Genomic DNA, 124,014 nt, shown 5'->3' on the forward strand with positions numbered 1-124,014 from the left:
TCGGGTTCATCCGCCCTCAAATAGGATATGTTGGATTCATCCGCCCTCGAATAGGATATTTTGGGTTCATCCGCCCTCAAACAGGATATGTTGGGTTAATCCGCCCTCAAACAGGATATTTTGGGTTCATCCGCCCTCGAATAGGATATTTTGGGTTCGTCCGCCCTCGAATAGGCTAAAGTTCCCTCCTAGGTTCAGTTTTCACCCATAGGAGATGCATTTCCTCCTAAGTCTAGTTTTACCCATAGGAGATGCATTTCCTCCTAAGTTTAGTTTTCACCCGCGAGAGAGGCATTTCCTTCTAAGTTAGTATTGAAGTTGGGAGCCCGCCCATATAACAGAGGCATACATTTCTGTCCTTTCACTTTAAGTTCTAGGTCGCCCACCAGTATAATGCGGGAATACTTTTAAGTTCTAGGTCGCCCACCAGTATAATGCGGGAATACTTTTAAGTTCTAGGTCGCCCACCAGTATAATGCGGGAATACATTTCAGTTCTAGGTCGCCCACCAGTATAATGCAGGAATACATTTAAGTTCTAGGTCGCCCACCAGTATAATGCGGGAATACTTTTAAGTTCTAGGTCGCCCACCAGTAAAATGCGGGAATACATTTCAGTTCTAGGTCGCCCACCAGTATAATGCGGGAATACTTTTAAGTTCTAGGTCGTCCACCAGTAAAATGCGGGAATACATTTAAGTTCTAGGTCGCCCACCAGTATAATGCGGGAATACATTTTGTCTGTTCATTCCATATTCTAGGTCGCCCACAAGTATAAATGCAGGCATGTCATTACCAATAGGAGACGCACTTCCTCAGTTTAGTTTCACCATAGGAGACGCACTTCCTAAGTTTAATCTTACCAATAGGAGACCCGCCTGTAGAACGGAGTTTGTTGTAGGACAAAGAAAAATAGAAATCAGGCGTCCACCTGGAGAACAAGGACAAAGAAAAGAAGTAATCAGGCGTCCACCTGGAGAACAAGGACAAAGAAAAGAAGAAATCAGGCGTCCACCTGGAGAACAAGGACAAAAGAAAAATAGAAATCAGGCGTCCACCTGGAGAACAAGGACAAAGAAAAGAAGTAATCAGGCGTCCACCTGGAGAACAAGGACAAAGAAAAATAGAAATCAGGCGTCCACCTGGAGAATAAGGACAAAAGAAAAGAAGAAATCAGGCGTCCACCTGGAGAACAAGGACAAAGAAAAATAGAAATCAGGCGTCCACCGGGAGAATAAGGACAAAAGAAAAATAGAAATCAGGCGTCCACCTGGAGAACAAGGACAAAGAAAAGAAGTAATCAGGCGTCCACCTGGAGAACAAGGACAAAGAAAAATAGAAATCAGGCGTCCACCTGGAGAATAAGGACAAAAGAAAAGAAGAAATCAGGCGTCCACCTGGAGAACAAGGACAAAGAAAAATAGAAATCAGGCGTCCACCTGGAGAATAAGGACAAAAGAAAAATAGAAATCAGGCGTCCACCTGGAGAACAAGGACAAAGAAAAGAAGTAATCAGGCGTCCACCTGGAGAACAAGGACAAAGAAAAATAGAAATCAGGCGTCCACCTGGAGAATAAGGACAAAAGAAAAGAAGAAATCAGGCGTCCACCTGGAGAACAAGGACAAAGAAAAATAGAAAACAGGCGTCCACATGGAGAACAAGGATAAAAGAAATAGAAATCAGGCACCCACATGGAGAATAAGGGAATACAATTGAAGTATTGAAGTCAAAAGCCCGCTCATATGAGAAAGGAGCACACTTAGAATCAATAAAGCAGAGGAATACAACAGGAATCCCCAGCACGAAGCAATAAAAATCCACAGCATTCACAAAAGGCTGGTCAAAAAAGACAACAAGAAAACAAGAGGAGAAAAGAGGGGAAAAGAACCCAAGGTACGAAAGTGGAGAACATATGTGGTCCGCTCAAGAACTAGCACCTACAACTAGCAGTATCAAGGTTCAAATCTGAAGTCTGTATGAAGCACCATTCAAGACTCAAGACCAAGTTTCAGAAGACTTACAGATAGGAATCCCTGTAACTAGTAGCTGATAGGCTTAGTTAGTCTTTTTCAGTCTTCATTTTTTGTTGTAACGACAGGACCGCGGACCGGAACCTCAACGGAACGGCACCTCGATCGGCTCCTCGCCTCGGTACACTCTACCATCTCTCTAATTTCCGAACTATACGTGGCCTGATTCTTGTATAACCAAGGATATGTAGGCAGCTCAGATACCAGGGCTCGGTCACAATCCCTCCCTTTCCTTAAGTGTAGTCCGTCCAAGTAATGGTCGGGTCAAAAACACGTCTAGTCGTTCTTTGTCGGAAAACTCTTCGTGTTTCCAGTCAAAGAGGGGCAGCTGTAAGCACGTGATTTTTGACCCTCCCCGAGAATTTTCACATTTTTAGCGTGAATATGTGAAATTGGGTCTAGTATAGCTATTTTAACTATTTTTACTTTATTTCGTTGCAAAAAGAAAAAAATCACAAAAATATATATATAAATTTTAGTTTATGTATTTCTCATAAACTTGAAAAATACAAAAATTGTACTTTATTTTGGTACTTTATATAAATTCGAAAATTACAAAAAAATATAATTCTATTAATGTTTTGTAGTCGTTTTAATTTTGGAAAAATACAAAAAATATTACTTTATATTTTGTCTTTATTAAAAAACGAAAATTACAAAAAAATAGTTTTATTAATATTTTATAGTCATTTTAACTTTGAAAAATACAAAAAATATTACTTCATATTTTATCTTAATATTTAAAAAACGAAAATTACAAAAAATAGTTTTATTAATATTTTGTAGCTATTTTAAATCTTGAAAAATATTTAAAAAGATATAGTTTTGTTTAAATACTAGTCTTATTTTTGGTAGTTATTTTGCTTACATAGGACTAGTTAAGCAACGTGTTCCTATTTCTCGGGTCCGGGCAAAAGAATAATATTCGGGTTCAAACTACCCGGTTTTAGGCCTAATTTCGGACCTAGCCCATAATAAACCGAGTCCATGACACATGGGGAACCCCACCACGCGTGGGGGACATAAGTCTCGAACCCCACCACGCGTGGGGCTCATTTTTCTGGGCAAACCCATTACAAAACACGGACAAAACATTTTGAAGAGGGAGGATTTTGAAAAATTGAAAGAGGACACTGTGCGTCGTCTTCTTCCTCTCCTTGGCAAAACCAGAGAAAACCCTACCCAAACCCCACGTCCAAACACCATCCGCAACCACCACCACCCCCTCGTCGCAACTCCCTCATCTACCCCAAAACCACCATTAACACCCCAAAACCACCATCAACAACCCTACTATCACTCACCGGCGAACACCACCGGACAACCCCGACCGTAGCTGATTCACCATTTTCAGTCCAACGAGCAGCTGTTGCTGCGTGCCAAGCAGCTGTGGCTGCGTTTCCGAGCAGTTGTCGCTGCGCGTCTTAGCCTTCGTCGTTATGGTCTATCGTCCACTGCCCGTCGACCACAAGTAACGACCCAGTTCGTTCACCATCGTCGTCACTGCCCCCAACCTTATTGTCTCCACCAGATTCACCATCACCCCGTCGTCAACCACCCTATCCCCCAGCTCGCGGGCTTCAGCTCCACCAAGACAACCATGGCTGCTGCACCATCTTGCCCAAACGACCCACCATAGCTTCTCACTCGTGCCCAGCTGATCCAAACAGTCCGGCGACCATAACCCCAGGCCTCCTCCTCACCCCAGCCACGAACCAGCAGTAACGCCATATCAGGTGACTATCCCGTCGCCACTCGCATGCCCAGTTGTTGCGTTGTTAAGCCCAGCTGCTGCTGCGTTTCTTCTGCTTCACCAACAGAAGCATGGTAGCTTCCCCAACTCCCCGTCGTCAAACACCACCGGTCGACAACCAGTCCACCAAACCTCCGGCTCAACCCCACGTCAGTCATCACCCAAACAACCCACAGCCCGTCAAGGTCATCGAAAGAGAGAAGGTGAGTGTCGAGGTCATTGACAATCTTGGTTCGAGTCGTCAGTTCCGTTGAGGTCGTCGTTGTTCGTCGAGGTCCGTTACATTGAGGACAAAGTAAGGTCCGCTTCTAATCTTTCTCTTGACATCTTATTCTCCTGATGAATGGCAGTTGAATAAAGTTATTTTCTTATAAATGTTGTTACTGTATTCAAATGCTATATTACTTGTAGTTTGTTGTGATGGATGTTCAATACGGTTTAATTCTTAACTATTAGGATAGTCAAGTATTAAGAATTGTTGGTGCAGGCAAGAAAAATCACTCATATTATAGTTATATTTTTGGCAAATAATCTGTTTAAGGCATGCATTTTGAGTATGGAATGATGATTCGAATAAATTAATTTCCGTTTCTGTTTCGTTGTGATTTGTAAAGTAACTTGTTGGGAAGAATTTTTTTGAAAGATTTTTATTTACGATATGTCTTTTGGGTTTTAACAGTTAAGTCGTTCATTCCCTTTTGTAAAGATTTTCCATAACTCATGGCCCTTAATTAAATTTCAACTCTTTAGAAATCGAGGTGTGCTATTGGTTGGATTTTCCGTAGCCCTCGCAAAAAAAAAATAGAAAATGTAGCTGCCTTAGGTTTGCCTTTGTAAATAATAAATGAGACGAGCCTCGCCAAATAAAAATGCAAATTGCGGGGCCCTCAATAATTAGTCATAATAAATGCTTAGAATTCGGGATGAGCCGTTTAGTGAATTTCACTGCCTTCCCCAAAGATAATAACGCGTTAGCCTCTTTAGACGCGATTTAATTAAATTACTTTCTTAAACTCGGGTGCACATTTATGTGACCCAAATCCAAATCTCAACGGAATCGAAATATGTCTCTAGTCACGGGCATATTGATTGTGGCGTGGCCCGAGATGCATTTCCATGACGTTGTAAATTCCTTTTAATAATAGAATGAGATGAGCCTCGTCAAATAAGAAATACAAAGTTGCGGGGCCCTCCAAATGTATATATATTAAAACACTTAGAATTCGGGACAGGCCGTTTAGCGAATTTTACGGTCTTCCCCAAAATAACAATACGCTAGTCGCTTTAGGCGCGCCTTTAATAATTCAATTTCCTTAAACTCGGGTGCACATTGATGTGACCCAAATCCAAATCTCAACGGAGTCAAAGTGTGTCGACGACCACGGGTACATTGATTGTAACGTGGTTCGAGATACATTTTCACAGCGTTGCAATTCTTGACAAAAATAACAGTAAATGATAAAAGCGGTTAAAAGATAAAATTTGCACATAAGTTCACATTGTATTTAAAATCAGATAAATAAGCCAAATATAACAGTTGAGCGACCGTGCTAGAACCACGGAACTCGGGAATGCCTAACACCTTCTCCCGGGTTAACAGAATTCCTTATCCGGATTTCTGGTACGCAGACTGTAATATAGAGTCATTCTTTTCCTCGATTCGGGATTAAAATTGGTGACTTGGGACACCCTAAATCTCCCAAGTGGCGACTCTGAAATAAATAAACTAATCCCGTTTCGATTGTCCTTTAATTGGAAAAAACTCCCTTGCACCCCCTCGGGTGCGGAAAAAGGAGGTGTGACAAGGTGCACCGAACTCCAGTATATTATGTTGGACTGGTCTCTGTTGCAACAAAATAGTGGCTATTTTTCATTGATTTGGTAAACGCTGGCTATTTTTGAATAACCAGTCCGAAAACTGCTATACCGTGCTATTTAGTACAACTTATACACATACATTGCAAGTAAAAATTGCGTGGTGTAGCCACTTTTTAAAGTGGTATTTACTTTTTATCTAGCATTTTTAATGTTGAGCAAAATTAGCCACTGGTCTATTAAAATTAATATGAAAAGACAATATTACCCTTTCTTCTATCTTTTGACCCCGCATTGGCCCAGCACATCTTCTTTGCTTCAGTGTCAAAAGTCCTTGCTCTTTATTCCTTTTCTCCTCCTCGAGATCGACCAGATAAGCTCATCTCACTAGCCAACCTAGTTCCCTCTCTCTCTCTTTCTTTCTTGGAAATTAGGTGACAAACTATACAACTCAACATCGACCAAATGAGAGATACTGCACTCTTAAGAAATCTCAAGCTTTTCTATCTGGTTTGCTACTTGGTTTGTAGTTTATGCTTTCTTTGGTCTAGAACATACTCTAAAGTAGAGCCTTAATTAGTAGCAATTAAAAAAAGAAATAAGGTAAACAAGAGATCTTAATTAAGAACCAGAAGTTTCCTAAATTTCAAAATGAAAGTTAAGGACAATAGGTCCTGAACTTACAGTTACAAGTTCAAAAGATAAGGACAATAGGGCCTGAAGTCCTGAACTTAGACTAACAAACTCAAAAGTTAAGGACAATAGGTACTGAACACAGGCTAAAAAGCCCAAAAGTTAAGGACAATAGTTCCTGAACCTAGACTAACAAGCTTAAAAGTTAAGGACAATAGGTCCTGAACTTAGACTAACAAGCTCAAAAGTTAAGGACACTTGGTCCTGAACTTACAGTTACAAGTTCAAAAGTTAAGGACACTTGGTCTTGAACTTAGACTAACAAGCTCAAAAGTTAAGGACAATAGGTCCTGAACTTAGACTTACAAGTTCAAAAGTTAAGGACAAGTAGTCATTAACTTAGAGTTACAAGCACAGAAATTAAGGACAGGTGGTCATGAACTTCGAGTTTCAAGTTCAAAAGTTAAGGACATGTAGTTCTGAAGTCCTAAACTTAAAGTTGCAAGTTAAAAAGTTAAGGACATGCAGTATTGAACTTAGAGTTGCAAGTTCAAAAGTTAAGGATACTTGGTCCTGAACTTTATGAGGAGAAGGGTGTTTTCGTCCGGACAGGTAAAGTTTATTAAAGCAGTGGCTAAAGACTAAAATATTTTAAACAATGGCTTATAAGTAAATACATGTATTATTAGTGGTTAACCGTGCACTTCCCCCACATTGCAACTGAGTATTTCAGTTATAACTTTGTAAATATATAGCCCAAAAACAATAGGCCCAAATCCAAAAAACCCAGCATTTTTCATACAATCAGCATTTCTTGCTGTCAATGCTATTCAACATTCCTATTATTGAGGAGAGCTTATGTACTTATCTCCTACCAAAATCCGTATTTTACTATATGAACTTTATGAGATAATTAATAAAAATATATTTAAATATAAAAAGATAATGAAAGAAAAAAAACTGGTAGCATTTTTCCTTTGCTAGTGGCAGAGAATTTGTTGGGTTTCAATTAAATAATGACTAAACATCTAGTATATGAATATAAATATAGAAGAACTCGATTAAACAATTAGTAAAATATACATTCAAATATAAACAAACAAATAAAAATAAATTTGGCAGCTTTATTGCTTTGTCAGTGATAGAACATATCATAATTCCTTCTCATACACACATCATTTCTAGATATTACTTATTCATTTTTTTCTTCAATGGTACCATTAATAGAGTTTAAACCAAAACGGAAAATAACTTTATAAACAAGTAAAGGAGGTTGTCCAGCTTGAGAAAAGGTAAGAAAATACACAAAAATTTAATTTCGCCTTTGTACATTCTTATACACTTGTATATATAAAATTATACAAAATTATACACACTTATATATATTTATACAATATATAGACACTTGTATTTATAATGTTTAAATAATATATTTATGTTTTATAATTGTGTATAAACAACAATTACATACGTTTACAGAGAAAACACCTTTTAACCACTTTTACACTTCAATTTTAACGCTAAAATCATCAAAGAAGAAGAAGAAAGTTAGTAATCTACCAAATACATGTAAATAATGTATCAACTTGGTATAATACTGTGTAAGAGAACATATACTATTATACAACTTTATACATTGTTATACAAATGAATCCTATCAATGGATCTTCACGGGTTCTTCTTCTTCTTCTTCTTCTTTTTTAGCCTCTTCTGAAATTTGACTTAAATCTAGCTCAAATATGCTCCAAGTCACTTCAAATTTAAGTTTTGAAATCCTCTTGATATTTTCAATTGATTTGAACAATACCCAATGACATTTTCAAGTAAACCCAATAATACTCATTTTAAAATTAATCTCAAATCTTATCCCAATAATACTCATTTTAAAAGTAATCTCAAATCTTATATCAGATGTGGTTCAAACTTAAAGCTTCAGCCTTTACTGGAATTTTTTCTTTTAATTAATCAAGTTTTAGATTTGAAAACTTGAGCTCCAATAATGGATGCTTTATGATTATATACAGTAGAAGGAAGAGAATACTAAACCTAGTAGCAAGGATGAGGCAAATTCGTAACTGAACAACATCAAATCTTGTTCAAAGATCCAGCTTCGCACTTGGAGTTGAAGTGCACTTATATGATAAGGCAGAATACGCATAAAAGAGTTATATCAAGAAGGGATTTTTACCTTCCCATACTACATATAAAACTTTATTACCCTCCCCCCTCCCCTCAATCAATTTTAACTTAATTACATGTGCATATATAATTTACCAGTTATATACAATTAGTATTAGTGAGTATCCCTTTATATTAGGAATTCAATAGAGATTTATTATTTCTCATCTCTGCTCTCTCTCTCTCTCCATCTCTCTTTCTCTCTCCCCGTCTCTCTCTCTTTCTCTCTCCTCGTCTCCGTCTCTCTCTCTCCTTCTTTGTTCTTTTCTCAATTTTCTTTATTCGTTTTTTCTCTGCTTTTTTTCCTCTCTTTTTTAGCAATTTCCTTCATATTGTACAATTGGTGTTCGAATTAAAATTGTCAATCAATAAAATTTAAAGGTGTTTGATTCTCCACCATTGACAACCATTAAAAAGCTTTAAAGCTTTGAGAAAACTTGAGTTTTCAAAAGCTGTTGTTTGTTTGGTTTGGGTATTGTTGCAAATAATTGAAAATTCTTTGGAGTTTATATCTCAATTTTGAAGGTGTTTGGTAAATATTACACTTGATTTTGGCTGAGTTTCGGATTGAAACTCGAAGAAGAAGAACAAAAAGAAGAAGAAGAAGAAGAAGGAGGGGGAGGAGGAGGAGGAGGAGGAAGAAGAACACATGACATACATTATACTTACGAAATTGTATTAAAGTTGTATGTAAATTGTATTTAAGTTGTATTCTGTTGTAGTTATATATATTTTTATTTGAATGTTATATGAAAGTTGAAAAATAGTTGTATAATTTATGAATCGTTGTAATTTGTATTTAAGTTATAAATACTATATTTTTACATAAAGTTGTTGATATGTATCAAGATTATTTTAAGTTGTATGAGGTTGTAGTTGTATTTACTTGGGTAAGAATGATGTATGAAAGTGGTAGATAATTTATAAATAAATTGTATATTGTATAATTACATGTATATACTTTGTTTTTAGTAGTATTTGTTGTACATGTATCATAAAGACGCCTTGGCATTTGTTTTATAAGTGTTACAAAATAATTAATGAGACGTAAATAAATTACTTTCCATAAAGAGATGACTCAATTATAGGAGCTGATCCTTGGAATATTTGCCTTCATTTTGTTTGATTTAGTTTCTTTGATAGAGTCTAGCGTAAGTGTATAAATCTCTTGTATTCATGAATAGAAATACAACTAAGTTATTTTCTCTGATTACAATAAGCAAATGTACCATACAGTACTCAAAAGACTTCTAAGGATATGGTCCTTAACCTTTTTCTTTATCCTAGCATTTGAGTTATGTGTCGATTTTGTGTTATTTCTTAGTTTTAGCTTTTGCAAATTCTTTTCGGTACCCCCCCCCCCCCCAAAAAAAAATGTTTGGTCGATTGTTTCACACCTGAGATGGCCTAAATTTTCATGTGAACATGGTCTGAATCTGGGCAACTTCTTGGTTTTCTACTATGTTGAGGGTCAACACTTTCTTGTTCAAAAATTTAGAAATATGTGCATCACGTAGCTGGGAATATATTTTTTTTATTGGGTATTTAGATTAATTGTTGTTTAGATATCAGAATGTGGGGTTTGATTAGAGCAATTTGGTTGAATTTTGGTATGGAAATTAGTACCAAAGTTACAACATCACTGGTTGGCTAGAGGATAGGAAATAGGAGAAAAAGAAAAAAATACGTGTAACTGGATCCCTCTCAAGTTAAGGCATTGATAATTGACTGTATATAAATTATAAGAAAAACTTATTTAGCGCGGATAATATATAAAACTTGAACAATTTTGGTAAATAAGTTTCAAATATTGTATAGGAAGGAAAAAAATCTCTATCAAGAAGCTTAGGTGGGCTATGGATTGTGGAGGAACTGAGTCTTTAATATTGGGCTAAATGACGAAAAGATTCTTTGAGGTCATGTACAACCTTACACAAAAAAGGTAAGAGCTTCAAACCTGAGTCATTTCCGGTTAAACTGTTGGGCAAGTGACAAAGAATGTAATTCTTCCTTATATTCATTAATACTAGATCAAACTATTACATTGTTGCGAGTTTAGCGAAGCATAACGGTTCCAAGTTGGGCCAAACAATTACAAGCCGAAATTTTTCTAAGCTCCAATCTTATGGGGGCATTTGCATCTATACCTGTTTTTTGGGTCACGTTTTAACTTGTACCCGCTTTGCAAAAAAAATTGCAAACGTACCTATTTTTTCGCGTAACTTCAGCATACGGGGTTGAAGTAGCAAAAACAATTACGCAAAACTTCAGCATTCTAGTAGACGGGACTGAAGTAGCAAGTGTGCTGAACCAAGTGTGCCGAAGTTTTTATTTATAATTGTTGAACTTAAGCATAGTAACTGAAGTTTTGTTCTTTATTTGCTGAAGTTTTTTTTTTGTAACTGGCGAACTTCAGAGCTGAAATTTTTGTTTTGTAACTGTCGAACTTTAGCTCTAGAGATAAAGTTTTTGTTTGTAATTGGTAAACTTCGGCCTTTAAATAAAAACAAACAGAGAAAGAGTTAGATTTTTAAAATGTAAAGCAATATCACTTCCACAACAATAAGAATATTTTTTTTTTAAAAAAAAACTCGGATGTTGCAAGACGTAATATGTAAAGATTCAGTATCTCAAAACAAAGAAACAGTCAGCTATCACAGCAGATAATATTAATAGAAAATAAGCATAAGATCATAGCGGACTTAAAAGGTATCTCCACTTAGAAATGAGGTGGTTAAGCTGATGCAGATCTAAATAGTATCTATAAATAAAGGTCGTGGTGTAATGGAAATGTAAATGCCTAAGAGTAGGCATTTGCATGAACCTTACTTCTGGAAAAAGAAAAGATAAAACTTTGAGCAGGAGAAGGAGGAGGAGAAAGGGGGATAAAATTATTTAAAAAGTGGGTACAAGTTAAAAAAAAAATAAAAATGAGTATAAATTAAGTGGGGGCGACCAAATAGGGCGCCCCGTGCAATTTTTACATTCGTATGTGATTCTTTTTTTGTTTCTCATATTCAATAATCGCATTAAAACAGATCACATTAGAGTCACGATTGCTCGGTTTGAGAAAACTACCCTCGTCCGAAATGGCTATTTTATATATTGACGGTCTATTTTGTATATTTGTTGTACAGTGACAGTCTATTTTGTATATTTGTTGTACAATGATAGTCTATTTTGTATAGTGATAGTATATTTTGTATATTCTTTTGTATAATGATAGTCTATTTAGTATATATTTTCTATGATGACCGTCTATTTTGTATATTAATTGTATAGTGACAGTCTATTTAGTATATTTTTGTATAATGACAGTCTATTTTATATATTTTGTGTAGTGACAGTCTATTTTATATATATTTTGTATAGTGATAGTATATTTTGTATAGTTTTTGTATAGTGACAGTCTATTTAGTATATATTTTGTATAGTGACAGTCGATTGTATATAAATTATATAGTGACAGTCTATTTTTGTATAATTTTTATTTTAATACTACTAATTCACTACTAAACCAAGCTTAAATAGTGACGGTCTATTTAGTATATTTTTTGTATAATAACAGTCTATTTTTGTATATATTCACTATACAAATTTTTGTTTCAATACTACTAAGAACCAAATTTTTTGGTTTTAATGCTACTAATTCACTTGGTTTATTTCAAAAAGACTGAATTTTTATAGGCTAAAGAGAAAATTAAATGTGCAAGATTCATCAATTTATACACAAATAAAACCACAATTTCCAGAGCAAGAACACTTGAAATGTCCAAGATTTTAACAACCCAGCCCGCTAGTGGTATTGTCCGCTTCGGGCGTAGGCCTTTACGGGTTAAAAATACGTCACTAGAGGTGTAAGGCTTGTTAACTTATATACCCAGCATCCCTCTTGTGTTTTGTCGATGTGGGACTCCGTCTAAAATCTGGGGTGTTACATACACCCCTTCTTATGGACTCAGCTTCTTCGCTGAGGTTGCCCCACTACATGGGCTTCGCCCAGACTCAGCACTGAGGTTTGCCCCGCCTAACCGGGATTTGCCTAAACTCAGTTGAACTCTAACCCACAATCGGCAAGGCTGACACAAGAGTGGCTCTGATACCATCTTTAATAGCCCAGTCCCCTAGTGATATTGTCCTTTTTGGGCCTAGGCCTTCCCGGGTTTAAAACGCGTCATTAGGGTCTAAGGCTTGTTAACTTATATACCCAGCATTCCTCTTGTGTTTTGCCGATGTGGGACTCTGTCTAAAGTCGGGGGTGTTACAAAGATGTGATTCACCAACCACAAAATTATGTTATTACAACAATTATAATCTTTCACAGCCACTTCACTTTTGTAAAAGTTGTCGTAGGTATTGGACCAAAGGTGGTACTCTTAGGAATATTTCAGTTGGTGGTGGTTCTCGTAATAACACAACTTCATCTAATAAGAAAATTTCCTCCTCAACGACGTTGTCTTCAGTTTCATCTTCAAAACCTGATCAGATAACAAATCCAAAACCAGAGCCATTTGGTATACCTGCAATTCCAGCTTTTGATCAGAACTGTTGTAGAGCGATTGGTATGACTAATGGGCAATTTAGTTCGCTGTTGGAGTCAAGCGGACCACAATTGACAACGACTTCTTCGACTAAGGAAAATGCGTATGATCTCTGAGGAAGAAGGAAGTTAGGGTTTTAAGTGGCATTGGTCTTGAGCTAGCCTTTTAATTAGTTTTGGGCTGTTAATTGTATGATTTATTTTGTGACTAGCTATTGTCATTAGTTTTTCCCAGATGGCTACAAATGAAATTTGCTCGTTCGCCTTCGAGCCACGTAAGGCCCATTAAATCACAAGATTCTTTTGGAAAATTATAACTTTTAGCCCGCGCCAAAAACTATTTATATTTGTTAGCCGAAAAAATGTATAAAATTTATATAATTTTTGTATATATCATACAGAATATGTATATATAAAATTTTTTTATATTTTTTTGGCTATTATTTTTACAGCGGCTATAAAGTATAATTTTCCATTCTTTTTTTTTTTGTTCTTTCATTTTTACAAGACCTCTGAAAATGCTATGGGAGAAGAAAGGTAAAACCACAAATAATTTGTTAGCTAATAGGAGTAGTATTTAAATTAACAGAATAATTGTCAAAGTTTAAATTGTTATAAGATGAAATAATACAAATATCTACCATACAATAAATTAAAATTTGAAGAATTATATCTTCCAATACAAAAGAAGAATATTATACTCTTTTTGGGCGTAATGTAACAATTTTAGTACTAAAGTAACACTCAAAAGGAAGATCTATACAGTATATGCTTAAGCACCATTTGTTTTTTTTTCATTTAATTTAATTTATCCTATTAAATTCCTACTTCTTAGATGAGGGAATAGCAGGCAGGACCCCGTCAACATGCCTGCCTGTCATGAGGCATTCTTGGTATTTCATAATTTTTCTGATTTAGTACTGTTGTACATTATTGCGTTGTATATGTACATTCCCTTGCTTGGACAGAAAAAACCAGATAAACATGGGCTGGAGAGATAAAGTGAAGTACATCTTCTCTTAAACGTGGGCCCCGGAACATCCATTTGGTCACATGTAATAGCTCTCAAGACACTACAACACTGGCCCCCATTTGAATTCTCTATTTTACACACAACTTATTGTCCTCTTGATACATATAACTAGGAAGAGTTAGTTTAATCGTAAAAATACAAAACTAGAATCGGGACCAGAAAATAGTAAGGCTTAAATAAGCAAAAACTTAATCAACTAACTTCACATAGAAAATGTAAAAATTGTTCTATTTGATGTTAGAGTAAATCTGTCGACTCCAGTAATCGAAAGATTTTAAGGAAAATTAGAGAAACTACAAAGTAACATATAAATTAGATCCCCCCCCCCCTAATATCTCCTCTTTTAACGTTTAGAATTTAGGGTTAATTGAAATTTAAGATAATCAAAACTTTAAAAAAGAAGGGTAAAACAAAAGGATCTTTTTAGAAATTATATTTAAGGGTAAAACAAAAGTCTCTTTTTAGAAATTATATTTATTCTCTAATACCTCATTTTGTTTAAAGGTCTATGATATAGTTAATTGAGATTTAGGAGGATCAAAACTTTAAACAGAAAAAAAAAGGTTATTTGTAGAAAATGTCATCCTTCTGTAATATCTGAATTTGCTTGAAATTTAGTCTGAAAAATCAATGACGGAGCATATAATTCAAAGAAGAATCCATCTTCAATGAGAAAAAATTATCATGCATAGTGGCATTTATTTTGCTCTAACTGTGATAATCATTTTTGTTCAATTTGAACTGTGATATTTTAACGATTGTAATCTAAGAGAATAGTTTTAAAGAGATGATCACTTTATATACAAATATAACAGTGTAGGATTGCGTATAGGTATTCGTAACACGCAGCGGAAGACAATAACAATCCTAGGCAGATCTTTTCGTGTTTAAAAGTTTATTTACATGTCAATAGATCGGATCTAAGACGTACCTGGTGAAGAAAGTCTCGTTTCAAATTCTTCGATAGTGCGAAGACTCTATGCGTATTCACACCGAGACTGATCCTTGCTATCAACTCTTTGATCAACGAAACCCGCGAACAAATTGAACGAAAAACTTGTGCTGAAATTTTTCTCAAAAATCTCAACTCAAATTAGAAGAACAAGAAACACTTTTCTTGTAATTGTATTTTCTCTCTTGGCTTTGTATTGTACTCTCACTTTCACAAAGTGTTTTTCTTCTCAAGAATTAAAATTATGCGGCAGTTTTTCTTCATCACCCTTTATATAGGGTCACCTACAAACCCTTTTTTCCTATTTGGTTGAGGTAATGATTTACTTAGGGTAAAAATTTATTCCAAAAATAAATTTTCTATAAAAATTCGAATCCCATTCTCAAAGGGATTGAAGTGCCGAACGCTACTTAGTCCAATTGGACTTTCACGTCTTTACAATTCCAATTCCAAATTGGAGAATAAATTAATATTATATATAACCTTTATATAAATCAATAATAACTTATATTATATATATTACATATATATTTCATATATATTTCAACTAAGATAAATAATTTAATTTTTCTATTCCAAATAGAAAACTTCAATTTGTTCACAATATTAATTATATTCTCTGTGCTAGCAAAGAATATAATAATATTTTATTTGGAATAATAATTTAATATATTTGACTAATTAAATTCTTTAATTTAATTATCAAATAATAAAATAATTAATCCTTTAACAAAGATCAGAACACTCGTTAGTGTGCGACCCCATAGGTTCAATACTAAGCCGGTAGTAAATTGATCACATCAATATACTAATCAAGGGTGGCGTCTAGCAACACTCCTTAACGACCGGATAGAATGAAGTATACAATTTACTCTCAAGAACCAGTAGAAGAATAATGTAGTAATTCCTTCTGTCCTTATAGCTTGGATCACCCTATGATATGGTTCAACTGTCAAATCCTAATAGGCAACCAACTATATGTTCATGTCAAACATAATCGACCATTGAGTGACCTAAGAAACTCTTTTCTTCTTTCATTCAATTGCCCTGACCAAGGTCTTAATTTGGACGTTTATAATTCATGACAACATGGAGCTTAAACTCATTACCAAGAGTTGACAAATTCCATCTTGATCAATCACTAATTCTACAAACATTTAATCATACCCAATATCCTTTCAACTATCGCCCTAGGGCCATATGTGTCTGGTATCAAAGCACAATAAATAACTTGTTAATTACTATGACGATCTCAGGTCAAAGAAAACTTTTACATCACATTCTTCAAGAGAATATCCTATTGACAGTTTATGGTAATTCTAACCATTAGGAATTATCCAATGAGTCGGTTCAATGATCATATCTCTATATGCATCATCTATCTATGTAATTTAGTTAATGAGATCAACTAATCTTTATCCCATAAAGACGATCACATAAATATTGATCTAACCGGATTACTAATGTCCAAATTAATAATCCTACGATCAAGAACAAATTTAGATTAAATTGTAAGAGACTTTGCTCTCATTATCATGATCTCTATCACGATGATAAATCTCAAAATTTAATCAAGGACCTTATCAAATTAATCAAACAATTAATAATAACTATGATAAAAGAATGCCATATATTTTTATATCGAATAACGTTCACAAAAATATGTTCAAATCATCAAATATGAGATTGGATCTAGGGCATATCTAGTATATCCCTAACAAACAGCTCAAAAATTAAACAATTTTCAAATCAACCGTGTATGCAAATATATTCCAAATATTTTCAAAAAGTTTTTGGTAATGACAAATAGAAAGGTGTATAGCATGTTAATTTTGCTTACCATGACTTATGAAGAGATTTAAACATTAAGGTTCTTGATTTTAATTTGTTAATCCTGTTTCCATTGTTAGGTAGTTTGGAATCTTTTAAATCGTCTTTGGTTGAACATCTGGATGCATATATATAGGTATAAAGGAAAAATATACTTTGCAAATAGTAATCTAATGTAAATATATTTCCAGAAATATGAAGAAAAGTGGTAACAAAGGCCAATTGATGATACTGAATTTCTCTACCAATAAAAATATTACTTTTCCAACCGATTCTTTGAAGATCAACATAAAGTTTATACTTTAAAAATTAACTTCCAACAAGTAGTCACAAAAGTAAAAGATAACTAAAAGATTTTGATGATCAAACGTTTGAAAAGAAGAATTCTCAACCAATTTATAAAGAACGCAAAATAAAGTGGTAAATAAAGGGGACAATTTCATAATAATTCTTGGGTTGTAGCACACAATCTATTTTTTTTTTGAATTGTCATATTTTGTGAAATAATATATAAAAACTGATGTTTGATATATTATTAAAACTTATATTGTCAGAACATATAAGTTGTCTTTTAAAATTTATTTCTCAGATAATATTTGGGATAAAAAAATAAAAATAAAAATTGGAAAAATTACACTACACAACAAATATATATACGCTGTATTTATTATTTGTAGCTATACTTTCAGCAAATTTATCATCCATAGCTATATTTGAAATTTGTAATAAATCCATGAAATAAATGATTAATTGTTTTGAACTGAAATAAGAGAGCAATAGGATCTCATAGCTTAGTTGGTTGGAGCACCGTTTAGTAATCGGATGTCACACCTCCTTTTTAACTACACCCACAAGGGCATAAGAGAGTTTTTCCAATTAAAGGACAATCGAAAACAGGATTTATTATTAAAGATTTAGAGTCGCCACTTGGAAGATTTTATGGTGTCCCAAGTCACCGGTTGAATCCCGAATCGAGAAAAAGATTGACTCTGTATTACAGTCCGCGAATCAGAAATTTGAGTAAGGAATTCTGTTAACCCGGGAGAAGGTGTTAGGCATTCCCGAGTTCCGTGGTTCTAGCACGGTCGCTCAGCTGTTATATTTGGCTTAAATTATCTGATTTTAACAATTATGAACCTATGTGCAAATTTTAACCTTAACCGCTTTTATTCATTTATAAAGAAAACTGCAATGTCATAAAAACAAGTCTTGAACCACGTCACATAAATGCACTCGTGGTTTTTGGACATACTTTAACGTCGTTGGGATTTGGATTTGGGTCACATAAATGCGCACCCGAGTTTAGGGAGGTAATGTTATTAAAATACGCGCCTAAAGAGACTAACGCGTTATTATTTTGGGGAAGGCCGTGAAATTCACTAAACGGCCTGTCCTGAAATCTAAGTATTTTAATATATACAATTATCGAGGGCCCTACAATTTATGTGTTTTGTTTAGCGAGGCTCATCCCGTTTTATTATTTTAAAGTTCAAGCCTAGAGCAATCTATAGTTTTCTACTTTATTTGTCTCTAAAATAAAAGAAAGGCCCTAATTAATTTGTTATTGGACTGATGCAAACTGAGTAATATTTTTGCACCAACATCCGACCATTGGGCTCCAATGTGAGCCCAACAGAGGCAATTTAAAACCAGATATACACCATAAAATCGGCCAAAACAGACCTTGGCCCAGGCCTAAATGAGAAAGGGGCCAAAACTGGCCTGGGCCGTGCATCAATTATCCTGAGGCCCAAACGTTTAGGGACTAGCCTGTTAAGCCATGTCTTTTACACTAAATGGAATTTCAATTTAATTAAGAACACAAATCTGATGAATCTACTACTAAAATTAACTAGCCAGTAAAATAAATTCAATGCAACATTAAACATGAGTTGGAAAGCAACTGATTTCAGATTTCATGACCCACGTAAACTGCCTATGATCACAATTTCAAACATGGTGCATACTAGTTCAAATTTCAAATTCCCTACTATGACTCATTTTTATTAAAATGCTGACTCATGAACTTTGATTAAACACTAACGTGACCACATATGAGAATTGAAACTCGAGAATTAAGGATGCTGGACGAAAATGGATTGCCTAAATTAACCTTACGAATTACATATCTCATATCTACTTTTAACTTTTTGATTTCGATCCCACACACAACCACTCAAACTCAGAATTATAGATTAACTCATATCATCACTACTAAATATAAAGCTCCCATGATCATAAGAAGTATCACACTACTTTAACAGTCTACAGCCTAATTAATCACAGCTTGAAAATACCATTTATACAGATCTAGGAAAACCGGAAATTAACTAAACTAATAGAAACTATTCTGTTGGTCCAGCATGAAATTATTACAACGAATACTCAACTAAACTCATATGCATTTCTAAATATCTAACACACACTTAACTGTTCAAATGCACAAACTTATAATTAACAGTCCATCAGTATAGTTATTACAGTATAATGAAAGCAGTAAATCAACAATAGGCCTCCACTTCAACAATAATAGGCCTCCACTTCATTCATTTTCAACTGGATATTTACATACATCGAGTTTCAGGACATGTACCTGGTGTCACACCTCCTTTTTCCGTTGTACCCCCGCTAAGGGACGCAAAGGGAGTTTTTCCAATTAAAGGACAATCGAAACGGGATTTAATTTGAAGGTTCAGAGTCGCCACTTTGGAGATTTGTGGTGTCCCAAGTCACCGGTTGAATCCCGAATCGATGAAAAGAATGACTCTGTTTAATAGTCTGCGCACCAGAAATCCGAATAAGGAATTCTGTTAACCCGGGAGAAGGTGTTAGGCATTCCCGAGTTCCGTGGTTCTAGCACGGTCGCTCAACTGTCATATTCGGCTTATTAATCTGACTTTTAATACATTTTAAACTTATTGCGTATTTTTAACTTTTATCACCCACTTTAACTTGATTATTTGTAATTATAGAATTGTCTTGAAACGAATTACGCGTACGTATATTCGTTTTATTTTTACTTTTTTTTTATGTAAGGAATCATGCCACGCGTACGTGTACATAATAATATTTTTATTATAAAAATGAATTTGGCCGAAGTTGTGCGTGCTTAAAACAAACTACGAACATTTGTCATTTTTTGTATGATTAAATGGTAGGTGGCATGCCTCGGACTATATGGGCTAAATTAATTTAACAACCTCCGAAAACCCATTTTTATTGAGAAGATTTGCCCGAAGTTGCGCGAACGTATACTCTGAATTGTCTTTAGAATTGTAATCATGTCACACGAACGTATCCACAACCATGACAGTATATTAAACGTGCCTAAAGCAACTAACACATTATTAACTTTGCGAGGGCCCTGAAAATTAGCTAAATGGCACGCTTCAAATTTTAAGTATTTTTGAAAGAAATAATTATATGAGGGCCACGCATTTGTCATTTTTATTTGGCGCGGCGCATCACGATTATAAAAGAGTTAGTATTAATTATCTGAGTGCCATAGATTATTCAACAAAATGGCAAATCTTAATTTCTAAAGAGTTAAAACTAATTAAATGGGGGGCCATGAGTTTTGGGATATTATTCAACATGACACACCTCGAGTTGTTTTACTCAACCAAAACGAACTAAGGATGTGTATGAGTGACTATTTGTGCTAAATGGGAAAAATATGCTAGCTTTATGACTTAATTGCCTTACCAATGCCTATATGAAATGGCTCGAACCAATAGATCATATTTGTTTTAATCTCAATCCAATTTTGTATCTTCCTAAGATTAACAAATATCCTAACCAAAGTAAACGCTAACCAAGCAGCCTATCGATTAGTAAAGCAAAGGGAATTCAATTTAACGAAATTCACATTTTTTCAAACAGCTTATTTTCCAACTAAAGATAGATGCTACATGATATTGTAGCAAAATTATGAATATTAGCACATGATTAAATAAATACAGAGGAGGCAAATTGTATTTATTCAATTCTTACGTACCAAGAGAACAATCCAAATCCGTCGATTATTGCTGGCTTAAAATGATTACTAGTTTATCTCTAAAACCCTTAAAAGAGAATAGCCATCAAAATAACTTAAACATACATATATCAACCAAATTTCGAAATTACGACAAACCCATTGCAGTAGAACCGGAGGATCGTAATTCAACATACTTCAGATTTCCATTCAAACTTAAAAGCCAAACGAATCAAACCTAATAATGGCTTGATTATGAAAGAAGGATTATACTCCAATTTCAATGATTAACAAAAGGGAATGGAATTTAGCAATTTCAATTTCGCAACAACGCAACTAATCACGCTACTCCTACGCAGAAACTACCATATCTAGTGATATTTGATCATTCAATATCTAATTGAGCAAATGACTACCCAAAATTATATACAGAACTCCATTACTGACCTAACTAAGCAAACATGGTGTCCTAACTTTTTAAACAGATTTTAACATTATGACAATGTCCATTCACACGATGCTGGTTTTAGATTATAGAATATTCGACCAAAATCAAATCCCATATCTATTTGAAACCAAACTCAGCCTCTAGAAGCATTATCACTGACCAACATTCAAACGCAAACTGTTCAAACTAAAACTTGAAATAAAGACAGAATTAAACTCTTCTAATGAGATTAAATGGCCAACATGCTTCAGATTCCCATATCACAGAAGGTTTTACAGTGGGTGGAATAAAAATGTACCTGGAAATAAAAGAAGGAAGCAGAAAAATGAGGTATCAGCAGTAACCAACAGCAGCAGTAGCATTCAAAAGTTACAACAACAGTGCAGCAAAAAATAACCAGCAGTTTTATACTTCTCCAAGTATATAGCAGAAGTAAAAGGAAGAAAATTCTAGATATTTCAGATCATAAACCAGGCAATGAAAACAGTAGTTATTTTTCAATTTCTCAGCTTTTCTCTTTTAATATTCAGTCCTCTCCTCTCTCTCTCAAAATCCATCTTTTACTCTCTTAATATTCAGAAAATTCTCTCCTAATATTCAGAAAACCCTCCTTTTACTTGTGTTCAGCCCCCTCTCATTTATAGCCAAACTTGAAGCATTTAAATTCAATCCCACCATCTTCTACCCATCCCCTTTTGAATCTCACTACTTAATGTTTTGTCCTCCACTATATTAAACAAATATATTAGTTCTCACTAACACATATCTTTTCCTTATTTAATTCCCTTATTGCCCCACTACCGCATGTTTTGTCCCCCACTATATTAAAAAATGTATTAATTCCCACCATTATGTCTTGTCCCCCACTACGTATTATTTTATGTATTATTTTAATAATTTAGCGCTTAGTGGACAGAACACTCAAATTAATCAATTGCTAAAACTTAAAATCCCGAAAATGCCCCTAAAACTACTGAAATTACCATTCTACCCCATCAGCTATATCCAATCCTCCTAAATCAATTAACCAAACTATAGCAGCTATAACCAATTCCTAATCAAATTTCATCAACAAATTTAAGCTAGAAACTCAGATTATGTCAAATATCATCAAAACAAATACTAAGGATTCAGGGAACCAAACCATATGATGAACAATAAAGAAACAACTGAAATCATTTTGACTGAACAACATTTTTTAACAACAAACATACTTTCAGATTCAATAACATTAACAAATTGAACATAACAAACAAGTAGATTCAAATCACTAAACTCAAAAATCAATTGAACTTCAAATTAAATCTAACAACATTACAACCAACACACTTCTATATTAAACTAAACAAGAACAAATGAATAAAAACAAACTGAAGAAATAATCAAGAAATGATAAACAACGAACAAGAAAAGAATCAAACATATACTGATTTCAAATCCGAGAATATCAAACAAAATACGGACAGAAATGAAACTTAAACCAACTAACCGGAAATGAACAACGACGAACTCAAACGGAAACAAATCTGCCCGGAAACTTTGAAAAAAAAAATAACTCGAATCTGCCCAGGAATTTTTGTATGTTTTCCGGTTGATTTCAGGCGATGATGTTGGACGACGAAGACGAAGAAGGAGCAGCAGCGTTTGGTGTTATGGTTGTTTGGACATGGGCTGTGTGTGTGTGTGTGTGTGTTGAAGTGAAGCAACAGCAGTGGCTGCTGGACATGGAGCTGATGGTGGTCGTTCATGGTTGAGCTGGGGACGAAGAAGAAGAAGGAGCAGCAGCCATGGGGAGTTGGTCGTCGATGGCTGTTCGTGGTTGGTCGACGAGGTTGCTACTAGTTTGGGGTGATGGAGGCGACAGACTGTTTGGTTGCTTGGTGGAGCAGCTGATCGTGAGGAGGAGGCTGTGTGTGTGTGTGTTGAGCAGCAGCAGCCATGGCGGGCTGTTTCAGGTGGAACGAGGAAGAAGATGACCGGAGCTGCGGCGTCAATGGCGACGTGAAGGGGTGCATGGACAGTGGTGAACGGAGGGGGGGCTGTGGGGTTTTGTGGGGGGTGAACGGAGAAGATGAAGAGAGGGGGAGGGGGTTCATGGGTTCGGCGGCTAGGAGAAAGAGAAGGGGGCTTTAGGGTTTTTTGAGTAACAAATGAAACAAAAATGAGAGAAAGAGTGAGGGGGGGGTCGTGTGGTCAGATAGGGGGGCGGTTGGGCTTGGGTCAAGGGGTTTTGGGTTGGGTAGAGGTGTTTTCGGCCTAGGTTTAAAATTGAAGAAGAGGCCCAATTCCGATTTTCTTTATTTCCATTGCTTTTTTTTCTTCTTTTATTTTTTCTTAAACTAAAACTAAATTCTAAAAATCCTAAATTATCCTATAGAACTAAATTAATTTATAAAAGTGCAAATTAACTCTCAATAACAATTAACACATAATTAAATAGCAATTACGATAAAATCACACAATTTAGACATTAAATGCTAAAAATGCAACGTGCATTATTTTTATGATTTTTTGTTCTTGTAAGAACAAACTTAATTGCTCCTAATTGTAGAATTAAATTCTAAATGCAAATGCGACATATTTTTGTATTTTTTATTAATTTAACAAATAAACATGCATGGACAAATACAAATAATTTATCAAAAATGTCACGAAAATTCTCAAAATTGCACACAAAGGAAAATTATTTTATTTTTGAATTTTTTTTGGGAGTATTTCTCACATAGGGCAAAAATCGCGTGCTTACAGCTGCCCCTCTTTGTCCGAAAACATGAAGAGTTTTCGTGCAAAGATAAAGTGAGCGATTTTTGCCCATCCGAGTACTCCGTGTGAAGCATTTTTTGAAAAAGATTTAACCGAACATTTGCTTCAAAAGTTTCCTACATATACCTGGCTAAAAGGGAATCAGGTTAATGTAGTTCGAGAAGTTTTGGTAGCTGGGCCTACCATGGGACTGCAATGTTACTGCTGTTGCATGTTGTTATTACTGCTTTCCGACCTCCTTATTACACCATGCTGAAAGAAAACAAGAAAGCTAGACTAAACTATAGTCTATGAATTACAAAATCTTATCTAGATCTTCAGTCGTGCTCTTGTGTCTCTTGTTGCTTTGATGTCTCGGTGACTCCTCGGGTATTTCTTTACTTCTGATTTGTCTTGTATTCTCCCTTGACTGTCGATCTCGAACTGCTTATTTCCTTCTCGGGAACTTCGCATTATTTTTCCATCGAGTCTTGGACTTCCTTCCTCTGCTGGGGATTCTTGTTGTTTCCTGCTGGGGATTTCGGTTGTATTCCTCTGCTTTACTGACTTGAAATGTATTCCTCTGTTATATGGGCGGGCTTCCAACTTCAAAACTTGAAATGTAAAGACTGAAATGTATTCCTCTGTTATATGGGCGGGCTCCCAACTTCCGGACTTGAAATTTAAAGAGTGAAATGTATTCCTCTATTATATGGGCAGGCTCCTAACTTCCGGACATGAAATTTAAAGACTGAAATGTATTCCTCTGTTATATGGGCGGGCTCCCAACTTCAACCAACAACTTTGAAAATAAATCGCCATTCCGTTCTTCAGGGGGGCGAGATTTCAACAACTTTCTTAAATTTTAACACCTCATTCTCCAGGCGGGCTCCTGACTGCTGATACTTCGACTATTCTTCCTTGTTCTCCAGGTGGACGCCTGATTGCTGATACTTCGACTATTCTTCCTTGTTCTCCAGGTGGACGCCTGATTACTGATACTTCAACTATTCTTCCTTGTTCTCCAGGTGGACGCCTGATTGCTGATACTTCAACTGTTGTTCCTTGTTCTCCAGGTGGACGCCTGATTGATGATACTTCAACTGTTGTTCCTTATTTTCCAGGTGGACGCCTGATTTCAACAAAATAGACAAAAGCAAAGAAAAATCTCTGCCCCAGTTTGGTAGTTGGGGACAGCTGTGATTGCAAAACTAAATCATATTACCAAATATTATTAAAATTTGAAAGTTATGTCCCATTATCCAGGAGGTCCTGACAACTCTTAACTAAACGACAATTTTAAATCTAAGCTATATCTTTTAAAGGCATGATTTCTACTAAATCTTGTTATCTAAACCAATTTTAAACTATGTCCCATTATCCATGAGGGTCCTGATAACTTTTACGCGAACTTTGACGCCAACTTACATTCCCTTTGGTGCACATTTGTCCTACATTTATTGCTTATGAATGTTTTAAGGTTTAACATAGGTCCCATTTTCCAGGAGGGTCCTGATGTTTCTAATTGAGTCTTATCTTTTAAAAAGAATAAAAAAAAATTCAAACCAATTTATATTTTCACGAAGTAGAGCTTATGCCAGATCTTGTATTCATTAATGTTTTGAATTAAAGCTAAGTCCCATTTTCCAGGAGGGTCCTGATAACTTATACGATCAAACCTGCATGGTGCTTGCTTTCCTCACAGGATGCTTCCTAAAACAAATGCAGTCTTTGCCCTTGTTTTCAAATCAAAGAAAATCTTGTCAGTTTAAAACGTGGTAGTTAGTTGTGGCATTCTTGCTGGGGAGGGTTTTCTCTTTGCCCTGCTTTGCTTCATCAGACTGCCTTGAACCGGTCGAAAGGATTGTTTTGACCTCATGATTGATCCTTAACTGTAGGATCCCCAACTGTTGTTTTCACTTCTGACCCTTCTATTCGTAACCATACATCTCTCATCTCACCGATTTAACTTTTGCTTATACCCTATGTCTCATTTTCATCATATTACCTCCAGCATATCCTAGCCGCATTTTGCTTTGTGCAATTTTGAATCTTGATAGTATACCTTGACATTCCTTCTTATTTGTTGGAATAAGGCTAACCTCAGAAGAGCTTTAGGGGAGTAAAAATTAATAGCAATGAAATGCGATGATTTTGAGAATTAGGAATAAAGAATAAAATCCAAATTTGGATGACTGTTGGAGATAGGAAAAAGGAACTTATCTGAGCGGAGTCACTGGCACCAATGATCATGGTATGCATTTTGGAGTGATCAGCCCAGTCTATTTAACCAATCTCCTTTCCAATTGTTTTACTTTGTTCTCCAAGATTCCCACAACCAAATTTACTCTCTGCCAATTTATGGACCTTGTTCGATTTGCAGTGCCCTTACGGGTTTTCACCGACAAACCTCTCTCATTTATTTTCTCAGCTTTCGTCGTCTCATGGTGCCCATGAGGGTTTTCACCAATAAGACTCTATCATTTCTTGATTTTTCTTGCTTAAACCGGAGTGTTGCCCCTGATATGAATTCTCTTTACATTTCTTGATTTGGCATCTCTCGAAGAGATCGGAAGGTCTTTCTTTGGACCGTAATGTGGGTTTTTGGATGGGTTAGAAAGAAAAGGTATCACAGACTCAAAACAATTTGTCATGGGTTTAAAATTACAACTTTTGGAATCATATTTCTTATTACAAGTACAACTTCTGCCCCAGTTTCTTGCTTGAGGATCTTTTGATATTTTATTTTACTATGACCGAGCCGTGAGGCTGCCTACGTATCCTTAACAGGAATCAGGTCAAACGTAGTTCACGCCTGAATTTCCTTGTTGTTATACTTTTTTCTTTTTTTTTTCTTTTCTCTTTTTCTTTCTTTTCCTTTTCTTTTTGTTATTGATTCCAAAAGAGGGGTATGAAAGAAACAAATGTGGCTCAAAAGGGGGAACAAAGGGTACAGTGTTTAGATAGCAGAATAAATTGCCTTCGTCATTTCAATCTTCGAAATAATGCCAAATACAAACAATCAATAATTATACCAAGAAAATCATGCATAATATCTCTTTACTGCATCAGAATTGATAGCCATGTCTATGCATTTTCCTTCAATATCTGTTAAACATAAAGCACCATTGGACAATACTCTGGTCACAATGAACGGCCCTTGCTAATTCGGGGAGAACTTGCCTTTTGCTTCAACCTGATGTGGAAGAATACATTTCAGCACCTGCTGACCCACTTCAAACTTTCGGGGACACACCTTTTTGTTGTAAGCTCTTGCTATTCTTCTTTGATATAACTGGCCATGACATACTGCTGCTAATCGTTTTTCATCAATCAAGTTTAACTGCTCCAAAGGGGGTTTTGACCCACTCATCATCATCAATTTTAGCCTTAGCGACAATCCGAAGGGAAGAGATTTCAACTTCTGTAGGTATTACCGCTTCAGTGACATATACCAACAAATAAGGAGTTGCACCTACCGAAGTGTGAACAGTAGTGCGATATCCCAACAACACAAATGGTAATTTTTCGTGCCATTGTCTTGAACTTTCTACCATTTTTCGAAGTATCTTCTTTATGTTTTTGTTGGCTGCCTCGACTGCTCCATTCGCCTTGGGCCGATATGGGGTAGAATTGCGATGTGTAATCTTAAACTGTTGACATACCTCTTCCATTAAGTTACTATTAAGATTAGCACCGTTATCTGTGATGATCACCTTTGGGATTCCGAATCGACAGATGATATTTGAGTGAACAAAATCGACCACTGCTTTCTTGGTCACCGATTTGAATGTTTTGGCCTCAACCCACTTGGTGAAATAATCAATGGCAACTAGAATGAACCTGTGCTCGTTGGATGCTGCTGGCTCAATTGGTCCAATGACATCCATGCCCCAAGCGACGAAGGGCCATGGTGCCAATATTGTGTGCAATTCCAATAGTGGAGAATGAATCAAATCTCCGTGTATCTGGCACTGATGACATTTGCGCACAAAATTGATACAATCTCGCTCCATGGTAAGCCAATAATAGCCTGCTTGGAGAATTTTCTTTGCCAACACATATTCGTTCATATGTGGTCCGCAGACTCCTGAATGTACTTCGTACATGACAACCGTAACTTGTCTAGCATCTATGCATCTTAATAATCCAAGGTCTGGTGTTCTCTTATACAAAACTCCTCCACTTAAGAAGAATCTATTTGCCAACCGTCTAATGGTTCTCTTTTGATCCCCTGTGGCTTGTACTGGATATATCCCCATTCGGATGTATTCCTTAATGTCATGGAACCATGGTTCACCATCAAGTTCTTCTTCAATCATGTTGCAGTAAGCGTGCTGATCTCGGACTTGAATATATAGTAGATCCACATAAGCTTTGCCCGGATGGTGCAACATTGATGCCAGGGTAGCCAATGCATCGACGACCTCATTATGGACCCTTGGAATATGCATGAACTCCACTGATCGAAACCGTTGACAAAGATCATGTAAACATTGTTGGTACGGTATGAGCTTCAAGTCTCGCGTTTCCCATTCTCCTTGAATTTGATGTACCAGAAGATCCGAGTCTCCCAAGACCAAGATTTCCTGGATATCCATGTTTGCAGCTAGCCTTAGACCCAAAATACAAGCTTCATACTCAGTCATATTGTTGGTGCAATAAAACCGAAGCTGAGCCATAACAGGATAGTGATGCCCGGTTTCAGAAATAATCACAGCTCCTATCCCGACTCCTTTCATGTTGGCAGCCCCATCAAAGAAAAGTTTCCAGCCTGGTTTTTCAATTTGCTCCAGTTCACTGATATGCATCACTTCTTCATCGGGAAAATAAGTTCTCAATGGCTCGTAATCTTCGTCGATCGGGTTTTCGGCTAAATGATCGGCCAATGCTTGGGCTTTCATCGCAGTCCGAGTCACATAGATGATGTCAAATTCTGTGAGCGATATCTTCCACTTTTCAAGTCTCCCTGTCGGCATAGGCTTTTGAAAAATATACTTCAACGGATCCAAACGCGAAATGAGGTAAGTAGTGTAGGATGACAAATAATGTTTCAATTTCTGAGCTACCCAAGTTAGGGCGCAACATGTCCTTTCCAGATGAGTGTACTTAACCTCATAAGCTGTAAACTTCTTGCTAAGAAAATAGATGGCCTGTTCCTTTCTGCCGGTGATGTCATGTTGCCCCAGTACACAACCAAATGAATTTTCCAAGACTGTCAAGTAAAGAATCAAAGGTCTTCCTGGTTCTGGCGGAACCAGCACGGGTGGGTATGACAAGTATCATTTTATCTTATCAAACGCTTTTTGACACTCATCAGTCCACTTGACCGCAGCATCCTTCTTCAGCAATTTGAAAATATGCTCACAAGTTGTCGTGAGCTGAGCAATAAACCTGCTGATGTAGTTCAACCTCCCTAACAGACTCATTACTTCAGTCTTATTCCTCGGAGGTGGCAATTATTGGATGGCTTTGATCTTTGATGGGTCCAACTCGATGCCTCACCGGCTGACTATGAATCCCAACAACTTTCCATATGGAACATCAAATACGCACTTGGCAGGGTTAAGCTTGAGGTTGTACCTGCGAAGTCTCAGGAAGAATTTCCTCAAATCCCCAACGTGGTCGGCCTGATGCTTTGATTTTATGATCAGATCATTCACGTATACCTCAATCTCCCTATGTATCATATCATGAAACACCGTAGTCATTGCTCTCATGTAAGTTGCCCTGGCGTTCTTCAAACCAAATGGCATTACCCGGTAGCAATAAGTTCCCCATGGTGTGATGAATGCCGTCTTTTTTGCATCTTCTTCATCCATTAGAATCTGATGATACCCGGCATAGCAATCTATAAAAGATCCTATCTCATGATTGGCACAATTATCGAACGAAATATGGATATTGAGTAATGGGAAGTTATCCTTCGGACTTGCTTTGTTGAGATTGCGGTAATCAACGCATACTCTGATCTTGCCGTCTTTCTTTGGCACAGGAACGACATTAGCCAACCAAACAGGATATCGAGTGACCCGAATGACCTTTGCATCCAACTGTTTGGTGATTTCTTCTTTAATTTTCACACTCATATCAGTTTTGAACTTCCTCAACTTTTTCTTGACGGGAGGAACCATTGGATTAGTGGGCAATTTGTGAACCACTAAATCAGTGCTCAAGCCCGGCATGTCGTTATATGACCATGAAAAAAAATATTTTTGAATTCGATGAGTGCTTTGATCAACTCTTCACGGATCTTTGGCTCGAGGTGGACACTTATTTTAGTCTCTTGGATATTATCTGTGTCTCCTAAATTGATGGCTTCTGTATCATTCAGGTTGGGTTTGGGTTTTTCTTCAAAGTGAATTAACTCCTTACTAATCTCTTCGAATGCCTCATCCTCATCGTATTCTGATTCGTAATCACAATCTACTTTTTGAACTATTATTTCAAAATTAGATTGATTTTTAAGACTGGGCTGAGGATTCCTTATGCATGTCATATCACTAGAGCCAACGTAAAAAGAGCTGTATAGAAAAGAAAAGAAAAACAAAAGAAAAACTATCAGGAATAATAAAGAAAGGAAAACTGCATTTCATTGAATGATGAAAGATAACAAGGTTTGCACACTTCAAACAAACTGAAAGATAAAAATCTGGATTACAACCCTGGAATAACCCAAACAAACTGAAGGAAAATCAAAATAAACTACCAAGACTCCTTTCGAATGGGGAGAGGAGCGGCTTTCCAATTATTAAGCTTTGTTTCTGGACCAACGAATTGAATTTCTGCGTTGCTAGGACCTTCACCATTTACCACCATGTTCACACCGTCAAACAACTTTTCAAAATTTTTAATTAACTCCTTGTCAGGATAAATCATAGAATTAGGAATTGTTGTTACTGGGCGACTTCTGGTACCAGACTTGAAAAAAGATTTGGAAAGACATGGGACTGGCTTTGGAAGGACCCATGCCTTCTGTTTTAGCTTTCTGGCCTTTCTTATGTCTGCGGCAGTGGGTCTGAATCCCAAACCAAATGTTCCCAAGTTTTCGGGAAGAGATGCTGGTTGTATGATGCCTTGCAAAGATGAGCCCAAACCTTTACCGAGTACAAAACCATTCTTCAACATCTCATAGGCTACCATGACGGATGCGGGGATTTGGAATGTATTTCCCCTCCGGAACTTTCTCTACCAACATCGTGTCAGAAACCTGGTAGACCCACGGTCCCTGGTCATTTTTCACTTCAATGACCGGTGCAATGGCATTGTTGTGCACACATAAGCTGTCTTTCCCATGCACAACTATTTCTTGTCTGTCCCATTCAAATTTGACTACCTGGTGTAGTGTTGATGGGACTGCTTTAGAAGCGTGGATCCACGGTCGACCCAACAGTAAATTATAGGAAACAGCTATATCCAACACCTGAAACTCCATTGTGAACTCAACTGGCCCTATCGTCAGCTCCAGCACTATGTCCCCAACTGAATCTCTACCTCCGCCGTCAAATCCCCGCACGCAAATATTGTTCTTATGGATCCTCTCCTCTTCTATTTTCAACTTGCTTAGAGTGGAGAGAGGACAGATGTTTGCGCTTGACCCGTTGTCAACCAATATTCGGGTCACCACAGAGTTTTCACATTTTATTGTGAGATAAAGAGCTCTGTTGTGCTCAGTACCTTCTATAGGCAATTCATCATCAGAAAAGGTGACTCTGTTTGCCTCAAAGATTTTGTTATCTATTTTTTCCAAGTGATTCACGGAGATCTTATCGGGAACATGTGCCTCATTCAAGGTCTTCATTAAAGCTTGATGGTGCTCGTCTGAATGGATCAGTAATGACAATAGTGAAATTTGAGCGGGCGTCTTTCTTAGTTGTTCCACGATAGAATAGTCATGCAGCTTCATCTTTCTCAAGAACTCTTCTGATTCTTCTTCAGTTACGGCTTTCTTCATTGGTGTTGGATTATTTTTAGCTATTCTTAACTCCTCGGGAGTAAAACACCTTCCCGAGCGAGTCAAATTCTGTACTTCACAGATTTCTTCCTTGACTTCCTTTCCTTTGTACATCACCGTTACCTGTTCGTAATTCCATGGAATAGACTTGCTGTTGATTACTGGTAATTGGGTTACTGGCTTGATAATAACCCGATCTGTGCATGCTCCTTCCACGATAATGATGGGTTTGCTGGCCAGTCCTGGTACAATCACCTTTACCCTTTCCTATTTCGTTGCAACTTTGCTCAAAGATCCCTTCTCAACTGCCACAGATGGCTCAACACTCTTTTTGCTCTGCTTGAGCACCAGCTTCTCCTCTGCTAATTGTTCATCTGTCTTGGCTTCACTAGACCGAATCATCATGATAGTTTGTGATGGCTTCTTGGGTTCCCCCTCTGCATGCATTATTTCGATCATATTACCTCCTGATGGGCTGGCATCGGATTCCTGTTGATATTGGGTGCTTCGGGAGCCTAAACTTCAATTCTATTGGTATCAATTAGCTCATGTATCGCATTTTTTAAGTGCCAGCACTTTTCTGTATCATGACCCGGGGTACCAGAACAATACTCACAACTAACAGTATAGTCAAGATTCTTTGGAGGAGGATTTGGCAGTTTGGTTTGTATCGGCCTTAGAATATCTAGCTATTTTAGCCTATGGAACAGACTAGTGTAGGATTCTCCCAACGGAGTAAAGGTTTTCTTTTTCTGCAACCTTTCACCCTTGCGTGCTTGACTAGGCCTGAAACTTGGTCCGGGAGTGTTTTGGTAGGTTCGTGGATATGGATAAGTATTTGGTAGGACAGGAGCACGCCATTGAGCGTGGGTGGTTGGTTGTATGCTTGTGCATTGTGGACGAAAAAATGAGGTTCTGATGGGGGATAGTAGTGTTGGGGTGAATTGTGGTGATAAGTTTGTTGGTGGGGTCGAGGTTGATTGTAGTAGTGAGGTGAACCTCTGGATCCGGACCAAGTTCCTGAATCAACCATTGTCGCTTCCTCCCTTTTCTTCTTCCCAATCCCTCATATGTCACCTTGAATAGCCTGAGTAGTTGCTTTGATAGCCGAATAGCTCGTGATTTTATTCGATTTGAGGCCTTTTTCTACTATTCCCCCCATCTTTACTACTTCGTTGAATGACTTTCCCACAGCTGAGACCAAATGGCCATAGTAGGTAGGTTCCAAAGCCTGTAGGAAGTAATCTACCATCTCACTTTCCTTCATTGGGGTATCCACCCTTGCTGCTTGTTCCTTCCACCGGAACCATATTCTCTAAAGCTTTCACTGTACTTTTTCTCAAATTTAGTCAAGGATAGTCGATCTGGAATGATCTCAAGATTGTATTGGAAGTGACAAGCAAATGCTTGCGCTAGATCATCTCATGTGTACCATCTCCCATGGTCCTGGCGGGTATACCATTCCAATGTTGATCCGCTCAAACTCTGACTGAAGTAAGCCATTAATAATTCGTCTTTTCCACCAGCTCCCCTCATTTTGCTCCAAAAACCCCTCAAGTGGGCTACTGGATCACCGTGCCCGTTGTATAGATCGAACTTGGGCATCTTGAAACCGGCCGGTAATTGCACATTTGGGAACAGACATAGGTCCTTGTAGGCCACACTGACTTGCCCTCCTAACCCCCGCATATTTCGAAAAGATTGTTCTAAGCTTTTAACTTTCCTGAACATCTCCTCATGTTCGGTATTTTTGACTGGCTTATCAGTTTCTACTGGGAGGTCAAAGCGAGGAGTACATGAATGGGTTTCTGAAGCTTTGAAAGTGGGCTCTGAGGGGTAGTATTGGTTTTCCTGGGCCTGGAATATAGGCTCGCTAGGAGATTTGTGGAGTGTAGCTGGGGGAGGTGCTACGAATACAGGAGTTACTGGTGGAGGAGGGTATGGAATTGGTTTAGGGGGTGGAGATTGTGGTGTATGAGAAGTGGTGCCTCGGTAGTGTTGGTAAATGGGAAAACTCGGGGATAGATCGGTGGCAGGATGATCCTGAGTTTGAGCCGGTGGTGGGGTGGAAGCAGGGTTAGCCGGGTAAGCTGGGGGTGATTGTCCTTTAGACCAAGTCTAATACATCTCGACCATCTATTGCTTAAGTTTAAGCATCTCCTCTTTCATTTTACTGACGTCCAGCTCCTCTACTTCAACACTTGTGTCGACATCCGGGATAGACATGATTTCTGGTATTGGTCCTTTTGATCTGGTCTGGTAATGATAATGTGCCAGTATACTCTAGATAAACTAACTGCTTGAATTCTGGAAATAAACAAACTTGTTAGTTTTTAGAGTTTAACACATATACAATTACACGTTGGGATGCAATGTACCTAGGCAATTAACCATTTTCTATCATGTATTCGCTCGGTTGCTTGTGTCATCCCAGCTTTTCCTGATCTTTCCTTTTATTGTCACTCACGCCTATCTTTATTTCTCTCCCCTTTTTCATTTTATTCTTTTCTTTTGGTTGTGGTCGAATCTTATAGAGATTGCCTACGTATCATGTCCCCGCATGAATCAGACCGTACGTAGTTCTGGCGAAAACAATTATTAATACTCTTATTTATTTTTTTAACACACGAAACAGTACAAAGACAGAAATGACATTACATTTGGACAACACTTTAAGAAAATGGTTTAAAAGACTTGACACAGACTCAAACTAAAACATGACTATTATATAAAAAGTTCCAACAACTATGACTACGCTCCACTCCACAATCTTTTGCTTTCAATCATTGGAACATCTGCTCACGGTGGGGCTTGACCCGGTTGACCTCCTAGTGTACGGTACATTCTTTCTAACTCCATTGCAAGATGACGGGCAAAAGTAGGTGCATGCTCTAGAAACCTTTCATAATCCATCCCTTGGCAGTTTACATAACTTTGAGAGGTGTAAACAGCCAAATCATGGATTTGTGCTCTGAAATCTTGGAGATTTTGGTCTTGGTTTTGCAATCGTTGTTGGCGAGTGGTGGCTATATCTCTTATGCGATCTTCGCGATCTAAAGCTGACTCCAATTGAGCTCGAAGTCTGGCTTGATCGAGTCTTGCCTGTGCTCTTTCCCTATCAATATTTGTGTGCTGATGTTCTCTATTATACCTTCTCATTTCTTACAACTGTTCATGGAGTTGAGTTTCTAAATGTATCCAATGGTCCTTCTCTCTCTTGAATTGAGCAATGTTTTCTTCGGATCTTATTACTTGGCGTTCCTTATTAGATTTGGCCTCCTCATTTAACTGTATGATTTTTTCCTTAGCTTTGTCTAACGCCTTTTCAGTCTTTGCCAAAATGGAATCATAATCTTGCATTTTTTCCATCAGATTGGCAATGATTTTCTGATCTTTCCAACTTCTCACTGGCATTTTAGAGGCTTTCTTCATCTGTTGAAACTAAGCGCGGAGAGTTTTATTCTCGCTAATCAGACTCTTCTTTTCACCTTCTGCTTCTTGTGCTTGTAAGTCTTTCTCCAAATTGAGGTTCTTCAGACTTTCTTCTAAGGCATGAATAGTTACTTTGTACCCCTTTTCATTTTCAGCCCAAGCCAACCGTTCTTGGATTTTATCATCAAAGGTTTGAACATGCGGTCTTTTTATGGGCCTTCTAAGATCAGGTTCTGGTGCATCATCCACGCGGGATCTTTTCTCAAACCACCTAGCATATCCTAGATTTATCTCGCCTTTCGCAGGATCTGGAACTTGAGTATCATCTTTCAAGTATCGACAACCATTCCAAATCTGCTGGATTAAAGCCTCAGGGAGAGTGGCTTCGGGGTGTAGCTCGATCACTTGCACACTCAAATCTTCATCATCAGGCACCACTTGGTATCTCCCTAGCTGTCTTAGAACTCTCTGTGGCGCATACGGCTGGACGTTTCTTAAACCCAACAGCAGCAAATAACTTTTCAAGGTTGACATGTGTATCACCTCTCTTACCGGGAGCCATCCCAAGGTCCGCTCAATTTGACTTGCCATTAAAGATCTTAAATGGGATATCCAGGCTTCCACCCCTTCTGGAGATTTATAATCTTTTATTCTTTCTTCATAACTCTCGATGAAATTGTCCTTGCTTGGACCATACTGCATGAACTTGGGGTGATGTCGGAGATGTTCAGTCAACCACATTTGCAACAAAATATTGCACCCTTCGAAGAATTTTGCTCCGGATTTACATAAAGTCAACGCCCGATAAATGTCTGAGAGAATGATCGGGGCAAGGGTGTGACGTTCCTTGGTAGTGAGGACTTGTACGACTCTGGCTATGCAAATATCAACTGTCCGCTCTTTGTTTGGGAAGACCATGATTCCCAGAAAAGCCACCATGAAAGCGAAGAGACGGTGAACCTTCCAGGTGTCCTTGTTTTGTTTGTTAGTAAGGCCCTTTTCATGAATTTCAAATCCATCCGGCTTTCCGAACCTTGAATATAGGAAGCTGAAAGAACTACACCCTATGACAACGTTGTTTTTTCTTATTTGATTACTGATGTTCAGAAGACCAAAGAATCGATGTACTGAGGGAGCCTTTGGGAATATAAGATTCTGGTTTCTCAAATCTCCGTCAAAACCGGAATATCCAGCTATTTCTTCTAATGTGGGAGTAAGCTCGAAATCAGAGAAGCGAAAGACATTGTGAACAGGGTCCCAAAAAGTCACTAGTGCCGTAATCAAATCATCGCGTGGTTTAACTTTTATAATATCTGTGAGAGCTCCCAAATACTTAATGACCCATTTCTGACCATCTCCTCCTAATTCATACCACCACATCTGAAGCCGAAAGAGAAACTCTTCTACATCTGTGAACTGTGGGTTTTGGATGGTGCTCATTTTGGATCTACAAGTGATTTTAAAAAAACAAAAATCAAGACTTATTTTGAAAACAAGAATTCATAAAAAAACACTTCGATGAAGAAGATTTTAAAAAAAAATCTTTTTTTATTATTAATTTTTTTTTAAAAAAGCGATTGTTCTTGCAAAAACAGTCTTCCGGTGCCCTTTTGGGGACATTCGGCATTTTTTTTAAAAAAAATAGTTGGGCCCGATGTGGGTTGCCTACGTATCTCACATCCGGCGAGAATCAAACTTACGTAGTTCGTAATAATAAAACCATTTTTTTAAAAACACGACATTTCCTTTCCTTTTCAGAATTTCAAACTATTTTGGATTTTTTTTTGAAAAAAGCCAATTTTCTTTCTCGGTTCTCACATTGATTTTCTAACTTTTCCTATAAGCTGGTCAACATGCAAATCCGAAACAAATGAATGTACAAATAGCAAGTAAGATGCATCAAGATGGTCTTTTCATTTCGGGTGCACCTGTCCTAGACAGACCCAACCCCTGTGTTGAGTCTCCAAAGTCAAATGCACATGATGCAAACAAACGTTCCTACTAGGGATACAACATGAAGCTGAGTTATTCTAAGTGAAAAACCTGGGGTATACTGTTCTAGACCTGGCTTACCCAAGCGGACAGCTTGAGCCAAAGTGGGGGCAACGTACCGGGAGCACGAAAGTCTACCCGACCTAGTTACTTGTCCCAACTTCGTTCTATTTGGTATGACTTCTAACATAAAGGTGGGCCACGTGCACGTGTGCACCATAAATTCAGAAGACTCAGAAAGAAGAAGGGTTTCGTAGCAGTTTTATATATACAATTCAGATAATATCAAAGCGGTAAAAAGCAACATTTAGCACATTAAGCATAAACATGTAAAAATCAGATAATAAATAAAGCCAACTATAACAGTTATTCTAAGCTCGAATTCTTGAACCCTGAACCAGAGATTCTGGGTTCGGTGTCCCCAGCAGAGTCGCCAGAGCTGTCACACCTCCTTTTTCCGCTGCACCCCCGCTAAGGGACGTAAAAGGAGTTTTTCCAATTAAAGGACAATCGAAACGGGATTTTATTTGAAGGTTCAGAGTAGCCACTTGGGAGATTTGTGGTGTCCCAAGTCACCGGTTGAATCCCGAATCGAGGAAAAGAATGACTCTGTTTAACAGTCTACGTACCAGAAATCCGAATAAGGAATTCTGTTAACCCGGGAGAAGGTGTTTGGCATTCTCGAGTTCCGTGGTTCTAGCACGGTCACTCAACTGTCATATTCGGCTTATTAATCTGACTTTTAATACATTTTAAACTTATTGCGTATTTTTAACTTTTATCACCCACTTTAACTTGATTATTTGTAATTATAGAATTGTCTTGAAACGAATTACGCGTACGTATATTCGTTTTATTTTTACTTTTTTTATGTAAGGAATCATGTCACGCGTACGTGTACATAATAATATTTTTATTATAAAAATGAATTTGGCCGAAGTTGTGCGTGCTTAAAACAAACTACGAACATTTGTCATTTTTGTATGATTAAATGGTAGGTGGCGTGCCTCGGACTATATGGGCTAAATTAATTTAACAACCTCCGAAAACCCATTTTTATTGAGAAGATTTGCCCGAAGTTGCGCGAACGCATACTCCGAATTGTCTTTAGAATTGTAATCATGTCACGCGAACGTGTCCACAACCATGACATTATATTAAACGTGCCTAAAGCAACTAACGCATTATTAACTTTGCGAGGGCCCTAAAAATTAGCTAAATGGCACGCTTCAAATTTTAAGTATTTTTGAAAGAAATAATTATATGAGGGTCACGCATTTGCCATTTTTATTTGGCGCGGCGCATCACGATTATAAAAGAGTTAGTATTAATTATCTGAGGGCCATAGATTATTCAACAAAATGGCGAATCTCAATTTCTAAAGAGTTAAAACTAATTAAATGGGGGGCCATGAGTTTTGGGATATTATTCAACATGACACACCTCGAGTTGTTTTACTCAACCAAAACGAACTAAGGATGTTCATGAGTGACTATTTTTGCTAAATGGGAATAATATGCTAGCTTTATGACTTGATTGCCTTACCAATGCCTATACGAAATGGCTCGAACCAATAGATCATATTTGTTTTAATCTCAATCCAATTTTGTATCATCCTAAGATTAACAAATGACCTAACCAAAGTAAACGCTAACCAAGGAGCCTATCGATTAGTAAAGCAAAGGGAATTCAATTTAACGAAATTCACATTTTTTTCAAACAGCTTATTTTCCAACTAAAGATAGACGCTACATGATATTGTAGCAAAATTATGAATATTAGCACATGATTAAATAAATACAGAGGAGGCAAATTGTATTTATTCAATTCTTACGTACCAAGAGAACAATCCAAATCTGTCGATTATTGCTGGCTTAAAATGATTACTAGTTTATATCTAAAACCCTTAAAAGAGAATAGCCATCAAAATAACTTAAACAAACATATATCAACCAAATTTTGAAATTACGACAAACCCATTGCAGTAGAACTGGAGGATCGTAATTCAACATACTTCAAATTTCCATTCAAACTTAAAAGCTAAACGAATCAAACCTAATAATGGTTTGATTATGAAAGCACGATTATACTCCAATTTCAATGATTAACAAAAGGGAATGGAATTTAGCAATTTCAATTTCGCAACAACGCAACTAATCACGCTGCTCCTACGCAGAAACTACCATATCTAGTGATATTTGATCATTCAATATCTAATTGAGCAAATGACTACCCAAAATTATATACAGAACTCCATTACTGACCTAACTAAGCAAACATGTTGTCCTGACTTTTTAAACAGATTTTAACATTATGACCATGTCCATTCACACGATGCTGGTTTTAGATTACAGAATATTCGACCAAAATCGAATCCCATATCTATTTTAAACCAAACTCAGCCTCTAGAAGCATTACCACTAACCAACATTAAAATGCAAACTGTTCAAACTAAAACTTGAAATAAAGACAGAATTAAACTCTTTTAATGAGATTAAATGGCCAACATGCTTCAGATTCCCATATCACAGAAGGTTTTACAGTGGGTGGAATAAAAATGTACCTGGAAATAAAAGAAGGAAGCAGAAAAATGAGGTATCAGCAGTAACCAACAGCAGCAGTAGCATTCAGAAATTACAACAGCAGTGCAGCAAAAAATAACCATCAGTTTTATACTTCTCCAAGTATATAGCAGAAGTAAAAGGAAGAAAATTCTAGATATTTCAGATCCTAAACCAGGCAATGAAAACAGTAGTTATTTTTCAATTTCTCAGCTTTTCTCTTTTAATTTTCAGTCCTCTCCTCTCTCTCTCAAAATCCGTCTTTTAATCTCTTAATATTCAGAAAATTCTCTCCTAATATTCAGAAAACCCTCCTTTTACTTGTGTTCAGCCCCCTCTCATTTGTAGACAAACTTGAAGCATTTAAATTCAATCCCACCATTTTCTACCCATCCCCTTTTGAATCCCACTACTTAATGTTTTGTCCTCCACTATATTAAACAAATATATTAGTTCCCACTAACATATATCTTTTCCTTATTTAATTCTCTTATTGCCCCACTACCGCATGCTTTGTCCCCCACTATATTAAACAATGTATTAATTCCCCACCATTATGTCTTGTCTCCCACTACGTATTATTTTATGTATTATTTTAATAATTTAGCGCTTAGTGGACAGAACACTCAAATTAATCAATTGCTAAAACTTAAAATCCCGAAAATGCCCCTGAAACTACTGAAATTACCATTTTACCCCATCAGCTATATCCAATCCTCCTAAATCAATTAACCAAACTATAGCAGCTATAACCAATTCCTAATCAAATTTCATCAACAAATTTAAGCTAGAAACTCAGATTATGTCAAATATCATTAAAACAAATACTAAGGATTCAGGGAACCAAACCATATGATGAACAATAAAGAAACAACTGAAATCATTTTGACTGAACAACATTTTTTAACAACAAACATACTTTCAGATTCAATAACATTAACAAATTGAACATAACAAACAAGTAGATTCAAATCACTAAACTCAAAAATCAATTGAACTTCAAATTAAATCTAACAACATTACAACCAACACACTTCTATATTAAACTAAACAAGAACAAATGAATAAAAACAAACTGAAGAAATAATCAAGAAATGATAAACAACGAACAAGAAAAGAATCAATCATATACTGATTTCAAATCCGAGAATATCAAACAAAATACGGACAGAAATGAAATTTAAACCAACTAACCGGAAATGAACAACGACGAACTCGAACGGAAACAAATCTGCCCGGAAACTTTGAAACCAAAATAACTCGAATCTGCCCGGGAATTTTTTGTATGTTTTCCGGTTGATTTCAGGCGATGAAGTTGGACGACGAAGACGAAGAAGGAGCAGCAGCGTTTGGTGTTATGATTGTTTGGACGTGAGGCTGTGTGTGTGTGTGTGTTGAGGTGAAGCAGCAGCAGTGGCTGCTGGACATGGAGCTAATGGTGGTCGTTCATGGTTGAGCTGGGGACGAAGAAGAAGAAAGAGCAGCAGCCATGGGGAGTTGGTCGTCGATGGCTGTTCGTGGTTGGTCGACGAGGTTGCTACTGGTTTGGGGCGATGGAGGCGATGGACTGTTTGGTTGCTTGGTGGAGCAGCTGGTCGTGAGGAGGAGGCTGTGTGTGTGTGTTGAGCAGCAGCAGCCATGGCGGGCTGTTTCAGGTGGAACGAGGAAGAAGATGACCGGAGTTGCTGCGTCAATGGCGACGTGATGGGGTGCATGGATAGTGGTGAACGGAGGGGGGGCTGTGGGGATTCGTGGGGGGTGAACGAAGAAGATGAAGAGAGAGGGAGAGGGTGCATGGGTCCGGCGGCTAGGAGAAAGAGAAGGGGTCTTTAGGGTTTTTTGAGTAACAAATGAAACAAAAATGAGAGAAAGAGTGAGGGGGGTCGTGTGGTCAAATGGGGGGGCGGTTAGGCTTGGGTCAAGGGGTTTTGGGTTGGGTAGAGGTGTTTTGGGCCTAGGTTTAAAATTGAAGAAGAGGCCAAGTTCCGATTTTCTTTATTTCCATTGCTTTTTTTCTTCTTTTATTTTTTCTTAAACTAAAACTAAATTCTAAAAATCCTAAATTATCCTATAGAACTAAATTAATTTATAAAAGTACAAATTAACTCTCAATAATAATTAATACACAATTAAATAGCAATTACGATAAAATCATACAATTTGGACATTAAATGCTAAAAATGCAACGTACATTATTTTTATGATTTTTTGTTCTTGTAAGAACAAAATTAATTGCTCCTAATTGTAGAATTAAATTCTGAATGCAAATACGACATATTTTTGTATTTTTTATTAATTTAATAAATAAACATGCATGGACAAATACAAATAATTTATCAAAAATGCCACGAAAATTCTCAAAATTGCACACAAAGGAAAATTATTTTATTTTGAATTTTTTTTGGGAATATTTCTCACATAGGGCAAAAATCACGTGCTTACACCTGGTATGTAGAACAGAAAAATGGGGTAAGCAATCAGCAACAACAAACATCAAAATACAGCAACAAAAAGCCCAACACAGTAGCTTCAACACCTCAATCCAGAAATCCCAGCAATACGGAAAAAACCAGTAAAAATGGAGAAGAAAAATAGTCCGAAAATCTCTCTTTGTTTTCTCTTTCTAGATTTGAACTCTCTCTCGTGTTCTTCCTCTGTCAATATTTCAGAAAATTTGGTTCTATCTTTTTTACTCTCTCCAAAATGAATTCTGCACCTGTATATCCAGCGTATCCAGAGTGTATATCGGGTGTATACCACTCTCTCCGCCCTCTCTTTTGTTCTTCTCCTCTCTTCTTTTTTTTTCCTCCTATTTATAGCAAAATTTTCGAGATTTTTCAGATTTTTAAAAAAAATATTTTATTATTTTTTAATTAAAAGAAATCCCACTTACAAATTGCTTTTATTTTTTTATAAAAAGAAATCTCACCTTTGTTTACTTTTATTTTCTTAAATTCCAACTTTAATTACTTTTATCTTATTTAAAATTTCACTTTTTTACTTTTTAAAAGAGAATTCCACTTTATTTAACTTTTCTTAAAAAACAATCCACTTTCTTTTGCTTTTCTTTTAAAAATGCTACTTTCTTTTACTTTAAATTTTTTTAATTTTCAGATACCTTTATATTTATTTTTTAATTCCACAAAACTTTACTTTTATTTTTTTAATTTTCTACTTTCTTTTACTTTTTAAAAGAGAATTCCACCTACTTTTACTTTTATTTTTTTTATTCAATACTTCCCTTTTTCTTATTTTTTAAATCACTCCCGACAATTAAAAAAATTAAAAAAAAATCGTATTTTTTTATTTTAAAAATAAAAATAAAATAATATTAATAGTAATAATTCACCTTTTAAATTTTGTATTTTTACCCTATAATAAAAAGTGTAACAAAGCTAAAAATTGTAGGTTAAAACCCCTAAAATATTTACATAGAAGAAGTGATAAAAAAATTAAATATTATCAAAAATTAGGTGCTCACAGCGGAGGTCTTGAGTTTGGACTCTCAACAAGAGCATTTAATTTTTGGTTTTTTGGCTTGGTTTGTATCCGTTATGCAACCATAATGCTTTATGAAAATTTCTCTTCTTTATTCCAGTTATTACGGGGTTGCACCAAGGGTCTGCGCTCAGCCCATTCCTATTTGCCCTGGTGATGGATGCACTGACTCATCATATTCAAGGGGAGGTGCCATGGTGCATGCTATTTGCTGATGACATTATTCTAATTGACGAGACACGAGGCGGCGTCAACGAGAGGCTAGAGATTTGGAGACATGCTCTTGAGTCTAAAGGTTTCAAGTTGAGCAGGACGAAGACGGAATACCTCGAGTGCAAATTTGGAGTTGAGCCGACGGAAGCGGGAGTTGAAGTGAGGCTTGACTCTCAAGTCATTCCCAAGAGGGGTAGTTTCAAGTACCTTGGATCGGTTATTCAGGGGATCGGGGAGATTGACGAGGATGTCACACACCGTATAGGGGTGGGGTGGATGAAGTGGAGGTTAGCGTCGGGAGTCTTGTGTGACAAGAAAGTGCCACCGTTACTAAAAGGTAAGTTTTATAGAGCAGTGGTTAGGCCTGCAATGTTATATGGAACTGAATGTTGGCCGGTAAAGAACTCACACATCCAGAAGATGAAAGTAGCAGAGATGAGGATGTTGAGGTGGATGTGCGGGCATACAAGGATGGATAAGATTAGGAATGAAGATATTCGAGAGAAGGTGGGCGTGGCCCCCATGGAGGACAAGATGCGGGAAGTAAGACTCAGATGGTTTGGGCACATTCAGAGGAGGAGCACTGATGCACCGGTGAGGAGGTGTGAGCGACTGGCTGTAGTGGGCACGCGGAGAGGTAGAGGGAGACCTAAGAAGTATTGGGGAGAGGTGATCAGACAGGACATGGCGCGACTTAGGATTACTGAGAACATGGCCCTTGACAAGGAATTATGGAGGTCGAGCATTAAGGTTGTAGGTTAGGGGAAAGTTGTGAATATTTCTACAGCACAATAGAGTAAGACTAGATAGTTAGGAGTTAGACTAAGAATGTCATTGGTCGTCTATTGATGCAGGGCTTTACCTGCTAGTTTTACTATACCAGCCATCTATTTCGTATTTTATATTTTGTATTTCATATCTCTTATATTGCTGTTATTTTATTATGTATTTTTATGGTACTAATATATCGGCTCCTATTACCTTTTTGAGCTGAGGGTCTCCTGGAAACAGTCTCTCTACCTTCGGGGTAGAGGTAAGGTCTGCGTACATATTACCCTCCCTAGACCCCACTTGTGGGATTATACTGGGTCGTTGTTGTTGTTGTTGTTGTTGTTGTTGTTGTTGTTGTTGTATACTATATTGTTTAGCGGTGTTATTGGGCCCGTGCACTGCACGGGCTGTCTATACTAGTAATCTTTATAAGACTAAATTTATATATTATATTATGTAATATATTTTATGAATTGAATAGTCTTTGTAGCTCGTGAAAAATGTTTATCAATTTGTATCATTTTATGTTGCACTATTTTTTTCTTAATTTGTTAAAAAAAATATAAATTTTATATTTAAAAATAAGTCAATTTTAAAAATTATATTTATACTTAATAATGTAATTATATATCCACAAAAATTATATTACATTTCAAATCAAAAGTTCCGACATCTTTTTGGGCTTTTAACATATTTTGCTGGTCGACCTTTATATTTACGGTCGTTGTCCAAATATATAAAAAATATATATTATATTAGAAAATTATATATTTTTAACTATTATTTTGAGCACAACTATCATAAAAATCTCAATTCTTTTTTTTTTTCCCTTAAACACTATAGATAGTCAAACATGTGCAATTTAAACGGCGGAGTGAGCTTGACGGGAAGGACCTGGACCAAACCCAAGTTCCTATTACTGGGCTCTATGAGACACAAACCAAATTAAACCCAAATACGAATTACTTGTAAAAATAGCACGGTATAGCCAGTTTTCGGACTGGTCATTCATGTTTATCAAGTTAATGAAAAATAACCACTATTTCGCTGTAACAGAGACCAGTCCAGCATAATATAATGAAGTTCGGTGCACCTGTGTATGAACTCCAGCATAATATGCTGGATGTCGATATATTTTGCTTGCTACAGTATAATAGCTCCACTATATTATAGTGGAGTAATAGTTCAAGTATAATAGCTCCAGTATAATAGTTCAAGCACCATTTCTAAATCTTAAGTAGCTAAAAATAGCACCGTATAGCCAGTTCTAAATAGCACCGTATAGCACTGTATTTCGAACAACCAGTTCTAAATCTGTCTAATTTTGAATTTCTCCCTAGATTGTAATAATGTGGTTGATTCTATAATTTTCTTGCAGAACCTCACTTTTCACATTGCATAGGTCAGTGTCTTCCTGTACTTCCAAATCTTAAGTATATTGATATTCTGCTCCAAATATCTTGTGGGGTTTTCCCTTTTTGCTTCATTCAATTTTCTGGGTATAATTCAGTCTCGTTTCTGCTTTATGTATGTAGTTGTACTGTTAAAGCTTGTAGTTTTTATTAGGGTATTGGATCCAAGGAGCTTCGCAAACGTTTTTTTGTGCAGCTTTGGGTGGATGACATTTTTTTTTTTTTGAATTGAATTTCCTAGTTGCAATTCTTTGATTGCAAAAAAAATGCAAATTTGATGGCTGTTGAGGTTTCTGCTACATATTTGAACTCTGAATTGGACGTGTCTGTGAATTATGATTAGTTGAAAATATTCTTCTTTTTGTGAGTTCTTTTATTATATTGTTATTGGATCAGATACCACCTTCCCTTATGAGTAGTGAAGTATAAAGAAATTTAGTTGATTGACAGAAAGCATGGGTTAAAAAAATAAAGATGCAGAGTGAAACAGGGCGAAAAGAAGTAGCTTGTAACTAGTTGAAATGCAGAGGGAAAGTTCCACCTTTGTGGTATTTGTCGTTATGTCCATCTGCAAGGCTGAGTCATCTGTATTAAAAGCTAAAAACCGCAGTTAATTTCAGTACTTCTGTTGGGAGCTCAGAAGATAAGTGAATGATTGATTAAATTCTACCAATTTGCGAATGATGATACTTCTTATTTGGACATTTGGTTTTCTTTGTGTATTTTGGTTTATGTGATGCTTTAGTGCTATATTAGAATCATTGTTCCTTGTGATTTTTACAAGTTAGTATATGTTTTTATTTGCTTCCCATGTTATAATAGCTTTAAATGGTGATGGTTAATTTGTTTTCAAGAAGTAAGAATCAAATTTTCTGAAAATCTGAATGACTAACCACAAGATTTAACTAAGTATTATAGTAAAGTTTTCTTGTTTTCTAGTTTTGTGCTTTTGATCAACTGTGCACTTGACAGTTTGCTTCTAGCATAAAACCTCAAGAACTCATTGTTCTTTTGGTCTTGTAGCATTTAATGGCATATCTAGCCAGTGCTGTTAAAATCGATCAGTTCATCTTCTAAAGAGGGTCCAAAGCAAGTGGTTTTCCTTCGAACAAAGATGCCCAAAGTGATCCATTGATCATAACGTGGTAGATTGTTTGAATTTCAACTTTGAGAAGTTGGATTAATATCTTGTAAGTTGGTCGATAAAATTAGTTATTTTAATTACAATTTGATTGTTGTTACAGTATTAAATTCATGTATGTTTGGTTATTTTTATGTTAAGTGACTTGTGCGCTTCATTTCTCACTTTTCGCTTCAAGCCCCATGGATGATATTGCATTTTTGCAATTTTTGCTTTTAAAGACTTTCTAGCAACTCCCTCACTAGACTGGGTTGCAATTGTGACTGGTCCATTTCGGAAAAGGACAACTACAAGAATATTGTGCGTGATAACCAACTAAAAAGCAAAGTTAAACTGTCCATGCTTTGATAATACTACCTGAGATATACTAGGAATACCTCATTAGATTACAACATGATAAGATTTTATGTGACTCAGTTGATAAGTATTGTAAGATATATGATAAGACCAGTTCTGGTAGAGTTTGGTAGCATGAGAAACAATCAGCAACTTCGTGGTATCTACATTAGTGCCATAAAAAACTTTATCTTTTTTGCTGTTGTGATAAGTTACCAAAAGCAATTTGAATTTTGTTATTTGCTTATATCTTCTTTGACAAGTCTATCCGTGACTGATGCGTGAATGATAGTTATTGATGAAAATAACAGTAGCCCTGAATCCTTGGTACTCAATATATATAGGCAATCGTCTTAAAATCTAAATTCACCATTTTCTAGGAACTTAGGGAAGGATCCACAAGGTGGATATAATTTCACAGCTGCAGGAGCAAGTAAATACCATTGCAGCTCTTGCTTTCAATACCTTTGGTACCCTTCAGAGGGATGCCCCTCCTGTTCGTCTGTCACCTAATTATCCGGAACCGCCTCCTGCTAATCCTACAGAGGATGCAGCAAATGTTGCAGAACAACCAAAGCAAATGAGTGCTGCTTTTGTTAAGGCTGCCAAGCAGGTAAACCTCCCTACCTTCACATTTTCTTTCTATAACACCCTCGTTTGGTCATAGATCAAGTTGATCAACTAAGATGAGCAAGCCACATTATATGGATCATTTGCATGTACTTTGAAAATATCCAGGATTCCTAGAATATTGATTTTTTTTTTCTGGTCAAATAATGTCTTTTCGTCTTCCTTTTACTAGTCTATTTATATTTTAATACATCAAATCTTTATATTTATCTTATTTGTGGACCTTTATGCATTGTCATGGGGATATTTATGTTTCATGGCTCATCCTATCTAAGTTTAAGTCTTTGTTTGTTGAGTCTTGAGACCAGTGTGGTTGAGTTCAAAGACCTAAGTATGTTGTCCTTTATTTTAACAATACATATACTAATGTAATTAACATCACAAACTACTCAAACTAAAACCCGACTTATTCACATAATGGTGGCAAATTCCAACTACTAGTTGAAACAGAATCTCATAACTCTTGGGACTTTAACTTGAGAACTTGCTCTCAGCCTCAGGAGTTAAACAATAACATCTAGGCTAAGTCTCATATGGTAATCCATGGTTCTTCAAAACCCGAAAATTTATTCTAGCTTGTGGCCCTTTAGCTATCTTTAGTGAAATACATGGACACACTTGTCATTATTTCTAAGGTGTTCAAGTTCACAGTTATATTTCCCTTGTTTTCATCTTGTCCTCGCAATCAGAGGTTGTCTGATCTAGCATCCCACCAAACTTAAGATGCACAAATGACATTGCATACGACCTATTGCAGTGTGCTCCTAAAGTGTTGCTTTGCTACAATGTTGTCGTATTCTTGAAAACATTTTTCTTCTGTTCTTTTACTGGACAGTTTGATGCATTGGTTGCTGCTCTTCCTTTATCAGATGGGGGTGAAGAAGCCCAATTGAAAAGAATTGCAGAACTCCAGGTATAAGCTTCTCTGTAGATAATTTTTTGACATATGATATTTGAGCAAGATGATGCTCCGTCTTCCTCTCATTACAATGCCATATTCTTACTGAGAAACAGAAGCTCTATATAGTTAATTAAAAAGGATAAATGAATATTAATCTGTGATTGCGTTTTTGGGCTAGGTAATTTTGTCTGCATTTTACCCAGTAACTCTTACTCTCTGTATGTTATGTAGGCTGAGAGCGATGTAGTTGGCCAAGAACTTCAAAAGCAACTGGAAGCTGCAGGTAAGGATTTATTCCTACTGTATCTGACATAATTTTGGTTTTGGGATAGGCATTTTTACACAATACATGGCTATGCACATACTGCAGAATTTGTGGTCGAGGAAAGTTAGCATTTATGTATTTGTTTTCCTAAGTTGTTCTAGTTAGGCTAAGGTCCAAACGTCTATGTACCTTTCAATCTTTTTATTATTTTTTGGCTAAGGTCCAAACTCAGTTTGATTTTGTTGACTTAGAAAAGGAGCTAAAGCAGGTTCAGGAGTTGTTTAATCAAGCAACGGATAACTGCCTGAACCTTAAGAAGCCAGAATGAATTAAGCTACTAGTACATATTTCATTTTCGATGGAACTAATCAGACAGTATTTGCTTAAGGAGGCCCTCTTCCTGGAATATGCCTTGGAGGAACAACAAATCGCCTGCGCCAGGCTTCTTATGGGTGCATTTACTAACTGGTCATATATAAACTGGCTGTGTTCTGGCATTACCATTTGAAGTTCTTGGCCGCTGCAGAAAAGAATTCAGCATTCCATGTGTACCTGCTGCAAATCTTTGTTTATTCGTAATGGAAAGGCTAGGAATGATGTGTTTTAAAAGCAAATTCAGCCTTCATTTGTCTCCTCACATGCATTTCCTATTCCTTCTATCTAACCATAACACTGGCGTCTTCTACGAGACAAGCACGATTTGGAAAGTTGGTTAATATGGTTCTCTGCTCCAATAGTTTTATGTAGTCAATAGAATTGCAATTACTGGATGTGTATTTTCTTAAACATATAAGCCAAAACAAGGGAAGGAGTACAAATAGAACCCATTTTCCCAAACGACTTCATCGTTCTACTGTTTTGATTTGTTTACATATTTTGTAGAGGTTATCTAAATACACTCTACTAATACGTTGCCTGGATACTTCCAACTGTAAAATGCCATCGTCCTCGGATATTGCCAAATCGAGTGACCAAGCAATAGCTCATAGCTCAGCTTGCTCGTTTATTATAACTAGTCTTAGAGTACGCGCTTTGCGTGTGTACCCTATCTCAATGAGTAAAAACTTATTTAAAATTTATCTTTGAATTATCAAATAAAAGTATAAGTTCCTGAAAATGATGAATGGTGATTGTGTATAATTAACTCTATAATGAAACAATTGTCCAACATAAATACTTAATTATCAGTCAATAATTCAGCTTAAAAATTATTTCAATGACTGAAATTGGAATTCTGTATTGGGTTTTGCAGTATCAGCATTCAAGTGATATGAGTAATTCAATAGTATTAGCTAATGCCAAATTTTAAATATTTAACTGTAGTTATTATTCTTATTCAATACGATTTTTTTTTTCAAATAATAAAAAATCAATTAGGTAAAAAAGTCATCCATGAATGACATGTTCCCAGAAAGAAAAAACAAATAAAAGTACTTTGTATATCTCAATCATTATATACAATAAATAAATTCTAAATCAAATGCAAAGCCATAATTGTAGTCAAGAAACCTACTTATATTCATCTAAATTTAATGTTAAAAATGTTAAGATATCTCATAAATTATCTTTTTGGAATAACTGATAATTGTTTCATATAAATCTGAACGTACAAAGTTTATAAAAAGACTTTAACACCTATGTTATTATTCAAAACCTCATACTTCCTCTTTCTTTGATCTTTTTCATTATTCCCTTTATTTATTTTGTTTATCATTTATATATAGTTAAATGCAAGATTTTGATAAGGTAAAATTTTAATAATTTTAAAGTTCTAAATATAAGGACTTTCAATATAGTTCAAATAAAAAAAGATTTAATATGTAAAATTTAGTTGATTTTAATTAAAAGAATAATTAAATTACTATTTTTCTAAGTGCAAACTATATTTTTAAAAGGTAAAAAGGCTAAGAACATTTCGCTATGAGACTTTGTGCTTTTAATATAGTATACATTATTTGATAATAACTATTTAAAAATAATATTCAAAGTTGTATTTGTATTTTAAATTAAAAATTAACAGACAATTATATGCTCCTAAAAATGATAAATACTAATCATAGATAGGGATTTGTACCTATTTTAAAAGATACAAAGAGGATCAACTAACTGGCAAAAGACGTCTTCTTTTATTTTTCTCGCAAAGAAAATTCAAATTGTTCAATTTCTTTTATCAATAGAAAATAATATATTCAACAGATTAGAAAAGAAGAAATCACTATGTCTTCATCTTGGAGAAATCTTTCTTTTCTCTGCCCAATTATATATTAATGTATTTATTTGGATGCATCCAAATGTTGTCCTTTTACGGAGTAAGAATCAATAATTAAAATTGAATTACTTGCAGTTGACGGATTCTGAATGGACTATGTTAATCATATCATAGAAGGAGTAAAAATATGAAATTTATATTAAAATCAGAATTACAATTTATTCTTTCAACCAAATCTCATGAATATAGTTTTAAGTTTTGTTATGTCTGTATAATCAGTTCTCATTTAAATTTGGATTAAAAGTAAGTATTATTTAATTAAAATAATATTTTAATTTTTATATTATTTAAAAAAATTATGAAAAATAATTTACAAAAAAAAAGCTTTACATGTTTGTTTTCTAAATATATTTTGTATGAACTTTTTATTTTAATTTATTGATATGTATTAGTATGTCTGACCAATTTCCGGTTAGGGAATGCAAATGATCCGAATAACCTGTATAAAATTTGTAAAAATGTTAGTTTAAACTAATAATCATACATGAGATATTGTAATAAAAAAAATCATAACTGACACCCTTTTAATTTTCAATTGTCTATCAAAAATTCACTTTATTAATTTGCTTATACTTTATTTAAACATAAAAAATATTTCTAACGTTACCTGCACATCATTAGTATATGTTTTTTGTAATATAAAATTATAATATAAATATAATACATCAAATAAATTAATATGGTCGTAGTCACCAAAAGTACATTATAATTCTATATTTTTAAGAAGTGGCATAGAAGATAAAAGAACTATATTGAAAACGGGAACAAATAAATAACTGAAAAAAGTAATTTCTTTCTCCTACCAGAAAAAGAAAGAAGACGAGCATTCATAGATTGTGATTTAAAGTTTACAAATATGACGTCTTCATGTTCATGCTATATAATTTTTGAAAGATCATGCATGACTCAAATTTAATGATATAACTAACTATGATTATTTATGGCAAAAAAATAACATAATATGCATATATCTTGTATTTAAATAGCTATATGGCAGAAATCTTTTCATGCTAAAATATAGGGGGGGGGGGGGAGGTGAGGACTCCTAAGGAATGCGTAAATAGGTTAAACTATGAGGAAAAAAGGGACTTCAAAACCTAAAAATGATGGAAAGAAATCCTAAATATTAGGGAATATTGATTATCTATTCCTAAATATAGGAAAAATAATTCAATTTTTATTCTCAAATATTAGGAAATATTAAATGATTATTTCGTCTAATGTGAAATCAAATTTCAAAGGGTAAAAAAAACGAACGACATTTTGCTAAGGGCCTTCGTGCTTTTAATATAACAAGTAACTTGAGTTGGCATAGCAATATGTATTATTAATTATAACGAAAAATAATACTAATATCTAAGTAATAAGACTTAGATCGAATGTCTAACCGATTTTCTGTGATGCATTGCAATCGTTCAATAACCTATATTAAAATTATAAGTTACGTGACATTTGAAATTAGCCAAGTCCAAAATATGAAACAAAACATTATATAATAAAAATTTCTCGATGCAACACTAAAGATAATTACTTGATGTAACACTAAAAACTGGTGCATGCAAACGTGCTTGCAAAATATGAAGTAGCAAAAGATATTGATATTAGTAAAAGAAACAAAACCTGAGATCGTGATGTTGGAATAGGGCGAAGTTTGACGATTAAATTGTGACATTGTAGCTTCTTTTATAGAAGTATTATGGTACACAATTTGATACATGAAATGAATTATTTAAAGTAAATTTGTGTGTAGGTCAAAAAGACAAGAAAAAGTTATCAAATAATAAAAACTTCTGGAATTTTAACCAAGTCCAAACTTTCCTTGTGTAACCAACGTGAAGAAAGTTTTACCAAATATTAAGGCACATTTAATACTCCAACTTTCCTTGTGTACCAAAGTCCCAACTTTTACCAAGTCCCAAATGTAAAGGGAATCTAATTAAGTCCCAAATCCGAACTTTTTTTGTGTAACACTCGTGAAGAAAACTTTTACCAAATTATTTAGGCAAACATAATAACTCATTTAATACTCCAAAGAGTAAAAGGAATCTAACGAATTTAATGAGATAGTGTCATTCAATGAGAGTGAAAATTAGGAATTTTTTTTATTAAGTTTCCTTGTGTAAGAAACGTGAAGAAAATGTAACCAAATAATCAAGGCAAAGTTTAATAGCAAATAATTCAAGATTATTTACCAAAAAATCTTACAATACTTAAATTACTATATTGTTTAATGGGAACTTTATGTTTTAAAGGGTAAAAAAGACGAATGACATTTCACTAAAGGCCTTCATAATATAGATTACTGCAGCTTGGAGGCTTTCACAAATATTTTATAATTGGTTCAGACGTAGAGGTGAGTCGGAGTGAGACAAGAAAGTAACAGTCATACTCAATGTTCAGAGCAGCGAGATAAGTATCTAGAAGTTACTTTTGTTAGGATCGCATGAGGCTTCCATATGATGGAAACTAACCAGATCAGGTGGCAATTGGCACCAATCTAAAGTTTTTACACACAAGATATCTCTGCCATGGAGAGTAGCATAGCATCAGGGAATCCAAAAGACGACAGAAAACTTCAAGTCAGTTAGGATCTTAAAACGATGCCTAGTGAGCTTCTCATCTGAATACAACGGAGAACGAATCGCCCAAATGGATTATTATGCATGCAATTATCAAAGAAACCATTAACCACCGTCTGCCAAAATGAAGTTTCAATCATTGTCAGAATAGCAAACAAGCACATGTATAAAGACATGCCCTCTACCTCTCCAAGGTCTTCAAGTATATGTAGATCTCATATCTAAGAAACAAAAGTGCGATATGAAACATAAAAAAACAAAGAGCAGGCAATAAACTAAAAAAAGTAGTGACATATATTGTATCCCCAAGAACTAGCCTACAAAAGTTTCCAAGACCCATAGATAGTGAAATATACTACATCTGGATTTCAACTGAGAATCCCCTGCGCTCCCCTTTTAACGCTAGTAAGTAGTCATGCAATGAAGCACTCAGCAATTCATTCGACCAGCAGATCACTGCAAAAACAAAGTGAAATGAGTATCGAATACATCATCATTTTCCATGAGTTGCTGTTATAGTTTAAATTTCAACTTTTTGTTCCCCAGTTAAACCAGAAACGAAATCGTGGAGAAAAGATAAGCAGCAGTCAACAGCTAAAAGATATTAATAACCTAAAAGAATGTTGCATCCATTTAATTCAAAAAAGGAGATGGGTTATTAATTTTAGTTATAAATAAGCTCAACGGGTTGATCAAACCTGAGGCTGCTGCAACATTTGCTGCTGTTGTTGAGGTTGTGTGTAATTCCCATATCCTGCATAGCCCGCCGCATAATATAGATTTGGATCTTGAGTAGGTGGAGCATAACCATACGCCTCATATCCAGGTGTACACCCATAATAACCGCCATATTGGTTTGGATCAACCTGAGGCTGCACAAACCAGAAACACATAGTTCATTGGTACCAACTGAGAAGTGCCAAAACCAGAAATTAGAATATTGGCATTACTAAATAACCTGCTGCTTGTTTGCAGGACTACGACCCCAGGAAAGACGGATGCTTTGTCCACCAAGCTGAGTTCCATTTAGTGACCGTAGAGCTTCCTCAGCACAACTTCTGCAATAACAATGATGGCTCATGTGTTAAGCCTCCAAGCATTGAGATTGATCATCTTCAGAAGGCATATTACTGTACCTGTCAGCAAACTGAACAAAGCCACACCGCTTGCCTACCGGTATTTTTACATGAAGCAACTGTCCATAATGTCCAAAAATCTGCCTCAGATGCTCATCTGTTACATTGGTATCCACGTTCCCAACAAAAATCTGCAACCAAATTCATTTGGATATGAGTACAAGCTAACTGAATGTCAAATTCTGCCAGAAAGAAATGTACTGACAGTGGTATTAGAAGGGTCATCCTCATTTTGAGTTCCAGGTGAACTTTGATATGAAGCTGCAAAAAAATGAGGCAAAGGTGAGGGGAGAGGGAGGAAAATTTTATGCTTCATGAGTAAGATGGAATACAAAAGAACAAGTATGTACCATAAACCATCACAAGAAGGTAAAGGTCAGCCAGGGGACAACCACCATCAGTAATACAAATCATTTTGTACAACTTTCTTGATAACAGAACACTATTACATATGATTCAAGAGATAAAACACACTGTGATTTCACAATTATATAGATCATGCATCAGTCGGATGATTGCATAGCCCCAAAAGAGAAAGAAGGATAATTGTTAACTCCTACAGGTCCCAAAAGAAACAGAATATGCATCCGAACACAAACTGACAGGCATTTGGCTAAACCGTTAAAGGTCACGAGGCATGTCTAAAAGTTTAGAGAGGCAATCAAGCATTTGAAAAATGGAAACATATCTGAACTGTTGGATCACCAAACATGAGGTTACTTTGCATACACAACGGATATGTCCGATGTGCTTGTGGGAGTATGGAAGCAGGAAGAGATTTATGTTTCAAATTTGTCAGGGATAGCCACAGTTAGGCGAAGGGACAAAATGAAGACCAATATATGAGTAAACAAGTAGAAAAAATATTCTCAAGATGTATATTCACCACTAGGTGTCCTGCAGTTTCTGAATAATTTCCCGACTTTCCCAGCCTAAATGGCATTAACTCATTACATCCTATCTCATGCATTAAGATAATTATAATGCTTTACCATGTGACTGTTAAATAAGAGGTGATAAAAGGCAGAAAAGGGGTTAGTAGTTTCCATGACCAAACCACCTTTGTAGTAGGCACCAAGAGGAACCAAAGTGTTGCAAAATTGGACTCAAAACACCAAAATAGGTGAAAAAAAGACTTGAGAACATTTTTATATATAGCGTATGAAATTCACGCGCTATACCTTAACGGCAAGTTTCTATGTTAAGGTATAGCGCATGTAATTCATGCTCTATGACTTAGTTTGAAAAGGTGGTCAAAGACTTAGAATAGCACATCAAATACATGCACTATACCTGAATGTGAAAAGACAATAAGGTATAGCGCATGTAATTCATGCCCTATACCATTTACGTAAATCAGCCCTCTGCTTCCCCAACAAAACTTCCCAAAACGCCCCTCCCCACCCCAATTTTTAAAAGAGAAAAATTTCATTGGAGCCCACACCTTCCCCGAAATCTTGTCCCGTTCACATTTTATTGATCTAACACCCGATCTAAGGCTGCCTCGTCGAGTGGAACTCGCTTATAGCCCGATTCGGTTGTCAAAGAGTCATTTTTACTCCATTCAAAAAAATTCAAGAATAGGTATTTCTAAAGACTTTTTTAGTGTGTGCGTGTGTGTGTGTGTGTGTATATATATATATATATGAGCAATTAGTTGTTAGTATTGTATATTGTATTGTATGATTTTGTGCTTGTTTTGTGAATTTTTTATCCGAATTAGTTTAATGTTTAGTAAATTTGTATGAAAATTGTTTATTATACCTCTGTTATATACTTGTTGAATAATTTGTGTTACATGTTGACTATTTTTATAATTGTACAACAATAATATATGACTTTTAGTGTTATTTAGTGTCCTTTAGTGTAGTAGAACTGTAAATAAATTTCAATTTATGTTATTTATTTAGGGTAATAAGCGAGTTCCACTCCACAAGGCAGCCTTGGATCTGGTGTTAGAACGATAAAATATGAACGAGACAAAATTACGAGGAAGGTGTGGGCTCCAATGAAATTCCCCTTTTAAAGGGGGGGGGGGGGGAGTTCTGTCGGGGAAGAAGACTGGTTTAATTAAATGGGTATAGCTCATGAATTACATGTGTTATACCTAACTGTCTTTTCACATTCAGGTATAGCGCATGTATTGATGCGCTATACTAAGTCTTTGACCGCCTTTTCAAACTAAGGCATAGCGCATGAATTACATGCGTTATACCTTAACGGAGAAACTTGTCATTAAGGTATAGCGCATGAAATCCGTACGCTATATATAAAAATGCTCTCAAGTCTTTTTTCACCTATTTTGGTGTTTTGAGTCCAATTTTGCAACACTTTGGTTCCGTATTCGGGGTGGAGGGGGAGGGGGGCTCCAAGCAATCTCTATCCTATACTCATTTTTAGTAAAATCAAAACCAATTAAATTTAGAATCTAAAGCACTATTCAAGTGCAATATTCTGAAATCCAATCATAAGACAATTCACGTCAGTCAAGAGATCATAGCGAAAGAATCCCTAAAACCAACGTCATTATCATCTTATTTAAACTCTCCATGAGATAAATATTCAGAATATTAGTGGCGAAATTTTATCAAAATAAACCTTCAAAAAGAGAAATACTACCCAAGTAACTGTACATAGAGCTGTCAGCTAAAAATAACTATAACCCCTCTGTCCCATTCATGTGAAGAGGCTCGGAATATACAGAGTCAAAGGACCTAGTTTTAGCATGAATTTGGGCATCGATTCTTTAAGTTTTTGAAATAAAATTTACAGATTCTTGAGCGATACAAAATTATTACAAGCCACAATGGTTGATAATTCAAGATAATTTAAATAATAAAAAATCGTAGTCAAAGAAAAAAGGGTTTGACTCCTTCAACTAGTAATAGTGTCACATAAAGAAAGCATGAGTACCAGATCCTGTACCAAACAGAAACATATGATGGCAGCATAAGATTGTAATGGTGGCAGGAAAGTTCTCGCCCCTGTAAAGGGGATTTACTGAACAAGTTCATGAGATAAATGAAGCAGACTTAAGAGATGAATCCAGGGCTAGGAACTAAATCAATGAATGAAACTACCAAAAAGCGTAAAGGAATAATGAAGATTAAGTTCAACTTCAGGCAGGCTAACAAGATATTGAAGTTAATAAAATGGTGGAAATGTAAAGATAAAGTGAAATGGCTGAAAAGTAAAGGCTGAAAAGTAAAGATAGCAAAATGGCTGAAAAGTAAAGAAAAATAATCTGACGGAAGGAGTGCGGAGTAATGGAAAAGTTGCAAAATAAAAATAAGAAGTTACGAGGATCCGACATAACGATATTTAACGACATTTAAATGAACTGACTTACGCCAAACCACGTTCTAAATGGTATTCATTTCAGCTGAAACAAGCATCCAGGCCCTTAAATCATAGAGCCTCCCATTCATCCTGCTTGGAGACAAGCGGAGTTTTATGAGATTTAATATTTCAAGGGGAAGTTTTAAACAACTGGAACGAAATGATGTGGATAGCTGGGTACTCATCAAGAATTCAAGAGCATAATCGGAATGAAAGGAAACGTAATGACACCCATATGGCCGAGCAAAACAAAAATAGACATCAGCTCCGCCCAAAATAAAGCAACAGCATCCTCGAACTATCAAAACTTGACCATTGAAGGACTTTATGGCAACTAAACAAAAAACAAAAGATCCAAAATCTACAAGCCAAGTGAAGCAAGCAATCAAGCTGCAAGCTGGATACATTTCGCTTAACTGCTGTAAAAGATTACCACATAAAGCAGTACAAGTACCAACTGGGTTGAGACATACCTTGACTCTGACCACCCATACCCTTCTTGTTAGCTGCAGGACCAATCCGCATGGGCCTGGTCGAGCAAAACTGTCCATTCATCTCTGTCATAGCACGTAACTGCTCACTTTCATCCCCAAATTTAACAAAACCATAACCTTTGGTGCGCCCTGTGGCCCTATCTGTTACAACCTTAGCACCCCTCACCGAAGGATAGTTAACCCTAAATGTCTCCTGGAGCATGTAATCAGTGACATCAGCTGCCAAGTCACCAACAAATATTGTATATTCAGGAGCATTATCGGAACGTCTTTCACCGGAGCCAAGAGATGCCCAGTTAAGTCTAAAATTTTGCTCAATATTAGGCATCAAGGTCCCATTATATGCTAGCAGATTCCTCTCTGCGGCAGCATGACTATTAAACTCAATAAAGCCATAACCCTCTGACTGTCCAGTTTGCTTGTTACGGATAACTTTAGCATTGACCACCTACGCAAGAGACAAGCAGTTAATATTCTCTAAAAAAAACCTAAAAAGTGAACGGGAAAGAAGACTGTTAATAGTAACACTACTGCTCATACAGTATAAGAGGCAAGAAAAAAATAAATAGAGAGGGGGAAAGAGCGCATGTGTTTATTTTGTCTACTCACACAAGCATGCATCTAAATTCAACCATCACACAATCGGTAAGCATAAACAAATTGCACATGGATTTACTTTTTTGATAAGGTTGTTTATGGAATGCACATAGATTTACTTTTTCTGGTAAGGTTGTGTATGGATTGCACATGGATTTACTTTTATGATAAGGTTATTTATGGATTATTAGGCCCCTTCTTGCAATATGCCAGATGTAGTGAAAACGCATTCAGCTTAATCCTTTCCAGTGTCAATACCCATAGTCAAAAGAGGCCCATAGTCAAAAGAGGCAGGTATCAGCAGGTATAGCCACCAATTATAAGGTTAAAAATTACTATCCAATTTTTTACCCCTGTAACACATCAAAGGAATCTCAACTGAAGAACAACTTAATTAGAAGATAAAAAGCAACCATTAGACAGCAGCTGATAGTTCCAAAAGATAATCCCAAGCCACCTCGACAAACTAATTAAAACTTAGCTATCATTTATTTAAAAAGATAACTCTAACAACCCTGTCAAAGAGTCAATACTGGCCCTTTTCCCACTTTGCTCCTTTTGTAATTTGAATCCCAGCCTCTTGGCTGAAGGTGGAAAGTACTTTTCCGCTAGGCTTACCTTACTTGTCTAGATATGGTTAACCTTAACACCTTCCATTGACAACAAAATTAAACAAGTTACAGAATACAAATAACAGCATAGTCGCATACCCTTTACCAACAAGCTAGTACAAGATCAGGACTACAAACTACAGCAGACTCACATACCTTTTACCAACATTCTAATACAAATTACTGAAGACAACAACAGAATATTCACGAACTTTTAGCAACAAGGTGATACAATTTACTGAATACACACTATAGCATATTCACATACTTTTACCAACAAGCAAATTCAATTTACTTGCACAAACATGCCCTTTTATAAGGCATATTCTCACGCCTTTTACCAACAACATAACACAAGTTACTACGTAGAACCAACAGAATATTCACACACTGCATACCAACAATGTAACACAAGTTTAAATACAAAAAACAGCAAATTCACATACCTTTTAACAACAAACTAATAGAAGTCACTGCATATAAACTACAGTGCACTCGCATACCTTCTACCAACAACTAGTAAAAGACGGCCCATGCTAAGCATGGGCCCAAGATATTTCATATGCGAGAATTTCTTTATAATCATCTTTTTTGTTTTGTTTGTCTTTGCGGTAAATAGTTAATTTATTCAGAGATCATTATTGTCATTTAATTTGTTGCTCGTGAGATATACCCCTTATGGAAATTCGTTAGAACTTGCTCCCCCCCCCCCCCCCGCTTTCTTCTCCTTCTTATTTGTGATTGATTTGAATTGGTTTGGTTAAAATTGAAAAAATAACATTATTGAGTTTTGTTGGATTGATTGTTGAAGAGCAAAGAGATTTTATTAAGTCTATTGGTGTAAGAATATTAGATACAAAATTTAAAGTTATTTGAACCTATTCTGAAGAAATAATTTCTTCGTGAAGTTTCTTAAAAACTCTTGATGATGTGTCAGAATATATGAACTATTTACTTTGAAGCTACGATACATTTTATATGGAACTCCTAATGATGCGCAAGGACTTATAGGTTATAGCAATTCCATCCATTAGAAATTTAGTAATTCGTGTTTGAGTTGTGGCAAGGTAAGTCTTCTTGCGATCATCTAGGAATTGAACTTCATTTTTCGATGCGAAAGTTATTTTTAAATAGCCTAATTAGGCGGATCAAAGCTTAAATAGTGACAAAAAAAACCTATATATGTAAATCTTCCAAAAAATATTATCGCCAAGTTCATAGTTAATACATCGCTATTTGATAAATATTGAAGAATTTACTTTTTAAAGTTTTTTTGTGCCGATAGACCAAATGCAAAAGTATTACTAACAAAGAGGCTTATTTTGTCTTATAAAAAGTTTATACTGACAAAGAATAAATGGCCATCATGACACTAAAGTAATTGCCTCATTGGACAATATTAGAATAAATAAAACTATTATAATTATGCTAATTCATGTGTACTGAAAAACTGAAAAATTTGTCCGTTAATATAAAATAACTATTAGTGCATTATGAATTTGTTCTTATATCAAACTTCAAAATCTTCAAAATAGGATTTACATAAAAGATTTTTTAAGCTTTTCGAATTCTTTTACATTTATCTCTTTAGCCAAAAATTATTCGTTGTATTGGGCGTCCATATATTGAAAATTTAAGAGTTTAAATTTTATGTATTGACAATGTAATAAAATATATATACAATCAAATAGCTTAAAGGGAAGTTACATATAACTCTATTTTTAATAAATAATACTTCAGACAAACAGTTATAAGATTAAAATATACTCATGATGTAAACAATTTTTATACTATCATTGCATGTAATTTAAATCGAAAAGCCAAAAATTTAAAATATGATTTGAGATTTAGAAATCAACGTGCAAGGCTCATGCATTAAAATACAAGACTTCCAATTTAGTTTTGCATTTTACATTATATGAATTTAAGTGTTATTTGTCATCATATCCCTTTACAATTTTAAATTTAAGAAAATAATTTTTAAAATCTTTTATGTGTATAAGACATATTTATTATGTGTAAAAATAAATCTCCAATATATAAAAAAAAAAGAGGTAGGGACATAAAACTAAAAATAAGTTTGTAAATAGCGAAAAAATTCAACTGACCCTGAATTTAATAAGGACCCATGAATATCAGTGTTGAAGTTGACCTTTGAGTAATTTTCCTTCGTATTCCTTTATTTTTATTTTATTTTCTTTATGGTTTTCATTTCCTTTGCTCTATATCATATAATGACTTTTAATAAGCTAGATAAAGGTAGTTAGACAGGAGAAGTCTATGGCCTTAAACTAATTTTGTTATTGAGAAGATCGTGTGGAATTTTATTAGAAAGATAAGACCGAGTGCTACTATTCAAATGTCTGTGAAATTTCAGATGGGTCCCACCACGATAATGACCATTTCAAAACTGATGCAAAGCAATTTACCAAAGAGGGCTTAAAGTACAAAGGATTTACGGAAAACTAAGAAACAAAGATGAGTAATAAGGAGATAAAGTAAGGGCAAAACAAATCTTTGTAAAAGTTAAATTTTACAAAGTAGGCGGAACCTGGCATTTTCATCCATTACAGTCTGCGCTAGGATATACACCTCCAACGCGAGAAGGACAAATGATTAAAGCAGGACTACAAGCTAATGACTAAATTAACCTCGTGATGGCCAGGCAGACATGTTGACCATGACCTACCTGGTTATTCCTATTTATAGTATAGGAATAGATGTAAGAGGAGTTACTGAATACGAATTACAGCTTATTCACATACCTTTCACCAACAATCTAACCCAAAAGTCACTGATTACAAACTATAGCATAGTAACATAACTTTTCCCAACAGAATTACTAAATACAAACACCATCATCAACAACAACAACATATCAGTAAAATCCCACTAGTGGGGTCTGGAAAGGGTACGATATTTCCGGGAGACACTCGGCTCACCGGAAGAGATAATAATTTCAGAAAAGAAACAAAAGAAAAGATCTATAACAACAAAAGAAGCAGGAGAAGTAATAATAATATCTTAAAATACACCAAATAAGTGAAAGGGAGTGCAATAATACAATCACATGCGCAACAACAAAATAGTGTGAACACAACATACACCGTTATGTTGGGAAATACAAACACCATCATATTCACATTTCACAAATAAACATTCAGTAAATATTCATATCTGAATGTAGCAAACACTTGAAAATCTCTCGGAAGATAACAAAGATCAAATCTTCCACATAAAGCCTCTTAAATTTAAAGCAAAAACGAGAAATTCCATGAAACAACAATTACTATGAATCCAAAATTCAGCAAAAATCTATATCACAGCGTACGGTAAAACAATAAAAAGGAGAAAAATTCGATTGTTGGTATACGAGGCATACCTCCCCAGTTTGTGCGAAGCAGTTGAGGAGGTACTGTTCGTCCATCCAAAACTGAAGATCTCCGATCCAAAGGCTTCGGATCTCATCAGCAGTAGTCGGCTGAACAGAACCGGAGGCGTTATACTGAGGCTGTTGTTGTTGAGGTTGAGGAACTCCGCCCTGCTGCGGCGGTTGCTGGTAATAATATCCAGATTGCTGCTGAGGCGTCGGAACCTGATACTGCAGCGGCTGCTGAGTCATCCACTGCTGTGTCTGCTGCTGGTACTGTTGTGGTGGTGGAACCATGGAATTTGCTGGTTGCATCGTGGTGAAGATGGGGGGCGGATTAAGAGAGGCAGGGGTCGGGGGAGATTCGGCAGAACCCTAGAAGGATGTATGGATGTGGAGAGACGAAAAAGTAATGTAACGGAGGGGACGCAATGGGTGCACGCGTGACTTTTGTTATTGCGAGATATTTTCTTGCCTTTCTTTTTTTTGGGGGGTTAAACTATCAAATTTTTATTTAACCAAGTTTAATATTTGCATCCGTTAGCTCATAAAAAACTAATCAAAAAACAACCAGAATTGACCAAAAAATATTTAATGCTACTAAGGCCTCATTTGTTTGCACTTAATGAAGGTCTGAATCTTAATCATTCAAATGTCAGACATTTAGTGTGTTTGTTTTTAAAGTTTGAATCTTAATTATTCAGATCTTAATTATTAAATGTATTTATTTTTTCTACTTCACAACCACTTAATGGGTCTGAATAGATCTGTATGATTAAGATCTATAACAAAAACTTAATTTCATTAAGATGTTATCACATATTCATTATTAACTGTCACCACCAATATCAACTACCGCCATGCCACCACCACCACTTCAACTACCACCACGTCACCATCATACTCAATCATAGCCATTACCATTATCGACCATCACCACCCAACATCCCCACCACTCCGATCACCATATATCATTGTCACCCACAATCAACACTTATCCACCTCAACTAACACAGCTAACCACCACATCACCCTCAACAACCACAGCCGTCAATGTCCATTATTATAACCTACCGCCACCCACCAACCACCTTTCTCTGTCACAACTACTACCACCACCCGACATTATTAACTATCACCACCCACCACCATTATCCTCAATCATAATCGCCACCACTACCAGTCACTACTAGCTACTAGCATGAACCACCATCATCAACTAAAACTACCACCAACCACCGTCTCTAGTCGGTATTCACCTGTTAGCCCCTATCATATTTTAAAAAACTATATAGTTTATTGATAGAATATTAGATTAGCTAGTATTTTATTTGAATTTTATGTTTATTAATTTTCAAATAAAGATAAATTTTATACATTCAGATATTAAGAATCAAACAATCTTAATTATTTCTATTCAGATCTTAATACACATCTTAATATATTCAGATATGTATTCAGATTCAGATGTCTTTATCTTAATACACATCTTGATATTCAGATGTGCATTCAGATTCAGATGTCTTAATCTTTAAAAAAACAAATGAGACCTAAGAGTACCAAGCTCCTGATGTCAAGTAATGGGGTTTTTTAATGCCTTTGTCTTATGCTTCTTATGTTTTGATTATCTAACAAACTTGTTGTGAAAAACCAGATAGAGAACCTGGCCCACATGGTATACATTTCAACTGACCTGGTTCAAGTCTAAAAATCAGCAAATAAATAAACGACCACAGGGAGGAACACAATAGGGACCTAGTGACCTGGTCCCTTAGGGTTCTCCGACACAAGTACAAGTCAGTGACTGTCCGCAATCATTATAAAGAGGAACACAACAGGGACCTGGTCCCTTAGGGCTCTTTGATAGAAGCACATGTCAATTGTACAGTTGGAACGTAGCAGCAGAAAGTGACCATCTCGCAACTATTATAGAAGAGGAACACAATTAGGATCTGGTCCGATAGTGTTCTCTAACAGAAGTACAAGTCGACTATCCAGCTAGAACACAACTACACAAAAGTGGTTGTGCAAACAGTACAGTAGTCACTTCTCATTAGGAAGAAGCGTGTATCAAGAATTGACACCACTATCCATTGTAATGTCTTTTGTGATATAACAACCTAGTGCAAGGCACAATATTTTTGTGCATTCAGTGATATTCTCTCAAGCATAACAGTGTTTATCCGGTATTGAAGTCACTGGTGTGTCAAGAACAAGAAAACAACTCCACTAAGGATCAGTTTCTTAATGAGTCCATGTTCATCCGTAGTTGAGTTGTAATCATGTTATTTGTTCTTTATTGTATTTCCTAGTTTGCTTTCTTGGAAGCTTTGTCTTAGGAACAAACCAAAAATCCGTAAACTTCAGAGTTTATGTTGTGACTAGGAATAGTCATAAGTCTAAAGCCTTTGTAACTAGGAGAGTTATAAAGTGGCTTGTGGTGGGTGCATCACAAGTTGAAGTCTTTGTAATAGGGTTATTGCAAAGTGGCTTGTAATAGGGAGATTGCAAGTTAGTGAAGTTAAAGCCTACAAGAGTAGGTCGTGGTTTTTTGATCCCCTTGTGTGGGATTTTTCCACGTAAAAATCCCTTGTCTTCTTTACTTTTAGTCTCTATAGCATTCTCAGCATCATCTCACATAGGACCAGGTACTCCATAATTTGGTGGACATATATAAACTAACAATTGGTATCATAGCAGGTTCTTTCTAAAGGTTAGCACTTAGAAAGGATCTCAATAGCTGCTCCACCCAACTTTGAGGAAGGACAATCAACCTACAAACCTCCCAGATTCAATGGTCAGTACTATAGCTGGTAGAAGACTCGCATGCATGATTTTATGATGGCAGAAGACTCAGAATTGTGGGATATCATTTGTGACGGTCCCTATGTCCCCATGAAGAAGCTTGAAGAAACAGGACCAATGGTGCCGAAAGGTAGAAAAGAGTACAACGACATTGACAGAAAAGTTGTAGAAAAGAACTATCGTGCCAAGAAAATCTTGATGTGTGGCATAGGACCTGGTGAGTACAACAGAGTCTCAGCTTGTGACAATGCCAAAGAAATACGGGAAGCGTTGCAAACAGCACACGAAGGAACATGAGCTCATCACGGGATATGAGCTCTTTAGGATGAAGGATGATGAGTCTATACAAGATATGCACACAAGATTCACCTTCACCAGAAATGAGCTTCATTCACTTGGATATGTCATTCCCAGAAACAAGCTTGTAAGGAAAATCCTCAGTGTTCTACCTGGTTCTTGGGAAAGTAAGGTAAATGTCATCACTGAAGTTAAAAATCTACAAACTCTGACCATGGATGAGTTTATTGGTAATCTGAAGACATACGAGATGAAAATAAAGAAAGACAGTGAAAGAAGAGAGCCTAAGAATGAAAGAACCTGGTACTCAAAACTGAAAGCAGTGACTCAAGTGATGAAGATAATGACATGGCCTATTTTACTAAGAGATTTCAAAAGATGGTTCGAAGAAATGGCGGTATACCAAAGTGGGGCAGTTCAAGTAAAGCAAGGAATAATGATCTCTGTCATAGATGTGGAAAGTCGGGGCATTTCATCAAAGACTGTCCACTTGCAAAACAGGAGCAATACAAGTAAAATCCTAACAAAGCAGCAAAGATGAACCTGGTTCCAGATAAACGATTCAATCGAAAAAGTGTTGTTGACAATATTGTTAAGCAGGCTCTTGCTACTTGGGGAGACTCATCTAGTGAATCCGAAAGGGAACCAGATGCAGAAAATAGTTCCATGATGGCAGTGGAAACTGAAGCAACGAAGTATGATTCAATGTTCGCGCTGATGGCTCAGTCTGATGATGATGAAGAAGATGAAGACGATGAAGGAGTAGTGAGAGGAAGCGGGCTGCGATGGATTATGGATGTTTAAAGCATGTGACTGAAAACATCATGAATTTCCTCTCACTGAAAGCCCTGCTTGAAGGGAATGTATCCTTAAAAAGGAAGTAGAGGGTACATTCTCAGTTAATGTAAAGTTGGAAAGGCTCCTTGGTGTGAACGTGTACTATGTGAATGGCCTAAAAGTACAACTACCAATCTGATAACTGGCCAAGTGATCTTAGTAGACAAAGGAAACGAGAACATCCACTCTATTAACTATGAATCTCCATAAGTCGGTGGTATGAGATGGGTGAAGTCGGAATCTTGGCATGAAAGATTGGTGTATGCAAGCTTCTCACCTCCGAATAAAGTAACCCAAAAGGACCTGGTGCGTGATTTGCCAAACTCAAGAGTCACTCTGACACGGTTCACAAAACAAAGGAAGATACTCTCGAGGTGTTAATGGTTCTTGTCAAGAAGATTCAAGTGAAAGCAAAAAGGAGGGGGAGCCACGAACAATTTCTCTACACCAAGGACTCCACAACAAGATGGTATTGCTAAAAGAAAGAACAGAACTGGAAGATGCGACATGGACAATGCTCATCGACTATGGAATTGTCAAGAAATTTTGGGCAAAAGCAGTAAATATTGCTTTCTACTTGGTGAACAGGTGTCTGGTCAGGTCCCTCATGAATCAAAGAAAATACCTTCTTGACTACGGGAAGGACCAGCCGCATGCTTTCGACAACGGGAAGGACTAGTTTGGGAAGTTCAATGCAAAAGGCAAATTAAGAAATCTTTCTGGGATACTCTCCACAAAGCAAAGGCCACAAAGTCTACAACAAAGGCACACAAAGTAAAAGGAAGTGCTCATGGGGTATTCAACAAGACATCTTCCTCTAACCAAGGAAGAAACAATGATGATCAATATGATAATTCAACTCTGGTCCCTGGGAAATATCTGAGGCTTCAAATAAGGAGGCTGACATAATGAGTAAGATGAAGGAGACAAGTGAAAGACAGTGTAACATCATCTTCCACCTCTCACAAAGAACCTAGTACTTCACTTACTACCACTGAAGCTGAAGAAAGAGTGAAAATGCGACTCATGGCACTCCATAAGCAACAAAACAAGAGTGTAGGGAAATCAAAATTAACCTCCCAACTTCCCCTACCAATCAAACCTCAGTCCCAAATTGAAAACACAAAGGCTCCCATCTATGTGACATTTCAATCACTCTCGTGTATTCTATAGTTAGATAAGAATTTAAAAAAAAAATCCCTTCTGAATCCCCACTCCAGAATGGAATCCAAAGTCAAGTCCTTAGGAATCTTACTTGAAGGTTGCCCAAAGAAGTTTGAGATACATTAAGGGAACTCATGACATGGTCCTGTATTACCCCTCAGGTGATAGTTTTTAATCCTGTTGGGTATGATGATGTTAACTGTGTAGGTTGTCTTATGAAAAGGAAGAGCACTTCTGGAATGATTCACTTGCCATGTTCATGCCTCATCCCTTGGGAGACAAGGAAATAAAACTCAATGGCCACGTCAACAACTGAAGAAGAATATGTAGCGGGAGCATCCTGCTGTACTCAAACCCTATAAATTGAGCAGCAACTGGAAGACCATGGGGTATCTTCGAAACTGATGGTATGTCTTCTCCAAGCAGTCCAATACAAGAGGACCAAACTCATTGAGGGGTGACATTATCTTTTGAGTGTCAATATGGATAAAGGGTTGATCTGTAGGAAGTCTTGCAGAACAGGAGACCAAATTCCAGATATCTTCCTCAAAGCCTTGAGTAGAGAATATTCAAGAACATACAAGGTGAAGATGGTATCATGAGAGTCTAATGAAGAACCTGATTCTTTATCAGTTGGCTATGCAAGACACCGTCAGGTAAAGTTAGCTAAAGTATTTTCTGACCAAGCCTAACCCACATCAATACCGTTGCAGGTAAACACGCATGCCGATCATAGAAGCTAAAGGTACAGTATGAACTGCGAGAGAGGAGCTGCTAAAAACCTTTTTCAAAAAAATAATTGGTCTAGCATCAGGTTCTTGTACCCCAGGTTAGTAGTAATGTGCGTATTCTGCATGCCTTCTCAAAATAAAATAAAAAAACACAAAATTAACTCAACTGCCACATCATCCGATTTTCAAAGTCTGCATCTCCTGTATTGTCTTTCAAATCCCTTCACCCTCTCTGCATGGTAACGCTTTCCCACAAACCTACAACTATTTTCAAAACAATTCAGAACCTGTTTCTCTCTCTCCTCTCATCATTAGCCCTTCTTCCAATAAAACATTCTTTTTCTCTCATAGCAAGCCATGAACCTTTATCTCTTTTGTGTACCTGTAATCCTTTCTTCATCTCTCGCTCTCACTTTACTTGTCTTCTAAGTACTTCTATAATGGCAAATGAACAATCTCTTCCTTCTCCCACCAATAACACCACTCCCACGTCCTTATCATCCTTGAAATCATCCCCAGAGCTTCACTATTTCACTTATTTTACTACTTTATCCACTCCTACCACCTCTCCCTTTCCTATAGTTTTCCCTTTTCTGATAAACCATGTCCTCTCTCATTTTGAAAACCCTACATGTAGCCATTCCGTTAATCCCATCAACGTACACTTAGGAGGTTTTACCTCTCAAGTGTCAGAAGTTCCTGACCCATACCTGAACTCCTCTATTCTGGACTTAGTGACTCTCTCAGAGTCACCAGAAAAGGAAGAAACATATAGCATCATGGCTATCGTTGCTGAGAGTATGATAAGTGAAGGAGCATATCTTTCATCATGGTATCAAGGGGAAGAAACTTCATGCCTAGGAGATGTAAGAACCACAGTACTCCTTGAGTCTTTGGCTCATGAGACGTTCTCAGAAAAAACTTCTAAAGAACCTAATTCTCTTCCATGCAAACCCACTCCTACACCTCCTAAATAGTCTAAGCTCATAGAATCCTCCTCCAAGTCACCCACTATCAGGTCACAGCAGCAAGAGCGTTTTGAGTCCATACTGCAGAAAAGTAAGAGGAGTGTCAAGAAAAGGAAAAAGAGGATAATGAATCAAAGAGAATTTGTCACTAACAAGAGTGTTCCAATAGGTGGGATTGACAAAAATGTTCCAAGGAAACCTGGTTCCCTGGTACAACAATCTTTGAAAGCTCGAAAGTTTGTAGATAAAGCTTTTGATGAAACTATTGAGCAACAAAAAGGGTCATCCGTGAAGGGAAGCAGCAAGTCTAAAAAGAGTCAAACTGAGCAAGCTATGTCTGAAGATGATATTGTGGGGATAGTAAGCTGAAAAGGAAAATCTGTTGAAGGGCCTAGCAAATGGAAACGGGAAATGTTACAGCACGTGGTGCACTGAGGATCACGCCCTGTGATATTGTTCTCTGGCAGCAGAGATTAAGAACTCAGAAAATCTTGAGGGGTCGTACATTTGATCCAGCAATTTCGGAGATGGCTGGTATGAGACAAATTCTGGAGATTGTGGAATTTCAATAATGGGAACACCTGTTTGAAGGGAGCATGCCTCTGGTGTATGAAGATGCGATACAAACCTTTTACGCATCGCTCTTCTCTGTTGAGGGGAATCATATTTGTGCGCTAGTAAATGGAGTAGACATTGTACTTTACACCTCAACATTGGGAAAGGTTCTCAGAATTCCATGTGAAGGGATGTTCTCAGTCAAGGGTGTCTGTGGTGTAAACTTCAGGAGAGCCATCATGAAGGAACAAGCAATTCAGTAAGGGGAACAGGTGCATAAGAAGGTTTTGCTTCCTGAGAATCAACTTCTCTTTGAATTGGTCAATAAGGTGATCTTACCTCGTTCTGAGAGACGATCTATTGCTACAAAATCGGATATGGTCTTAATAGAAGCACTTTATGGGTTTGTCCCAATCAATCTGCCATCAATTATGATAGATCATATGCAAAAAGTGGCAAACTTTAAAGGTGGTATCATAGGCTACCATATGGCTTTCTCCTCACTCAGGTGTTCAGATTCTACAAAGTCCCCTTGGGGAATCCCAGAGTAGGCACACGTAAGCAAACTTTCTCTAAGACCGCTTTAGAAGAATGTGAGTGTATAGAAAGAGTTGGTAGAAGCATATCGGCTATTTCTCATCTTATCAACGCTCAAAATATAGCTTTTGAAGAGAACAGAAGGTTGAGGGCTCGAAATGCCATACTGGAGGCTCAGCTTAGTCAAGCAGTTAAAAGACCTGATTCTGTTAATGAAGAAGTTGCACGACTGACAAAGGAAAATGATAGACTTTGGCACAATTACTTGAAGAACAACTTTCTGCAAATGCTCGACTGGACATGGTTCTCAAAACCATTGATGTCTCTTCTTCCAAGCCTCCTTCTTCTAGTGTTCCTTAGGATCCTCTTAGTGACCAGCTATTTTTGCTCTAATCTTCTCTGGCTTCTGTTTTATTTTTGTTTGTTTTTGTTTTTGTGATGGCATGCTGGAATTCACTATTACTGCTCCTGTCTTGCTCAGTCCATTGTAAATATTAATAAAGCAGCCCCCCTTTTGCCTGTCCAATATTGTGTTCCTCTGGCTTCTCTTTTCTCTCATGTTTTGTTCACATATGTGGCATGAGCTAGCTGCGTTAGACTTCTTTATGCTAAATACTTGCTTGTGCTCTTTTTAATGATACCAAAAAGGAAGAATATAAGACTTTAGGGGGAATTTTGGGGAACTTTTTGTGGTTTTTGGAGAGCTCTGAGATTAAGGGGGAATTAACTGTGGAGAGCTTTGATATTAAGGGGATTTTTTTTTTAAAAAAAAGGGAGGGGAGATATGAGATTAAGGGGGAACCTTGTATAGTTTCTGGAATCGTATCTGGTTACTTCTGCTCTAAGCAAATACTATCCATGCCTAAGTTTATCATCATCAAAAATGGGGATTTTGATAGGGTTTTCAATGCCTTTGCCTTTATGCTTCTTATGTTTTGATTATTTAACAAACTTGTTGTGAAGAACTAGATAGAGAACCTGGCCCACATGGTATACATTTCAACTGGCCTGGTTCAAGTTTGAAAATCAGCAAATAAATGAACGATCATAGGGAGGAACACAACAGGGACTTAGTGACCTGGTCCCTCAGGGTTCTCCAACACAAGTACAAGTCAGTGACTATCCACAATCATTATAAAGAGGAACATAATAGGGACCTGGTCCCTTAGGTCTCTCTAACAGAAGTACAGGTCAACTGTACAGCTGGAACGTAGCAGCAGAAAGTGACCATCTCGCAACTATTACAAAAGAGGAACACAATTAGGATCTGGTCCGGTAGTGTTCTCTGACAGAAGTACAAGTCAACTATCTAGCTGGAACGCAACTGCATAGAAGTGGTTGTGCAGACAGTACAACAGTCACTTCTCATTGGGAAGAAGCGTGTATCAAGAATTGACACCACTATCTATTGTGATGTCTTTTGTGATATCAACCTGGTACAAAACACAACATCTTTGTGCATTCAGTGATATTCTCTCAAGCATAACAGTGTAGCTAGGGTAACTATTTATCCTTTCTAACTCCTTTTGCCATTTAGCTTATGCCTACCCTTGAATGTGTAGATCCAGTACAATTTCTTTGATTCTCTTGTTGCATGTTGTCTCTTTTCCTTTTCCTTAAAATATTCTGTTGTTTCTTTCGCCCCATACAACTTCTTATTTGATATTTTTCTCCTATCAACTACAACAATGTAGCCTATAATATTCTGGAGTAATCACATTCAAACATCAGGTGCTCCCTTGTCTCCTCAATGTTCTTTCCACACAGTACATATTCTTTTGATACTGATATTCCCCATTTCTGTAATCGCTCAACTGTGGCTAATCTTCTATGTAATGCCAACCAAAGAATGAAATGATGTTTAGGCAATGCATTAGATGCTATGGTTAATCTTTTCTAGGGACTCTTCTGATATTGAGGTCTTGCTGCAATGTAGAATTTCTTAATACTAAATCTTCCATGCTTGCAGTAGCTATTCAAATCATCAATGTAACTCTTTTAACTGAACTAGTCCCTAGCATCAAATATCTTCTTGACAAGCCAACAAGTTTGCTTAAGAATACTGATATTCTTAACACTTCTATCTTTTATATAGAAGTTATGGATCCATTGGATCCATAAAGTATCTTTCTTTGTAGTTATAGCCCACAACAACTTGTAGAGGGCAGCCTTGTTCCAGTAGTAGATATCCAAAACATTGAGCCAACCTTCTGACATTGGCATACAGATGGCTTCCCAAGCTATCAAGGCCCTCCTAGATGGTCCATTACTTCCAGTCCATAGAAAAGTTCTACATGCTGTGACTATTAAGTTGATGATCTTCTTAGGCAATATGAACACTTGTGCCCAGTATGTTTGTATTTCAAAGACCACACTTTTGAGTAGCTAAAGTCTCCCACTATATAATAGGAATTTAGCTGTCCAACAGTTGATTCTTGCAGTGATATTCTCAATTAGTGGCATCCATTGTTGTATAGACAATTTTTTGGAAGACAATGGCACTCCTAGATACTTGAATGAAAGTTGTCATAGAATGAATTACATTTATTCTAGAATCAGTTCTTTGAATTCCCATAGGAACCGCAACAATATATAGTGCACTCTTCTCCATGTTAGCCTTGAGACCTGACACCTCAGAGAAGTGAGTGAATCTATCCAGTAATATTTCTTGCCTTTCTTGAACTTCGGTTTTACTAAGACGAGGAGAATATTTAAATATATATACCACATTATAACCTCTCTAAATTAATATTGTCGGATCATAAAATATTATTAATTTTATAAAAATATTATTTAATCGATAAATTAATACTATTTATTAATTTAAAGAGTATTTTCGAGATTCGATGAAGATTAGTTTTAATTACATCAAAATTATTGTATCTGACTAATTTAAATATTATATTTATTGAATTAATATAAAAAATAAATTCATTATATATAAAATACAATGTATGATTCATTGTAATGGTTATTGTTTATTTATTATAATTAATAAATCAAAGTAATATTTATTGTTTTTTAATCAAATATTATTTATTGTATTTTTACTAAAAACATTCAATAGCAACATAGAAAATTTCTTCAAACCGTACCCAACAATGGCTTCTCATATAAAAGGTGTCATAATATCAATAATGACAGATCGAATACGTAAAGCATTATATAAGTACAAAAAAGATCATTTCACATGTACTCGAAAAGAATTGCAGTTGTGGCTTGATGAAAATTTTCATTTAAAAGTTAGTCAAGGTACAATATCAAACACACTCAAACGATCACCTGAGTATCTTTCGGCTAACTTAGAAAAAGGAAGGGATATCAAGCGGCACAAGCCAACAAAATTTCCAAGCATGGAGAAGGTTATTTATGAGTACATTCTCCAATACCAAGACCATGTGAATATAACCGAAGAGTTAATTTTGAGAAGGCGAGAGATATAATGAAACTTTTATATCCTAAAAAAGATTTTGAGCACAACTTTTCTCAATGCTGGCTTGAGAAATTCAAGCTAAGACACAATATCAAGTCATTTTGTCGTTTCAGAGAAAGTGGCTCGATTGACATACAAGACATGGAGACGAAATTGGAGTCCGTAAGGAAAAAAATAGACCATTTCCCTATAAAAGATTTTTTAACATGGTTGAAATTGATTTGTTTTACAAGTTACAAGCTGGTTATTTTCTTGCTATGGAATAACTTGAAGGAAGAAAGCGGGACAAAAAAAGGCTCACGGTTGTTATTTGTTGCAATGATGATGGATCTGAAAAAATTCTTTTATGGATTATTGGATAATATGCAAAACCATGTTGCTTCAAGAAGGTCAACATGAACGGCTTGAATTGTCACTATCATGCAAATAAAAGATCATGGATGACAAGTGTGTTTTTTGATAAATTTATTCGTTGTTTTGACCATAAAATGCATGGTAGATTAATTTTGCTTGTGGTAGATAATTTTCGAGTACACCCAAAAAATATTAAAGGACTACAAAATATTAAATTGCTTTTCTTGCCACCCAACATGACATAAAAAATTTAACCTTGTGATGCTGGGATAATAAGAGCTCTCAAGATGCATTATCGATGTAGATTTTACCGTAAGATATTAGACGGCTATGAGCTGGGACAGACTGATCCACGAAAAATTAATGTTTTGGATGCTATCAATCTTGCAATCGCGATTTGGATGACAAATGTTCAGCAAGAGATAATTGCAAATTGTATTTTGCACTATTCGTTCGGGGTGAAGCCTCGAGGAATTTAAATGAATCCACTTGTGAAAAAGATATTCATGAACATGAGGTCATGGTTAATGATCTCGGTTACCGCAATAAAATAGATGTCATTAACCTGCTGAATTACCCAGGTGAAAATGATATATGTTGAGAGATCTAGAGCTTAGAAGAAATTGTGGATACCTTCGGAGAAAACAATGTTGATGATGAAGTTGAAGATTATACAATACCTTTGGAACCAGTTACGCGTGAGGAACACTTATCACGTCTAAAACTCTTGATAATTTTTTGGTGCAGTTCGAGAAGACAACACCAGAACTTTTGAATGCAATAAGAAAAGTTAGAGATGAGCTTCAACTAGATTTAAATTTTAAGAAAAAAACAAAAAAAAAAAAAACTAGAATCATATTCATTATCTAATATTTATAATTTTATGGGACTATATATTTATATAGGAGTCTTCCGAAAATATATTATCTTATTATCTTATCGAAATCGGTGATTTTTTCCACTAGCCGGAGTCGGAATCGAAAAAAATTTATTATTTTAAAGAGTTTATTAATTTATCTAGTATTAGTTTAGAGACGTTCTGCTATATGTAGTAGTATTTTTTTCGCTTAGTTATCGTACATTTTGCTTTATATACATTTTACTTTATAGTCATTGTGATCTAACTAAACACGTTTAACTAATAGTTTACTAAAATTTGAGTGTTTTTTGGTCAATTTAGATAATTTACTCACATTTTTATTTTGTAAGGAATATGTCAATCATTTACTGTTCCTCAATAATATCAGTTTCAATCATAGCATTTTTTTTAAATATTCAACATCAGATAGTTACGTATTAAATATTAAGAGACAAAATCTCAGAATATTCTAGCGTCTCTTTAAAACATATCATATAAAATATTGAATTTTTTATTTCGTCTCTTCTCTTTGTGAGAAAATACCAATTGAAGTGTCAAAAATTAGATTGTCATAAATATTTCATATATTATATTATACACAATAATAAGAAACTAAATATTTCATACATTGTATTATACACAATAATAAAAACTTACTTGAATACAAAAAGAGTTGGAGGAGTTCTAGTTATTACAACATCTATATTTCTTCAAGATTCAAGAATTATATAAACGCAAGCACATCTCTTAATCTAGAAGTGCAACATGAATTATTGCTGAAATAAATATAATTTGTAACTTAATATTACTATTAAACTGTTTGGATAATACTAGGACTAATACTCTATTAATAATTGTGAATTATACGCACAGATAAATATGGAGATACAATTAAACAATGGTGTCTGGAATACTGTGTTTTCCAAGAGGTTGTGAGTTCGAGTCTCTCCAAGAGCAAGGTGGGAAGTTCTTGGAGGGAAGGATGCCGGGGTCTATTTGGAAACAGCCTCTCTACCCCAGGGTAGGGGTAAGGTCTGCGTACACACTACCCTCCCCAGACCCCACTAAGTGGGATTACACTGGGTTGTTGTTGTTGTTGTTGTTGTTGTTGTTGTTGTTGTTGTTGTTGTTGTTGTCTGGAATACTGTGTTTTCAAGTTAGCTAATTTTACATTCTTCATAAAAGATACTAACAATAAAATTGCTTTATATGTCCTTTTTTTCTTTTCTTTTAAGTATCCAGGAAGGTCCATTACGAGGAATAAGGTGCTAGTTGGTGGACTTTAAGCCATTGAGCTTTAAAATAGAAGAAGTGTGAATTGGAAATGGAGGAAAATAAAATAGAGGGAAAATGAAAATTTGAAGAAGTGAACTTTTGTCTTGCACTTTGTCCCTCATGGGTGAGGGACAATCACATTTGTGTGCTTATATATAGATTCACTTCTTAAAGCCCTTAAAAGGAGTTGAAGAGAATGAACCCTCGCGCCGTCGTCGTCGTCGCTCGCTCGGCTCGTCTTCGTCTTCGTCTTCGGCTTCGGATCGATCGATAAGATTATTTTTGGACAAAATTTATTTAATTATTTAATAATTAATTAAATTCCAAATCACTGTTGAAAGTTCAGAGGGCCTCGCTGGTCGCGGTTCTGCCGCGACCGCGGTAGAATCGCGGCAGTCAGATTCAGAGAGGCTCTCTGGCAGCGGTTCGGCCGCGATCGCGGTAGAACCGCGGCAGGCCGCGTATTTTCTGAAAAGGCACATTTCCAGACACCTCTTCTTATATTTGCATATAAATTTTGAGGCAAGGCTGCATCTTCAAGATATGAAAAACACTCTAGAACTTCTTTCTTTCTGAATATATTGCATCCTAATTCGCAGTCTCTCTCTCAAATTCGTAAGTGTGATTTTGCTCCGTTCTTTGAGTTCGTTGGTATCCTGCAGTTTGTATTGCCACTGTTGCAGGAAGGTTTATTCCGTTTTATCCTGGGAAAATTTAATCCATTACCTTGGCAACGTGTGAGGGGGTTAAAATTCCTTAAGGACGCACAAGAAAATTGTGGACTCGGAATATTTCTGATTCTTTACTATTTTATACATTTCTTTATTCTTCTAACAGTTTTCTGATTTTTGTTTTAACACAGTAACGCTCACAAACTTAAGGAATTTTATTACTAACGTTTCTGTGTTGATTATTAAACTGTTTTCTTTATACTTTGTTGGAGACTAAAGCCTTGTTGCTTTCTACTCCTATAATTATTTCTGTCCGGTTTAAAGTACATAAAAACTTTGCCGGAATAATAAACGTACGGGTTTGAAGTATATAAAAACTTTACCATTGTTACGTGTTGTATGGTTGGTTTGGTATTCAGTTTGAAGATATCAAAAACTTCACTGATTAACAAGTTTTGTATTGTTTTCAACTTTACACAAATATGACGAATGAAAACCAAACTAATGGAAGTGTTGCGGGAACAGTTGCTACTGTTACAAGCCGTTCTACTCCTGCTCATGCTATGGCACCGGCAGAAAAACCCGAAAAGTTTTCCGGTATTGACTTCAAATGTTGGCAAATGAAGATGCTCTTCTATCTTACTACATTGAGTTTGCAACGTTTCATCAAGGAGGATCCTCCGGTCATGGCTGAAAATACTCCGGATGATGAACGACTTGTTGTAACTGAAGCATGGAAACATTCTGATTTCTTGTGCAAAAACTACATATTGAGTTGTTTGGAAGATGGCTTGTACAATGTCTATAGTGTCATGGAAACTTTATGGAATGCACTTGAGAAGAAGTACAAGACTGAGGATGCCGGACTTAAGAAGTTCGTGGCTGCAAGGTTTTTGGATTTCAAGATGATTGACACTAGGTCCGTCATAACTCAAGTCCAAGAATTACAAGTCATTGTGCATGACCTCCTTGCCGAAGGTATGACCTGAATCAATAATATTATTAATAAGATTTATCTTATTATTAATTATGAATTTGTTATTGAAGGTATGGTCATAAATGAGGCCTTTCAAGTCGCTGCTTTCATTGAAAAGTTACCTTCGTTGTGGAAGGATTTTAAGAACTATCTTAAACACAAGCGGAAGGAGATGACACTAGAAGACTTGATTGTTCGTTTGAGGATAGAAGAAGACAACAAAAATGTTGAAAAGAAGTCACGTGGAAACTCGACAATGATGGGGGCGAACGTTGTTGAGGAGGCGCCACAAAATAAGAAGAGGAAGAAGGCTTCCGGACCAAAGAATTACCCAAGCAAGAAAAAGTTCAAGGGTAATTGCCACAACTGTGGAAGATCTGGGCATAAGGCCGTGGATTGTCGTGCGCCCAAGAATGATAAGAAGAAAAAGAATCAAGCTAACATGGTTGAAGATGAAATGGAGGACTTATGTGCCATGTTGTCTGAATGCAATTTGGTAGGAAATCCAAAAGAATGGTGGATAGATTCTGGAGCCACCCGCCATGTTTGTGCTAACAAGGAGTTATTTTCTTCTTATGCCCCCGCAGGACCCAATGAGACAATCTTCATGGGAAATTCATCTACGGCCAAAATTGAAGGAGTTGGCAAGATTGTGTTGAAGATGACGTCGGGAAAAATAGTGACTCTAAATCAAGTCCTCCATGTTCCAGACATTCGCAAGAATTTTGTGTCTACCTCACTTCTTGTCAAGAATGGATTCAAATGTATTTTTGTTTCTAATAGTGTTGTACTTAGTAAGAACGATGTATATGTAGGAAAAGGTTACCTAAATGAGGGCCTTTTTAAGCTAAATGTAATAGCAGTTCCTATCAATAAAGTGAATGTTTCTTCTTACTTACTTGAGTCAAACACTTTATGGCATTCGCGTTTAGGTCACGTAAACTTCAAAACATTGCGGAAGATGATAAATCTAGAAGTATTGCCAAAATTTGATTGCATTAATTCCAAATGTCAAATATGTGTGGAATCAAAGTATGCTAAGCATCCTTATAAGTCCGTTGAAAGGAATTCAAGTCCTTTAGACTTAATTCACACAGATATTTGCGACATGAAGTCAACACCATCTCGCGGTGGGAAAAAGTATTTTATTACTTTTATTGACGATAGCACGAGATACTGCTATGTTTATTTACTTAATAGTAAAGATGAGGCAATTGATGCTTTCAAGCAATACAAGAGTGAAGTTGAAACGCAACTAAACAAAAAGATTAAAATGATAAGAAGTGATAGGGGTGGCGAATATGAATCTCCTTTTGAAGAAATTTGTTTGGAAAATGGCATTATTCACCAAACAATTGCCCCCTACTCTCCACAATCTAATGGAATTGCGGAGAGGAAGAATCGAACATTGAAGGAGATGATGAATGCATTGCTAATAAGTTCTGGCTTACCACCGAACTTGTGGGGGGAAGCTATACTTACAGCTAACCGGATAATCAATCGTGTACCTCATAGTAAAACACAGTCCATTCCTTATGAAAAGTGGAAAGGAAGGAAGCCTAGCTTGAAATACTTCAAAGTGTGGGGGTGTTTAGCTAAGGTACAAGTTCCTAAACCTAAAAGGGTTAAGATAGGTCCAAAAACGGTTGATTGTGTGTTTATTGGATATGTAACCAATAGCAAGGCATATCGTTTTCTGGTTCATAAATCAGAAAATCCTGAGATTCACATTAATACGATAATAGAATCAGATAATGTTGAATTCTTTGAAACTATTTATCCGTATAAAAAGGAAAGTGAAGTGACCTGCCAAAAGTCAAAACGACCTCGGGAGGAAATAACAGATGGTATGCCTAATGAAGAAAATCCAAGAAGAAGTAAACGTCAAAGGATATCTACTTCATTCGGTCCAGATTTTCTGACTTTTCTGTTAGAAAATGAGCCTCGTACCTTCAAGGAAGCAATGTCTTCCTCAGAAGCACAATATTGGAAAGAAGCTGTCAATAGTGAAATAGAATCCATATTGAGCAACCATACCTGGGAATTGGTTGATCTTCCTCCAGGTAACAAAACGTTGGGTTCTAAATGGATTTTCAAGAAGAAAATGAAGGATGATGGTACTATTGACAAATACAAGGCAAGACTTGTTGTCAAAAGATTTAGACAACGAGAAGGTCTTGACTATTTTGACACATACTCGCCGGTAACAAGAATTACATCCATTCGGATGCTAATAGCATTAGTCGTCTTGTATGGTCTTCAAATCCATCAAATGGATGTAAAAATAGCATTCTTAAATGGTGATCTTGAGGAAGAAATTTACATGAATCAACCTGAAGGGTTTGTGGTTCCGGAAAAAGAAAAAAAGGTGTGTGGACTTGTCAAGTCCCTTTATGGACTAAAACAAGCACCCAAGCAATGTCATGCGAAATTTGACCAAACAATGTTGTCAAATGGTTTTAAGATTAATGAATGTGATAAATGTGTTTACATTAAGAACGTTCCAAATCATATAGTCATTGTTTGCTTATATGTTGATGATATGCTAATAATGAGCAAAGACATTGCCGACATTCAAGCTACTAAGCGTATGCTTGCTAGTAAGTTTGATATGAAAGACTTAGGAGTTGCCGATGTAATTCTAGGAATTAAAATCCAGAGGACTCCTCAAGGTCTAGCTTTGTCTCAATCACATTACGTGAAAATGGTACTTGAAAAATTCAAACACTTGGAATTTAGAAGTGCAAGGACTCCAATTGACTTAAACCATCATCTTATGAAGAATAAAGGCGAAAGTACGTCTCAATTGGAGTATGCTCGTGTGTTGGGAAGTCTAATGTACATCATGAACTGTACACGACCCGATATAGCTTGTGCAATAAGTAAACTTAGTCGATTCACAAGTAATCCCAACAAGCATCACTGGGTGGCTATGAAACGAGTTTTGGGATATTTAGAGTATACCCAAGACTACGCTTTGCACTACAATAAATATCCTGCGGTTATTGAAGTATATAGTGATGCTAATTGGATAACCAGCTCATCAGAAACAAAGTCCACAAGTGGATATGTGTTTACTGTTGGTAGAGGAGCAGTATCTTGGAAGTCTTCCAAACAGACATGTATCGCTCGCTCTACAATGGAATCAGAGTTTATAGCATTGGATAAAGCCGGTGAAGAAGCTGAATGGCTTCGGAATTTTTTAGAAGACATTCCGTTCTGGCCAAAACCTTTGGCTCCTATTTGCATACATTGCGATAGTGAGGCTGCAATAGGACGGGCAGGGAGCGTTATGTATAACGGAAAGTCTCGTCATATACGACGAAGACATAATACCGTTAGACAACTACTTTCTAGTGAAATTATCACTATTGATTATGTAAGATCAAGGATAATGTTGCGGATCCACTTACAAAAGGCTTAACTAGAGAGGGAGTTGAGAAATCATCTAAGGGAATGGGACTATGGCCGAGGACAAGTCAGCATGGCGGTAACTCTACCTAGAATTTTGGTTGTTCCGACATCTAGGTTCAAGGAGCTCAAACAAAGTTATGATTGACCGGTACAACATTGTCAAAATAAAAAACTTTGGTCCATTCTCGTGATGAAGACAATGTTCAGTAACAAGGATAGAACTTTACACGTTCTTTAATGATTACCTAATTTTGATGAGGTATTTATCAAATAGTGTCAATCTAAAGGATTACACGTTTAGGAATCACCTATGTAAGTGTGAAGTGGAAGCCGCTTCAATGAGAATTTTGTAAGCCAATTCTCTACGCACTTATGAAACCAGGCGGTGTTCATGGCTAAAACGAACACAACAATGAGAACCAAAAGACGGTTAAGGGTTGGTTGTGTGACATATGGCTGTCTAGGTATACACTAAAGTTCGACGGTTCAAAGATATCAAATCTACCGATTGACCGAGTATATCCGACATATGTTCACTACGGAAAGTTCAAAGGGAAACCTACTTATCCAGATGCAATTAATCCTTACTTGCAAAATCACATAGCTTTCATCTATGATCTTTCTTGATACAGCCATTCCCATTCATGTGGGGGATTGTTGGACTTTAAGCCATTGGGCTTTAAAGTAGAAGAAGTGTGAATTGGAAATGGAGGGAAAATGAAAATTTGAAGAAGTGAACTTTTGTCTTGCACTTTGTCCCTCATTGGTGAGGGACAATCACATTTGTGTGCTTATATATAGATTCACTTCTTAAAGCTCTTAAAAGGAGTTGAAGAGAAAGAACCCTCGCGCCGTCGTCGTCGCTCGCTCGGCTCGGCTTCGGCTTCGGCTTCGGCTTCGGCTTCGGCTTCGGCTTCGGATTCGGATTTGTCAAATGATCGATAAGATTATTTTTGGAAAAAATTTATTTAATTATTTAATAATTAATTAAATGTCAAATCACTGCTGAAAGTTCAGAGGGCCTCACTGGCCGCGGTTCTGTCGCGATCGCGGTAGAACCGCGGCATGCCGCGTATTTTCTGAAAAGACACCTTTCCAGACACCTCTTTTGATATTTGCCTATTAATTCTGAGGCAAGGCTGCATCTTCAAGATACGAAAAACACTCTAGAACTTCTTTCTTTCTGTATATACTGCATCCTAATTCGCAGTCTCTCTCTCTCAAATTCGTAAGTGTGATTTTGCTCCGTTCTTTGAGTTTGTTGGTATCCTGCAGTTTGTATTGCCACTGTTGCAGGAAGGTTTATTCCGTTTTATCTTGGGAGGATTTAATCCATTACCTTGGCAACGTGTGAGGGGGTTAAAATTCCTTAAGGACGCACAAGAAAATTGTGGACTCGGAATATTTCTGATTCTTTACTATTTTATACATTTCTTTATTCTTCTAACAGTTTTCTGATTTTTGTTTTAATACAGTAACACTCACACTCGTATGAATTGTTAATATATTAGATCAATCGGAATTTGGAAAATTTGGGTAGTGTTTCTAGAGGAAAGTTCTAGAGAACAACAGAGAAGAGAAAATGTTCTGAGATGATTGAACCGACCAACCCTTACACTTTGAGCCTCATTCACTTATATACAAAACATGTAACCAGTCTTTACAGTGAGTTAAAGAAGAAAAATTTGGCTAAACTAAGAAATAGGCTAATTATTACAAATGTCAACTAATGCAAAAAATAAATACTATGGGCCACTCATGTTTTATATTTTGGGCCTGAGGCAAAATATTCAGATAGCCCAACACCCCTCCCCCCCTCACTCAAGTTGGAGGGGGACAACACCTTCAACTTAGACAGCAAAGAATGGTAAAGAACGCAAGTCAGAGGCTTAGTAAAGATGTTCGTAAGCTGCGTAGAGGTAGAGACATGGAACAACTAAATCAAACCTTCAGCAAGTTTCTTCCAGATGAAATGCTAGTCCACCTCAATGTGTTTGGTACGCTCGTGGAACACATGACTCTTAGCAATGTATATGGCTACTTAATTATCACAGAAAACTGAAATAGGTTATGAAGCAGGAACAAAAATATCAACCAACAGCCTGGATAACTAGGCTAGTTCAGCTACAAGTTTGCTAAGAGCTTGGTACTCAGCTTCAGTGGAGGAAAGTGAAACAACAGGCTTTTTCTTTGAATTCTAGCCCACCAAACTATCACCCAAGAATATACAAAAACCCGTAACTAATTTTCTAGTGTCGGGGCAGACTGCCCAATCACTATCAGAGTAAGTTGTGAGAGCACAATCAGGTAGGGCTGGGCATAATTTGGTAAATACTAAATTACCATACCGAAATCAAAAATTTTGGTTTTTGGTATACTGTATTTTGGTATTTGGTATGGTATTTGATTTAAGTTTTAAAAAAAAATTGGTATTAGGTATGGTATTTAGTATTTTAAGATAAAATACTGAAATACCGATACAGGACCGAAATATATATTATATTATACAAAACACATATTATCAATTATAATATAAATATAAAAAATATAAAATTTTACTTTTCTTTATTTTCAATGTTTATCAATTAACTCTAAACAAGCAACAAGACATTTTTAATGATCAAATATTCTTTTATGTACAATTTTCTCTATTTGGGTCGATATTTGCTAGTTTTAGACAATTTTTTTGTCAACAAACATTTTTAGTTTTGTATTTTTGAGTACTTTAATTAAGAATATTAGAGTGTATGGTTCTATGCACTAGTTAGTATTCAAACCGAGTAAACCGAAGTTACCGAACCGAATAAACCAAAACCGAAACAAGAAAAGCCGAACCATACCGAATTTAATTAGGTACGATATTGGTATAAGATTTTAAGAAACCGAAATATCTAAATACCGCACCGTACCAACCGACGAACACCCCTAAAATCAGGAGAATTAGAGTAAAACAGTCCAACATCAATCGTGCCCTTCAAATATCTTAACATGTGCAAAGAATAAGACATATGAGGTAAATGAGGTACTTGCAAGAATTGACTCAAATTTTGCTCCCCAAAGCGGATATCAGGTCGAGTATGGGTCAAAAACAAAAGCTTACCAATTAAACAACGATACTTCTCAGGATTGGGTAACAAGTCCCCAAAATTTGCCTTCAACTTAGTGTTCAAATCCAAGGGACAGACAACGGAGGACACATCCAAGCAGCTATATTCCCTAAGCAAATCAGTTACAAATTTCTTAAAGTTTAACAAAAATTCAGTGGGAGAAGTGGAGAACTCAATCCCTAGAAAATAATGCAAAGCGCAGATCTTTGATATTAAACTTATTATTCAAATATTGTTTCAAAGCTGAAATTTCAGCAAGATTGTCACATGTTAAGATTATGTCATCCACATAAACCGCAATAATGACCATGTTACTAGGAGATCCTTTAATAAACAGGGAATAGTCATTTAAAGAATGAGTGTATCCTCGCAAACACAAAGCTTGAGACAACTTTGCATACCATTGCTCGGATGCCTGTCTCAAGCCATAGATGAATTTCTTTAGCTTGCACACTAGAAGGGCAATAAGAGAAGAAGAAGAAGAAGAAATGGAGACTCCTGGAGGCAATCTCATATATACCTCCCTATTTAAATCACCATGAAGAAAAACATTATTAACGTCAAGTTGAAAAAAAGACCAAGCCTCTTAATAGCAATAGTCACAAGACATTTAACAGTAGATAACTTTACCATAGGGGGGAAAGTTTCATTGAAATCCACCCCCTCAACCTGGGTGTCACCCTAATAATAAGCCGTACTTTGTATCGTTCAATACTACCTTCAACCCTATATTTAATTTTATAGACTCATTTACACCCAATAGATTTCTTCCCGGCATGTAATTCAACAATATCCCAAGTGTTGTTTGCTTCTAAAGCCACAAACTCCTTCTGCATGGCTTCCTATCAAGCTGGAATAGGAGCTGCCTGAGCACAAGCATATGGTTCAAATTCTAAGTGCTAAACTGAAGAACAAGAAAAATAAGCAGGAAGTTGATATTGATGATAATGCAAATAGGAAAGAGGATTATGAGGCCTATCAGACCTCCTTAAGGGTAGAGGATCAGAAAAAGTAAAGGAAGGATCAGAAGAAGTAGAAGACATAGGAGAAGGAGAATGAATAGAAGAACTCCCAAAATTGGAAGAAGGAGAAGCTGAAGAGTCGGTATACGGTAAAGGATCATCGAAAGTAGGGGAAGAAATGGGAAGTGCATAAGTAAAGGAAGATGGATCAGGTGTAAAAGGAGAAGAATCAGGTGCATGAGAGAAGGAAATAGTTGAGAGAGGGGACTCAGAAACATGAGCAACATGTGAATCAGAAGGTGCAGCAAAAGGAAACTGTTGCTCATCAAAAATAACATCTCAAAGCATTTTTTAGATTCAGATTATAGAACTTATATCCTTATTGGCATAGAGATAACCAAGAAAAACACACTTTATAGCGCTAAGTTGGAGTTTGTCCTTTTGTGGTATGGGCATAGTGGCATAGCAAAGACAACCAAAAGTCCGCAAATGAGAATAACTAGGTTCCTTCCCATACAATATTTCAAAAGGAGATTTATTATTCAACAATTTGGAAGGCAGCTTATTTATGAGATAAGTGGCTGTCAAAAGACAATCCCCGCAAAATCTTAGTGGCAATTTGGATTGAAAAAGCAATGCTCTAGATGCTTCAAGTAAAGTTCTGTGTTTTCTCTCCACTACACCATTTTGTTGTGGTATGTGTGGGCATGTAGTTTTGATGAATGATGCCATGGTCAGAAAAAAAAGATATGGCTGAATGATTGGACCCCAACTCCAAGGCATTATCACTTCTAATAGTTTGGACAGTCATATTAAATTGAGTTTTAAGCATCAAAACAAAGGCTTTTAGCAAGGAAAATGCATTACTTTTAGAACCCATCAAATGAGTCCATATAGATCTACTGAAATCATCAACAATTGTTAAGAAGTATCTAGAACCAGAATAGTTTGGTATATGATAGGGTCCCATGTGTCAACATGGATAAGTTGAAAAGGCCTAGTACTCTGGACATTACTATTTGGAAATGACAACCTTGTTTGTCTAGCCATAGAACACACATTGCATGGAAAACATTATTTATCAAAAACAACAGGAATACTTTTCATCCTTACAAAAGGACTGTAAGCCAATATTTGATGCCAAACAATATTCATTCCATGCAATGCAACTTTATTACAAGTAGGAATGGAACTATCTACAAATAAAGTACTAGAAACAGAGATACAAGATGAAGGTGAGTTGCAGGAAGTAAAGTTATCAGTCACGGAGTTCCGAGGAAGAGATAAAATTATCGATTGAGACTTGTAGAGTCTATTGCTTACTCTACCAAACGCCAGATGCCTTCTCAGAAAATGGGCCTGAATGAAACAACCAATACCAATAAACATGATTATATAATGCAACTGTTGTACTAATCAGCAAACAGAAATGAGACTGTGATGAAAAGATGGGACATAAAGAACATTGTGAAGAGTGATTGATTTATTTAAGGAATAGGATCTTGTGCTTGTTACCTTAACCTTATATCCATTTGGAAAGGACACAAGGTAACGAACAATCAGGGGAATAATGTTAAAAAGAACATCTTTGTTTGAAGTCATGTGATTAGTTGCACTAGAATCAGATATCAAAATTAGATTTGTGAAATTAGTGGATTTAGTAGATTGTGTCAGCATACAAGAACTTGAACCATATTCTACAGAATCAAACAGTAAAATACCAGCAAAATTAGCAGATGCCATGAGATTAAGTTGAGGAATACAGTCAGACAAGTGAGACTGTTGAAGAAGATTCATCAACTGTGTATATTACTGCTGTGTCAATCCAGGCATTGCAGACCCTTGATGGTCATGATTTTCAACCACAACAGTGATAGAACTAGGAGTAAGACCAGAGGGATGAGAAGTAAAGCCATTTGAGGACTCATTTTCTGTAGCGACACGTGCTGCAACTCTCTTCCCTTTTATGAACTTGAAGTTTGGTGGAAAGTCATGAAGCTTGCAACACTTATCAATTAAATCCCCATGCTTATTGCAATATTTACAAAATAGATTAACCATACCACCCTTATTCTGATCAAAACTCACACTTTGATTATACTGCCTGTGAGGAGGAGGATATATGACTTTATTATTGCCACCGGACACATGGAAAGATGCTGACTCAGAGTTAAATTAGGAATTAGGATTTTCTTATCTTTGTTTCTCATCTTGGAGTAGTATGTCGTATGTACTGTCAAGTGATGGCAATGGTTACATCATCAAAATATTATTCCTGACTCCAACATATATCTCATTAAGACCCATAGGAAACTGATGAACTCTATCCTCTTCTTCCTCCCTCAAAAGTCCAGCTTTGATAAGACATGCACGTGCATTTACTTTATTGCTACGCATTACCCTTAGTTCATCCCATAACTTTATGAGCTTGTTGAAATAAGAAGCAATGTCAAGAGCTCCCTGCACAGTGGAGGCAAGCTCTTTCTTAATTTCAAAAATCTTTGTACCATTTATTCCATATTATTTATTCAATTACTCCCAAATGTTCTCAACTGTTTCTAAATATTGAACACTCTCTGCTATTTCTGGAGAGAGCGAGCTCGTCAACCAGGATATGATAATGTTATTACATCTATTCCATTGTTTGAGATTGAGTGAATTATCAGTAGGTTTAGGACATGAACCATCAATAATTGCAATCTTATTTTTAGCAGACAAAGATACAATAACACTCCTCTTCAACCCACCAAAACCAGAACAAAAATATAGCGTGTGAACTAGAGAGATACCGGGTATATAAGAGGGATACAAAAACAAAGGATTAGATGAATCAATAGAATCAGTACTAGTGCTACCAATGATAAAAGCAAGAGACACCATAATTTCTAGCAGATTCAACAATCAACTATACATGTAAACAGAAACTTAGGCTTGAGAAAAGGAATAATATTACCAATCTCGTCAAAAAGAACTTCAAAATCAGCGACAATCACGAAACCCTAGCTTCAGAAATACTCCAAAAAACTTAGCTCCAAAATTTAAACCAACAGCAATGGAAACGACAAAAATGAACAAACTCACGAAGATACAGAGGAAATATACGGCAAAACAGAAGAATCCACAAAAAAAGAAGAGATTTTGAAACTCCTCGAGCAACTTTAGGAAACACAACCTTTGCAAAAACTAACGAGAGTAACATCGGACGATTCAGAATCACGAGATCAATCTGGATCCACGCTCTGATACCATGTTACATGTTAAATCAATCGGAATTTGGGAAGTTTGGGTAGGGTTTCCGGAGGAAAGTTCTAGAGAACAGAAGAGAGGAGAAAATGTTATGAGATGATAGAACCGACCAGCCTTTACACTCTGGGCATCATTCACTTATATACAAAACATGTAACTAGTTTTTACAATGAGTTCAAGAAGGAAAAATGAGCTGAACTAACAAAATAGGCTAACTATTACAAAGGTCAACTAATACAGAAGATAAATACTATGGGCCACTCATGTTTTATGTTTTGGACCTGAGGCAAAATATTCCGATGGCCCAACAATGACACTTCATTTTCAAAGCTTCAACTTATCATAGAGATAATGTTTAAAGAGAAATTTTCACAAACCACTATTGTTTAGTGGTTATTAGCTTGCTATAGCTATCATTTACTAAATTACTAAAATATGGGAATCCAGCTAGCAGATAATGTATTCGACTGTATTCGTGAATACAATAACATAAATCTGTGGAAAAAAGGGTCCTTTCAGCTGTTTAAAAAGGGTAAGTGAATCAATTAACGCGATAGACTCCTAGTATAACTCAACTAACTCAATTATAACACGCATAATTTGTATTTCCAGTTATAGAATATTCTCAGCCAAAAATACCCCAAAATAGAGCAATCTCTAGAGATTCAATTCTGGCTTTCTTTGTTGCTATCGTTCGTGGAAGTTCTCTTTACTAAATAAAATTTGAAATTCATACAAATATATACAACAATCGGTATAATTCGATTTTACATATGGCAAGTTTGATCGTACATACTGCTGAATACATAATGCTTAATATACAGTGGAATACATATGAATACAAACTTTAGTATATATACACTACAATCTGCTGAATACATATATGAATACATAATGTTTAATATATAGTGAAATACATATGAATACATACTGTAGATATATTTGAATATATATATATATATCTGATGAATACATTCCATAGTTTACTTAAGGATTATTTTTAGTAAACTGCTGAATACATACTGCGGATGTATTTTGAATACATATGATATCCATACATATTCAAGTTCTAATAAATATTAACATTATTTTTACAGATTGTCGACAAATACATCAAAGATGCAAAACTTTTTATTGCAACACAAGAGCCCAACGAGATTGCTTCGGCCGTTAACCTTCTCGACGCTGCACTTTCTCTGCCCCCTCGTTTTAAGTTAGCACTCGAGTTAAAATCTCGATCTTTACTCTATCTCCGGCGTTTCAAGGACGTCGCCGGTATGTTACAAGACTACATTCCCAGTTGATAATGGTGGTTGTATTCACGGGGAAGATACTGGGTTGGGAGAGAGATAGTGGAGAGAGATCGTGGGTTTAGTAAAGTTGTATGCTATACGGTGTTAGTGTGAGAGAAAGAATAGAAAGTAGAAGAGAGAAAAATATTTCGCAGTGTATTTAAAGGCTTAAAGTAAGAAGTGACCATAAATAAATAATTTTCTATAAAATTTAAAAGGTAGCTATAAAAAATAATTTTTAAAAAAAGTATTTATTTATAATAAATAAGGTGTAAAAATTTGTTATAGGAGGTAAAATTTCCATGTTTAAATAGGAAGACTTCCTTAAGGAAATTTTATGTCTTACTATTATGTAAGCAAAAAGGAAAGAAAAATTCCTCGGGCAAACAACTCCAAGAAAGTCCATATTAGAAAGCTTAGGCCCAACATAAAGCCCATTCAGCTCGATCGACGATGATCTTCCCATTTCCAATTTCTCTCAGACACAGTTCTTGTCAGTGTCAGCAGATCTTGACTCTAAGTTGACTGTTGTGTTATTTGAAAGCTAAAGATCGCAGCTTTCTTCAGTAGAGATCAATAATCAAGGTGACATTGCCACACTTGTTTATATTAAGAAATTCCAACTCAAATGCTTTAGTACTACTGATTTGATTTTATCACCAAATTAAATTGAATCATTCTTCTCTGCATTTTCACTTAGCTGGTACGAGCTTTCCATCATACTTATAAACTTATGAATGCTGGTTTCAAGTAATTTCAGAAATACCCAGAAATATTTTTCCTTGTACCTTTCTTTTTGGTACTGTTTTGGTAGAAAATTCTTGATATGATGAAGTAAAATCAACAATATTTCTTATTTAGTTTCTGGGTTTGTTCATGAGAATGATATTTCACATAAAAGGAGCAGTCATCTTGGTGCTTGAAATGTTTCTTACAGCTTACTACATTGCACTGCTTGAATTTGGTTCTGCATTTGTTTTTATTGTTCTGTAGATGAATGGTGTTAGTGGGTTTTATTCATGAATAGCAAGAATTTTTTTCCATTTTAGCCTTGTTTCTTGGTAGTGTTTAGTGTAGCATTCTTGATACAGCGAAGCAAAAGCAACAAGTTTTATCACTATATTATTAGGTGTTTGTTGGGAAAGATATGCCCCATAAATGGAGCAGTCTTTTGCTTGAAATTGTTCTTACAGATTACTAAATTTTTCTGCTTGAATTTGGTGCTGCATTTGTTGTTATTGCTATACACTTAATTCGTGTTGCTGTTGGGTTTTCTAGAGTAATGTGACGTCTAATTTGTGCAGGTGTCAGCAATTAAGATGGACGTGCATTTGAAATATGCATTTGGTAGATTTCAAGAGCAATTTGGATCTGGACCTGGACTTGGTCCTGGATCAGGAACCAATCTTATGAAGATAGATGGTATTGCACCGCCTTTCATTAAGTCTGTATACAGAGCTGCTGCAGCTTTGTATAGAACTGATCCTTGGAGGCGGTTGCGCCCAGGTCATCTTTTCGGTGTAAGGGTAGGGAAGGATTCAGATTGGTCTGGCAAAAAACAGCCATTTTCTTGTATCCAATTTATTGGTGGAGATGGTGGGGATATAGGTCTTTATATGTTTAGGTCGGAAAATGATGCGAAGAAGATGACTGGTTCTAGGGAGACAATTCGGGTTCCAAATGTTGAGGTTTTGCGGGTTACTTATGACCTGGACTCTGTGATGCTCCCTTCAAATAAGAGATTTGTTATATCGTTGGCATTGGAGGTCTCAGGTGAAGATCGATATCCAGTGATTGACGTTGGCCGCTGCACAACCACTGGTGAGCTTCAGTTTAGGAATCCAACACTTGAAGAGCTTAGATTTGTGTATGCAGTAATGAAAGGAGCTTCTCTTCTGCACCCTTTGCTTCAGCAAGATTATGGTGCAGCTCCAAAGTGGTCTAGAGTGACATATTTTGAACCTTTCATCGAAACAGTTGATGTCCAGTGGCCTGCAGAAATGGCCAAAGGAAATGATCTTGTGGCAGTAACAATTTCACACCCTCCTGGTCGAGGATATCAGGAAAAGTATAGCTCGTCATCAACTTCCACTCCCACCAAACATTCCGAAGCGCAAATGGAGGAGACGTTTATTGATGTGAAATCAAATGCAGCTGTCTGTTTGAGGGAGTGCATGCTGTGTGAGGAAAAGGTCAGCAGAGAACAGTCAGTTTGCTGCGGTCATTGCTCTGCAGTGGTCTATTGCAGTTCTGTCTGCCAGAAGCAGCATTGGAAGGAAGCGCACAAAGATGTTTGCGGACTTTACAGGGCCATGATGGAAAGAGAAGAAGAGCTGGCAATGAAGATCTTCATCTTTAGTTGTTCTGCTGAGCAGCCTTGTAAATGGCTTGAATCACTTGGTATTCACCAGAAAGGCATGTGGAGAAGAAAATGTAATTGTTATTTCCACTGTCCATTTGGTCTTCTTCCTGTTCCGGGTGGACTTTGGGATTCATGGGGTGGCTTGGATGAGAATGAATACCCTCATGATTCACCTTTTCATAATCATTTTAGAGATGGGATATCAAGCTCAGTCTTCTTATCTGGTTGGCTAGAGTACTACAGCCTCCGGTCATTACCACTAACGAGTCCCGTTGCAGATATTCTGTCTCATCCCTTGACAATCTATTACATATTGACAGCACTCAACATCAGCTCAAAGAATCTGTTACTCAAGAACAAAGAGGTGATCCTCCACTACATTGGACCTGAAGGTGAGTTAGATTGGATGCCAGCCTTTGCTGAGATTGGTCATCTACTCCACGGAATGGGCAATATACACATAATAATGGTCGGGCCAGAAGTCCCCACTAATTTATCCGGGACAACTTCTGGAATAGGTAGCAGAGTGAGGGTAAACCTTGTAAGGGGTCTTTACCAGGACGAAGCCAACTATCTGCCAACTCCTCACGTTATCATGTCTTTGAATTGTGGGTTAGGAAGCTATTCATGTTGGAATGGAGCTCTTGACTTGATAAAATCCACGAACGTTCCAGCTTATTTCACCAATGAGTCCGAACTTTCGTGCTCAAGTAGTAAACAAGTTCTTCGCGCTGCAGGGTTACATATTAGCTATCCTGTAACACCAAATCCTTTCCGTTCTCCTGTGAGGATTTTTGGCACTTCCACTAATTTCCCATCATATAGCAATTGTTTTTTGTTAGGAGTAAATACATGAATTAGGATATCCACTAAAGCCATGTTGATGTTGTAATTCCCGAGTCTTGCACACTGTTGTCAATATTCAGCTGTATGGTGATCATCTGAGGGACACTTATTAAAGAAATGCCTTACAGCGAAATTGTTTTCAGTCCATATATGGAATCTGGGTTTGTTTCTTTCATCAAATAATTATTATTTATCAACTTAACTGTTATTTTCTTTTAATGTTCATAGGTCTGATGTATGTTATTGATTATATATCTGTAAGACTACCACGGTATATTCTGGAGAAATTTTAGCAGAGACCAAAAAGAGGTATGTGATTTCCTTCCATTTCCCCTAGCTTTGGACGATAGAATTACCGGTGCCTAGTGGTGACAAAATGATAAAAAGAAAATAGTTATTCACTCATATTATCCATTAAAAAATAAGTTGGATAATGAACTTTTTAAAAACGGGTCAAATATGGATAAGAACTATATTATCCACTTAGAAAATGGATAACCATTAGATAACTAATGTGTTTAACTTTTACATTTGTAAAGCCTCAAATTAGACTAGGAATTCTCCCAAAAGTGATCATATTCAAGGAGTCATGGATAATATGGATATTCATATTATCGTATATCTATATTATCCGCCGGTTAACCCATTTTATCCGTATTAAATATGGGTCGGTTGGATAATTTATCCGTTTTTTGCATTACACATTTTTACCCGTCCATATATCCGATCCAACTCGCCCATTTGCCACTGCTACCAATTCCTGTGCTAGAGGAAGCAGCGTTGTTTTGTTTCCATCAATGGTAGTATATTTTCTTAGTTGTGTCCCGATGACCAGCTTTGGAAGTTTTAGTTTTGTATTTCTAAAAAAAAGTGCAATCCAACTTGATCAATGGCGGCCGCGGTCATGCGCATTCCCCACACCTTCAAATTTCCGAATAGTAAAAAGAAGTGAAGATAAAATAGTAAAAAGCTGTGGACAATTGTTTATAAGATTAATAAATTTAATATATATTTATGTAAAAATTGGTTATTGAGAATTCGTACAAAGTTTTGAAAATTCTAAGACGTTAAGGAACAAACGCTAAAAGGTAAAAATATTTTCAAACTTTTTATAACAATCCAAGTGTTTCCTGTTGAATTTAGCGAAAAATTGACATAATGGAATAAGGGACAAGCAAAAATATATTGTTAAACTTTAGAGAGTAAGTGGTGAGATTACAATCACTACCTTAAATAATATTAGGTGAATTTACAATCAGTAAAATATAAACGAGAATCAAACGTAGTTTCTCTTTGTTCCCACATTCCCGCTGAATCAGCTGGACTACTAGTCTTTAGCTGAAGGTTGTTTTGCTTTTGTATTCCATGGTTTTGTTCTTTCAAATATATATTCTCCCATTGAACAATTTTATTTGTTTTTGTAATGTAATGATCTCAAGAAAATCTAAAAGTAAAAAGGAAATCATCTCCGAAAGTCCTAAAAGAGTAAAATAGAGGGAACATTTCCCACTTGGCTAAGTAGTTAATTGTTTTATTTGATTCTTCTAAAATTAGGTTGGATTTGTCACTTCACTATTAGATACCCAAACTTGCAAGTAGCAACTCACATGCATCTCTTTGTCCAAGATAGATATATTTGCCTTTTCCCTTCAAAGAATAGAGGAGCCAATCATTATTTTAATGAAAAGCCTAACAAGATCACCAATGCCACCAATCTTGGCTAGGCTTATATAAGGTCAAAATCAACACTCTTTTCATCCCCTAAAACACAACCAACCTCTCTTGCAGCCACCACACTTTTCCTCCCAAATCCTCTTCTCTCTCTATTTTCTAAGAACATGGAGTTCTCAACCTTCCACCCCTCTACACGGAATTCTTTCTTCACCTCTCCTCTCCTCTTTCCCTATCATTTCATTCCTGAGAATTATGTTCATTGGAGAGAGACCCCTGAATCTCACATATATTCCGCTGATCTTCCAGGTAAAAAAAGAAAATCAAAATTGTTGAACCATTTAAAATAACCTCTTTTTTGAAGACCCTGTGCTTTGTTCTGTATTAGATATTGGTTTTCTAGAGTTTTTTAAAAAATGGTATTGATGTTTTCTTTTATAGGCCTGAAGAAAGAGGAAATAAAGGTGGAAGTTGAGGATTCAAGATACCTGATAATAAGAACTGAAGCTGCCAATGAAACCACAGAACCAACAAGGAGTTTCTTGAGGAAATTTCGGCTACCTGGAATGGTGGATATGAATGGAATTTGTGCTAGTTATAGAGATGGTGTTTTGACAATCACAGTTCCAAGAACTCTTGTGAGAAGGGGATTTTTCATTGAGCCAGCTGACTTGCCAGAAAGGATGGTGAATCTTGGTGCTAGAGCTGCTTGATATATTTTTTCCAAACAAGATTGGTTAATATTAGTAATACTTAATCTTGTAAACATTGATTGTTTCGGGAATAGACAATGATTTCAAGATTGTGCTTTCTTTGAGTATCTGTAGTTCTGTACATACTATTGTGCTTTCTTTGAGTATCTGTACATACTTTAGATTAATGATAATCCTTAAACTAAATTTGCTGTCGTTCCAAAAACTTTTAAGCTTGTGAATAATAGCAAAATTATGGCCTGGAGACTATTTACCCTGCATCACCTAAGGTGCAGAAGATGCAGGGGTTCCATCCCTTCTCCTTTTCATGGTCCATCCTCCCAAAAGAATATTAAAATAGAGGAGTATTAAAACCGAATCTTATGAATGCTCTCCAAGGAAAATCTGGGGATGATAGTTTCAGAATTAATGCACCATTGGATGTTGAATTTAGTTAATTAAGGAGGTGTATAGTGGTGTCCAATTTCAATTTGTAATTGCAGAACGCAGAGAACATAGAAAGATGCAAAATATCTTCATCTTTCCCAAGGGAGCAGGAAAGGGGATAATATTGTTAGACATAGTTAGTTTGGTCTAAATTCTAACATTTCTACCAAGTAGGTTCACTAAGAGGTCGAACTTGAAACATCCAGTATAATCAAGTTCTCCGTTGATCTTGAATCTAAAGGAGAAGGAATAGTGAAAAAAGAGGGAAGAATTTGACAGTAGGCTTTGCTGGTGGATAATTTTGGCCCATGGAATCTGAATCTCCTTTGATGCACTTGGAAAAAGATAAAGGTCACAGGGTGGGCCCTCCAGTCCCCTCCTTTACTTTGCGTCTACTTTAACCAACTTTAGTTAAGTGAACTGCGACTTGCAGTTGCCCCTGCCAAATTGATTTAAAAATCACAACTTGGATATTTAACAATTAATTACGTATGATTTTCAGCAAAAGGCTGCAACTTGCAGAAGCCACAGACAGGAGTATGATAAATGCAATAAAAAATGTCTTATCCAAATTTAATGCGACCCCACAGGGAAATTGACCAATTTAGTGGATCTAAAGTCGATAATTAACAGTTTACCGTCCTCGAATTATTAACATAGGAAAATTTCACAAGAATTAAGATTTCAGAATCGGAAAGAATTAGAATAGACCATTACATTTAATATTTGAGAAACAGTGAACTTTCCGCCCAAGCATGTCACTTGCATTAAATTGTTCATTAGGGAAAAAAAAACCTTGCTAAATCTTTTATGATGATTTAGAAGTATCGACACTATGGTTGGACGAGGTGGTGCGTAGTATCCCGCACACCAAGAAGTTGTTCATTGGCGGAGATTTCAATGGCCATATTGGGGCTAGTGCTAGGCGTTATGATGATGTGCATGTCGGGTTCGGTTTTGGGGATAGGAACTTCATTGTTGGAATTTGCTAGAGCTTTTGATTTGGTTATAGCCAACTCGAGTTTTCCGAAGAGGGAGGAGCACCTGGTCACATTCCGAAATTCGATGGCCAAGACGCAGATTGATTACCTTCTCTGCAGGAAATGTGATTAAGGTATATGTACTGATTGCAAGGTCAATCCCTAGTGAGCACCTCACGACCCAGCATAGACTCCTAGTAATGGACTTGGAGATCAAGAGGAGTAGGAGGAAAAGGGTGGCGTGCAGGCAACCTAAGATCAAGTGGGGTAACTTGACCAAGGACAAAGCTAAGGAGTTGGGGGAGAAGTTGCTGGCTATGGGGGCCTGAAGGAGTAGGGGGGACGCGACTAGTATGTGGATCATGACTGCGAGCTGCATTAGGGAAGCTGCTAGAGAGGTCTTAGGGGTCACGAAGGGCTTTTTTGGGGGTCATAAAGGGGACTGGTGGTGGAATGGAGAGATCCAAGGTAAAAATAGAAGCTAAGAAAGCTGCTTATTTAAAGCTTGTGGAGAGTATATACGAGGAAAAAAGGACTTATCGGGAGTGTTACAAAAAGGCAAAGAAAGAGGCAAAGTTAGCAGTTACAACAACAAAGAATGCGGCATTTGGTTGTTTGTACGAGGAGCTCGAGGCCAAAGGCGGGGACAAGAAGTTGTACGTGTTGGCCAAGGTAAGGGAGAGGAAGACCCGTGACTTAGACCAAGTCAAGTGCATCAAGGACGAGGATGACAAAGTATTGATGGATGAGGCACTTATTAGAAGAAGATGACAGACATACTTTCATAAACTGTTGAACGAGGAGGGAGATAGAAGCATTGTGCTAGGTGAGTTTGAGCACTCCGAGAGTCGGCAGGATTTTGGATTTTGTAAGCGTATTAAGGTAGAGGAGGTGGAAGGGGCGATGCGTAAGATGTGTAGGGGCAGAGCGACGAGCCTAGATGAAATCCCAGTGGAATTTTGGAATAGCGTGGGGTGAGCAGGCTTGGAGTGGCTCACTGGGTTGTTTAATATTATTTCAGGACGGAGAAGATGCCCGAAAAATGGAGGTGGAGTACGATGGTTCCGTTGTACAAAAACAAGGGTGATATCCAAAATTGCAACAACTATAGGGGTATAAAGCTATTGAGACAAACTATGAAAGTTTGGGAGAAGGTGGTGGAGGCCAGGGTGAGGAGGTGCGTGTCTATTTCCGAGAACCAGTTCGGATTCATGCCGGGACGTTCGACTAAGGAAGCGATTCATCTGGTGAGGAGATTAGTGGAGCAGTATGGGGAAAGGAAGAAGGACTTGCATATGGTGTTTATTGACCTTGAGAAAGCGTACGACAAAATCCTGAGGGAGGTTCTGTGGAGGTGTTTGGAGGCTAGCGGCGTTCCGGTAGCGTTCACTAGGGTGATTAAGGATATGTATGATGGTGCTAAGACTCGAGTGAGGACTATGGGAGGTGACTCGGAGCATTTTCCTGTTGTGATGGGGTTGCATCAGGGATCGGCTCTTAGCTCGTTTTTATTTGCCTTTGGCAATGGATGTGTTGTCGCGACACATCCAAGGGAGGTGCCTTAGTGCATGCTATTTGCCGATAATATAGTGTTGATTGACGTGACGCGAGTCTGGAGGTTTGGAGACAAGCCTGGGAGTCTAAAGGTTTCAAGCTGAGCAGAACCAAAACAAAATACTTGGAGTGCAAATTCAATGACGGGACCCATGAAACAAATGTAGATGTAAAGCTTGATGCCCAAGTTATCCCCAAGAGAACAAGTTTCAAGTATCTCGGGTGTATTATCCAAGGTAACGGGGAGATTGATGAAGACGTCACACATCGCTTTGGAGCAGGATGGGTGAGATGGAGGCTCGTTTCTGATATTTTATGTGATAAGAATGCGCCGCCAAGACTTAAGGGTAAGTTTATAGAGTAGCGGTTCGACCGACTATGCCATGGGGCTGAGTGTTGGCCAGTTAAGAACTCTCATGTGCAAAAGATGAAAGTAACAGAAATGACAATGTTGAGATGGATGTGTGAGTGTACCAGGAGAGATAAGATTAGGAATGAAGTTATCCGAGACAAAGTGGGAGTAGCCTCCGTGGAGGACGAGATGCGGGAGTAGAGGCTGAGATGGTTTGGATATGTTAAGAGGAGAAGCATTGAAGCTCCTGTTAGGAGGTGTGAGAGCTTGGCCATGGCGAGTTTGAGAAGAGGTCGAGGTAGGCCTAAAAAGTGTTGGGGAGAGGTGATTAGACAGGACATGGCGCTGCTTAGCTCACTGAGGACATGACCCTTGATAAGAGGGTGTGAAAGTCTAGGATTAGGGTAGAAGGTTAGAAGGTACTACTTATCTCTCCTTCTTTTTCTTCTCTCTTCCTTTCTTGCTTTCCTTCTTTTTCTTCTTCTTCCTCTTCGTCTCCTTCTTCTTTCTGAGCTGAGGGTCTATTGGAAATAATCTCTCCGCCTTCATTAGGTAGGGGTAAGGTCTGCGTACAGACTACCCTCCCCAGACCCCACCTGTTGGGAATATACTGGGTATGTTGTTGTTGTTGACATTACAGTTGGATTTAACTTCACTAAGTGTAAAGAATTTATACTATTAGTGTAGTTTTAACATGTTGTAGCACATAACCCGAGTTACCTGATATTATAAAAATTCCATCATAATGTCTGTATGGAGATTTAACATGTTGTAGCACATAACCTGAGCTACCTGATATTGTAAAAATTCTATCATAATGTCTATATGGAGATTAAACTCAGCAACCTAATACTAACAGCAACCTCACATATCTGATATCACACCCTAGAGTCCATAATGGACTAACTAAAAGTTAGATTAATGATGGTGTTGGAGAATGGAGAAGTATTCAGTGAAGATATCTTCACAATTCACTAACTGAACTGCAAGGAAAGTTTCTATTCCATCTTGCTAAACATGATGTACTAAATGCATACATAACAATATCAACAAAGACAAAGACTCCTATCCAACTAGTTAGAAAATTCTTACACCTTGTAAGAGAGTCGTCTAGTTGGATTTCCGAGGGACACTTTAATCAATTCCAATATCTCAACAGCTTCTCTCAATCTTTTGTCCAGCTCTTTCCTTGCATGTGGCTGTGGAGTCCTGGACCTGCGTAAATTAGGTTCAATCTTAGACAATATATCTACCACATCTAAACTGTTTTATGGAGAAGAAGATTAAGCAACTGGGGTTGGTATATTGAAGAGCAGACCACTTGTCAGGTTTTGCTTTCCGTGAAAGCTCTTCTACATGATCGCGTAGTCTCCTCAAAAGAGCAGGCAACTTGTGCACAGCTTCAACACCTGTTTTCTCTGTGAATATCTTCTTCAAAAGGTCTGACGCAATGAAATATCCCTCTTCTTTGTTTCTGCACAAGCATTTTGCAAAGTAGAAACATATAAAGCTTATGCCACCTGAAGTACATTAGGAACTTGATTTTAATGCTCAATTTCAATAGCATACCTTAAAAACTCCCGCAAGATTGTTTCCACTGATCCACAGCTATCAATTAGTACATTAATCAAGTGTGGATATCGGGAAAGGTTTCTGAGAGTGGAGAGTGCATGTTTTGTAACTTCTTGATCAGGTAGGCTCCGGCTGAGAGAGCTGATCAGCTTTAACAATGTACCAACAGCACCCGCAGCAACAAGTTCTTCACAACATTTTTGTGAATGTTGTGTTGCCATATCTATCAAAGGAAAAGAAAAAGAGGATATTATTTCTTTATGATCCCTAGGTGAACTATCTTGACTGAACTCATCACTCATGAGAATCTAGACATGCACCCTTCTACGCACTGTTAAGTGAGTGGACATTGAAAACAAGAAACAATCAAAGACGTATCTGTACCAGATGCACAAAACACTTACTCAGAGTTGCACAGATACGAAGAATGTCGCTGACACTTCTCATATTCAGAAGTTCTGACAGTGCTGCAACAAGCCTGTTTATTATGCGCATACCATCATTAACATTCGCAGCAGATTTTTGTACTCTCAGACGCAAATCAAGAAGCTGCCCTCTTAAATCTTTTCTCGCAAGGTAACCTTTCATGTATGCCTGCATAGTGAAAAATGACGCATGAGTTAAGAAAGTTCAAGAAGAATGAAGATACTGCTGATTCAACTACAAAAACAAATTTGGAAATATTTGGAATGTATACAAGAAAATTATTCAAGAAGAAGATTGCTAGCAGACATTCTAACAATAAGTACAAGCTTAATCGTGTAAAACTGAGCTTCATTCAATACGGCTAGAAAGCATAACGGCTTGGACGTATATTGCTGAGATAGTGAAAAAGGACACATACAGTTGAGATAGTATACCCAGTGTGCATTTATTCCCATATGTAACTTAGTGATCCAAAGCATATATGAGCTATCTATTATATTTGACAGTACTACATGATCACGTTCTATTTCTTCAGACAAGAATCTTTTCTTTCTCATCTTCTCACCTTCATATCTTCCCCAATTGCTTTCCTCATAGCTAATTCGCAGAAAAATCACCATAAGGTCATAACAAGAACTTCACCTTTCAAGAATTATACGCTGCTTCAATCCACTACAACCATTCTATCTGGTGATACAAATACTTTGAAACATACACATAATTTAGCAATGCCTATACTGCAAAGATGTTTTCTGATATTGAGCTGAACCATATTTCACTCAAGTAAGGACCCCTCTTTCCGGTGCTGGAAGATTCACACAACAACAACCACATGATTCCAGAGATTTTAAAGATTGTTACTTGACTTGCTCTGGGCCATTCCTGCTATATTGAATAGAACTACTTGCTAATACATTTTTAAGCATTATTGTTCAGCTTTTCTCCATGAACAAAATCAAGTTTCCAGATAATCTAAAAGCGCAAAATCGAGAAAAAAAATATCTTAAAAACATGCGATCAACTACAAAGGGGAGATTAGAAATGAATTATTGGATGCAAAGGCCATACGCACTGTCAGCTATGTTTCAGATGTGAGCGAAAATATTACAATCTACAGCGCAGGAAGATATAAATAGTGAAAGAGAAGGAGAAGTAATCTTCAAAATGCGACAAGAAAAGCTGGAAGTAAACAATACTTACCCAGCCATAGTCAAAGGAAATAAACAGCGGCAATAAAGAACTATAAAATACATGTGAACTTCAGAAGTTGCCTCAAGCATGTTAAGGAAGCACGGCGCGGTAAGCAAGATCTACGACTTACTTGGATCACAATAATTCGGTGCTTGTTTCTTGAAGCACTTTGCCGGGCTGTCCATCCTCGGACATGCGATTGGATGACAAGTGCTGCTTTTGTTCTCTGTTCATGAAGAAGTTTACCTCTCCACCACCTTTGCAACTTTAATACTGATTGCAATTGTATTTTAAGTGCAAGAGTTTGGTAACCCAATTTTGAGATATTACTGTAGCAAGAGGCCCCTGGAATACCATGCATTAAGTTGATTATAGGCAGGAATAAGAAAAGTCAACAATGAAACTTGTGGTTGAAAATAAAGGTACCTAGGAGACTCATTCTAGTAATGGCTCCTCTTGCAAACCGTTGTATTTCCAAAGTAGCATGCCTTTGGCGAAGGAATGCCTTCCGGTATTTCATGCTCCGAATTGCTGTTTGAATCTTTATAACAGCCTCTTTTTCAATGAGCAGCCTTTTCCTTGTTAACCAGCCACGACAATGGCTCTGGCACAACAAAAATTTATTAAACACTTGAAACAGTCAAGTCCTTTGAGAAAAGTATTGTATTAGTCCATATCATGATAAAGTTGCATGAGCTGCTATATGAAATCCTTGTTAGAGTAGTTAATGTAGGGGTAACATAACGGTTACAGAAGCCAGAAATGACGCAACAATTGACTGGCTGCAAAATATGGAAGTAAAAGCGGCAAATGTCATTGCCAAGTGAAAGTGCCAAAAAATAAACAACGCAGAAGTACCATTTTTTGCAATAAAGAACTATAAAATACATGTGAACTTCAGAAGTTGCCTCAAGCATGTTAAGGAAGCACGGCGCGGTAAGCAAGATCTACGACTTACTTGGATCACAATAATTTGGTGCTTGTTTCTTGAAGCACTTTGCCGGGCTGTCCATCCTCGGACATGCGATTGGATGACAAGTGCTGCTTTTGTTCTCTGTTCATGAAGAAGTTTACCTCTCCACCACCTTTGCAACTTTAATACTGCTTGCAATAGTATTTTAAGTGCAAGAGTTTGGTCACCCAATTTTGAGATATTACTGTAGCAAGAGGCCCCTGGAATACCATGCATTAAGTTGATTATAGGCAGGAACAGGAAACGTCAACAATGAAACTTGTGATTGAAAATAAAGGTACCTAGGAGACTCTTTCTAGTAATGGCTCCTCTTGCAAACCGTTGTATCTCCAGAGTAGCGTGCCTTTGGCGAAGGAATGCTTTCCGGTATTTCATGCTCCGAATTGCAGTTTGAATCTTTATAACAGCCTCTTTTTCAATGAGCAGCCTTTTCCTTGTTAACCAGCCACGACAATGGCTCTGGCACAACAAAAAATTATTAAACACTTGGAACAGTCAAGTCCTTTGAGAAAAGTCTTTTATTAGTCCATATCATGATAAAGTTGCATGAGCTGCTATATGAAATCCTTGTTAGAGTAGTTAATGTAGGGGTAACATAACGGTTACAGAAGCCAGAAATGACGCAACAATTGACTGGCTGCAAAATATGGAAGTAAAAGCAGCAAATGTCATTGCCAAGTGAAAGTGCCAAAACAAAGTATTGCACTTAGCCACTTACAACAATTTTGCTAAATTAAGGCAACAATATTTAGAAATACAAACGCATTTATATACTCCATAACTTGTTAGATAAACTTGTAATGCTTCTGGTTCGTCTATCTACGTTTCTCCTCATGCTAACTGGTGCAAACACGCTGTTTAAGACAAAAAAAAATCTAAGCCTGTCCCATAGGCTAATGATTCAAGGTACAATCTGCTCATGAAAGGAAATGACCTAAATTCTGCGGTTTGATTTGTGTCACATAAACATTATGGAACCCTGTACCTTATGTGACTGAGGATCTCTGGAAGGTTGCAGGATACAACTAACAGAAAAACATAATGCAAATGCATGAAAAAAAGAAGTTACACAATCTAAGTCCTTTAACTAGATGTTGACCTTACGAGGATGTACTTTCAATGAGTAACTTAATAAGCCTGGGGTACCAAATAAAAGGTGTAGTTAAGTACAATATATGGCAGGTCAGTATCGAGTGTATCTCTGAAGTAAATAAAAATGAATCAATATACCTCAAATATTTAATATTTCAAGAAAAAATTACCTGAATCATAATAATTTGAGATTTACGCCTATAAACTTCTCTTTGAGCAATCCGTTTGCGGACATAAGCCTGGATTGCAATTGCTGAAAGAGCTTCCTGTTTATAGCAATGAAAATCCCTCAAACATCTTGCAGATTGAAAAATGCTCTGTATTTTTATTGCTGCTTGCTTCTGATCCACAAATTTTTTCCTCATCAACCATCCATGATAGTAACTTTGAATTTTAGTTGCTGCAAAGTGTTGACTGTGTAGAGGGCTGCTTAATGTATATTCCTTTGAAGCATGTTGGATTGCTACCGCTGCATTTATATTCTCTTCACATTCCTTAGGAACTGTAGGAGATTGGTCCGTGCTTACAAGAGAAGACCTTACTATCCACCCACGAATACACTTTTGTATGACAATGGCAGCATCAATGAGAGTTTGAGCGGACAAATCTTGCGGTGATGCATCTCCAGTCACATGTCTCCGGGAAATCCAGTCTCTTGTGGCACGCTGGATGATTCTTACAGATCTCCTCAACTTAAGAAAGGCATGTCTATCGACCACAAAGGCAGCGTGTTTTTCCAAATTTTCTGAACAATTCCTTGCACCTGTTCATTTGTAGCAATACATTAAATGATAAAAGTTCTAACAGCTAGTAATGGAGCAAAAGGGAAGGGAAAAAGTAAGCATATACCACATAGTGATGCCAGATATGTCTGTGAACCAAAAAACTGAATTGATTGTTCCTTCTTTACCCTCAGCCATGCTTGTACTGCAGCTTGCAAGATACAGACTGCATTCCTAATCCTCAAATATTTGCGACGCTGCACTGACTGTCTGAAATGAGACTGTATTACTTTTGCTGCATTTTCTGAAACAATGAGACAAACATCTTTCAGCTGACTTGAGAGCTGGTAAAACTATACCTGAAGCATTCAAATTTTCATCTTCAGATGACAAAGCACAGAATGGAGATAGTAGGGGTGACACCCACATTGAATTATATACAAGAAGAAAAGCTATCGGAGAGAATATTGACATGTTCATGATAATGGTTACAGCAAAATATTTACACACTAAGTACGTAATTGTTTGGTGTAGAAGTTGCTAGTCGTTCCAGATCTATAACACCCCCCAAATGCCAACAGCATTTAAACAGACAGAATAAGCTGAAGTGCCAAAAATCTAAGAAGTATCATGGATGATTACCTTTTTGAGTATCATTGGTTCTTTTACTAGTAAAAGACCACTTTACTAGACTGCTAGAAGTTTCCTTAGAAGTGCATTTGTTATTTTGTTGAGCCATCTCTTGCCACCAAGACATTACAGCCTTAAAATTTCTGGCAACATCTGTATTATCAAAAAGGTCATAAAGACCATGAAATTAAATTAGTACAAAAGGCTATCGATGACATGGATATGAGACTATTACAAAGGAGAGAAGCCTTTATGCAGAGAAAGATTACCTCTACTGAAATTATTTCCGTAAAGAAATGGGAACCTTTTTCATAAAATTTGCATTCATTGGAAAAAGAAAATTGAAACTCGAAATACTTTATTCTAACCAACTTTAAGTAAAATCTGTAGTATTGACAACTTCACGTTTCCACACAACGTTTTCTGCCGCATGGTGTCACAGTCAAAATTATGTTCGCTGTAGTTTATATAAACAGCGCCTACAGGGTTCACTACCATTTGGTTTAATGGAAAATTTTCTGATGCATGGTGTTACCCAAAACTTTACTTCCTGTAGTTCATATAAACAGCTGATGAATGTTTCAAGTCTTCCATTGGCCAAACAAATGAAATAAATAAACGATAAAATTTCTAAAATTAGAATCCCTCAAAAGAACCATCAGACACCTTTGTCATCATTTTGTTCTGGGTCTACAGCTGCTTCAGGATGCATAAACCACTGGTCCGTGCTTAGCCGTCTCCTTTCAGGACTTTGACAATTAAATCCCAATAACTTGTGGAAATTCAATTGATCCTGTTAAAAGACAGCAATTGTCATCAGTTTCCCAAATTAAGACTGACACTAGTGAGTTGCATATAATCTATAATGAACAATACCTTGTTTCTTCTAACTAGTAGTTGAAATGAGAGAAACACCAAGAGAATAATGACACTCTGACCATTGCATGCACCGTTTGTTTCCAGTATATCACTGACTTGTAGTACCTGCAAAAAAATTATATTTAACTTTCAATCATACAATTTTCGGCCCACAAGTATTAAATTGAATTATTCCTGCCATCCCAAAGTGGATGTGGGTTGTTTGGTTTTAATGGAGCCACTAAAATAAAATTACTATGAAAGATCATTTTGGTCTAATGAAATATCCTGAGTTGCACAATAAGTGGTAAGATTTAACTTTCCATGTAGGGACAGACCAAAAAGGAATGATGGACATGGAATTGAGACTGGGGGAGTTTGAGAACAAAGGTATTTTGTTAACTGATCAACAACACCAAATTCATAGAATTATATAAATGGTATTGCGACCTCCAAAAGGTAACATATATGGGTTAAAAGCAATATGTGTCTGATTGTAACAGACCAAATGGTTTCTTCCACTTTTGAATCCCAAATATTTTGGTTAAGGTCAGAACATGGTTCGTTTCTACAAATTGTTCTCTATTTCTCAGTTCAACAGAAGTTCCAGAGGAAGACAAGAGAACCTAAAAAGGATAAAGGCTCAGAGGAACTATACACGGTATCTTATCCAATCACTAGGAGTATTGACTAATAAGGAGGCATGCACTTCTGGCAAGAAAAGACTAAGAGGGAAACTACCCGACAAACTTTCATTAGCCATATCGTAACTCCATAGGTAGATTACAGCTATTGGTTGCTTTTCATAGGATTTGCTCCCCTAAGAAGAATATTCTGTGGAGTGTGTAGTAGTAGGAAATCCTTGTTTGCCTCAATCTCTTAGGAGCAAATGCCTGCAATACATGGAACTCTACAAGCAAATGCTTATTGCAATACACTGCTACTTGAAATATCCCGGAAATATTACAAAAGTTTGAGCAGAGTTACTGTTTGGTTATCATAGAGATCTTTCTAAGTATAAGTTTTCAGGAAAAGAAGATGTATACTAATTTGATGGAAGGTCCCTCTGATGCTAAAAGGTATTTCATTCAGATTAATATGTGAGTGCAGAACCCATGTAAAAAGTTTGAAAGTTGAAGCACTTACAGGAAAATTAAGAGGTCTGGCATATTCTTTTTCTGTAGAAATTTTAAGTACTTTTATCAATACTCTTATTTGCAGGGGACAACTTCATCGTTGGGAAACAACAGTTGGAGCAGCATTTCTTTGAAACACTCAGAACTATTTTGCTCCTAAATCAATTATTTTACCAAGGAAATAACAGAATATTATGAATCGCTCAATTTTTACAGACACTAAGTAAAATATTGTTTCACCTCTGGAAACCTCCCCAATAGCAATGGCAGCTTTTGAGATAGAATAAAATTGTGCACTGCATCTGTGTAATCAACTACAGATACTATGGAAACTTCTTCTTTTGCTTCACTGAGTGCCTGTACTATCATCACAAAACGGTATTGAGCTGCAAAATTGTCTTAGTAAAATGTTAAACAATGATAGATTCATGGATAAAATTCAAGCACCTGATAAGAGCAGGAACAGCGATTGTCCTTGCGGAAATAATAATCAAGCAAGCACCACATAGCTTTTCCATCAACAAACGATGAAAAATTTTCGACCTTAAGGTCATAACTTTCACAAATTGCCTGAAACAGTCAGGTAATCATGTTCATATGATAAATCCAAAATCATAATGATACAGGCAGCAATAATCTTCTAACGAGTCTACTACTTATAGAGCATTAGGGTGCTCCATAGTGGAAGCTACATATTCTGCAGCTAGGATTATTTGAAAACTGAGCATGAGTGTTACTACATCCTTCGGAAATACTGGGAATATGTTATCCAGACAAGAGCCAAATAACAGGAGTTTTCTATTTTCCTATTAACCAGGCATATTCACCGTGTTAAATCCTGAACGTTTCCTTTTGCATCACAGTTAAAGAGCTATGTTTTCCAGAAAGGAGACTAAAGGACAATCCAACAGAGTAGCGTAGTCAAAATGCCCGCATAGAATCACACCCCATAAGAGTTGTTTCTTTTAGTCATCTACATCAACTAGTCAATCAAACTTCTAAGCATCACTTAACCATATGTGATATAATCAGTGTTAAGCGTACTAGGTGACAACATTGAAAGAATGGAAATGGATCATCACAAAATCAATCGAGAATAATAATAGGATCACCACAAGGCTGATATAAGGAAAACATTACTACCGTAGTCACAAAGTTCATTAAATGATAATAATACCCGGATCCAATTCAGGAGCATGTCCAAGTGATTGCAGCTGCTTGAGTTTTGCTGTAAGTGGAAAATATGAAAAACATTATCAAATTTGGCTTGTTACAGTCAGGTGATTTAAGTGTACGAATATAAAATACACACTCTTTTAGACACAATGAGCATTAACACATAGAGGTGTAAAACATGTTCATAGATTCCTATCTTACCCAATCTACATCACTACGACTCACATTATATACCTATACTGTTCTTAGATGACATTCTGATTCAACCAGTGCCTTGCGATGAGAAAGTTCTTTTTTTCTGGAAAGTAGAATAAGTATCTTTACTCCAGACTAAGCATACCTCAACAACTCCTCGGATTTTAGAAATCTCCTCTGAGAAAAGTTCTTTGTTGATTAGAAGTGGCAACTGCAAAATCGACATCAGAATATATCATGAATATAAAAGAAGTCAAGAATATAGTTCCTGTAGCTAACAACAAATTTTATAATAGTTAGGAAGCAAAGTACAGCTAACTAAACTGAGAAAGGATTTATTGCATAACTATTTTATTTATATAAAAGCAACAGTTAAAAGATCATACCTCGTTAAAAATAAGGTTAAGTTTTTTAGAGTGTACTAACATAGATGGAATAGTCACTACTCACTAGGAATAGTAAATTTCACCTGCAAGTGCACAAAGATGTTCCAGAGCAATGAAATGGTGAGCTCCTTGTCTCCATCAACGATGTCTTCTGCCATAATGATTGTTCCATCTTGATCACACAATGGGACACCTGCCTCCCTGAGAAATTGTAGAACTGTGCCACAGTTCACCAGACTCTTCTTGCGAGTATCTGAGGGAACTACCATTTTCTGACATAGAACAGCACATAGAACAGTTCATAAGCCTTACCATTTTCTGACGTAGAACAGCACATAGAACAGTTCATAAGCCTTACGTTTCCAATTGTAACAGCTTCTGTAGACATGGGAACCAATCTAACACATACAAAAGGAAAGGAAGGAAAGACGATCATTTATAAGCTAACCGAGAGGATAGAAGGATCATGTTGCAAGAGTTGAATGGCTCTGCAAAGTCTAATGCCATCCTGAAGGTCCTTAAATAAATCAGCCACACCAAAGTGATACTCAAGCAAAGGATTCTGCACCAGACAATATCAGTTGGCCACAATAATCAGAGACCTATACTGCAACACATATGAATGATGTCAACCGTGCCGTAAAAGTAAACAGACGACAAGAGCGCTCGCTAACCAAGAGACAACCCCATATAAACGAGGGCTCAACTCGGTCCAACTTAAACATGAGACAACCCGGTAACCAGAAAAAGTCAACCATGTAGTTAAAGCATTTACAATTGCAAACTAAGATCATTAATCAACATGCTTACCTGTTGATATGTCACTTTATAGCCTACGATGACAAGATGCGCAAGTAGATTGCCTTCACCATGCATCACATCAGATGATAAGAACTCTAACATGTTTTTAAGATAGGGAAATGTTAATACACGAGTTATAATAGAAAGGTCTTGTAAACAATCTACAGAAGAAAAATATGAAGAGTAAACAAGCAATTACTGTTGATCAGTTGACGGCTAGATTTAGCATCTGATTGCAAAGAGAACAATAGAGGAGATCCTCCATCTTGTGCGTCAATACCATATTTAAGTGGCAGACTACTCTGAGTTTTGACTCTATCTAGTATGAGAACAAGCAACAAAAATCTCTTCAAGACAATATTGCCTAACTTTTCATAGTAACCAGGTCTATATAAACCCTCCACTAACTTGTTATAAGCATAGGTCTTTGCTAGACCAACATGTGAGAAAAATTGCTTATCAAGCACCATCTTCAAGAAGGCAATTTCTTGGTCGGAATTGACATCTCCATTTGGTAACAAGGTGTCACCCCCCAAGAGTATGTACAATCCAATCCGAAGCCAAACGGGGTTATAACACATAAGAGTTCTCAAGGCTTTCTCCTTCATTCCAACATCAGTTACCATGGGACAATGAGCTCTCATTTTCAGGCGTCCTTCATCAATGGTCTGAAAAGATAACCAAAGCAGGAGAAATTTAACAAATGACCATAATTCAAACCATGATAAAGTAGGCATATATTTTATTTTGTGATAATAATATTTATTGGTTGAATCAAGGTATTGTTACCTAAAGCATGCACAGTCGCACTTTTACAGTTCTCAATTCGCACTAATTACACTTGTGGCTCAAAGAATTGTTAAACAAGTTGTGAAGCTTCAGATTACTTTAGATCGGTGCCTAAGATCTTGATTCCAATATAACACACTCTATCATCTCCTTGAGTAAATATTAGCAGTAGAGTAACTTAGAAAAAGCATCATCAAATCAATCAATCAACTATGAATCATTAGTTTTTTTCAACCTAATTTATTCCAATATAAAACAATTTGTCTTTTGAGAGAAATAAGGGTCCTCTGAGACTAGAGGTTCTCGTAGTTGGACCATTTCTTTAGTTTCAATCTACCACAACCCTCGTCATTTAATCAAGCTTGAGACCAATCATTCTTCGCGAAGGCGGAGTTTCATCAGCAAGCTTCTCATATTTTTTTAAAAACAGATTAAGCTGATTATTCGATCATTCATCAGAAAACGGCTTTACAAATTGATTCAATTGTGAATTTAGCATCTCCATATGTTACCTTTGTTACTTGAGTCATTGTAACAAAAACCTCTTTACAGCTTCCCAAGCTGAGGTAACCACTCATCCTCTCCTTTAAATCATCAAAGCTGCAAATGTCAGTCAACGAAGCTTTAAGTCCCGAAAACATGGAATCTGAAAATGCTGTTGTCTCTCCATCTTCAAAATTTGAGGATAAATGCCTCTGCCTCTTGGGCCCTCGCCACAGCACATCAACTCCAACAGTGTTGTGCCCTGCCCCACTTTCCCTCCTCTTCCCATTTCCTGCAACACACGGCAGCCGATTGGACGTCTCAAATCCTCCGGTGAAACTCGAGACATCGCAACCACAAGAGCTAGGGTTTTCAAACAAGAAATTCAGCCACACGGTAAGCGACTTCGCGAGTGATTTCAACGATCTCTCTTTGCTAATCAACGCCTTTCGTGCTGATTTCGTTTGCTCGAGCTCGAACGCCTTTAATCTTCGAGCAGTAGCACTCGACTTCACCGCCGACGGCTTCATGCTTCCACGACGGCGGACGGAAGATACCGGCGTGGTTTTCGAGGCGGTGAAAAACTCCGCCTGGCAGTGAATCGGTGTAGGAGAAGGAGAACTAAACTTTGCTGCATATCGTGAAGGCTTTGGAGTTTTGAAATTGGAGATTTCTTTAAATGGAAAGTCCTGGAAGGGTGATGGGATGCATGAAGTTTGTGACGCTTTCTTCTGTTCCATTTTCCAGCCAGATTCCGATGGATTTGTCTGAAACTGAGAAAATGGTGAACTTTTTTATCTTTACCGTTTTAATTTGAATGTGGAGACAGGCGGGGGGTTTTATGAGTAGTTAAATTTTGAATTGTACTCGGGTTCTCGGGCCTTCAGCCTGGCCCCTTTCCGGTTCACTCCAAAAGGAAAGGAATCCACAAAAGGTAATCTCCTTAATAAAGGTAAAGTAAATAGGCGGTTACGATATTATACATATGATTGGTTTAATTTCAAATCTAATGATATTTTTTGGGTAAATTTAAAAAATGGTCATATAATTATAATTTTTTTTCATCAAAATCATACAACTTTGTTTTCTCACATAAAAATTATATAACTATGACTTTTTTTTCGCCAAAGTCATATAACTTTGTTTTCTCACACAAAAATCATAAAACTTTCACTAATTCACACAAAAATCATAGTGGTTGAAATTTCCGGTAGTATTTTCTTATTTTATGTTTTTTATTTTTATTTTTTAATCTAACAAATAATTACCCAATTAAAAATAGAAAAAATATGAGTATATTTTTAGCCGCTCCTAAAAATAATAGCCGGTAAAATATTATTTATATATATATATATATATATATATATATGTGTGTGTGTGTGTGTGTGTGTGTATTATATACATATAACATACACATTCTATATGTACTTTCGCTAGCAAATACAATTAGTTTCCGCCAACCGATTAATTATATATTTTCCCCTTAAAATTGGAATGACCGTTCCCAACCTGACTCAATACCCATATACATAAGTTAAAATAATTCTAAAAGTGATTTCTTCCCCTTATAAAAAATTTAGTTTGGAATGCATGAGATTCTAACAAAAAAAAAACAAAAAAAAAATTATAATTAGAGAGCATTTAAAATAAAAATGCTATCAATTTGAATAAAAAAATTGAAAAGACAAATAAAAGATAGAAGTATCATGTTTTGAAGGATTTACTATTCACTTTTAGTATTATTTTAATTTATATTCGGGCGGACCAGATCGGGTTGGGTCATTCCTATTTTAGTTGAATTATTATTTATTTACTAGACTGAAAATAAAAAATAAAAAACCAAAGTAAGAAAATACTTCTAAAAATATATTTTTCGATCACTATGATTTTTATGTGAGTTAGTAAAAAAGTTTATAATTTTTGTGTGAGAAAATATAGTTATATGACTTTGATAAAAAAAAAAAAAAAGAAGAAGTCATAGTTATATGATTTTTGTGTGAGAAACAAAGTTAGATGACTTTGGTGAAAGATAATCATAATTACATTACCAATTGTGAAATTTACCCGATTTTTTTTCCATTTCTAATTTGAAAAAAAACGTGAGTAACAACGAAGTATTATCGAATTGGAAATTCTGTAGGTCTAAGTTATATACACGATAGTGTTATATTTCTTTACAAAATTGGTGTAATATAGTAAATTAATTATTGTTTATCATGTTATCAATTAACAATTATAATAAATATTTAAAATAACTAGATAGGGTTAAATGTGCAGGGATTATGCAGATACACATGCCCCTTCCCTTCTCTTTTGGATGAATGGGGTGATTTAGAAGGCGATTTTCGATCAAGTTGGTCTTTCTCAACGTGATGTATAGCACGAAAACCCTTTTGATACAAGATAGGGCCATTCACATGAGAGGGAAAAAAAAGAATCATTTCTTATCTTCTTTCTCGAGAGGAAAAAAGAACGAGGTCTTATGGAGGCCGGGGGTGGGGGTGGGGGGGAGCTTGAACCTACCTATATCTTGATATATCTTTTTTGCGGGTTGTGCTGTAATAAGCAAGATTTGTAATAAGAAAGATCTTGCTATGGCCATACTGATTCACTGAATGCTCTCTCTCTCTCTCTTTCCGGTTAACCTTCAAAGTGGAAGAAAGAGTATTATTAGTACCCACACGATGTGCGAATATTATTAAAGAATATTAATTATATCAAAGTATAATTTAACTTATTTGAGCACATTAGATCATATGGTTTAACAAAATTATTATTATCCTCTTTGTCTGCTCAATAAATAAACTCCTGTGTAATTATATTAAAGGACTCATATAAACATCGAATAACTTTTGGATGATAGTACAATATCATAACTATATAAGTTATGCTGCAAATAACCTAATAATGTAACATGATTTAAAACAAATGAGAATACATTATAATTAAATAAATCGAAGAAATCCTCCATTTACTATTTTGTTAACTTTATTTGTTATTTGTTCATCATCATTACAATAATGTTGCATTATGAGCCGAGCCCGGGCCTAAATAGGCTTAATGGGTCGGGTTTAATGGGTCTGGGCTTCGTGGGCCTGGGCTCTGGCGGTCCCGGGCCTGACGGTCCCGGGCTTCGTGGGCTCAACGGGTGAGACCAGTCCATGACGGGCCTAAGCCCATATGGTCCTGTGTTTAGCGGGTCGGGCCCGTGGGCTTAGCGGGCCTAGCGGGCTTTTTTTGTTTTTTGTTTTTGTTTAAGGCAATATCTTGTAAACCATATCATGGCTTTATAAAATAGTAGAAATCTAATTATTAAAAGTGCTTGACGAAAAAGTAATATATATATAGACTATAGTATACTAGTATAGTATATATAATATATATATAGTATACTAGTATAGAATGTTATGTATATATATTTCATTGTATATTTTCTTGTAGTATATATTGTATGTTATGTATATATATTTTCTTATATATTTTCTTGTAGTATATATATTGTATGTTATGTATATATTTCTCTTATATATTTTTTTGTAGTATATATATTGTATGTTATGTATATATATTCCCTTATATATTTTCTTGTAGTATATATTGTATGTTATGGATATATATAGTATAGCTTATATATTTTCTTGTATTATATATTGTATCTTATGTATATATATTATAGCTTATATATTTTCTTGTAGTATATATTGTATGTTATGTATATATATTCCCTTATATATTTTCTTGTAGTATATATTGTATGTTATGTATATATATTCCCTTATATATTTTCTTGTAGTATATATTGTATGTTATGTATATATATTCTCTTATATATTTTCTTGTAGTATATATTGTATGTTATGTATATATATTCCCTTATATATTTTCTTGTAGTATATATTGTATGTTATGGATATATATAGTATAGCTTATATATTTTCTTGTATTATATATTGTATCTTATGTATATATATTATAGCTTATATATTTTCTTGTAGTATATATTGTATGTTATATATATATTATAGCTTATAAATAATTCCAAGTTAAAGACAAAAAAATATTGCAACAAGATATTCAAGGGCATGTCTTATAATTTTTATTACCAAAAATGACATATCTTTCTTAGTCTTCCTTCCCCCAATGGAATGAGCACAACAAGGTACTAATACCACCATTAAAAGAAAAAAAATCTAAAAGAAGATGTGCCAAAGTACAAGTTACACCATAATCTACATTGTATCTCTAACAAATATCATAAATCCTTCAAGGTTCGGAGGAGGTTGCGTTGGTGGTGGTGGAAAAGAAGCTTGTTCATCACCACTTCCGGGCGAAGCAGAATCCTCCGCAAGTTCCGCCATCATTTCTTCATAATTTCATCTATCGCCGGTTGTGATTCCGCAATTCCAAAGTTTCTTCTTTCCGAGCGGATCCAATCTCTAAATAGTATTGATTTTTCCAAGCTCTCCCTCATAGACGTTCTATGATCACCTATTTGCAGTCTTGCTTGACTGAAAGCGCTCTCTGATGCAACAGTTGAAGCTTGAATTGATAAAATATCCCGAGCCATCCTTGCAAGAACCGGAAAATGTTTTTCCCTTGCCTTCCACCATTCCAAAAGATCAAAAGAGCCGTCTGGATTCTCCTTTTCAAGTCCCTGAGACAAATAAACTTGAAGCTCATTTAGATGTGAAGTTTCATCATAATTATCACCTTGAGAACCCCTGAACTCCGTCCAAGATTTAAGAGCTTTTAAGCCCGCAACTCTTTTAGACGATTGTGAGCTAGACGAAGTAGGGGTTGGAATAGTTGGCCTAGCATGCTCTAAGGCAAGTTGATAAGCATTATAAACTGTTTGAGCATTAATTTTAATTGAGGCTTTTGCATCTGCAAGTGTAGCAAGTTCCTCATTTGAAAGATCTAAAGCCTTATAAATATTTGAATACCAAAAATGAGGACCTCCCAATTTCATTGTAGGATTTAACATTGCAGCAAGACCATAAATAGAAGGGATAGGAAAAAAATATTTTTTAAACTTTTGTTTCATTTCATTTATAGCAAGTTGATAAATTTCCCCACCCTCCGAAAATTCAACAAACAAATCAGATAGTGCTGCAATATAAACTAAACAGTTTGAAATAGTAGGATAATATTGCCCAGAAAATGCATTTGTAGCATATTGAAAATGTTCTAAAAAATCTAAAAGAATTTTAACATTCGTCCAATCTTGAGTAGTAAGCATTTCATCATCATCCTCACCACCTACCCGAGCATTAAACGTTGCATTAATTGGGTTTCTATATTCATATGCAACTACTAAACTTTCGTACATATAATTCCATCTAGTCGGGCAAGGTTTAAGAACCTTTCTTTCTCTAAGGCCATATTCATCACATTTTTTAAAATATTCTCTTAGTCTACTTCTACGGTTTGAATTAAAAAGCCAATTAAGAGCCATTCTAACCTTTTCAATTTCTAAATTTAAAATTCGCATACCATCACCGACAATTAAATGATAAATATGACAAATACATCTAACATGGAAAATATTACTAAATGCAGGATTTATTGTTGTTGTAAGTATGCATATAGCACTAGTGTTACTAGAAACATTATCCATGCCATTATATTATCTCTAAAGCAAAAATATCTACAAATATCTGCAACAGTGTTAGCTATAAACTTACCTGTGTGACGTGAATTAATTATTCTATACGCAATTATGCGTTTTTGCATTGTCCACTCCTCATCTATCCAATGACTTGTAACAGTTAGATAATCACAATCATTACCACTTCTACCAATATCAGTAGTAATAGAAATCCGATTAGGTATATGAGTAAATAAATACCACAAATATTGTTCATATTCATGTTTATATTTATAAATATCGCTCTTAACTGTTGCGCGAGGCCAACCTTTATAAGTAGGATTAAAAACTCTTCGAATATAATGAATCCAATTAGGATTAGAAACAAAAGTATAAGGTAAGCACATAACGGTAATCATCTTTGCTAATTCTTCACGATCTCTATTAGGATCGTAATATAAAATACCTCCGGTCACAGTGTTAATTCCTGGTTGAACTAGATTTGAAACTGTACTAGGGTTAACCGTAGAATCTACACTTGTCCCCTCTAGCTGCGTTTTCATTTGTAAAAATCTAGCTTTATCTCTAGGGTGTGTTTTTATGTGCCTAGTCAAACTACCCATGCCGCTACGGTCTCCAGTATATTTATGCGCCATTAATTTCCCACAAGTTTTACACTTAGCCTTATTTTGTTCTCTTACTTGAGTAAAAAAATTCCAAACTAATGATGTTTCTAGGCGTTTAGCAGGTTCTCTATTAAAAGTAGGAGTTTCTACAGGTGGGTCGACCGGTGCATCAGTTGGGTTATTAAGAGGACTAGTAGGTGTATCATCTAAATCCGGTGCTTGAGTTTCATCATCATCCTCATTTTCCTCATTATTTTCTAAGATAGTTTCATTAGGATAAAGAGCATTCATAATTTCATCATCTAATCTTTCACCTGGTGCAACATTATGGCAAAATTCACTATCGGTAAATTGAAAACAAGGGTGATCACTATCAAGAATTACGGGAGGAGGAGGACGTCTAGGTTGGCGACTACTTTCAACTTGCTTATCTTTTCTAAGTCGGGGAGCCGGGGGAAGGGTAGTTGGTTGGCCACTACTTTCACCGGTTTTATCTTTTCCCTTACCAAACATTTTTTTCAAAGAAAATGCCATATTAATTACAATTATGCAAACTAAAACACACAAAAATATATTCTTAAAACTTAAGAGTTGAAACGAGTTTACCGGATTGCCGAACAACTTCTTGAAAATTGAAAATCGTTGAAGACTTGAAGACTTCAATTCACTAACTTCACAATTTTTCACGAAGTTTCAACAATAAAATAAGCAATTCTAGTAGAGAGATTGAGAGAGATTGATGAATTGGTGAGTAAAAATGAAAGAATTAGGGGGTATTTATAGTTGAGAAATGGAAAAAAGTGTAATTATATAAAGTTTGGGGGCCAAATGACTATTTTATAAACTACCAAACGGTAAAAAAAAAGCCCCAAACGGCTACTTTTTAAATATGGCCGTTGGGCTGTTTTTTTTTTTAAAAAAAATAAATTATAGCCGTTAGGCCCGGACCAGGCCCGCCAGCCGGTCCCGGGCTAAACGGTCCCGGGCTTGTGGGCTTAACGTTGAAGACCAACCCGCCTCGGGCTTTAAGGGACCGTTAGGACCGGCCCACCAGGGCCGTTAGGCCCGTTAGGACTGCGGGCCCGATCCGGTCCGGTTCAGGCCCGGCCCACAGTGCAACATTACATTACAATCTTCAATCACATCCTACTTATAACTCGCATGAAGATCATAAAGTGGTGAAACACATATTTATTTAATTTAAAAATAGTCTCATATGAGATAATAATTCATTTTGACCTATAATAATAATAATAATACAATAAAAAATTATCTTCACTTAAATTTAAAAGGTATTTTAACTCAGATGTACCCAAACATTATTGTCCAACATATTTTCTAATAAAATACTAACTTCAATACCTCGATTTATATAAATCTTAGTCTTATAATGATTAACATGTGTCATTCTATACTATACTAGTCAATTTATCTGCGCTTCGCGCGATCCTATTAAACCAATAAATAGCTAATTTATACCTATATTTTAATCTATATACGCAAATATATACCTCCAATTAGACCCAAAACGCTCCATATTATTAATCCACATTTTTTAAAAATAATTATTGTTCTCTAGTAAATGATCATCCACTTCACTAATTTCTATAACGAAAGTTCATGTAACCAAAAGAACATTAAATAATTGAGTACTACTTCTTTTTCTGTTACTCCTTTCTAAATTTTTGTGTACTTTAAAATGATCTTCTTTTCTTGTCAAAACTTTGACAAACTAAAAACTATAAAAGCATTAAAAAGAAAGTTGATATTTTTAATTTATCTTGTCAAAGTGTATTTATGCTCAAATTGCTACTATCCAAAAGTGACTTCCCATTCTTAATTTCTTTTATCATCTTTGTTAAAGCTCAAGGGCTTAAATCGTTTGATAGCATATTTATAAATATTATTTGTCATCTAGTTGTTTTAGAGAGATATTTTGAAAATTGAGATTCTAACTTAGAAAAAATTAGAATATTAGTTTTTTTTTCTTTGTCTCCCTTTAATTGGGAGGAAATTTTTTGCTTAAATGAGACACACATTATAATAAATAACATATATATAATTCGTGAAATATTGTAGTTACTTTAGCATTCCAAATTAAATGTTAAGAACACTAACTTCTATTAAAAATACATATGAAAAAATTAAATAGAAAAAAATCTTGTGAAAAAATAAAAGTAGAAACAGAAAAAAAAAAAAGTCGGCTTCTTGTCGTCGGATTAATTTGCTATTCCCTTACCTTTCTTTTCCGCTTTTTCTTTTTCAATTTAACTCATACCTCAATCCTTCTTCCTTCTTCCCTCACCGGCCTCTCACCTTCTCCCCTTCAATAACAGTGGAAGAACATCTCATCTCAGTACAAAAATATGATTCTTTCTCCATATAATTATTATTGCTTTTGGACACTCTCCCATATGAGGAATTACATCTTTCCGTAAAGCAACTTGACCCTTCTCATTACACACACCTTCAAAAGTATTATGAGATAATCTTTGTTTGTCTTATGTTAATTAAAAAAAATTATTTGAGAAGTAGAGCAGACAAAATTATGGAAATGACCCATTGTTATTGGTTACAAATGCTAAAGGCCTTTTGTTATAATATGCTAAAATAAACCGTTTTGAAAAATGAAAAGTTTTTCTTTTCATCTTCCCTTTACTTTAATTTGTTTCATCCTCACTTTTTAACGGATGTAACCGAAGGGATATGTGTTTCTCATTAATTAGGTAGCATTTAGACACTTTTAGATTTTTGAAAATAAGATAAATTAGAAGAAAAAAAGAGATAAAAAGCCAAAAAAAAGGAGGAAAAGGATAAATGTGTTATGAAACAATAAAAGAAGAAAAATATTGCAGAGAAAGACCGGAGGGGGGGGGGGGAATTCTTATTGAATTTTGGGATGAATTACAATGGAATAGAACCTCTTTATTTATAGGGGAAGAATGACTTAGCCATCAAGTAACAAACCCTAAGATCTCTCTAAATATAGACATTCACCATAAATAAAATCTTATTTATAACACTCCCCCTTGAATGTCTATTCAACAGATAATGTGCCTCGTTAAAATCTTAACTAAAATAAAATCCAATGGGAAAAAAATTCTAGAGAAGGAAAAAGAGTACACATATCTAACTATACGCCTTTTGGTTGCCTCGTTAAAATCCTTGCAAGGAAAACCTAGTGGGACAAAACCTTGTAAGGAAAAAAGAGTGCAACGCATATTAACTCCCCTTGATGAGAGCATTAATTCACATATTTGAGCCTTCACATTCCAATCTTGTGCACCATCTTCAAGAGATCGTTGGTAGAGATTTGATAAATAAATCCGCCATATTAACTTGAATGAATATATTGCATCTTGAAATTATCATTCTTGATAGAGATGTAATGTCTTCATAAATTGCCGTAGAATGACCTTTTCAATATCTCCATAGAGGTTTTCTCGCTATCACATTATCATGCTTATAGTTATAGCAAGATACATTTGTACACAAATTGCACTGAGGAAGTGGTACTTCAAGATCAAGAATTGTATATGCTTTAAGCAGTTTAAATCCTTTGGGGATTGTCATATAAGTATAGTCAAATAAGTCATTTAAAGAGACTTTAGATGCATATCAAGTTTTCATGTCATGCTAGACATATAAGATATCAAAAACTAATTGCACATACCATTGACTTTATACTTTCAAGTGTTTGAACTGCAGATCCAAATACTTGTCTTTCATATGAAGCCAATTCTATTCGAATTGCGTCTCTTCTATTTGGCCAAAATTTTTGTGTCTATATTCGATAGACTTAAGATCCTCATTTATACTTAGCGCTATGATAGATGTCATCAACGAACATTTTATATCGATTCCAACATTTTTTCATAAAGACATAACATAGAGATCTCTTCATTCATATATTCAGGTACCTGAATCTCTCAAGAGATTTTATGAAGTGTTATGTCATATGATCTTCTAGATCACTTACCTCCTTATTATGATCACTTTGATCATTTGCTCATCTTCTTTATCAAGAAGTTCTATTTGAAACCGATTTGTCTATACGTTTTAACTGTACCATAGACTTTGTCCTTCTAGGGCTTAATATGAGCATTTGTAATGAGAATATAGTTACTTTCTTTGGGTCAACAAATGCGTCTAGCATACTTTGCAATATATTGCAGATGGATTATCTTTTTATGAACTTCAAGTTCATATTATCGTATTCGAGGATCTAGATATACAAATGATTATTCATTCCACGTAATTTTTTCTCAACTGTTTATCATGTCTCCCCCTCATGTTAGAAAAACTAACTTGCTTCCTCAACTTTGAAAGTCCATCTTTGTGTGTCATGGAGTTAATCAAAATATACACCGCACATCAATAATAATAAGATGGAATTATTTGGTTCCTGACCCTGGACCACTTGTGAGGGGAGAAAATAATATACTTTCATATATAACGTATATCAAACTGATATATATATATATATAGCTTTGTTCTTATAAGTAATTGTTTAGTTATTAAGTGGAGGCACTCAATAAATTATTTTTCTAAACTAACTTTGATGTAAACCAACTTATCAAGATGAACTATCTTGAATAAAAAATCTGGAAATTATGCTCTAAATCAAATTATTGAGCAAGTTACCTCGCAAAAAATACCATGTTGCAGATTAATAATAATCGCACATGTAACCATCTCATAGATGCATCTTATGTGGTATACATGGCAAGTGAATGAGTTCATATTCACCTTTTATATTTCCAGCATTCATGAGATTCAATCCCAGTTTTAGTTGGTCTATTAATTAATGAGAACAAACAATATAAGAGAATTCGTAAAGAACTTTCTAGTTCTTTAATATTTACCCATGTAGATTCTCTTTTATTTTTGCACATCATACTTAAATTAATATGGCTAAACCAATTATGCCAACTGAATAAATTATCAATATTGATAAACTTTAGATTTACACATGACATGTGCATTATCAATAAACTCCAAGTTTATTATGATATGAGTTTTTATATCAATAAACATCCACTTTATTGTGCCATTCTTTTATTTATGTAGTACAAATTGGAGAATAAAACAGGTAGCTTTTTACATACATATTATCCCGCTACAAGTTGTAGTAATAGAAGATATTAAATCTTTCCTTTATTTATAGTCTCAATATAATCAACCGCTTTCGCGTATACTTTAGAAACTGAATAAGTTTCTTTGTGACTTACTACAACACAATACCTTATTGGTAATCAATTGTGTTTCTCCAAAATATTATAGTTGGCTCTTGAAGAGTTCTCAATTAATTTTGTAGTACCACATATTCATAAACATCCATATGGTAAATATTTCTTTGAAGAAGGAAGTTATACCATTATGGTAATTGTCAAAATTATATGCAAGATTTGTTCCTTGCATCACTGTTGTCCTTTAATAATCACATTACTAGATTATTTTGGCGTACAATAGGTACATGACCAGTGATCATTCATGCCATAATGATGACATTATTTTCTTATTTCATATCAAACCTTCCTCTAGAGGTGAGTG

The 124,014-nt window shown here is 36.1% G+C and overlaps 8 protein-coding genes across 15 annotated transcripts; 4 read left to right on the plus strand and 4 right to left on the minus strand.

Moving 5' to 3' along the window:
* The first annotated feature begins 10,304 nt into the window (after positions 1-10,304).
* Positions 10,305-13,066, plus strand: LOC104213623 (dof zinc finger protein DOF3.1-like). The gene is made up of 2 exons (XM_070164092.1): positions 10,305-10,351; positions 12,763-13,066. The coding sequence occupies exons 1-2, from the start codon at positions 10,305-10,307 to the stop codon at positions 13,064-13,066; spliced, it is 351 nt and encodes a 116-aa protein (XP_070020193.1).
* Positions 13,067-35,367: 22,301 nt separating this feature from the next.
* Positions 35,368-36,756, minus strand: LOC138886305 (uncharacterized; the record flags this gene model as incomplete). The annotated part of the gene is made up of 1 exon (XM_070167388.1): positions 35,368-36,756. A coding segment is annotated over exon 1 (1,389 nt), but the record flags the coding sequence as incomplete, so codon positions are not given.
* An 8,491-nt stretch (positions 36,757-45,247) lies between these two features.
* Positions 45,248-49,878, plus strand: LOC104222942 (mediator of RNA polymerase II transcription subunit 21-like). Of its 6 annotated transcripts, none has more exons than XM_070167762.1 (6): positions 45,248-45,753; positions 46,787-46,953; positions 47,621-47,853; positions 48,706-48,783; positions 49,003-49,054; positions 49,288-49,878. In XM_070167762.1, exons 3-6 carry the CDS (start codon positions 47,821-47,823, stop codon positions 49,362-49,364), a joined length of 240 nt encoding a protein of 79 aa, XP_070023863.1. In that variant the 5' UTR covers positions 45,248-45,753; positions 46,787-46,953; positions 47,621-47,820; the 3' UTR covers positions 49,365-49,878. The 6 variants fall into 6 exon arrangements, with proteins under 6 accessions (XP_070023863.1, XP_070023864.1, XP_070023867.1 ...); XM_070167763.1 differs by having other exon boundaries at positions 45,580-45,753; positions 49,425-49,878; XM_070167766.1 differs by having other exon boundaries at positions 45,615-45,753; positions 49,428-49,878.
* A 4,123-nt stretch (positions 49,879-54,001) lies between these two features.
* On the minus strand, positions 54,002-63,860 carry LOC104222941 (polyadenylate-binding protein RBP45-like). Its single transcript, XM_009774272.2, has 7 exons — positions 63,444-63,860; positions 58,833-59,301; positions 55,226-55,281; positions 55,021-55,151; positions 54,843-54,942; positions 54,583-54,756; positions 54,002-54,340 (listed from the first exon to the last, which is right to left on the minus strand). The coding sequence occupies exons 1-7, from the start codon at positions 63,744-63,746 to the stop codon at positions 54,338-54,340; spliced, it is 1,236 nt and encodes a 411-aa protein (XP_009772574.1). The 5' UTR covers positions 63,747-63,860; the 3' UTR covers positions 54,002-54,337.
* Positions 63,861-88,185: 24,325 nt separating this feature from the next.
* LOC104214444 (uncharacterized) lies at positions 88,186-89,256 on the minus strand. Its single transcript, XM_070164099.1, has 3 exons — positions 88,948-89,256; positions 88,634-88,836; positions 88,186-88,480 (listed from the first exon to the last, which is right to left on the minus strand). The coding sequence occupies exons 1-3, from the start codon at positions 89,254-89,256 to the stop codon at positions 88,186-88,188; spliced, it is 807 nt and encodes a 268-aa protein (XP_070020200.1).
* A 2,079-nt stretch (positions 89,257-91,335) lies between these two features.
* On the plus strand, positions 91,336-94,269 carry LOC104214420 (uncharacterized). 2 transcript variants are annotated; one of them, XM_009764080.2, is made up of 2 exons: positions 91,336-91,499; positions 92,219-94,269. In XM_009764080.2, the coding sequence occupies exon 2, from the start codon at positions 92,234-92,236 to the stop codon at positions 94,130-94,132; it is 1,899 nt and encodes a 632-aa protein (XP_009762382.1). In that variant the 5' UTR covers positions 91,336-91,499; positions 92,219-92,233; the 3' UTR covers positions 94,133-94,269. The 2 variants fall into 2 exon arrangements, with proteins under 2 accessions (XP_009762382.1, XP_009762390.1); XM_009764088.2 differs by lacking the exon at positions 91,336-91,499 and adding an exon at positions 91,508-91,617.
* A 1,609-nt stretch (positions 94,270-95,878) lies between these two features.
* Positions 95,879-96,604, plus strand: LOC104214411 (15.4 kDa class V heat shock protein). The gene is made up of 2 exons (XM_009764074.2): positions 95,879-96,102; positions 96,235-96,604. The coding sequence occupies exons 1-2, from the start codon at positions 95,961-95,963 to the stop codon at positions 96,504-96,506; spliced, it is 414 nt and encodes a 137-aa protein (XP_009762376.1). The 5' UTR covers positions 95,879-95,960; the 3' UTR covers positions 96,507-96,604.
* Positions 96,605-97,009: 405 nt separating this feature from the next.
* Positions 97,010-113,096, minus strand: LOC104214386 (uncharacterized). 2 transcript variants are annotated; one of them, XM_009764046.2, is made up of 23 exons: positions 112,278-113,095; positions 111,176-111,644; positions 110,986-111,071; positions 110,624-110,737; positions 110,259-110,447; positions 109,935-110,000; positions 109,596-109,646; positions 108,866-108,988; positions 108,659-108,775; positions 107,301-107,408; positions 107,091-107,217; positions 106,437-106,577; positions 105,922-106,098; positions 105,243-105,835; positions 104,262-104,439; positions 103,966-104,180; positions 103,434-103,611; positions 103,138-103,352; positions 101,795-101,984; positions 101,388-101,613; positions 101,137-101,292; positions 100,913-101,033; positions 97,010-97,371 (listed from the first exon to the last, which is right to left on the minus strand). In XM_009764046.2, the coding sequence occupies exons 1-23, from the start codon at positions 112,986-112,988 to the stop codon at positions 97,330-97,332; spliced, it is 4,593 nt and encodes a 1,530-aa protein (XP_009762348.1). In that variant the 5' UTR covers positions 112,989-113,095; the 3' UTR covers positions 97,010-97,329. The 2 variants fall into 2 exon arrangements, with proteins under 2 accessions (XP_009762348.1, XP_070023869.1); XM_070167768.1 differs by lacking the exons at positions 103,434-103,611; positions 103,966-104,180 and having other exon boundaries at positions 112,278-113,096.
* Positions 113,097-124,014: the final 10,918 nt, after the last annotated feature.

This window comes from Nicotiana sylvestris, chromosome 2 (genome assembly GCF_000393655.2).
Source record: "Nicotiana sylvestris chromosome 2, ASM39365v2, whole genome shotgun sequence".
Taxonomy (NCBI): Eukaryota; Viridiplantae; Streptophyta; class Magnoliopsida; order Solanales; family Solanaceae; genus Nicotiana; species Nicotiana sylvestris.

Bases quoted from the DNA above. Each gene is read 5' to 3' on its own strand.
- LOC104213623 (XM_070164092.1), top strand. From the start codon at position 10,305: ATGACGAAAAGATTCTTTGAGGTCATGTACAACCTTACACAAAAAAG. The intron at 10,352-12,762 runs GTAAGAGCTTCA...AAGTTGTCGTAG, and splicing joins TACAACCTTACACAAAAAAG to GTATTGGACCAAAGGTGGTA.
- LOC104222942 (XM_070167762.1), top strand. From the start codon at position 47,821: ATGAGTGCTGCTTTTGTTAAGGCTGCCAAGCAG. The intron at 47,854-48,705 runs GTAAACCTCCCT...TTTACTGGACAG, and splicing joins TTGTTAAGGCTGCCAAGCAG to TTTGATGCATTGGTTGCTGC. The intron at 48,784-49,002 runs GTATAAGCTTCT...TATGTTATGTAG, and splicing joins AAAGAATTGCAGAACTCCAG to GCTGAGAGCGATGTAGTTGG.
- LOC104222941 (XM_009774272.2), bottom strand. From the start codon at position 63,746: ATGCAACCAGCAAATTCCATGGTTCCACCACCACAACAGTACCAGCAG. The intron at 59,302-63,443 runs GTATGCCTCGTA...TCTCTTGCGTAG, and splicing joins GCTTCGCACAAACTGGGGAG to GTGGTCAATGCTAAAGTTAT. The intron at 54,943-55,020 runs GTACAGTAATAT...TTGTTATTGCAG, and splicing joins TTTGTTCAGTTTGCTGACAG to AAGTTGTGCTGAGGAAGCTC.
- LOC104214444 (XM_070164099.1), bottom strand. From the start codon at position 89,256: ATGGTGTCTCTTGCTTTTATCATTGGTAGCACTAGTACTGATTCTATT. The intron at 88,837-88,947 runs GTTCAATATTTA...TCCACTGTGCAG, and splicing joins CTCCAGAAATAGCAGAGAGT to GGAGCTCTTGACATTGCTTC. The intron at 88,481-88,633 runs GTAACCATTGCC...TCCTCCTCACAG, and splicing joins AGGAATAATATTTTGATGAT to GCAGTATAATCAAAGTGTGA.
- LOC104214420 (XM_009764080.2), top strand. From the start codon at position 92,234: ATGGACGTGCATTTGAAATATGCATTTGGTAGATTTCAAGAGCAATTT.
- LOC104214411 (XM_009764074.2), top strand. From the start codon at position 95,961: ATGGAGTTCTCAACCTTCCACCCCTCTACACGGAATTCTTTCTTCACC. The intron at 96,103-96,234 runs GTAAAAAAAGAA...TTTCTTTTATAG, and splicing joins ATATTCCGCTGATCTTCCAG to GCCTGAAGAAAGAGGAAATA.
- LOC104214386 (XM_009764046.2), bottom strand. From the start codon at position 112,988: ATGGAACAGAAGAAAGCGTCACAAACTTCATGCATCCCATCACCCTTC. The intron at 108,989-109,595 runs GTATTATTATCA...TGACTGTTTCAG, and splicing joins TGCTCCTGAATTGGATCCGG to GCAATTTGTGAAAGTTATGA. The intron at 103,612-103,965 runs GTAAGTCGTAGA...TTGTTGTGCCAG, and splicing joins ACCAAATTATTGTGATCCAA to AGCCATTGTCGTGGCTGGTT.